A 144,179-nucleotide genomic window follows, 5' to 3' on the forward strand; every position below is an offset into this window, starting at 1 on the left:
TTTAATGTCCTGTTAAAGCATTCACACAACCCATTGGTTTTCGGGTGGTACTGGGCGCTTCTAATGGACTTTACGCCACACAGCTTCCACAGTCGGTTGGTCACCTCTGCTGTAAACTGGGTACCCTGGTCCGAGATAATCTCCCGGGGAAATCCAACCCGTGAGAAAACCTGAAGCAGGGCGGCCGCCACCGTCTCTGCCAGTATGTTAGGTAGCGCAACCGCCTCTGGATACTGTGTGGCATAATCTACCACTGTCAATATATACTTTTTCCCAGACGGACTGGGTTTGGCTAACGGCCCTATCAGATCGACCGCTACTCGGCTAAATGGTTCCTCCACAATGGGGAGGGGGCGTAATTTGGCCTTGCATCGATCCCCCCTCTTGCCAATGCGCTGACATCTGTCACAGGTCTGGCAGTACTGACGAACATCACAGGTTACCCCCCGGCCAAAAGAAGTTTTGTGTCAGACGATGCCTGGTGCGACTGACGCCGAAGTGCCCGGCCAAGGGTATATCATGAGAGATTCGCAGTAACTCCTGCCTATACTTCTTGGGAACTACCAGCTGTTGTTTTATAGTGGGGCTCGTCCCTGTGTGGTGCTGCTCTGTGATCCGGTAGAGGAGTCCCTGCTTCCATACAAACTGTTCCCCTTCCAGTACTCCTCTCCCCTCCTGTGCCTTCCCACGATATCCCTCTAATGAAGGATCCTCAAGTAACTCCCTCTTAAATTCATCTGGGGTGGCCCAAGAAATGTGTCATGATCCAGTGTTGATCTGGCGGTATTAAAAGCACAAAGTGAACTTTTTTTACTTTGGTTAAGTTCAAAGGTGTTTTGACTGTCCCCGGTGGTGGTTGTGGTATTGCACTTTGGGTTTTTGTGCACTTAATTAGGTATTAGGTGTGACACCCTATAAAGGTGTGCTAGAGGTGTGCAATCACTGCCTGTGATATTGTGAGAGTGTGTTCACTCTGTTTTTTGGAGAGCCTGGATGAAGGATGGAGCTGGTGAGGAGTCCTGCGCAGCTTAGCCAGGGGGGATGGGTTTCAGCTATGGTGTCTGGACGAAGGGCTGGCATGGCGTGGTGGAGTCGCAGTGATGGTGTCAGCGGGAAGTGTCTGCATGGGCTGGTGGAGTGGCGACTATGGAGAGTGGCACTCACCATGTGGGACTTGGCCGCTGAGCTGGACTCAAGCATGCTCGACTTCGTGTCAGCAGCTGAACTCATCCTTGGGACTCTGGTTCTAAGCAGCTGCAACTGGTGTTGGACTCTGCTCCAAGGCTGCACTAAGGTGAAGGATCCTGTTATGGTGATGGATCCAGGTGGAGGAGAAGATGCACTCAGGTGGAGGGCTCTGTTGCTAGGAGCGCACGCAACAGAGCAAAGCTAAGTGGTGTTTCCCCTGTATTGTCTCTTTCCTCATGTGTGTTATTAGTGCAGTGGTGGGATTAGTTTCCTCAACGACCTATTCCCTAGTGAGGGTTTAGGGTCAGGGCGAGCAAGGGCGTTAAGGTATGCGTGCGGCGACAGGTGCGGAGCCTGTTTAGGGAATGTAAGGAGTGCAGGGACACTGGCTCAGGGGAGCTTAGGAGGTCTCCAATTCCCTTTTCCCTATTGCAGGGCCCACCATTGTTATAGTTTCCCAGGTTCCCCCTTTATTATTTTATTATTGTATGTATAACGTGTAATACCTAAATTCGCCAGGTGGAGGCGGCGTATCCACCTGCACGTTTTTATTATTTAAATGCGCCCCACTGGAGGCGGTGTATCCAGGGTCACGTGTGTTATGGGTTCGCCTTGCGGCATCATCTGCGTCCTGACACACGTGACCATGACAAAATGTGTCTGGCTATGGGAATACATGTAGGGCTGGGATGTCTTACCTGGGCCTCCTCTGAGTGTGATTCCGCCTCCGCAGCTCGAGCTTGTCTCCGGGAGGTCACAGGATATGTCTCAGCCAGAGGGGCAACCGAGAATGCAGACAACATGGGCCCCAAGTCATTTCCCAGCAAGACGTCTGCAGGCAAATCCTCCATCAAGCCGACCTCAACAAGGCCATCCCTGACTCCCCAGTTCAGGTGAATCCTGGCAGTGGGTGGTCGATGTATAGCTCCCCCTGCTACACGGACTGCCACTGTCCGGTCCATCTTCTCTTGGTCCCGGACGAGATGAGGCTTCACAAGGGTCAAAGTTGCCCCGGAATCTCTTAGTCCCTGCATACGTTTCCCATTAACCCACACTGCCTGTCGATGCTGTTGTCGATTATCTGCCCGGGCTGCCTGCACGGGGTCTACTTCATGCAGCACTTCCTCCATCTCTTCCACCCCTTGGTTAATCGTAGCCCCCAATGCCGGGTCAGCTTCGCCTTGGTAGCAGTGTACAGCAGCCCGGCTGAAGGTAGCTGTTCCCGCCTTTGGTCACTGGGTATGCTGAGTCCGGTTGGGGCATTGTCTTTGCAGGTGGCCCAGCTGACGACAGGTGTGGCATCGCGCCCCAGGAGGACTGTGGTAGGCCGGGTTTCTAGCTGGTCCCCCTACAATCTTCGATGGTTTGGGGCCCTCCAGGTCCATGGGCGGGCCCCTAGTGACCACCTTTGATCCGGACAACTGCGGCCTCCTGGCATCATGATGTTCATCGGCCAGACGAGCGGCTTCCTCAAGAGTCGTTGGCCGCCTGTCCCGAAGCCATTCCTGTGTCTCGGGGTTTAGTCCATTAAAGAATCGTTCTAACAGGAAGAGCTGGAGGACGTCCTCCTTAGTGGTTGCTTGGCTCCCTTGTACCCACTGTAGCAGTGACCGCCGTAATTTACAGGCCCATTCAGCGTGGGTATCGGTTACGCATTTTATAAGTCCGCGGAACTTTTGGCGGTAGGCCTCTGGTGTCAGCGCATACCGGGCCAAGATCACTTCTTTGATCCGCTCATAGTCCATACAGTCCTCATCAGGTACCGTGCGATAGGCGTCCGCTGCCCCGCCTGTCAGCTTGCTGGCCAGAATCTGAACCCGTTCCTCCGGCTTCACTTGATGAAGGGCACACTGCCGCTCAAAGTCCTGCAGAAAGCCATCAATGTCTTCCTCTGCCTCCCACAACTGTTGGAAGGCATTATACTGGATCTTTTTGTGGCTTACTGTTGAAGGTACCTGGTCGAAGGCCAGAGCTCCCCCTGCTCGCTGACTCTCCTCTCTCCGTTCTGCCATCTCCATCTTGGCCAGCTCCACTTTGGTCCGCTCTGCCATCTCCATCTTGGTTAGCTCTATCCTGGTCCGCTCAGCCATCTTTTCCTTCAGATCAGTACGCACATCAGCCATCACCTCTCGTATGATCTCTACTGCAGGGTTTGGGCCATAGAACGCCAGTCTGTTCTTTACCTCCCTCTGGAATTCGGTCTCCTCCACATTCACATTGGGGGGCGCTGCACTGTCGTGTTCCATGATGGCTGCTATCAAATCCGCTTTTGTTTTGTTGCTAGCGATCAACCCTCGGGCTTCCACCAGATCTTTTAATGTAGTCCTCTTTAACTTCTGGTAGTTATTTTCCATTCATTCCTTTCCTCCTGTAGAAGGGGTATCATATTCCGCCGCTGCCACCAGTGTAATGGGGTCTACCAAGCTGGAGTACCTCTTTCAGTACCACCCCGTGTTTTCGGAGCTCCGCTCTGCATTGGCTGGAGTCTGAATGAATGACGCTGGCTGGAATTCCTTGGTTACATGGACGCATATAAAAGATCACTGCTTCTCCACGTATTTCCAGTCTGACAACCCTTTACTCACAGGACACAGAATATATCACACAGATACAGAGGGCTGGCCAATAGAAAAGCGGCAGGCCAGACATGCATTACAAAAGCCGCAGGTGGCTGGAGCCTGCCGATGTTTACTGTGGAAATTACAAAGGTGGGGGGGAGGGGGCGGACAAAAGTAGAATATCGTGTCCCCTCTGCCCAGGGGCGCAGCCTGTGGGCTGATGCATTAGGGACATGCATCTCACATGGAACCTATTATACATACATATAACTGCACAACATATTCTGGGTGCTGAGTGGTTCTGTAACACGTAACAGCAGCGCTGTGGTTTTAGTACAGTTAAATACCGCCGTTAAAAGGCGTATCGGCGGTCGCTAAGGGGTTAAAGGGCTCACAGAAAAGTACTTGAAAAAGACCATGTTTGTTATGAATGAGTCACCGAAGGAGGAAAAAAACAAAAATACAAGCTAAGTCCAGAAAACCGGAGAGGTTGGTAGCTATCGGATTGCAGACCCCTGATCCTATCCACAACAACTAACAGTAGCCGTGGGGGGTTCCTACGATGCCCTAGACCCCTCGATCACAGCCGGAGAACTAAATAGGCCTAAAGAAAGAAAGGGGAAATCTAAACTGCCCCAGAGCAGACCCCAAAGCAATAGGCAGCCCCCAACATATAATGATGGTGAAGCAAGATGAAAACACTAACACAGATAGAAAGATAGGTTGAGCAAACAATGTGGCCCAAGCTAACTAAAAAGGACAGGATAGAAAAGCTGCTGTCTGCAATCCGTAAAAAACCCTAACAAAAAATGTCCCAACCGTCTGATAGGAAAAACAGGCCCTGAAGTCGCTAGGACTTCAAAATGACTATATCAGCACTCAGGTAAATTCTGAAGACAGAGCAAAAAGACAAACTGATCAGAGACAAAAATGGAACTCAGCACATCCCCGACCGGGGATGGCTGAACTCCAAAAAACAAGGTAAACAAAACAAAACTAATAAGTTCAATAGCAGAGCAAAAACTTATCTTTGGGAAGCAGGAATCAGACTGGTCTCCAAGAATCCAGCAGAGAAATCACCAGCGACTCAGAAGGGCGTCGGCTGCCTTATATCCAGTCAGAAGTTCCTGTTACCCAGTCATCATCTACCAGATCAGGTGTTTGGTAATCAGCCTCACTACCTTCCTTCACCAGAAGAGGGAGTTCATCAGACATCGACGGTGAAGGGGAAAATGAACTCAAAACACATGTTATGGTCGAAACGTTGTACTGATGGCAGAATAAAGGAATTGAACTTTTTCTTTCACCCGGACTGGATGCTGTTCCTCCTTCATGATTTCAGTGAGTTACTGGTCCTATTGGGTCCTGGGACTTTTGGAACGTGCATCCCGTTGAATAATCTGTGTGTTGTCGGCTGAATCTACGTGTCTTAAAGGGAATCTATCACCACTTTTTTTGGACTATGAGCTGCCGTCACCGACATCAGAGGCTTATCTACAGCATTCTGTAATGCATTCTGTAATGCTGTAGATAAGCCCCCGAAATTAACCTGAAAGATAAGAAAAACGAGTTAAACTATACTCACCCAGGGGGGGCGGTCTGATCTGATGGGTGTCGCGGTCCGGCTCCTCCCATCTTCATACGATGACGTCCTCTTCTTTCCTTCCTATCGTATTGGGAGGGCAGTGACATCACGATGGGGGCAGCTTTGTGGCAGCCCACCCACCTCCGTGTAGTCACAGCCGGCAGGAAAGACGGTGGTTTGCGGCCTGTGCTGGAGATGGGGTGAGGCGCCACCAAAGGGTGGCCGCTTCCCATCTCCAGCACAGGCCTCAAGTCTCCGTCTTTCCTGCCGGCTCTGACTGCACGGAGGTGGGTGGGCAGACAGTGGCAGGATCCGGTGCGTGTAGTCAGGTGGCGGGTCTTAGCAGCATCCCTCTCATTATACCCCCTCATTACACCCCTCATTATACCCTCTCATTATAGCCCCCTCATTACACACCTATCATTATACCCCCTCATTACACCCCTCTCGTTATACCCCCGCATTACACCCCTCTCATTATACCCCCTTCATTACACCCCTCTCATTATACCCCCCTCATTACACCGCTCTCATTATACCCCGCTCATTACACCCTCTCATTATACCCCACTCATTACACCCCTCTCGTCATACCCCCTCATTACATACCTCTCATTACACCCCTCTCATTATAACCCTCTCATTATACCCCCCTCATTACACCCCTCTCATTATACCCCTCTCATTATACCCCCTCATTACACCCGTCTCATTATACCCCCTCGTTAACCACTCTCAATATACCCCCTCGTTACACTCCTCTCATTATACCCCCGCATTACACCCCTCTCATTATACCCCCTCATTACACCCCTCATTATACCCCACTCATTACACCCCCCTCATTATACCCTCTCGTTACACCCCTCTCATTATACCCCCTCATTACACCCCCCTCATTATACCCCCCTCATTACACCCTCTCATTATACCCCACTCATTACACCCCTCTCATTATACCCCTCTTGTTACACCCCTCTCATTATACCCCCCTCATTACACCCTCTCGTTATATCCCCCTCATTACACCCTCTCATTATACCCCCTCATTACACCCTCTCATTATACCCCTCTCATTACACCCCTCTCATTATACCCCCTTCATTACACCCTCTCGTTATATCCCCCTCATTACACCCCTCTCATTATACCCCCTCATTACACCCCTCTCGTTATACCCTTCTCACAGCCGGCAGGAAAGACTGTTTTGCGACTTGTGCTTGAGATGGGGTGCGGCGCCACCAGAAGGTGCCCGCACCCCATCTCAAGCACAGGCCGCAAGCCGCGGTCTTTCCTGCTTGCTGTGACTGCACGGAGGTGGTTGGACAGGCAGCAGCGGGTCCGGCGGCAGGTCCCGGCAGCAGGGGGTCCGGCGGCGGGGCCAGCAGCGGCGGGTCCGGCAGTGGGTGCAATGGGGGCGGGGGGTCCGGCGGTGTCCCGCTGGTGGTGCTGTGGAAGGGCCTAGTACCACCAGCGGGTGCCATATTGGAATACCCATCACGTGGGTATTCCAATATGGTGGCTGGACTGCGCCTGTCGCTGATTGATTGTGGCCAGCCGGGCGCGACCAATCAGCAACGCGGGATTTCCATTACAGACAGACAGAATTAGACGATTATATAGTAGATGAGGCACTAAAGGTTGTCTAAGTAGTGGTTAATAACCCTTTTAGATTTTGTTGTTTTTTTTTTTAAATCCGACCCTCCAATGGTTTGCTACGGCAAAACTTCAGTAGCAAACCAAATTCTGCACAAAATGCCAATTTTACTGAATCCTGCATTCTCAGAATTATTCACCCTTTCATAACAAACTTCTATAGTACTTAGTAGAGCCCCTCTGGCTGTTATGACCTGCTGACACAATCATGGCCAGGGCGGCTCCAGGTTTTCATGGGTCCTGGGCGAAAAAATTTCAGTGGCCCCTTTAACACATACCACAATTCATGATGCACAGATACAACAGAGAAATATAGGTGTACAATGCCAGATTTCACTTCTTACATTACGAGTGATATCTATTGCTCAAAAACAGGACAGTACAATCCCCCATACAGCATTGTGGGTACCACATAGCGCTCCATACAGTATAATAAGCCCCATATATTGCTCCATATAGGATAATGAGCCCTATATATTGCTCCATACAGTATAATAAGCCCCATATATTGCTCCATACAGTATAATAAGCCCCATATATTGCTCCATACAGTATAATAAGCCCCATATATTGCTCCATACAGAATAACGAGCCCCGTATAGTGCTCCATACAGAATAATGAGCACCATATATTGCTCCATACAGAATCTTTGCACATATTAAGAGTACAGGCAAATATAAGAATTTTTTTTTAAATAAATGTTAGCAGAGAAATCTGTTTCTTTCTCCCCTTAAAGGGAATCTGTCACCCTTTTTTTTAATTATCAGCTGCCGTCATTGACATCAGGGGCTTATCTACAGCATTCTGTAATGCTGTAGATAAGCCCCCGATGTAACCTGAAAGATAAGAAAAACACGTTAGATTATACTCACCGGAGGGGGCGGTCTGGTCCGATGGGTGTCGCGGTCCGGTCCGGTCCGGCTCCTCCCATCTTCATACGATGCCGTCCTCTTCTTCCCTTCCTGTAGTGGCTCCGGCGCAGTCGCACTGCTCTGCCTTTTTGAGGGCAAAGCAGAACACTGCAGTGCGCAGGCACCAGACCTCTCCCGATGCCTGCGCACTGCAGGACTCTGCTCTCAACAGGGCAGAGCAGTGTGCCGGAGCCACTACAGGAAGGGAAGAAGGGGACGGCATCGTGTGAAGATGGGAGGAGCCGGACCGGACCGCATCTCTTTTTGCTCTGTCTTCAGAATATACCAGAGTGCTGATATAGGGAATTGAAGTCTAGCGACTTCAGGGTTTTTTGTTATCAGAAAGTGTTGGACATTTTTTGGCACGGTTTTGTGTGTGATTGCAGACAGCATCTTTCCTTTCCTGTCCTTTCTAGTTAGTGTGGGCCCCATCGTTTGCTCAGCCTATTTTTCTATCCGTGTTTGTGTTTTCATCTTGTCTCACCGACAATACATGTTTGGGGGCTGTCTATTGCTTTGGGGTCTGCTCTGGGGCAGTTTAGATTTCCCCTTTTCTTGCTTTAGGCTTATTTAGTTCTCCGGCTGTGACGAGGAGTCTAGGATCATCGTAGGTACGCTCCACGGCTACTGCTAGTTGTGTGGATAGGATCAGGGGTCTGCAATTCACTTAGTTACCAACCTCTCTGGTTTTCTGAGGCTTAGCTTGTTTTTGTTTTTCCTCCTCGGTGACTCATTCATAACAGAATCACCAGCCATACCACAGATTCTAGGGTACTCAAAAGCAGGAAGAAAAAAAATTGTAAAAAAAAGTGTCCGAATTTTTTTTTTTTTTTTATATGTATTTTTTCCTCTTTTTCTCTGGGGCCATAGGAGGATTTTTTCCTTAATGGAGATTAAGCAATTGTCTGATCGTGTGGAGCAGCTCGCTGCTGAAATGCGGGGAATTTCCACCTATCTCGCTCAATCACATGCTGTTGAACCAAAAATCCCTACTCCTGATGTGTTTTCTGGGGATCGGTCTAAATTTTTGAATTTTAAGAATAATTGTAAATTATTTCTTGCCTTGAAGCCTAACTCATTGGGGAGCTCTGCGCAGCAGGTTAAAATTGTCATCTCCTTGCTGCGCGTCGATCCCCAGGATTGGGCATTTTCTTTGACACCTGAAAATCCTATTCTGACTAATGTGGATGCATTTTTTCAAGTCTTGGGGTTGTTGTATGTTGAACCTAATGCTATTGATCAAGCTGATAAAGCCCTATTGGCATTGAACGAGGGTCAGGATTCTGCAGAGTTATACTGTCAAAAATTCCAAAAGTGGGCGGTCCTTACTACATGGAATGATGGTGCCTTGGCAGCTCTCTTTCACAAGGGTTTATCAGAAACCGTAAAAGATACTATGGTGGGATTTCCTGTTCCCTCTGGTCTTGACGATTCTATGTCATTAGCCATCCAAGTTGATCGGCGTTAACGTGAACGTAAAACTACACGAGAGGTGTTGCCACCTTTTCAACAAATGTCTGAACCTATGCAATGTGATAGTTTTGTCTAGGGTGCAACGTCAGGAGTATAGAAGGCGCAATAAGCTGTGTTTTTTCTGTGGAGATGCCTCTCATATTATTTCTGTCTGCCCTAAACGAGAGAAACGTTTTGCATACACATTTGCTATGGGTGGCGTACAACCTAAGTTTCTTTTGGTAATTACTCTGATCTGCTCCTTATCCACATTTTCCGCTAAGGCTTTTGTGGATTCAGGAGCGGCTTTGAATCTGATGGATTTGGATTTTGCTAAACATTGTGGTTTTCCCATGATACCTCTGCGGACACCTATTCCTTTGACGGGTATTGATGCTACTCCTTTGGCGGAGAATAAACCTCAGTTTTGGACCCAGGTGATAATGCGGGTCACCCCAGACCACCAAGAAAATTGTAGATTTTTGGTACTGCATAATTTGCATGACACTATTGTTCTGAGTTTCCCCTGGTTGCAAATCCATAATCCAGTTTTGGACTGGAAATCTGTGTCTGTGGTGAGTTGGGGCTGTCGGTGTGCTCTTGGTGACACTCCTGTTTTCTCCACCTCTCCCCAGTCTCATGATGTTCCTGACTATTTGGCTGATTTTTATGATGCATTTAGTGAGAGTAAGTCTGCGTCCCTGCCTCCTCATAGGAGTTATGACTGTGCAATTGAGTTGAGGGCTGGGTGTAAATTTCCCAAGGGTCGGCTTTTCAATTTATCTGTACCTGAACACGAGGCTATGCGATCCTATATTAAGGAGTCGTTGGAGAAGGGTCAAATTAGACCATCTTCTTCACCCTTAGGTGCTCGTTTTTTTTCGTGGCTAAGAAAGATGGTTCATTAAGGACTTGTATTGACTATCGTTCCCTTAACAAGATTACGGTTAAATATCAGTATCCGTTACCCCTGATTTCTGATTTATTCTCCAGAGTTAAAGGTGCCGGCTGGTTTACTAAGCTTGATCTCAGGGGGGCGTATAATCTCATTCGCATCAAGCATGGAGATGAATGGAAGACTGCGTTTAATACTCCGGAGGGACATTTTGAGTACCTGGTGATGCCTTTTGGGCTCACTAATGCCCCTTCTGTCTTCTAATCCTTCATGAATGATATTTTCCGGGACTTTGTGGATAAGTTTTTAATCATCTATTTGGATGATATTCTGATCTTTTCCAGTGATTGGGATTCTCATGTGGAACATGTTCGGACTGTGTTCCGGATTTTGAGGGAGAAATCCCTGTATGTTAAGGGATCGAAATGCCTTTTTGGTGTACAGAGGATTTCATTTTTGGGATTTATTTTGTCTCCGTCAACTATTGAAATGGACCCAGCCAAGGTACAGGCCTTTTATGATTGGGTTCAGCCCACTTCTTTGAAGGCTCTCCAGAAGTTTTTGGGTTTTGCTAATTTTTATCGTAAATTTATAGCTAATTTTTCTGGTATTGCCAAACCACTGACTGATCTGACCAAGAAGGGTGCTGATTTGCTGAATTGGTCTCCAGAGGCTGTTTTGGCATTTCAGGAGCTGAAGCGGAGGTTCACTTCTGCTCCGGTTTTACGGCAACCTGATGTCTCACTTCCATTTCAGGTAGAGGTAGATGCTTCGGAGATTGGTGCAGGAGCTGTTTTGTCCCAAAAAGATCCGGTGACTTCTAAAATGAATCCCTGTGCCTTCTTTTCCCGAAAGTTCTCCCCATCTGAACGCAACTATGATGTGGGGAATCAGGAATTGTTGGCCATGAAGTGGGCATTCGAGGAGTGGAGACATTGGTTGGAGGGAGCTAGACATCAAGTTGTGGTCCTCACTGACCACAATAATTTGATTTACCTGGAGTCGGCCAAACACTTGAATCCTAGGTGGGCCTTGTTTTTCACGCGTTTTGATTTTGTGGTCTCCTTTCTTCCGCGTACTAAGAATGTTAAGGCAGACGCCCTTTCTAGGAGTTTCTTTGCTGATTCTCCTATTGTGACCAAACCTACTACCATCCTAGGTGAGGGGGTAGTTCTTTCAGCCATCTCGCCCGATTTGAGAGGTGCCCTGGAAGAATTTCAGGAGGACAAACCTGAGCGTTGTCCTATGGGAAAATTGTATGTTCCTGACCAGTGGAGGAAGAGAGTGATGTCTGAAGTTCATTGCTCCGCGTTGGCTGGTCATCCAGGTATTTTTGGTACCAGAGATTTGGTGAGTCGGTCTTTTTGGTGGCCGGCCTTATTTCGTGATGTCAGGAATTTTGTGCAGTCTTGTGGGACTTGTTCCTGTTCTAAACCCTGTTCTCGTTCTAGTGGGTTGTTGATGCCCTTGCCGGTGCCCAAGAGGCCATGGACCCATATCTCAATGGATTTTATTTCTGATCTTCCTGTCTCTCTGAGAATGACTGTTATCTGGGTGATTTGTGATAGATTTTCTAAGATTGTCCATCTTGTACCACTCCCAAAGCTGCCTTCTTCCTCAGAGTTGGTGCCCTTGTTTTTACAACAGGTGGTTCGGTTGCATGGGATTCCTGAGAACATTGTGTCGGACAGAGGAGATCAGTTTGTCTCCAGATTTTGGAAAGCCTTTTGTTCCAAGCAGGGAATTCAGTTGTCCTTCTCCTCTGCGTTTCACCCACAGACCAATGGGCAGACTGAGAGAACAAACCAGACTTTGAAGTCCTATTTGAGATGTTTTATATCTGCTGATCAGGATGATTGGATCTCATTTTTGCCCTTGGCCGAATTTGCCCTAAATAATAGAGCTAGTTCTGCCACATTGATGTTGCCCTTTTTCTGTAACTTTGGGTTTCATCCTCGATTTTCTTCAGGGCAAGTGGAATCTTCAGCCTGCCGAGGTGTTGACACTGTGGTAGAGAGAATGCAGCAGATTTGGGACCAAGTGGTGGATAAGTTGTCCCTCTCTCAAGAAAAGGCCCAGCGGTTTTCCAACCGGCATAGGACCATTGGTCCCCAGTTTAAAGTGGGTGATATGGTTTGGTTGTCGTCAAAAAATATCTCTATGAAGGTTGCATCTTCAAAGTTCAAGCCAAGATTTATTGGGCCTTATAGGATTTTGGAGATTCTTAACCCGGTTTCTTTTCGATTGGCTCTTCCCGTTACGTTTAAGATCCATAACGTGTTTCATAAGTCTCTGTTGAAGAGGTTTGTGGAGCCAGTGGCTCCTATGGCGGCACCTCCTGACCCTGTGTTGGTTGAAGGTAATGTGGAATATGAGGTAGAGAAAATACTGGATTCTCGTCTGGCTAGACGGAGACTCCAGTATTTGATCAAGTGGAAGGGTTATGGCCAGGAGGACAATTCTTGGGTCTCTGCCTCTGACATTCATGTCGATAGATCGGTTCGTGCTTTTCACCGGGCCCATTCTGATCGGCCTGGTGGCGTGGATGAGGGTTCGGTGACCCCTCCTCAAGGGGGGGTACTGTTGTGAACTCATTTTCTGGTTTACCTCTGGCTTCTGGTGAGGGTGGTGGAGCTGGCTGTGTTGACAGAGGAGTCGTGAGTTCTCCATCCGGGCTCCCTCTGGTGGTGATAACAGGTAATGAAGCTGATCTAAATGGCAGAGACCTGCCACCTGAGGAGAATGACTGTGAGTGGACATCAGGAGTCTCTGACTGGATTTAGATTAGATTAGATTAGATTAGATTAGATAAACTTTATTGATCCCGGAGGAAATTACAGTATTACAGCAGCAGAACAAAGATCAAGAACATTACAAGAACAATACACACTTTACAAAATAAGTCTATATGGACAGCAGATGCGGATAGACTGGTACTTGTAACTCACCAATTCCCCCCCATACACTTTGAACTTCATTTAGTCTTGGGATGCTTTACACTTATACATTTGTTAAACATCCCCACAGCTGTCGGAACAAACGATTTTCTATATCTTTCCTTTTTACACATTAGTTGGAGTAGACGCTTGCTGAATGTGCTCTTTTGCTTCGCAAACAGTTCATAGAGCGGGTGTGTATTGTTGCTCATTATAGCCTTGCATTTCTTAGTAATTCTATCCTCTAATACCTCCTCGAAAGTCCTGAGTTGTAGACCCACCGCCGCACTAGCCTTCTTGATAAGTTTATTCAGCTTATTCGCGTCAGCTGTGCGCACACTACTACCCCAGCATATAATTGCATCAAAGATTGCACTCGCCACAATGGATTGGTAGAACATTTCAAGCATTTTGCTACACACATTAAACGACCTTAACTTCCTTAGGAAGTAAAGTCTACTCATCCCTTTCTTGCAAACCTTCTCCATATGGCACCTCCAATCAAGCTTGCTGTCCAGGTGAACCCCCAAATATTTGAAATTCTCCACCATCTCCACATCCTGACCATCAATAGTGATAGGTAAGCAATCCTTCATGCACCTTCCATAACTCAACACCAGCTCCCTGGTTTTCTTTACGTTGAGTTCTAAATGGTTAGCCTGGCACCAGTCAACAAAGTCCAAAACCACCCTTCTGTATTCCTCCTCCCCCCGGTCTCTCTCAATACCTCCGACTATCACTGAGTCATCAGAGTACTTCTGAAGGTGACAAAGGTCTGATTTATACTGAAAATCAGCTGTGTATAACGTAAAAAGGAATGGCGACAGCACCGTTCCCTGAGGGGCTCCAACACTACTCCGCACACTATCCGATACGGCCGCCCCCAACCTCACAAACTGTGGCCTGTCCGACAGATAATCAATGATCCAATTCACTAGTCCCTCATCAACCGCCATTTCAACCAGCTTTTTACGTAATAATAGTGGCTGTAAGGTGTTGAATGCACTGGAGAAATCGAAGAACATGGCACGCACAGTGGTTCTATCATTGTCCAAAAAGGAATGTACTGTTTGTAGTAGATACGCTACAGCATCGTCCACCCCCAGACTCTGCCGATACGCAAACTGAAGGGGGTCCGTAAAAGCAGACACCCTCGGACACAAGTAGGCAAGTACAATTCTCTCCAAGGACTTCATCACATGCGATGTTAAGGCCACCGGTCTATAGTCATTATGGGAGCTCGGGAAGGTAGTCTTGGGAACCGGCACCAGGCAAGAAGTCTTCCATAGAACTGGTACTCTCTGTGATTGTAAGCTCCAGTTAAACAGGTGCTGGAAGACAGTGCACAACTGATTCGCACACACTCTGAGGACACGTGGACAGATACCATCAGGCCCTGCTGCTTTACCCATGACCAGCTTACTAAACTGTTCCCTCACATCATTTTCGGAGATCAAGAAAGACTCCGACTTCCTCCCCCCAGTTGATATTGCTCGTCTCTCCCCGGCCCTCTCCTCTGTTGACATGGCACATTTATTGTTGAATCTGTTGAAAAAAACATTCATTTCATTAGCCATGATCAGCCCCCCACCCCCCTGATCTGACCTTGCCTTAAACCCAGTCAAAAGCTTCATTCCAGCCCACACTTCTCTGGAGTTGTTATGTGACAATTTATTTTCCAATTTAATTCTGAATGCTTCACGGGCAATCCTAATTTTCCCCTTTAAGTCTCTCTGAACAATTTTCATTTCCTCCTTGTCCTTCCTTTCAAAAGCTTTTTTTTTCCTGTTTAGTAGATGTTTCAATTCTTTTGTAATCCAAGGCTTATTGTTTGCAAAACACCGAACCTCATGAATAGGTACAATATTGTCAGTACAAAAGTTGATGTAATCAGTAACTCTCCTGGTAACCTCATTAACATCATCATTAGGTTCCCTGGCACATAACACCTCCCAGTCTGTGCATTCAAAGCAGTCTTGTAAAGTCTTTTCAGCTGCCGGAGACCATTTCCTTATCCGTTTAATTGTCGCTGGTTGTTTGCAGACAACTGGTTGATAAGCTGGAGACAATAGTATGAGATTGTGGTCAGATTTCCCCAGGGGGGGCAATGCAGATGATGAGTAAGCATCCTTAACACTGGCATAGAGGAGATCCAATATATAATTGTCCCTTGTAGAACATTTGACATATTGATAGAATTTTGGTAATGAGATCTTGGCTCTATTAAAATCCCCAGAAATGACAGTTAGAGAGTTAGGGTGTTTCGTCTGAAGCCGGGCAATCACCCCAGACAGTACATCCCCAGCTGCCTCTGGATTTGCAGATGGTGGTATATACGACACCACTGCAATAACAAGAGAGAATTCTCTAGGCAGATAGTAAGGCCTGAGGCCCACTGCTAATAGTTCAATGTTTGGGCAACAATGTCTCTCCTTTACTGTTACATGCCCCTGATTACACCATCTGTTGTTAATGTACAGTATCACTCCTCCACCCTTCTTCTTACCGCACTTCACTCTGTCCCTGTCAGCCCGAACCATTTGAAACCCCGGTACCGATATACTTGAATCCGGGACGTCCTCATGCAACCAGGTTTCTGTAAAGCACATGAGACTGCATTCCCTGAACTCCTTCTGGGTCTTACTCAGAGCCAGCAGTTCATCCGACTTGTTACCAAGCGATCGTACATTACCCATGATGATGGATGGGACTGCAGGTTTAAACCTTCTCCTCCAGGACTTGGTCTTCTTGCCTGCTCTGCAACCTCTGAAAGGTCTCCTCATTTCCCGTGGAACATGTGGTATTGCAACTGCTGGAGAAGACTTTGTCCTGCGCATTTCCAGAAGACGACTCCTTGAATACACTACTCGATTAGCGACAGACCTAGGGACAACCATCCGATCAGTGATTCCATCCATCCCGGGAGACCTCTCCGTGGCATACTGTATACGGTGCTCTCCGCTGAGCACATATGGCTGTATCACTGACACAGGCTGTGGGCAGCAGCATACATCCGTCGGTAGTATTAGCTGAGATGGACCATATTGCGTACCCCCGACTCCATAATTTTGTGCTGGTGATTTTTTCCTGCCCTGAGGTTCTGGTTTCCAGTTCTGTTCCTGCCTACTCAAGCTAAGTGTGCTCTGCTATTTTTTCACATGAGATTTGGTCTGGTTTACTCAGTTTTTGTGGTCAGCCAGCCCCTGCTGGGGCTGTGCTGAATTTCCATTCTTATGTCTCTGTTTATGCCAGTTTGCTTTTTGTCCCTGATCAGATTGGTCTCTTTTTGCTCTGTCTTCAGAATATACCAGAGTGCTGATATAGGGAATTGAAGTCTAGCGGCTTCAGGGTTTTTTGTTATCAGAAAGTGTTGGACATTTTTTGGCAGGGTTTTGTGCATGATTGCAGACAGCATCTTTACTTTCCTGTCCTTTCTAGTTAGTGTGGGCCCCATCGTTTGCTCAGCCTATTTTTCTATCTGTGTTTGTGTTTTCATCTTGTCTCACCGACAATACATGTTTGGGGGCTGTCTATTGCTTTGGGGTCTGCTCAGGGGCAGTTTAGATTTCCCCTTTTCTTGCTTTAGGCTTATTTAGTTCTCCGGCTGTGACGAGGCGTCTAGGATCATCGTAGGTACGCTCTACGGCTACTGCTAGTTGTGTGGATAGGATCAGGGGTCTGCAATCTGCTTAGTTACCAACCTTTCTGGTTTTCTGGCCCTTAGCTTGTTTTTCCTCCTCGGTGACTCATTCATAACAAAGACCCAACCCACTTACTGTAGAGAGACAAAGCCTCACCCCACTTACTGTAAAGAGACAAAGCCCCACCCCATTTACTGTAGAGAGACAAAGCCACACTCCCACTTACTGTAGAGAGACAAAGCCCCACTCCATTTACTGTAGAGACAAAGCCCCACCCCATTTACTGTAGAGAGACAAAGCCACACCCCACTTACTGTAGACAGAGACAAAAAGCCTCACCCCCACTTACTGTAGAGAGACAAAACCTCACCCCCACTTACTGTAGAGAGAAAAAGCCACTCCCCAGTTACTGTAGGGAGACAATGCCACACTCCCACTTACTGTAGCAAGACAGAGCCACACCCCCACTACCTGTAAAGACACAAAGTCCCACCCCCACTTACTGTAGAGACAAAGCCCCACCCTATTTACTGTAGAGAGACAAAGCCACACCCCACTTACTGTAGAGACAGAGCCACACCCCACTTACTGTAGAGAGACACAAAGCCTCACCCCCACTTACTGTAGAGAGACAAAACCTCACCCCACTTACTGTAGAGAGAAAAAGCCACACCCCAGTTACTGTAGAGAGACAAAGCCACACTCCCACTTACTGTAGCAAGACAGAGCCACACCCCCACTACCTGTAAAGACACAAAGTCCCACCCCCACTTACTGTAGAGACAAAGCCACACCCCCACTTACTGTAAAGAGACAAAGTCCCACCCCCACTTACTGTAAAGAGACAAAGTCCCACCCCCACTTACTGTAAAGAGGCAAAGTCCCACCCACGACTTAAAGAGAGACAAAGGTCCACTTCCTTTACAGAGCCCGCCTTACGTCTCAACTGAATTACACTTGAGAACAGACAGTGGTCAGCATCAGTTTCTAAATTCTATTAGTCCCTACATTGACCGTCAGATAGGCCTGAGTTCATTGAAGCAACGCTGACCATTTAATATCAGTATTACTTTATGTAGCGACAGTTGCTAGACACTAAAGATAATGGAAATATATTCTTAAACGTAAGCAAAATAACTTTTTGAAGACATTTGATTTTTTTAGAACCTTTTATTAATATGTAATACAAATGGAGATTCAGTGGCGCTTGTGTATATGTGTAATTCCAGCAGCAAACACTAAGACACCTGTCACAAGGGTGTCAAAGAAATAAGGTAAAATAACTCATAATATTAGTGTGCGCTTGGAACACTCATAAAGAAGAGGGAAATCTAAATTAGGTGGTTATAGCAAAAAGAAAAACAACCTCTTATAAGTGCTCTCTATGTAGCTGGATAATAGTGAGAAAATAGCAATTAGAAATAGACAATTGTAAGACCTCAGAAGAAGTGCTTAAGGGAAAAAATATATATACATAGATGCTGGTGGCAATCTTAGTTCCAACCTGAACAACCATTAAAAACTAAAAAGGCATGAGTGAGGGTAAAAACCTGAAATCACTGAACAGGTTAGATACTGCAGGGTACTTCTCCCTGATAGCAGCTTAAAAAAAAAAGTAAAACTCAAATTGCAGCCTGTGAACAGCTGTGCAGAGTAGCCACAATAGTAAATGCACAAGTCAGAGAGCGGTACTGTAAAGATAATGCGATGCGAAGTCCTCACTCCAGTAAGCGGTGCAGGTTAAAATAGCGCTTTTTGCTCCGGCGCTTGGAAAAAGAGGGGGGGGTTTGTACACAGGGGTATAGACGAGTTACAGAGGCTGCCCCGGTCGGTGGCAGCCTCCTGTCAGTGTACCTCCAGCTGTGGAGCAGACGTGAGCGGCCTCTCGTGCTCCCGGCGTCTGTGAGCTGCTCCAGGTATACAGGACCTTCGTGATGTTTGTCAGCACATGACCACATCTGTTTCACTTGCTCACTGAGCCAGTGCGCATGTCCTGAGTACAAAAATACCTGTGGAGCGGGCAGCAGCGGTGAAGATGCGTGCTTCAGACTATCAGGACCTGAAGCAAGTGACTGCTGGGGGCGTGGCCTAAGCTCCACGGAGCTAAGAGCTGAAGGAAAACTCCTAGAAAGGTAACTACAGGACAGGTTACCAAGGGGCATAGACAGACGTAAACCAGATCAAGCTGGGGTCAAAGCACGAGATAGCTGGACAGTACCAAAGGGTTAGAACGGATAGTCAGGACGTAGCAATAGATCAGAAAACCAGAACAGGCAATAGACGATACAATAGGGACAAACTGTAACGGAGTAACGATATCCAAGCCAGGAGGTCAGAACCGGAGGAGACAATAGTACCAAAACGTGAGACAGAGAACAGAGTAAGGGGACAGACCGGGTCATACATGGGAAGCAAACAAGCAATGCAGTATACACGCACACCAGGGGGGTCAGACACACAGCCAGAACAACAGTATAGCTGACAGCGAATCCTAGTCTGGAATGAGTATAAATACCCCTCCCAGATCCAAAGGGAGGCCAGCAAATGTTAACCCTGCGAGAACAAGACATTAACCATGTCCTAACCATGACAGTACCCCCCTCTTAATGGGGGGCCACTGGACCCCCAGGTTTCTCAGGGTATCTGGCATGAAAAGCCCGCACCAGTCGATCAGCGTGCACTGAACTGGCCGTAACCCATGACCAATCCTCAATGGAATATCCCTTCCAATGAATAAGGTACTGAAGTCTCCGGCGCACCCACCGTGAATCAATGATGCGCCCTACCTCGTACTCCAGTTGACCCTCTACCAACACTGGTGGAGCCATGGATGAGGGATCTTCTCTAACTGTCCCCACAGGTTTTAATAGGGACCTATGGAAGACGCTAGATATTTTGAAGGAGGTGGGCAACTGTAATCTGTATGCCACCGGGTTGATCACCTCTACAATCTTGTATGGGCCAATAAATTTGGGGCCCAACTTCATAAAGGGTATTTTAAGTTTGATGTTATGGATGGACAACCAGACTTTTTCCCCCACTGTTAACGAAGGACCCAACCCCCTCCTCCTGTCCGCAAAATGTTTGTACTTCTTCAGGGCTTTGGAGATGCTCCCCTGCACCTCCCTCCAAAGGGTTTTTAACTGTTGTACCATCCCCTCGGCACCAGGGCAGTCCGAATACATACGGGAAAATTCCCCAAACTGCGGAACAAACCCATAATTGACCTGAAAGGGAGACTTTCCAGTAGACTGATTAATACGACAGTTGAATGCAAATTCTGCCATGGGTAATCTCACACCAGTCTTCCTGTCTGGAGGAGGCCAAGCATCTCAGAATCTGCTCCAATGACTGGTTGGTGCATTCAGTCTGTCCGTTGGATTCTGGGTGATAGGCAGAGGAGAATGACAACGTGACCCCCAACTTCATACAAAACGCTCTCCAAAACCTGGCCACAAATTGCACACCCCTGTCCGACACCACGTTCACAGGCACTCCATGCAACCGAACAATGTGCTGTATAAACAAGCAGGCCAAGGTTTCAGCAGATGGTAACTCAGGTAATGGCACAAAGTGGGCTTGTTTAGAAAATCTATCAACCACTACCCATACCACTGAGTTGCCCATGGAAGATGGAAGATTAGTGATAAAGTCCATGGACAGGTGTGGTTTATCCGGAATTGGCAAAGGCCCCAGAGCGAGCGCACATCCCACAAGTATTTACAAACCTTTTTATATCAGTACCCATAGAGGGCCACCAAAACCCCCTAGCTACTGCCCCCCCGGGTAGCTGCAATACCAGGGTGTGCACTTGTGACGACTCCTGGAGTGGACCCTCTGGGTCGTGACACCAACCCTCCCAGGGCGAGCTGACCTAGTGAAGACCACCCCCTATACAGGGAGTGTCAGGGGCAAGCCCCAGGGGGTGAGGCACCACGACTGCTGGCACCAGGCGGCCGGCTCACAGGAGACACGAGTGGGTGAGTGTGTCTGCAGGAACGTGTAAAGCGTGGACACGGGAACACGTGGTATACAGAGACTTCGTTCGTCCGGGTGTGAGTGAAGCAGGATGCGTGCAAGGAGCACGTCAGAGCACTGAGTCAGGCAGCAGGTGTGCCAGGAGGTGTAACAGAGTACAGGAGCAGGGTGTGTGCCAGAGGGCACAACTGAGCATAAGACAGAGCGCAGGATTGGTACGTGTGCCAGGAGGCACAACAGAGTAAGAGACAGAGTACAGGATCAGAGCATGTGCCAGGAGGCACAACTGAGTATGAGACAAAGCACAGGGTCCGAGTGTGTGCCAGGAGGAACAACTGAGTATGAGACAGAGCACGGAATTAGAGTGTGTGCCAGGAGGCACAACTGAGTATAAGACAGAGCACGGAATCAGAGTGTGTGCCAGGAGGCACAACTGAGTATGAGACAGAGTACAGGATCAGAGCATGTGCCAGGAGGCACAACCGAGTATGAGACGGAGTACAGGGTCAGAGCATGTGCCAGGAGGCACAACTGAGTATGAGACGGAGTACAGGGTCAGAGCGTGTGCCAGGAGGCACAACCAAGTACAAGGCAGAGTGTGTGCCAAGAGGCACAACAGAGTGCAAGGCAGGGGACCTGAATACAGCGCACAGCCAGGCAGGGACCTGGCAGACCAAGCCAGGAAGCACAACAATAATCAGGCACCTCCCCAAGGAAGAGGTAGCCTGATATAGCACATGATCACGAGAGCTTCCTGGGTCAAGTCCTCCAGTACCATAGAGAGGACTGACCTGGAGACCGAACTGAGAAAAGCGCGCAAGCGCAGACATAACATGGAGGAGACAGGGACCTAGGTACGAGAGGTGCGCATGCACACCCGGCGGGACCCCCGGAGTGACCGCGGCTCCGGAAGAGATGACGTCAGGACCGAGGCGTGACAGCACTTAACACAGAATCATGAAATTCTTGAAGGAGTGTGAGACGGAATTGTTCGGGTACAAACAATTTACGTGGGGGTTTATTCCTGGGAGCTTGTGCTTCCAGAATCTCTCTCTGTAACTCAAAGGAGATTTCGGCTACAACCACTCCCGGTTGAAGAATGGAGGAAGGAGGTTCTGGAGGGGACACAGAATCAAAACTTCGGGATAAGGCATCCGCCTTTACATTTTTAGACCCTGGTGGGAACGTGATGGTAAAATGTAATCGAGAAAAAAAAAGTGCCCACCGAGCCTGTCTGGGGGTTACTCTCTTGGCAGATTCGATATAGGCCAGGTTTTTATGATCAGTGATGAACGTAATGGGATGAGCGGCCCCCTCCAAAAAATGCCTTCATTCTTCGAAGGCCAATTTAACCGCTAACAATTCCCTGTTACCGACATCATAGTTTCTCTTGGCCGAAGAGAACTTCTTAGAGAAAAAGGCACAGGGTTTGAGGTTAGTCAGGGTAGAGGGGCCCTGTGACAATACTGCCCCCACCCCCACCTCCAAAGCGTCGACCTCGACGATAAAAGGTCTTGACGAATCGGGTTGTACCAACACAGGGGCTGTAGTAAAACACTTCTTTAATGTAAGGAAGGAATTTTTTGCTGCCACGGACCAATTTTTTACATCTGCCCCTTTAAGAGTGAGGTCCGTCAAGGGTTTCACCACCTGCGAGAACTCTTTAATGAACTTTCTATAATAATTAAGCGAAGCCCAGAAATCGCTGCAACCCCTTCAGGTCATGAGGCTGCACCCAATCTGTAATGGCCTGAACCTTCCCTGGATCCATGCGGAATCCCTCCCCGGATACAGTTACACCCAGAAAAGATAGTTCTTGCATAAAAAATGAGCACTTCTCCAGCTTAGCATACAAATGGTTCTCCCGGAGTCTCATAAGAACCGTACGTAGATGGTGTAAGTGTGACTGACTGTGCTCAGAGTATATCAAGATGTCATCCAGGTAAATGACTGAATAACGTCCAATCAAGTCAGAAAAAACAACATTAATGAAGTTCTGAAAAACAGCAGGAGCGTTAGTGAGGCCGAAGGGCATAACCAGGTTTTCAAACAGCCCCTCAGTTGTCAAGAACGCTGTTTTCCATTCGTCCCTCTCCCGGATCCTTATGAGGTTATAAGCCCCTCGTAGATCGAGCTTAGAAAATCATTTGGCCCCTGTGAGTTGATTGCAAAGATCAGGAATCAACGGGAGACGGTACGTGTTCTTAACAGTAATTTTGTTCAGTTCCCGAAAGTCGAGGCACGGTCGCAACCCACCATCTTTTTTCTTTACAAAGAAAAACCCTGCTGCCACGGGTGAGACCGAGGGCCGAATATGCCCCTTGCAAAGCTCTCTTTGATGTACTTTTTCATAGCTTGGTGCTCAGGCCCAGACAAATTAAACAAACGAGCCTTGGGTAATTTGGCTCCAGGTACTAAATCGATAGCACAATCATATGGTCTATGTGGTGGGAGCGCCTCAGCCTCGCTTTCGGAAAACACGTCTTCAAAGTCTCTCAGGTACTCCGGAATACCCTCCAGACCGACAGACGACAAAGATACAGATTTTATCGGATTGACAAAAGGAACCGGGTTACCACACAGACCATTATCATTACATCCCCATCGGGTGATCTCCCCCTTCACCCAATCAATGAGAGGATTGTGGCGTTGCAACCAGGGCATCCCCAATACCAGTCCTGCAGGCAGATTATTCATAATGAAACAGCTTAACTTTTCCACATGAGTGGAACCCACTTTCATAGAAAAAACTTCAGACATAAAGCAAATTCCATCCCGGGTAAGAGGGGATGACTCCGCAGCCACAATTTTAACAGAGTCTTTTAACCTGACTGTCCCTATCTTATTAAGAGTCACAACTTGGGCATCAATCAGATTAATGGAGGAACCACAGTCAACAAAGGCGGTGGTTATAACAGGACCGCCAGCAAGTTCCAATTCAACCTGGAGCACCATCTTTGTACGTGAGAAAAAATGTACCTGGGAGTCTGGACAACCTCCTCGATTGTTGCCCAGACTCAGTCATTTCTCTGATAGTTTCTCTGAAGAAGGGCAGGAGGGGCAATTCCTTTTCCAATGTCCAGAGGCTCCACAGTAAAAACATAGTAGATTGTCTCTACGGTGCCTTCTCTCTTTCTCCTTAACCGAGACTGATCCAACCTCCATGGGCTCAGATACAGGTGCAGTGTCACACAATTTGGGGTACAAGGGAGACTCTTGTTGCATCATTCCTCTAGCACGGAGTCTCCGGTCCATACGGACCGCCTTCATCATGGAGTCCTCCAGGGTATCAGGAGGAGGATGTAATGCCAGAGCGTCCTGCAGACGGTCAGACAGGCCCCTGCGGAACAACCCCCTCAGGGCGTCGTCGTTCCAGGATACTTCGGCAGCCCAACGTCTAAACTCTGAGCAGAATCATTCAGCAGAGTGCCTCCCTGTGTTACACTCCTCACCATATCCTCTGCCAGACGCACTCTATCAGGCTCATCATAGATGTGCCCCAGAGCCTCAAAGAACAAATTCACAGACATACGTTCAGGAGCAGAGGAAGAGAGAGAGAAAGCCCATGCCTGTGGAGCCCCCCGAAGTAGGGAAATGATGACCCCCACCCTCTGGAACTCGTCCCCAGAGGAGCGGGGCCTCAGAGAAAAAAAAAGCCTGCATCCTTCTCTGAACGACCTGAACTCCCTTTTATCCCCTGAGAAAGGGTCTGGCAATTTGACCGGAGATTCGGGGGATGCCAATGACAAATCTCTATCCCCAGAACTAGGAGCCCCTGCAGCGACAGCCCCCTGCACAGTATCCACAAACTGTTGCTGGGTCTGGGCCATCGTACGCTGTTCCACATTGAGTTTATGGAACATTTGGGTCAGGTGCTTGACCTGATCAGCCAAAGCTTGTATGGGATCCATGAGGATAACTTTTTTTTTTTCCTCAGAGAGAAAAAAAACCTGAAACGGTCAGCTATAATGTCAGGAACACCGCACTGCACTTGCTCACTGAGCCAGTGCACATGTCCTGAGTACAAAAATACCTGTGGAGCAGGGCAGCAGCGGTGACAATGCGTGCTTCAGACTATCAGGACCTGAAGCACATGACTGCTGGGGCGTGGCCTAAGCTCCACAGAGCTAGGAGCTGCAGGGAAGCTCCTAGAAAGGTAACTACAGGACAGGTTACCAAGGGGCATAGACAGGGGCGGAAACCAGATCAAGCCGGGGCCAAAGCACGAGATAGCAGGACAGTACCAAAGGGTTAGACAGAACGGATAGTCAGGACGTAGCAATAGATCAGAAAACCAGAACGGGCGATAGACGGTACAATAGGGACAAACGGTAACGGAGTAACGATAGCCAAGCCAGGAGGTCAGAACCGGAGAAGACAATAGTACCAAAGCGAGAGACGGAGTACAGAGTGAGGGGACAGACCGGGTCATACACAGGAAGCAAACAAGCAATGCAGTGCACACGCACACCAGGGGTCAGACACACCAGAACAACAGTATAGCTGACAGGGAATCCTAGTCTGGAGTGAGTATAAATACCCCTCCCAGATCCAAAGGGAGGTCAGCAAAAGTTAACCCTGCGAGAACAGGACATTAACCATGTCCTAACCGTGATAGCAATCTATTGGAAGGGGCATGAGATCTAGCAATCTATTGGGACACGAGATCTAGCAGTTTATTGGAAGGGGCATGAGAGCTAGCAATCTATTGGAAGGAGCATGAGATCTAGCAATCTGTTGGAAGGAGCATGAGATTTAGCAATCTATTGGAAGGAGCATGAGATCTAGCAATCTATTGGAAGGGGCACGAGATCTAGCAGTTTATTGGAAGGGACATGAGATCTTGCAGTTTACTGGAAGGGACATGAGATCTAGAAATCAATTGGAAGGGGCATGAGAGCTAGCAATCTATGGGAAGGGGCATGAGATCTAGTAATCTATTGGAAGGAGCAAGAGATCTAGCAGTTTATTGGAAGGGACATGAGATCTAGCAATCTATTGGAAGGGGCATGAGATCTAGCAATCTATTGGAAGGGGCATGAGAGCTAGCAATCTATTGGAAAGGGCATGAGAGCTAGCAATCTATTGGAAGAGGCATAAGAGCTAGCAATCTACTGGAAAAGGGGCATGAGACCTATCTAGGGATTAAGAAAACTGAACGGCTTCTTTAATGAGTTATCCTGCTTCTTTCTATCCTTTTATTACTGTATAGGCTCAGAGACATAAAATAACAAACTGAGCTTTTACTCAAACTCCTTCGTGGTTGCAGTGATACCTCTCTACCGCCACTCCAGCCTTTGTTGACGGCTGCAGCGGCAATGTCATGTCTACAGTACTTTTAACTGTTGCAGCCAATCACTGAACTCACCGACTCTGTCAATGTGTAGGGTATGAGCCGCTGAGTCCAGTAATTGACTGTAGCACTATAGATGTGACACCGTCCCTACAGCCAATCAATAAGGCCGGCGCAGCGACGGAGGGGCAGCACTGGCCCCAATGAGGGTGAGAAAAATTGAATTTTATGTTTCTGAGAATACAGGGTAAGAAAGGTTAGAACAGGACAATCACTTTAACAATTAGCCTTCTCTTTTAGGATGTTTTTAAACGGTGCAGTCAAATTGCAGCACGGTGGCTCAGTGGTTAGCATTGTAGCCTTGAAGCGCTGGAGTCCTGAGATCAAATCCCACCGAGGACAATACCTTCAGAAACTTTGTATGCTCTCCGTGGGTTTCCTCTGGGTTCTCCGGTTTCCTCCTACATTCCAAACACACATTGATAAAGAATTTAGATTCTGAGCCCCAGTGGGGACAGCGATTTTTTTTTTTTACTGCAGTTTTAAACCACAAATGCACCGCATAACTATATTCTTCCATTCCTGACCAAACACATCCTGGTTGTCTTGCTTTACTAGTACCAAGACCAATCTGTGATTCGTCAATTGCCTGTTTATAAATGTGACTCTTCATCTTTCTACTCTACCATGTTTCACGTCATACAACCGCAATCCTCATTGACGTGTTCCGCGGGTGACTTTGTGTGTCCCGTTGTTCTGTGAACCGATAAGTAGAACAAAACAATCCACAATCATTAAATATTCACATTTATTTCCTCTGATATTTAGAGGACTTTTTTTCTGAGAGTAGGACAGTGACATGGTTGACAATGTTACTTGTTAAAAAAAAAATTAGTTCCTGAACCGTAGCCATCCCACACCGGGTAAACAGGCGCATTACTGACATGTATTGGCTCAGTGACAGTTCATCAACCTTGATACTGAGTTCCACTCTTTTTTTTTACCACTTTCAATGACCTTTTTCGTTGCTTCAAGGATTTCGTGCACATTACAAAAGTATTATTGTTATGCTACTTGCTCGGAAAGCTAAACTACAAATTCTACCGTCATGAACATTCAGCAATCCTTGATTGAAAAAAAGAAAAATGTATATATACACTTATTGGGGCTCACATAATTAATTCTGTAGGCATGATGTGCCGGAGAACTACGAATGGCAAAGTTGATTTGGATGAGTGAAGAAAAAAAAAGGATTCTGGATAAATTGCTACATCTGCACAACAAATCCTTATTCCAGTGGCGTAATAAATAATTACGAATTAATGTAATACGTGTTCTTTCCTCCTGTGACGTTGTTACCGTGAAGTGCATCAAGCTTTGGTGCGTCTGGAACATACGACGGTAAAATATTCATATGAATTTCAGATATCAATAAAATTAATTACGTCACATAACGACAAACTCCATCGAGCAGGAATAATAATAAAATAAATACCCTGCATGATGGACTTTTCATTTTGATCAGTGATAAAACATGATGACGGCATATTGAGTCACTTTGTTGACTGCTCTTGGGCCATTTGCATTCAATAAAGTGTATATATACATTTTATTCGGCGTTGTCCTACACTTTACGAAGGTCATTTTCTCTTTAGATATATGATTCAGATACAGGGGAGAAGGGGAGAAGAGTTTGGGAAGAGTCAAGGGAATTGGGCTTGGGGGTGGGGAAAGGCGGTGTTATTACAGATCACTCTCTCCATAAAGAGCACTGGAGAAGGACATATAATCTAGAGCGCCGGAAACGGTATCTGTGCCCGTGTATTTTGTCATGCGGCTGATGCAATATTCGGCTTGTTCGGGAGGCAGCTCTCTGCGCAGTTCTTCGATGGTGATGTAGGACTGAAAATAAATTAAAAAAAAAAGACATAAAATAAGTCGGAGTGATAACAACGCGTATTTAAATGCACGCCTTCAGAGTACAGACAATTCTAATTTGAAGAACCACAAGATTTTTTTTGAAAGTTTTGTTTTTATTTGTTGGTCATAACTCATGAAGGAAGAATTGATATTTGAGTCTTGAGTTTGGGTTGTAGCCCATTACACCAACTTTACTCAGTCGCTAGATTATTCTATTTTTTTTTCTGCAGGCCTAAAAGTCATTAGTTTCACATATCCGAGTTTCATGGTCTCTGCATGGACCATGATTTCCAGACCAGACAGAGGTCTCCTGACCCAACTCAAGATGTTCATATGTAGCTAGCTTCACGCTTTTCACTGTCTGTGTATAAACTGAAATTTTCAGACCGAGCATGTGTCTCTTGACCCAAACTCAACCATCTCATATATGCCAATGAGTTTTGTTTTTATTTGTTGTTCATAAAGTATGAAGTATTAATAGTGATTCATTCGCTACTTTACCTGGATAAAATACTTTAACCTGTAAAAGATAAAATCTATTGTACTGAAACCTTGGTTCATGAGAAACTGATGGTTTAAAGTTGGTGTTGAAAATGTCCACCGTTCGCATCCAAGCACCCCTGAACGTTCCGCACCATATTGTTGAATGTATTCCGCAGAGGGATTGGGGTCATAGCCTGAATTTCTCGCTGTATGTTCTCAGAGTGCCTGTAATGTTTGTGGCTTGTTGCTGTGCTCCCAACCCTTCTAATGGCCCCAAAAGAAAAATTCCGGCAATAACAAATTCTTTTCTCTCACTTCAATTCCTGAGCGATAGTGACTCTGTACGGTGTGGTACAGCAAAAGGTGTTTTGCTGGATGGGAGATACATTTCTCCCAGCAGGATAAAGTTTGGCCGGGATTTTCCATGAAGTCAAGGACCTGCGATGATGTCATTGTAATGTGGTCAGCCCATGTGATGTGTACCTCATCTGTGGGTGGGGTTATGGGCTATGTAATGGAGGTGAGTAATTGGCACATGGAGAGTGTGTGTTGAAGATACAGGAACTTGGCTGGAGTTAGCCTGAATTTGTTTGCTGGACTACCCGTGTTGCAGAGCTTTAGCAGCAAGACTCCAAATAACCCGGGGAATGGCACCTGGCGGATGCCACTGACCGGGCAGCCACTTAGTTAAGCCCATCCCGTGCAAGGGTGAGTCTGAGACCAGTGGTTCTCCAAGCTGGAGTATATTTGTGTTTTTCAGTTACTTTCTGTTAACCTGCTGTTTGAAGTGACATTAAACCACTGAAGTTGGACTCTAAGCCTGTGTGTTGCCTCATTACTGCGGCCCTGTCATTGCCTACCAGAGCAAATCCCTACAACGGGCAAACACAACCTTTCTTGGCCATACGTTGACATGTGGAATACGACATGCCTGTCTCCTGGGAAAGATTGTGCAACGATTTACTTGGAGATGCCTGGAGTCGCTGTTTCACATCTTGAATTGTTCTTGCAGCCATTTTCGGACATCATCCATCATGCGTATCCACTAATGCTCCTGTACATTCCAACTCATTCACCAAGGACAGAATACATGGTTTGGACAGCGGATTTCGACCTTAGTCTAACTTCTTAAGAAACCCCCTTTGGCATCTCTTTAAGGACTCAGTTTTCCTATAAGTTTTCACAATGAAAACACGCTCTGCTAAACTGTATTTGTACGTTGTTAACAAATTAAGAAGGAATTTTGCAGGAGTGAAATGCAAACACCATGCATAATCTACCGACAAACAGAAAGGAGTGCAGCACGTCTACCTCATAGTAGAGATGACCAGCGGGGCAACAGGCTAGTGAGACCACTGAGCACGAGTATGTTTCTAATCGCTGCCACTGAGGTTCATTGCACTCTCAATTCTCATGAATGATTGTACGTACAGTCCAAATTTGAATATGATAGATCATCTCTTTCCGAAGTTACAGCAATTTTTCAGGTAAAGTAGTGAGTGAATCATCCTGTATTTGAGTGTTGACTTTGGGTTGTAGCCAGTTAAGCCACTTTTTCTCAGTCCCTGAGTTATTCTATTTTTTTCTTCAGCCTAAAAATCATTCATAGGCTATCTTCATGCATCTGAGTTTCATGGTCTGTGTATGGACAGCGATTTCCAGACCAGTCAAAGGTCTCCTGACCCAACTCCAGAGCTTCATATATGGCTAGCTTCACGCATCCAAGTTTCAGTCTGAGTAGGGACTGGAATTTTCAGACCGGTAGGGTGTCTCCTAACCAAAATTCAACCATGTCATATATGCCTATGAGGCTATTGAGTTTTGGTCAGGAGACTTGTGGCCTGTCCAACAATCGTGGTCCGTGTAGGGACCATGAAACTTGGATGTGTGAGGCCGGCACATCCTTTCTTGTAAATGGGATGAGTTGATAAGAATATCCAAATTGTTTGGGGGCAAACCCATATAGTATCGATCGTCCACTTACAGTTTTGCCCATGCACATGGAAATATAATGAGAGCTGATCCACATGCTGAATCGTTGTTCGGTGCTCGTTTCGGGGCAGATTATCTACTCTTGTAAAAAGACAGCTAAACACAAAATCAAGGCTTTTTTTTTAGTTTTCTACTTACCTTGTCTGATGCCAGGATCTTGAAGGAAGCCATAACTTGTTCAGCAGTGTCTGTTTCTGCTGTCTCTCGAGTCATAAAGTCAATGAAGGCCTGGAAGGTCACAACTCCTGTGTTGTTGGGATCAACCAAAGTCATGATGCGAGCAAACTCAACTTCACCCTAGGAAAGGAAGAAACCATATTGATTATACACGGATAAAACAAGAAAAATCAATAGTCCTAGAAATTGAATAGAAATATCTAAAACTGAATTTTCAAAATGTATTTACTATTAGGCTGTTGTTTGTTCATTGTCTTACCAAATCATAACCCATGGAAATCAGGCAAGCACGGAAGTCATCAGGATCCATCATGCCGTTCCTCTTCTGTGGATAAAATAAGATAAAAAGAACTTGTATATTTGTGGATACTATTTCTGTTGAATTTTGAAGAAGTTTATTTACTGTTTTAAACTATAAATGGAATTATTCATATTTTTATGTAGGGGACGCTCACCCTGTCAAAGTGGTTGAAAGATGCACGGAACTCGTTCATCTGTTCTTGGCTGATGCCCTTAGCATCACGGGTCAGGATCTGGTTCTCAACTTCATTGATGGTCCTAGCAATTGTAGTGAGGAGCTGCTCCCATCCCACACGAATGTGCTGAGGACAAATTGTACAAAGTAATGAGATGAAAATATATATTACAGAAGTTGGCTGACTACTCAAATTGTAATAGAAAGCATAAAGTGGCATGATGAAAAACTTACCTAAAAAGAGAAAATATACTGTAACATAATATAAAAGGTGCTATCAGGATCTTAGAACTATAGAACTTTCCCTTCTGAGATTCCACTCTGGAGAGATTGTTATAAGGATCCCCTGATAATCATAGCATGTAAAATACTGTAAACCTCAGTGATGAGCTGTGACCTGGTGATTAACTTGGCCACAAGGGTTCAATGCCTCCATAAAACATGACGGACGTACCCAAAACCACTTTAGGTCAGGGGACTAGAGTACATTTATGCCAAGATTTGGGACGTGATGGAGTCATATGCTCCCGACTCATGAAGAGGTGCACGCTTCTTCATGAATCTGGAGCTTCAGACGAGTGGTGTGCACCTCCGTGCGCTATGCCAGAAATCGCACTCCATTCAGGGAAAGGTGTGAGATTTCTGGCGTATGGAACGTTACAGCTCATTATGAATAAACTTTGCCCATTTTCCCAATTAGCTTTGCTCATTTTGTCAGAACTAGGAAAAAGTGGTGCGAAAACGCCAAGAGTTGCAAAATTTAGTTGTTCCTACATTTTGAAACTTTTCAAAGCTTTTACACTAGAATTCTAGAGTGAAAGCTTTTCATGAATCTGGCTTAAAAAAAGATGAGGCAGGCGAAAATATCTGGAACCTCTGAGCCACGTCCACAATGGCGAACATAAAAAAAACAACAACAGGCAAACACAAGTAAAATAGACTTTAAAAATGTGTAAATTAAATGAGTAAAAACAGACAAAAAACACCAAAAGCTAGAAAAAAAAGAAAAGCTCAATAGTGAATCGGGCACACAGAAATGAAATATCGGCTTAGTTTACTCTTCAAAGACTTTTTCGACTTTCTTGACATCGTTTACCTCCATACTGTAGCTGGTGTGTTTGTTGTCAAAGATCAGAGACTCTTGGATGAGTTGATGATCTCCTTCAAGTTTATCAATGTTGGTCTTGTAGGAGATGATATTCTGTTCATATTGCTTAAGGTGGTTCATCTGATCTTCCAAAGAACTGCTGATGTCCACAGATATGCGACCGATCTCCTAGAAACAGGCATGTAAACAGAAATGCCTCATGTAAAAATCATTAAGGACCAAACACATTTTACAAAAATTCCATATTTTTACATATACCGGTAATCAGAATTTGGACTGTGTGTGTTAGGTTTGGCCCCATTTCTGATGGAGAAGTAAACATGTGGTGGGGTCATTCTCCATTTTATGCTCTACCTAATGCAGAAACATCTAAGCACACTTGGTTGTTTCTGTATTTTTGGTTCACTTTGATCTTGCAGTTGGATCCAATTCCAATTTTAGGGCTGTCTTGACATGCAATAAACATTTTCTTGTGGATAAACCCCTTTAAACTAATAATTGCTAAGATCTTCTGCTGGCATCTAACTGAAAAGGATATTTGGGTGGAGCATTATGCCTCATCGTACCCTTCCTATATGCAATATACTTTTCAGCTAGATGCCTGATGCAATATGGTCCCCCAAATAATCTTTTTGCAGCTATATAGTGAGAGCTAGAAAACCCTTGTACTATATTTGAGCAAAAAGATTCACATTGCCCTCGAATAGCACCCAATCTGCTCCTCCGTAGCAGCCGGACCAGAGCAGTCTTGACTTCTGAAGCCAGCACCCTCATCCCGGCATCCTGGGCACCTCATTCACTTACTAAGTCATGATGTTTTGTAAGGTCTAGTCAGTGAACTGATGGCCTTATTAGCTCAAGAGGCACCAAAGGTGCCGACTCAAGGAACCTGGCTTCAAAAGGGAAGACTGTCTTGGTCTTGCTGTCATCGAGGAATGCACTATATGCCAGACAAGGGCTGTCCAAATCTTATGCTCAACTCCACCTAGTACTGGTAATTGACATGTTTTTATCTTGGGGCAGAAGATATTTAGGGGGGTGAAGAGAGAGCAGTAGATTAGTCCTTATCTGTTGCTAACCATCATTAGACATTGTTTAACCAACCTCCATCTTGGACTGGATCCAAGGCCCAATGACATTGGCTTGTGCGGCAAACTGGCGACGCAAGCGCTCATTAGCCTGTTGACGGGCCAGCTCCTCCTGAAGGGTTTGGTCTCTGTGGGGAACCAGTTGTTTCACCTGTTGAAAGTGAAAAGGTCTTAAAACGTTTTAGCTCAGGGAATGTTGTATAATTTATATTTCTTTCACTCTTCGTTGGCTCACCGCCTCCCACTTATTGGCAATATCGACGTGGGTGAGGATGGTGTATGGGTTAATTCCAGATAACTTGATTCCATAAGTCTGAGCAATTTTCTGAATTTCACCCTGGATGCCCAAAATTGACATTTTCTCCTTGTCAGCCTCAGGGAGAGTTGCCTTGAATTGTTCATGTGCCGTAATGAGGCTCTGCGATAAAATAAATCAAGTCAATAATATCAAGTCTGGCTTTGTTAAAATGCTTTAAAATGAACATTGAACATAGAAAATACAAGAAAAATTAAAAAAAAAACCCTCCTGAAATTTCCTCCTCTAGTATTCTCATTTCTTTCTAACTTATTTTGTACCAGTAGTGAAATAATAACTGTGAGAAATGCATAAAAAGAGAGTTTCAACAATATTTTGCTCCTTCTTATTACAATCCTGTGATTGGCTATAAGACTACTGGCTGAAGCAGGAGCCTCTCCCCTTTGCTATGTCTGCGAACGGAGACAAAATTGTTAGAACAGCAAATTTAAAAGGTAGTCGTACTTTCAAGTAACTTTTCAGGATAAGCTGTCCTTATATATATTTGTATATGTAACACTATTTCTGGCCACTATTTGACCTGTAATCTGCATTTTTACCAATTTCCCCTCTGTAGGCTTTGTATCTTAATTTGTCCTTGACTCTGAACTGGAAGGATGTCTCCCATACACAGTACACGCAGAGCCGTGAGAGATTCCTGCTCTTCATTCCTTAGTCAGAACACAGAATCAGCAACAGAATGCTGGATATTGAGAAGTGCAGATGTGAATCCAGCTTTGAAGTGAGAAAAAAGACTTGTTAGAAAGCTCAGCATGAACTTTCTGTGTATCTCTTGCTCCTCTCCACACTTTCCACCTCTCTAGAGAATATCATAGGTTTGTAAACTGACACCTCACTTTGCAGTCGCTCTGTCTTGCTAAAGGGTTGAGCTGTTTTTATTTTTTCACAATGGATGATGAGTTCAGGGGGAGGGAAGAAGTGGCTGATAAGTGGAGAAAGAAGTGGTGAATTGAAGCAACAGAATCACTAGGTGAGCCAGCAAAGATCGTTACATGCAGAAAAGGCAGACAGTTAGCCACTACCTGCCTGTTAGTTCTTAGGCTAATTTCACACATCCGTTTTTTTAAATCCGGCACGATGCGGCGAAAATTGTGAATGTATTACATAGAATGTAATGATCGCCGCATCGTGCCGGATAGACATGCGGCGCCTCCGGGTTTTGCCGGATACGGCAAACATGCACCGTCCGGCGTCTGCAAAAAACGTTGGCTGCAACTTTTTTTGCAGCACCGGACCGGCTTTTTCAACAGCGCATGCCCGGGCACTGTGAGTTTGAACCCCACAAGTGCCCGGCGCGCATCTCTCTCTCTCCCCCTCCCCTTCTCTCTCTCCCTCTCTCGCTCTCTCTCTCCATACCCTGCATACCTCTCTTTGGCTGGCTCTCTCGTCCCCCGCTGTCTCTCTGGCTGCTCTCTTGTCCCCCGCTCTCTCTTTGGCTGCTCTCTCGTCCCCCGCTGTCTCTCTGTCTGCTCTCTCGTCCCCCGCTCTCTCTTTGGCTGCTCTCTCGTCCCCCGCTGTCTCTCTGGCTGCTCTCTCGTCCCCCGCTTTCTCTTTGGCTGCTCTCTCGTCCCCCACTGTCTCTCTGGCTGCTCTCTCGTCTCCCGATCTCTCTCCGGCTGGCTCTCTCGTCCCCCGGTGCTGCGGCTCCTTTAAACGTCCTCCAAGCCGCATCAGGCGCCGCATGTACATCCGGTGTCACCGCTGCAGGCCGGATCCGGCGGCCCGGCTTTTCGCCGCACGCCGCCGGACCCCTGACACCGGATGTGTGAAAGAGGCCTTAGCCTCATGCACAAAAAATAATCAGAATTCTGGATAACTCCTTTAATTACTGCAACGGGAATCAGAAACCAGCAGGGAGCAAGAAGTATCGAAACAAGTGTAGCGGGAGATCAGTGAGGTGGTTATAGCTTCTTTTTCATGTGTCATTCTTACCATTTTTAAAAAAATAGAGTTGGGCAATCACTTTAAAGGAAGATTCAGATGGCCGTGTAACTCGGATGAGGATCGCAATGCAATGCTTGGACTGGCCATCAGCTCTCCCCACCCGAATGTGACAGCTACATAGAAATACATACCGTCACAAGCCGATGACCAGTCCGAGCATTGTGTTGTGATCCTCGTGCCCTCTGACTCTTCTCTAAAAGCCAAAATAGCGGCACTTCGCTCCTTGAGAAACCCCTTCTACACTGATTTACTCATCAGAACTGATGGTCAATGTTGCCAAGTTTGCTATTGGAATCGGAACTAATTTTAGGACGTGTCAGATTAGATTACTATACCGAGACTGGCGAAAGGGTCTTACAGAACTTCTTCTGCTCACCTGGATCTCTTCAATACTGTGCACAATGAACATGTCTTGCAGATCCTCCGAAGCTCCATCCATCCAGTTATTAAATGGAGCAGCTCTCTTGGCGAACTCCAGATACAGCTGATCAATGGTTTCCAAGAGCTTCTCGACACGCTGGAGAGAAACATTAGATCTTTATTTTAAGTTCATTTCTCACTAAGAAATCACCTTGTAATATAATTTGTCAGGCATTCTACCTCGAGAGCATCTCTCCTCTTTTGTGTGAGGGTGCCAAGAGAGTCCCACTGGTCACAGATAGCCTGGCAGCGGCTATTGACGGCAGCAGCATCATGATAGTCAAGTTCACTGCGGGCGGCACAAAATATTATACGCTTTTTATAGAGCAGTGGTTCCTCGAGCGGCATGAGAAATCGGAGTGGTATTAGGGACAAAAACGAATACATGAAACTGATAAATCAGTAGTAGGACTGCAGGAATGAAACTTGCCCAATTTTCAGGGTTTTTTTTTATATAAATAGCATACAAATACCATCTTGCCAATGAAATTTATCTTATTTTATAAAATTAACCATGTTTGTTCCCCTAAAGAATTCAGAGGAGAATCCTAAAAAATACATGTTGGGAACATAGATCACTTCTTTAGGAAATTGTACAGGGCTCATTTGGAGAAAAAAAAAATATGTATGGGTTCTGTCCATGTTTTCACAGATAGAACAAGACCAGGTAGTCCTGTGATGGCAAGTATGTGATATGCAAACTTCCGGCCACATTCCAACTAGAGGTGTCCGGCCTTGCTCAGATCACTGAGGCTGGGCATGTCTGGTCGGAATGTGGTCGGAAGTATGCATGAATACTTGCAGTCACATGACCACCCGCTCCTGCTGCTGGCACTCGAGCTCCATGACAGTGTGCACTGTGCACAATGTGAGGATTCACAAGTCTGAAGTCACATTGATTGACTACAGATTTTCATGCCAAACCTGGAAAATCCCTTTAATGAAGACTACCTGTGACCACTCCACTAATTATAATACCTAAGTATGAAACTGAATGGGAGGAGACACAGATTAGATATTAGAAAAAACTTTTTGACAGTTAGAGTGATCAATGAGTGGAACAAGCTGCCACAAGAAGTGGTGAGTTCTCCTTCAATGGATGTCTTCAAACAGATGCTGGACAGACATCTGACTGGGATGATTTAGCGAATCCTGCTTTGAGCAGGGGGTTGGACCAGATGGCCCAGGAGGTCCCTTCCAACTCTGCGATTCTATGATTCTATGTCAAAATTGATCAAGGAACAATAGGGCCAATGACGATCCCCTTCGAATGTCCTATGATCCTCAGGTCTTTGGTCAGAAAGCGGTAAGAGCACTATTTTTGTGATTATCCAGCACTGTGAATTTTTCAATTAGAGACAAAATTTCATCTCATTTGATGGATTTTGGGTGTTTGGATGACAACTTTTCAGTTTATTGTATGAGATTGGCCTCAAAGTAATTGGATTTTAATATTAATGATTATAAGTTATGTTTCATAAACTATTTATAAACTGTAATTGAATTAGCTAAACTCACTTCAGCTCCTGAGCGATGGCAGCGATCTGTTCCACACGGTCCTGGTGGGCAGCTAGATCGCTCTCGAAGGCTTCATGTTTGCGCACAAGAGCTCGAATCTCCATGAGGGAAGCGGATTCGTAGTCTTTCTGACTCAACAGTTCTTCCTTTCCTGTACAGAGCAGATGGGTAGATGTTAGAAGAAAAGCGTCAAAGTGTTCAACCTCTTCCTACCACAAATAATAGGGAATATGATGAATTGTTATGGATTAGGGCTATGATACATGCCATCCCCTTTCCATCAGTGGTGGTCAACCGGCAGCCAACTGTTTCCCCAGCAACTTTTTATTTTCTTCTTTCACCTGTTTATACAATATTATCACTATGGAATAGATTGTTCTGCCATACATACTTAAAGGAATGTATATAGGATCTGCTGTTGGGAACCCTGCACCCCCCACCATTATTTAGAATAGGAGTCCAAAGTTTAAAGAAAAGTATGAGATGAAGATACATGAGGTTGAATGTAATGTGAAGCCCTTGGATGGTTTGTACCAAGAATATAAGTTAACATCTATTCAGAGGATGTAAATTAGAGTAGAGTTGTTTTTGAAACATCCCGTCGCAATATATCTATCTCCAGTAGTCCTATTGACAGGAAAAGGAGCCATTTCATTTTAGACTTGGGCTCTCAAGAGTTCCCTAGTTCCAAAGCTCCATTCTAGGGGGGTCCCAGCAGCCAGAACTCCAGCTATGAGTAAGTTATCCCGTATCATATGTATAGGGGATAACTCACCATCTTTAAAGGTAATCTGTCAGTAGGATCTAACTTCCTAAGCCGTCTATATGGGCATGTAGGTCCCAGGAGGCTGAATAAAATGATACCTTAATATCTGCGATCCGACGTCTTATTCTAGAGAGGTCCACATTTTTTAAAATATATAAATAAGTTGTTAAGATCTATGGGCCGGATATAAATCTCCCTGAGAATCTGCCTCCAGAGCTTATATTAAATGAAAAGGAGAGTTACCAGTGTGAGACATGTAGATCAGGTGAGCAGGCTGGCAGTGATTATATATCTCACGCTGGTAATTCCAACTTTCATTTAAAATAATCTCTGGAGGCAGATTCTCAGGGAGATCTATGTCCGGCCCATAGAACTTAACAGCTCATTTACATGTTAAGAAAAACATGGATTTCTCTGGAATAAAAAAATCGGATCTCAGATATCAAGGTATCGTTTTATTCATCTTTCTATGACTTACATGCCCATATAGATGGCTTAGGAGGGTTGATCCTACTGACAGATGCCTTTTAAGCATTACTAGTCTCATGAGTCTTGTGTTGTCCACCTTGGCTTTGGTTGGCTGCAGTGGTCACGTGTTGACTGGGTGGAGCAGCAGAGCGACGGCAGTGCAGGGGCTTCGACAGGTAAGTAGTGCCTGTTTTGTTTTCTCCATTTTATTATTAGTATTTCTCTTATTTTTGCATGAAACCAGAGTGTCCAGTAAACTTTCCAATGTCATTGGTTGGCATGGTCGTCCACCTACCTCTGGTCCAGGACTCATGAAGAGAGGCCTTCTGTTTAAACTTTTCGGCAAGATGCTCCAGTCTCTCCAGCCTCCTGATTTCTAGAAGAAGCCACTCTTCATAACCCTTTTCTACTTGCTCAAGACCTTTCCAAGCATTGGCAATATCCTGATGTAAAAATATGATTTGTTTTCGCACGATAGCCGATTAAGATTTTTTGTTTTTGTAATTAATTATTCATCACGGCATGACTCCATTTATCCCCTGTTCCGCTATACTTACAGAAACCATCTTGCCCTCAGATGGCATGAAAGCTGGACGGTTGCTGAGCCTCAGCTTGGTTTGCAGGGTGTTAAAGTTAATTTCCAGCTGACACTTCTCCTGGACACGGGGTGGCTTGTGAACTCTTCTGTAATCTCTAAAATCCTCCAGTTTTTTTTGCATGGCACCCATTGATTGTTCAGGGGTTTTGTTTTCCAACCATGGGATAGTACGGCGGATCCATTCCAGGAGCTAAAGAACGTCATGAGAAGTATTAGTCGTGATCAGAATAGTAATAATACAGATGAAAAGCTATTTACAAGACTTTATGTTCTCTGTTATTTGCAATTTTGGCACATTTTCTATATTTTAGCTGAAAGTGTCTGTTATTCCCATTACAAAGATTTTTCCAAGTTGGTAAATGTATCAGCTATGAATTAATGACATTTCTTTCCAGGGGCACAAATAGAAAAAAATATGAATGTAAAGCAACATTTGCAATAGAGTCCCTTCCATGTTTCAGCTTATTTGCAGTCTAGGCAATAGTGCTACTTTTTCTACAACCCTCATTTTTTTTGTAGGAGAGAGTATTGATAGAAGTATCCCCTTCTCTTTTTTCAAAAATCGGGGACAACACTATTAAATCTCAGGCCAGTATCACACGCCTTACATACCTGGCCTGACTATGGGGTTTCCTGACCAAACTCAATAGCTTCACATTCATACATGAGGCTGCTGTGGTCAAGTCAGGAGACCCGTGGACCGATTAGGACATCAAGATCTGTATTCGGGTCATCAATCATGGATGTGCGAAACCAGCCTTACAATGAGAGGTTAGAAAAACTGATCTAATTTGGCTTGGGGAAAAAAAAAAGACTCCTTAGAGGAGATCTTATCCACATGTAGAAATGTATGCTAAATATAAAAAAGTTGCCATATGATTTATTAATTTTAAGAACAGAGAAAGTTCTTTTTCTTTACATGCTGTGGGAAGATAATTGAGACATCAATCTAGGAAAGGGTTCTTTACAGTAAGAGCAGTCAAGCTATGGAATTTACAACCACGATAGGTATTCAAACAAAGAGTGGATGCTAATATAATGATAAAAGTTTAGGATTCTAAATAATTTATTATTCCATTATGTATCATGGATCTGAGAAAGGCTGAATTTCATGTTGATGTAGATATGACAGGGGGGAGATCATCGATGTATTGGATTTTTTTTTTCCGTTAACTTCCATGATAATTTTTTTAATTTTTTTTTTTAAATCAGATATTGAAATCAAGAATAGAAGTAACTAACCTCACTTGCTAACTTTTCATATTCTTCCATCAACTTTTCATTTTCCTGGTTCACTGCAAGAACCTTACAGATCCTGTTTGCTGCAGTCTCAGCCTGCGGGAAGAAAGGAATATTTAAGTAAATTGGTCACAAAAAAATATTGTCAATCAAATCGGACGTTATAGAAAGATGATTGATCCTTGTGACTGTCATCATTACCTGCTCAGCTCCAGCAAATGCATGGTAGAAGCAGGACACGTACGTCATGATTGCCTTCTCGTCTGGCTTGGGTGTATTCACAATATCTGGAGGAAACAATAAATAATAGATCTTGTAATATGCATCCGTTTAATCCCGCACCGCTACTTTTTTTTAATTTTTTTGTAATACAATGCACACCTTCTGCATCCAACATCTTGGGAATATCCAGGAACTTTTCCGCTACATCAAAGGCAGTGTTCAGGTTACCAATGGGGTCATCCTATAGGGTTTGTCGATGAAGACATATTATTGCATGGGACGATAATTGTCCAGAACAATGTATCAATAGTAAGGAAACAGATCCATGTGTGCGGCATTACTATATGAACAAATCCTCTAAACACAGGGAATCCAGACAGTTCTGTGAGCTGCAGAGCTTTTAAAGGGAACCAGTCACGTTTTTAAATATGGACGTAGTGGTATGACTTTGAAGGCACTTGTCCCTCAAATAGTAGTGAATCAATCAGCCAGTCGTGAGAAATCAAATGTAGAAGCCATATGCAAATCAGGCTGGAAGTGCACTGGGGGGGTGTCAGTGCATCTTCCTAATGCATTGACACATCCCAGTGCACTTCCTGCATGATTTGCGTATGGCTTCCACACTAGACCATTCGTGATTGGTACATCGGATGTTAAAGAGAAAAATTGGCTAACAACTGCCTATCCAGCCATATTATTACTTCCATATGTAAAAAAAAAAAAAAAAGGGCACATACTAATGCATCGTGCTGAAATTTTTTTCTTATTACAAGTGTAAAAAAAAAAAAAAAAGCCATGTAGGTGTACAACTAGGAAAAAGTTTTCGGACTTTATTTTTAGAAATTGTGGAATTGCAACACAAGGTAAAAAGAGGGTTATAGAGGATTTGCTCAAAAATACTGACACTTCTCTAAGTGTAGAGAAGGGTTTTATTACATTGCAAAATGATACTGAACTCTTCCCCCTAATAATGATGACTGTGGTCGGAGCGGCCTGTACCTTTCTCAGTTTGGAGTAGTCAATGAGGTCAGGTCTGTGTCTATGGATGAGAGCGCACAGTGCGAGGCCATCCTTCCAGCTGGGCAAAAGAGAAAAGGACAAGGGAAGGAGTAGAAAGTAAACATGAATTTCATGCAAAGCAAGAATATGTCAAAGAGAATGTAATCTTCTCAATCTGAATGTTTGCCCCGTTAACATAAAAACAATTATACTCACCTCCCACGCCGGCGCTGTTCCAGCGGTGTTAGCACTTGCGTTCCCGGTGACCACATGAGGTCGTAATGTGACCTGAGCCCGATCACCGCTGGCGTCACTGTCCCCACCTTCAGACAAATTGAAGACTAGCATGAAGTCAGGACTGCGTCTGCTCTCTGACTTCCTCTTGAGGTTCGATTTATTCAATGGCGGGGCCAGTGACACTAAGCGGTGATTGGGCTAAGGGCTCACGTGACATATCAACCTCATGAGTGCCGACACTGCTGCATCGGCGCCAGCATCTAAGGTGGGTATAAGCATTTTAATTTTAACAGGGGCAAACACTCAGATTGAGAAGAGGTTGTCCCAGTAGTGGACAACCCCTTTAACGAGCCTTGACTTAGGAAAACAGAATCTCGATTTGCAAACATGTGTTTCAGGGTGTTGCCCCGCCTCTGGTCTGATCCGGCTAGGTGAGAAGCTTCCTATTGAGGGTCTAAGGGGGAACATTTCCATTTGACGAGAGCACCAAGCCAGTGTAAGGAGGTTTATGTGCCATGCAATACTCCTCTGGGAGCTTAAATAGGCAAATAGCCTTTTTAGAGGAAAGAGGACTTGATCTCTGGTGCTGCCAGAGCTCAAGTTGTAGTAATCCTGAATGTCCTTATCAACCCTTTAACAAGTCTTGCCACATGACTTAGGATAACAAGCCAATCCAGAAACTCCATAGGCAGACACGTGTTTTAGGGTGTTGCCCCTCCTTATTGCAAAGCAGGAGATCTGATTTGGCTAGGTGAGTGGCCTCTGACTGGTGGTCTAAGGGGGAATAGCTAGTGTAAGAAGACTTATAGGTCTGGCATGACTCCCTTTGAAAATGTAAAAAATATGCAAATAACTTCTTTGCACTGGAAGAGAACAAGGTTTCTTACACCATGTATTGGAGGTAGCACTCCTCAAAGTCAACATTGAGCCTTCAAAGAGCTCCGATGAGCGGCAACACCTCTAATACATCTGTCTACAAATGGAAGTTTTTTTCCTTTTCAAGTTTTGGCTTTATATCATAAGTCAGGTGCCAAGGCTCTTTATAGTGTTGATTGATTGACATCTAAGACTTTTACCTCCTCTGGGTGTCATTAAAGACCCTGTGTCCTTTCTCGTTGAAGATTATATATTTGCATAGAAGAGAAGGCAGAAAGGTATTTTAGAATTTCTGCCATCCCCCTACTTATAGCGCAGTGTTGTATTTGCAATAGAGGCATTTTTTCCATTGGGTCCAGCGAGCAAGCGATTGACAGGTGACATATCACATGATCACGCTGCCAGATCTATCTATACCCAGCAAAACCATGATGGTGAGCGTTACCACTTGTCAGGGCTGTTTTACCTGTCATTGGGTTTGCTATAATACAAGAAAAAAAAGCATTTTCTGGGGGTTGTTTTTTTTTTTTTTATGAAATACATAAAATTAAGTAAAACTGAAAATAAACAGTACAATATGAAATCATTATAATAAAAATATTACAAATATATTTGCAAATAAATCCCTGTCAATTATTAAAAAAAAGACAAACCAGTAATAACTGTTACAAAGTGGTGGAAAAAAATGCAACTTTTACGTTGGGATTATGATTTTGCTTCTTTAAAAAAAAAAATAGGTTAAATATTAAATAAAAGGTTTTATTTTTTACTTTTTTACTTAAAGGGAATCTGTCACCCCTTTTTTCGACTAAGCTGCCGGCACCGACATCAGGAGCTTATCTACAGCATTCTGTAATGCTGTAAATAAGCCCCTGATGTAACCTGAATGATAAGAAAAATGAGTTATATTATACTCACCGGGGGGCGGTCCGGTCCAGTCCGATGGGTGTCGCGGTCCAGTCCGGCACCTCCCATCTTCTAACGGTGACGTCCTCTTCTTTGCTGCCTGTCATGGTTCCGGCGCAGGCGCACTGCTCTGCCTTGTTGAGGGTAGAGCAGAATACTGCAGACCTCTCCCGGCGCCTGCGCACTGCAGGACTCTGATCTGCCCTCAACAGGGCAGAGCAGTGCACCTGCGCCGGAACCATGACAGGCAGCAAAGAAGAGGACGTCACCGTTAGAAGATGGGAGGTGCCGGACAGGAACCGCGACACCCATCGGACTGGACCGGACCGCCCTCCGGTGAGTATAATATAACTCATTTTTCTTATCTTTCAGGTTACATCAGGGGCTTATCTACAGCATTACAGAATGCTGTAGATAAGCCCCTGATGTCGGTGCTGGCAGCTCATAGTCGAGAAAAGGGGTGACACCATAATAAGGATTGGCGATTTTCTTTTCCTTTTATGTTGATATTTGCTATATGCCATTTAATGCCTATTTGTGGGTTCTCTAGTTTTAAATTTTTTCCGTACCTGTACAAGGTTCTTTACTTCCCATTCCCTTTCCTCCCTTCCTTCCCTTACCCTGTTTAATTACTGAAAACCAATAAAAGTATTTGAAAAGAAAAAAGGGGTGACAGATTCCCTTTAAAAGTAATTTTTATCTACTGAAAGCAAACAACCAAAGACCCCAATAAATGTTAAAGTCAGCGGGATCAGCCATCCAAGTAGAAATTCATAGGTATGTATACATTTAATTTATTATTATTACTATTATTATTAATAGTAATAGATCATAAAACTATTAAATTGTATTAATATATTACTGCAACTAATCTATGTTCAGCCCTGATATCCAATATGAATTAAAAATACTTGATTCGTTGGGTAATATGATCTAATATAATATCATAAGATGAGGACACAGAGCCTGTCATTTAGACACAGTTTAATTAAAGGGATTTTTGGGGACTTTAATTTTAATGATCTGTCCTTGTTATACTGTATGTAATCAATATCAGATTAGTGAAGTCTGATCACCTGACTAAAGGTGTCACGGCTCACCGTACGTGGCACAGCTCCGTCCCATGAATGGTCCTGCAAGTGCTCTTCTCACTTTTATGGGAGGGAGCTTGCAGTACCACTCATGGCCAATACACAATGAATGGCGCTGTGCCATTTCTGATTAGCCACAGAATTTTCAATCAGCTGATTAGTGGAGGGAACATGCTGGGATAAGGTGTTATCTGAGCATGCTCATGTGCTGAGTGTCTTCTGTTGTGAATTCACTTTCTGGCCTACCTCTGGTTACTAGTGAAGGTAGTGGAGCTGGTTATATTGACAGAGGGGTAGCGACTCTTTCCAGGCTCCCTCTGGTGGTTACAGGAGGTAATGGAGCTGATCTAATTAACAGAGGCCTGCCACCTGATAATGAGGAGGAGGATTGGACATCTGGAGTTTCTGACTGGATTTAAGACAGCCGACTCCCTCTATCCCTGCTGGTGATTTTTTCCTGCCTCCTGAGGCCTTAGTTTCCAGCTCAGTCCTTGCATGCTCAAGCTAAGTGTTCTTTTGCTATTGTCCACATTTGATTTGGTTTTGTCTATTTCAGTTTTGTGTAGTCAGCCTGCCCCGGCTGGGGATGTGCTGAATTTTCATCCTTATGTTACTGCTTGTGCCAATTTCTTATTGTCCCTTATTAGATTGGCCTCTCTTTGCTCTGCTTTCAGAATATACCAGAGTGCTGATATAGTGGGCGAAGTCAAGTGACTTCAGTATTTTTTCTATCAGACGTGTTGGGCATTTTTTGCATAGTTTTTTGCTTGATTGCAGACAGAGTCTTTCCTTTCCTGTCCTGTCTAGTTAGTGTGGGCCCCATCGTTTGCTCAGTCTATTTTTCTGCCTGTGCTTGTGTTTTCATCTTGTCTCACCGACAATATATGTTTGGGGGCTATGTATTCCTTTGGGGTCTTCTCTGGGGCAGTTTAGATTTCCCCTTTCTTGCTTTAGGCTTATTTAGTTCTCCGGCTGTGTCGAGGCGTCTAGAATCATCGTAGGTACGCTCCACGGCTACTGCTAGTTGTGTGGATAGGATCAGGGGTCAGCAATCCGCTTAGTTGCCAACCTCTCTGGTTTTCTTTGGCGTAGCTTGGTCTTGCTTTCCTCTGTGACCCAATCATAACAGTCTTCTGCATGTTCGAAAAATATGCTTGCGTGTCTCGTGGCTGTTTGACAGACGCAACACATGCAGGAATTGGCTGTTTTTTAGGCAACCGAACCATACGCTTTCTAATGCAGCAAGCAGAGGCGGCCTTATGTCTGCAGCACCGGAGTAGCGCAGAGGTAACAGAGCTGAATTAGCCAGTGTCAAAGCAGCGCTTGCAAGCTCTATGACAAAGAGCTTAAAAGCGCTGCACTCCTCGCGTAGGAAACTGGCCGCCTCTGATAACCTACATGAGTGGTCGAGTGACCTAGGAAATGAGCAGCTCGCTATCAAATTAAATGTCCTTTTTTTCTCGCGAGAGGATTTTTACTGAGGGATAAATTGCAATACTTCTACAAGTATTTTGCAGTGCTACCCATTTGATAAGCAACCACTTTTAAATATGCAAACTCTAGCACCACCTTTCGGAAGTTACAATCCTAAAAGTCAATGTAGCCCCTTTATCAAGCCTTGCCATATGACTTAGGATAAATAGGTGGCTCTAGAGTTCAAGTCCTCGTCCTCTCTAGAGAGGCAATTTGCATATTTAATTTCCCATAGGAGCATGCATGGCCTATAAGTCTCCTCACTCTGACATGCCAGGCCTGGCTTGTCACTCTACATAAGGAGAAACTTTACACCTTAGAACCCCTTTAAAGTCACAGAAAACCATTTCATTCTCAATACCGATGATGTTTCTCAAGAATTCTCTCTTCTCACTGACTTTTAAGTGAAGAATAAATATAAGAGTGCCCGAACTTTTAGCATCCTGTGTTCTTCTTAGACACTTTTAGGCTGTGAATAATTTTAGTGCAATTTTACTTGTCTTCTGCCATCCCTGAGAATGTTAGCCACACCGTGGAGTAAAAATAGGTGTCCTGACTGATGTCAGCAGATGCACCCTGCAGTTTCCTCTCCTAAGCAGATTCCAGGGAGGGTTGACAGAATGAGGCAGAGCTTATTACAGCAGCCAAAGTCACATAACGTAAGGACTGGAATGGAGGGCTGTCTTTGATCCGGGGTATTGGGAAAAAAGAATGTGTAAAGATTTTAGATCCTTGGCACCTAGTAAATCTGTCATTCTGTACCGCTAGGTAAAAGTTGGTCTATATGTGCCAAGAGACTTTTTGTTGGGTTTTTGGAGCACTAAATACACCGAAACTCATAGTTTTCAAGGAGGATTTGGTGAGTTTCCAAACGGTTTCTGCTCCAAAAATTCCTCAAAAATCTCTATGTACATAAGACCCAACCCACAACTTGTGATAGAGTTAAAAAAGATTTTCTCTTAAATTTGTGTAAAGATACAATATGGGTATGTGCACATAGAGTCTTTTTATAACGTTTTAAGAGCAGAAACTGAGCAGAATGTAATGGTGTGACAGGGACAGTCATACGCCTCTCCCCCCAAAGATAACGTTCGTGAGTTGTATTTTATGAGTAATGTGGTTTTATTGTGCATAGAACCTTATAGGCACTAATGTGCAACGTTAATGTATTGTAATATGATGAATGTATAATGTTTCTGTTAGGAGTGGCGGAAGACACTAAATAAAAAATAAATAAAGTGCCTTCGCCACTCGGGGTCCACCGTGCGGTGGATGGAAAAAACGCTGCTAAAGAGGCAGAGCACTATGGCGGAAATGTGCACAGGGTTGAACTGCACCCTATGTGCACTGAGGCAAGCTCTGTTGTGCTCACAGAGCTGCAGGCAAAAAAGCAAATACAAAACGCTGAGTCTGTTCAAGGTCACAGACTCTCAGCGAGGCAGACACGGTATTAAGAGTCACTGGAGTAGCCTTAGACAGCAGGACTACTCCGTCTAGACCTACCGTAAAATAAGGTTTGTGGCGTCGCAACTGCGAACGCCCGGCAGTACTGCAACGGCAGCGCAGCGTGAACTGAGCCGCAAATAAGGCACCGCTATATCGCAAGCGCGATGCTGGACGCTAGCTGCTGAGGTAGATGGAGCATAAGCGCGCTGGCGCAGGCGCTGCTACTGGCCTGATCCCAAACACTCATACAATCGTATTATCAGAGGGAAGGGGTTTCTTAAGTCAGTCACCAGTCCAAGCATCCATCAACATACATACAGCAGCAAGTATTAAATACTAGCACATGGCGGAACAGTCATGCGCACTTTTTATACCAAACGGGACCTTCCGGAAATCTCCAAGGCTCCAAGAGGAGCCAATAGGATTCGACACAGGACCTGAGCACCTGACTCCCGAACTCCAATGGGAGTTCATCCCGTGAGCATGCTCAGTTGAGGGAACAGAGGACTTAGCCTCTGGAGAGAGTTGCCGCAGGGCACTCTCCTCTGCAATCTCCTCTGCAGCAGCGCAGGAGACTGCAGAATGTAAGGGTCCAGATTTCAACATAGAAGAGGTAGAAATCTGACTCCTAACAATTTCTTATGTGTAACATAGAGGGAAAATCTAGGGATAAGTATAGGACATAGGTATATCTAGAGCATCTGGTATAGGTTAGGAAAGGGAAAGGTGCAGTTGAAGGCACACTAGAAGTAGGAAGTAAGATGCACAGGATAGAAACAGACATTCAGGAACAACCCCAACATGGGAGGGGGAAGGGTTAGTTAATGGGAGCACTTATTGATTAGTGGCAGCTAGAGTTAGAGATTAGATTGAGAGGAGAGATAGCAGTAGTTTGAGGCCATAGGGCTGGAGGGCACGAAGTGCACGGGCTGTTTAACAGCATAGGAACGTCAGCCACAAACTTCAGCGGATATTGATGAAACATCCGGGACCTACGGCCCAACCAAGGCACTGAGAAGCATGCCTCAATATCTTCCTATGACAGGAAGCTGGACGGGGTATCACCTAAGGGAGATTGAGCGTGACTCATTGAAGCTGAGGAGCCTCATGGAGTATCCCAGGGGCCGGAGATGCCAGTTAAGAAAGGGATAGCTCAGGGCGAGCGAACAGTGGATGATATGAAAACATGCTGCGTTATGGACTTTGAGAACAGAAAAGTTTGTGCCCCATACTGTCACCTAAACATGAGTATTACGCACCACATGTATTGAATCAGGACACTGTTTTACTGTAGGGTGCCAGGGTGTGGGAACACAACAGCCTCTCAACCATGACTACTGCCTTCTGCACCTTAAAAGAACCCCTAAATTTTGTGGATTTTTGAGTTTTTCAGGAGGATTTGAAGAGTTTCCACTCAGTTTCTGCTCCAAAAACTCCTTGAAAACCTGAGTGTGCACATAGCTAAAGTAGGAAAAATAGTAAAAACAACAAATTTGTGATCGTATCCAAAAAGTTTCGAACTAGTATTTCAATTTTAGGACATTTGGATTTCGCATGGACATTCCACCATGGATTTTTTTTCAGAAGACTTGCAGAAGAAATCTGAAGCTTAAAGGAGTTATCCATCTCTCTTTCACTTCTACATCGGAGATGTGTGGTGCCAATGATGTTACGACTCCGGCAACCTGTTGAGACCTTCTGTACTGATCACGTGTCTTTGCAGGTGTGTGTGGTCGGTGCATCATTTGTACTAATCACCTCCGATGTGGAAGTGAACTGTATTGGATAACTCAGATCCACACACGGATTAACCCCATCAATATGGCTTTCGATCCTGAGTCTGTGGCAACCATAAACTTGTGAATTTTACTGCCTGATAGTTTTCACAGCTATTTAACTGATTGGCACAGTATTATGATAGTGATATGTCATAACGACAGTCCATGGGACTACTAGGGGGTTTTTGGCTAGCGGACAACCAGTCTTTTGCTTTCACATCCCCTTTGCTATTGAGTGTTGGGTTCCCAGTCAGTAGCGCCCTCTTTCGATAATCTGTATTACTAGTGTAGGGTAGTGGACTGACCTATGGACCTGTCTGCAGCAGGAAGGTGAATGCAAGATCTGCAGTAAAAGTACTTGACGTGAACTGGTGTTTATGTATGTGGGGAGAAAGCTAGAGACAGTGAAACATGGTAAAGTACTGGGCTTTGACCACTAGCGGGAGACCAAGCACAGCAGGAAAAGGGAGCCAGTGCAGTACTACGGTTTGGCCACAAGATGGAGGCAGAGAGCAGTGAGGAAAGGGCTTAACAGCAGCTTAAGGCTAGGAAACCGCATAGTCATGGTGGGCGTAGTTACGGGGACTCGAGAGGGGACTTCCCAGGGAGGGGTGTTGTGAAAGGGTCACCGAGGAGGATGGCAGGAACAAGCTAAGCCACCAGGAAACCAGAGGGTTTGGTAACTAAGCGGATTGTAGACCCCTGATCCTATCAACACAACTAGCAGTAGCCGTGGAGCGTTCCTACGATGCCCTAGACTCCTCGGCACAGCCGGAGAACTAACTAAGCCTAAAGCCAGAAAGGTGAAATCTAAACTGCCCTGGAGCAGATCCTCAAAGGAATAGATAGCCCCCAAACATATATTGTCGGTGAGACCAGATGAGACACAAACACAGGCAGAGAATAGACTAAGCAAATGATTGGGCCCAAGCTGTCTAGACAGGACAGGACAGAAAAGATACTGTCTGCAATCAAGCAAAAAACCCTAAAAAATCCAACACATCTGAAATACGAAAAACCTGAGGCCACATGACCTCACTCCCGCTAGATCAGCACTCTGGTGTAAACTGGAATCAAAGCAAAAGATACTGATATAACAGGGGACTGAACAAACTGACACAAGCTGTAACATATGGAGCAGGGCCCAGCGCTGCCCCCCAGCAGGGAGTACACTGAACCCTCGCAACAAAGCAGAAAGCAAAAAAAAAGGCACAACCAGATTAGATGCAAAGGATTAGCAAAAGAATCACTTAACTGAACAATGCAGATCAGGTAGGAGACAAAAGAACTCCAAATGCACAAGGAGGAAATTACCAGCAACCACCAAGGGAAGCCTGCTCAATTACATGCTCCCAGCCAGTAATCCCAGATTCCCAATTATCATCGTCAGGTGGCAAACTTCCATCAACCTGGCCAGCTTCACTACTCCTAGTAACCACCAGAGGGAGCTCCGGCTCAAGTCCAAGCAAGGGAATTCACAACAGAGGAGAATAAAAAGGGAGAGAGAGTTCCAGAAGGAAGCCAGTCCAGGAGGAGGAGTTCAGCAGAGGAGGAGACTGAAGGAGGAAGAGACAGAGAGGAAGAACTCCAGGAGGGACTGGAAGGAGAAACGGGATGGTCATGACAGGAGAGCCACAAGACAGAGGAAGCCTGGGAGTACCAGACGGACGGACTCGGACAGGCGAGGCACTTTGGTGGTAGGCCTAGGGCAGCTACAGCGATAGAACCGCGAGGGACATCAATTTAGGAAACAGAAAAAAGGTGAAATGTACCCGGGCCTGTGTGTACAGAAGCTGTCGTGCTGCTGTGGTCGTCAGGAGGACGACCAATAAAGAGGACCTGTTGAACGTACACCGGTTTCTGTCTCCAGTCTGTTCGCGGCGAAAAAGGGACCATCCCCCCAGTCGGCACACGTACCTACACTAGAAAGTGAAGGGGTCATCTCCGATTGTCATCTCCGATTGTCCTTGGTGGCCAAACTGTGTTCCATAATGATGGGATTATAATCTTTGGCGTGGGAATCCATCTCTTGTTTGCACGCAGGGCTGTTATTTACATTTAGGATTTTCTTACTTGACTGTAGAATGTGCAGTGTTTGGAATTAGAATACGGACCTTATTTGGGACCCCCTTATATGTTGCTCTTTAATAGTCTTCTGTAATTGGCCAAAAATTACTACTTTTTTTTTAACCAAAGCATATACTTTTACCCAATAAGACTATCTAACTAGATCATCACATCCAGAGTTTTGATAAGAAAAAGTAGATTTTGCAATGAACAGAAAAAAAAAGTCAAAATAATAACATAGTTAAAAAAAAAAAAGAATAATTCTTCTGAGCATGTACTAAATGACATGTAAAGGAATACATTGCTTTCACAATTACTGGCGAGTTGGCGCACACCAGCGAGGGATTTTCTATGGCTAGATCCCAGCTGTCATCATGTTACACAGGAGGCTTATATACTACAGAAGCCCCTGTTGTTGGTGTAATCTCCTGCTGTGGCCAATATGATACTCGCTTCCTTTCCAAACATTTATATTGCTGCAAAATATTTGAAATTTGTTGTTATTTCATCTTAGGTTACCTGATGTGGAAGTTCTGCACGTTGACATTCCTGTAAGGCGCAGTCTTTCTTTGGCACCAGAGCAGCAATCCTTCTTTAGCGGATGTTTCTGGACAATAATATAATAATGTAATAAAACAGGAGCAACCAAAGAACTATTAATTGGTGAAAAAAAAAAAAGTGATCGATAGGTGCTAACTTACTGATTGTGGGGGGACCCGCACAGATTGGCACTTTTATCTCCATTTATATGGAGCTGCAGTTTGGATGATTGACCGCCACCCCTTTTATTCCACAAGGAGCTGGCGAGTGCTGCACTCAGCAGAGTCATACAGAAATAATGGATTGGCAGTTGGGCAAAGTATTTTGTAATGGGGATAAAAGTGCCCCATCGGAGATACAAAATTGCATGTTCTGCTGAACAGTGCTGGTCCCAGCAGTCAGACATTCACAGTTCAGTAAGTTTTCACCTACCCTGCGGATAGGTAATAACTTGTTTTCACCAGACATCCCCTTTAAGGGTAGGAACAACTTAAAGGACTGTCCGGTCATAGCCTCTACGTGACTGCAGACTTGTAAATCCTCACAGCACTCAGAGCACACTGTGAGCATTCTCCGGTATCGGCGGCAAGTGACCGCAAGTATGTTATTTGCATTCATGCAGTCACATGTCGACTAGACGTGCGCAGCCTCATTCAGTGCAAGTGTATTGAGCGAGGCTGGACACGTCTAGTCTGAATGTGGCCAGAAGTATGCATTATGCCCATTCCCGGCACCAGAGAATCCTCTCAGCGAGAAGTACGCATGATATGATGATTCACAAGTTTGCAGTCACATAGAGTGACTGCAGACTTGTAGCCTAATGCCAGAAAACCCCTTTAAGGCTAGTTTCACACTAGCGTTTATGAGCGCAGCGACGGCCTGCGCACGGCCGCCTCTAAGCCCCGCCCCCTGCCGCGCCCCGCCGGTAGCTCCGCCCACCGGCACATGACGCTGCATGCGCCCTGTGTCCCCTATCTTTATCAAAGGGGGCGCAGGCCGTGCGCAGTATGCGTTTGGCGGCGCATGCGCCTTTTTGACGGTGCGCCGACACAACCAAACTGCAGCAGGTTGCGTTTGGCGCAGGTCGGCGCACCGTCAAAAGGGCGCATGCGCCGCCAAACACATACTGCGCACGGCCTGCGCCCCCTGTGATAAAGATAGGGGACGCAGGGCACATGCAGCGTCAAGCGCCGGTGGGCGGAGCTACCGGCGGGGGCGGGGCTTAGCGGCGGCCGTGCTTAGGCCGTCGCTGCGCTCATAAACGCTAGTGTGAAACTAGCCTAAGCTGGCATGGACGACTAACAGAAATGAAGATATGTATGTAATGTTTTTCAAGCAGCATGCCTTTGGTGACCAACATAGACTTGTATTGTAGTGATCAATGGTAAAAGTGATTTTAACCTTCAGCTTCATGTACCATGATAGTACATAAAAAATTAAAAAACTACAAATACAAAAAAAAGAATCAACCAAACTCGTCTAACATAAGGAATGAAATGTATTAATTTTACCTTCAACAGAAATGTCTTGAATAGCAAAACGCAGGATAATAGTCCAAATCATACCCAAGGTCATCTTCAAATTTCCATCAACAATTTCTGAAGAAAGAAAGAACATAATCAATCTGTAAATAAGACACAATTATTTATCCTGTATAATAGTATGTGTTTCATTAAATGGCCACTTTATTTTCAGACAACTTGATCAAATTTAATAGATATTGTGATAAAGTGACAATCTGCAAATCGCTCTATTTGAAATTTATGTTATTTCCCCCCCAAAAAATTACTCTAAATCTCTGGTCACTAGGTATCACCATTCTAACCTGCTTGTTCATTGTCAAGCGTAATCCGTCTCTAGCAGCAGAGATGCCGAAAAAAATTACAATATGTTGGGGCAGCAACTGTACAGAAAGTGGGGCGGGTTTTTGACTCTGTGCAAGAAGTGGGGGTGTGACTTTGTGTTAGGGCTGGCGGAACGCACCAAATTATAAAATAATAGTAGGTGCGTTCGCAGCCCGGGGTCCACCGTGCAGAGGTGGAACACTGCTGCTAAGTAATGGCGGAAGAATTAAGCGGTGTGAAACCAGTCACACGTGGGTTACGTCACCCAATGTGAACAGGGGCGAACTCTGTTACTGCACAGAGCCGCACAACTGCTGAACATAGATGCCGGAGCCTGTTAAGCTCACAGAGCCCGGCCAAAAGAGCGCACAGTGTATGGCCACAGAACTCTACCCCAAGGACACGGGGTTAGAGCCCTTCTAGGCCCACTGAACGCGCGGCGTCGCTGCCGCGAACGCCGCTATAGACGCTGGCTATGGAGCACGTGCACTGAGGTGTGCCGAGTCCCTGGTGAGGACTGATGCCTGACTCAACCTCTGTCCTACCTACACCTAAGCCTGGGTGCTAGCAGGCTAGACTGCACAACACATGCGTACCAAGGGTAGGGGTTTCTTAATGAGTCATTCACCAGAGACATTCATGCATGCATACATCACTCACTCCACATAGTCTGTAAATACAGTCTTATCCTAGCGCATCGCCGAGCGGCCATGCGAACCTTTTATAGCCGCGAGCGTCTGGGACCTTCCTGGCTTCTCGGATGGGCCAATCCGAACTGGAGCAGGACCTGAGCACGTGACCTTTGATCTCCAATGGGAGATCACTCCACGGGCATGCTCAGTGGCCCGACATGGGGACTTAGACCCTGGAGAATCTCGCTGCTGAGCAGCATGTATTGTCATAGCTGTGCCAGAGGTGGCAGCAGCAAGCAAACCCACGGAGCTGGTCTGGGGAGAGCGCCTGGACCGACGAGTTTGCTGATCAACCTCCTCTGTGGCTGGAGAAGAATGGGAGACCGTTGGAAGTAAGGCTCAGGATTCTCGCTGTGCAGCGACAGAAATCCGACGCCTAACATTTTGTCTCTGTACAGGAAGTGGGGGGTGGCTTTGTCTCTGTACAGGAAGTGGGGTGGGGCTTTGTCTCTGTACAGGAAGTGAGGGTGGGGCTGTCTCTGTACAGGAAGTGGGGGTGTGGCTTTGTCTCTGTACAGAAACTGGGGGTGGGACTTTGTCTCTGTACAGGAAGTGGGGGTGGGGCTTTGTTTCTCTACAGGAAGTGGGTATAGGTTTATGTCTCTCTGCTCCTCTTCTCCTACACTTCTGTAAATCTGAATAAAGGAAGACAAAGAAGTGGGATTTCAGTTCCAGGCAAGCCGTTCGACAATGGCAAGCACAATGCATGTTTATAGTGCTGGCAGAGTGGAGAAGGACAGAAACTGCCTAACAAATAGGAGTGGATTAAAAGATAGAGTGTGGCGCCCCCCAGGAGTGTGGCCGCCACAGTGGCTTTGCCTTCCTCCAGGCGAGGGTAATGCCAGGCTTGGAGGCAATGAAGGGTCTCTCTCGCAGTTAACCTATACATGCAACACAGTTCCACTCCAGGCCAGCAGGGGGGACTCTGAACCGGAATTAAGGGGAGGAGTGCTCTCTGGGGGCCAAGAGTAAGGAGTGGTCAGTTAGTCTGAGGAGGGTGACGTGTGCAGACCTGGGGAAGAAGCGCGGAGATCGAGCGGAGAGGAAAGGCTCATCTCCAGTGGGAGCGCATGAACTGGAGCCTGGTCTCCACGGTTGTATGGATACTATCGGTCCTACAACAGACACCAGAGGAGTAGGAGGATGTAAATGTACTACCCCCATCTAACACTTGGAGGCACAACAGCACGGAGTGAGCCAAGAGAGGAATAGCGGCTACAGCTGTCTGCCATACGAAGAGTGAGAGTAGAAGAGAATTGAGAGGAACTTCAGCGCTACATCTCCGTGCCAACCACATCTACAATGCCCTGGGACTACAGCTTCACCTGTGGGTAGCTTTTTCATCTTTGCTGCACCATACCATCAGTCCCAGTGGATCTGCAGGCAGCGTTGGCTTAACACCTCCCTTGCCGAACACCACAGGTGGCGTCTCAAACTATTCATTTAACCACATTCCACATTTCAATTTCCCCATTACTTGGGCGCCCATGGCCACTGACCGGGTCACCGCCGCTGTGACACATCCCACTGACACCGGCCCGGTACCGAGTACCCCACAGCCCTGGGAGGGCAACCCAAGAGCATGAGATCTCAGTGTGATAAGGTTAGACAAGTCAGTCTCACCAGATCATACTGAAATGGTTGAATCTGATTTTCTCTGTGGGCGTTTACTTTTCCCCCTGTATGATGCTGCCTCCTTATGATTAGGTAGCCTCATAGAGGGGAAAAAATAAAACGCCCCCATAGAATAATCTCTGTTACCACCCTCTTAGTTAAAGGAAAAATTAGAATATTAGGCGACTTAAATCTTAGGAGGCAATATCTCTGCAGTGGAAAGGAGAAATTAAAAAAGTAAAACTATGTTTTATTCATCTCTTTAGCCCCTTTATTATGAAGTGGTCAGTATAACATATAAGAAGAGGTGAAAGGAGCTCTTAAAGTTTCATGCCTCACTGCACAAAATAAAATTTAAGTTTCAAGTGGAACAGAATTATAGTGCTCATATATACAGTATACATTCCTATTATATGTGCATTGTGTGTAACTCTCATACTGGAGTCATGGGGCATCTAATAAGGAACGCGACCGCAACCCAGAGTCGAAATGTTTCCACATGTGTTTGATTCTCTGTCACAAGTTGCGTGCATTTGTTTGTAAAATCTCATACCTGAGGTTATGGGATGAGATGGAGTCATAACTCTAAGGCTGGAGCGACGCATGTGGCATGACAGCCTTTCGCTTGCAGAGAGCTGTTGTCACACATCATATGTCGCCGTATAGTACCAACCTTAGAGCTGTGACTCCATCTCCATCCCATAACCCCAGGTATGAGATGCACACTCATACACGTGTGACTATGGCAAAAAAAAAGTTGTGTGCAAATTGCAACCAACAGCAGAAAATCTAAAATATTTGTAAACATTTCTGACCCTGTATAGCAGTCGCGGTAGGTTGGAAGTTATTTTGGAGCAGCTAGCGCCGATGTTGATGAACGTAGAAGTGGCGTGGTAAGAACTGTGTCCCAGCACCACCTCTGGGCTCCAGGTATGTAATATGGACTCACCTTCATATCAGCATGCACTATATGTCTACAATGCTCTGGTGTTTGTTAGAACTTTAAAAAATCTAATAAAAATACAAAATTGGATGTATGACCCCATTTATTTGCACAAATGCACATGATTTCAAAGACAGACAAGTTTCCTGATTAACATTATTAAAAGTTTTTACTATTTAAAGGTAATATGTCATCAGGTTTGTGCTATGTAATATGAGAGGAGCATGATGTAGGCGCAGAGACCCTGATTCCAGCAATGTGTTCTATACTGTGTGCTTCTGTTTCAATAAAATCAGTGTTTTATCAGCAGGAGGTTATCATACCAGGACTAGGTGTCTCATGCCTCCTAGTCCAACCCCGATCACCACCACTAATCAGTGGTGTGGGTGGAGTTATTCAGGGCTCAGCATTCAGAGCCCTTCTAGATCTACAGTAGAGAAAACTGTGATTGTATCAGAATGACGGCATGCAGACCAGCAAGTAACGTATCGCTGGAATCGGGCTTTCTTCCCCTACATAGTGCAACTCAAATTACAGCCAAAACCTGGTGACTGTAAGAAAAACTGCTGTTTCTACTGATAGCCGTAAATATTTTTTTTTTTATCAGCGTTATTGAATTAAATTTAAAGGTGTATTCCTCTGATCTAGTAAACATGTCATATGCCATAAAGGTATAATAAATGCAAGTACCACCAATGAGACCTGGCTCTGTCTCCAGAAGGGGGCCCGTTGCCAAGGGAAAGGTGGTCGGAATTTATATTAATTACTAGATCAAAGATTAATGACCAGAGATTTATACAGGTCCCATTGGTTGGACCCACATTTATACCATATCCATGTTCAGGATGGGAATCTCTCTTTGGATATAAGTTGTAAATGCTTTACACTTCCACCTCTCTCCTTGTCTGTCAGTCTTGAATATTTTACTACAATAGTCACGAGTTTTCCGGCCCCTAAGTCTCCCGCTTAAACAGAAACACTTTCCTGTTACCTCCTGCGGTCTTCTTTCACGTCCATCATTTAATGATGGTGGGGTAAAATAGGGTCTCGGTAATTGTAGGGTGTACTTACGGAGGTGCGAGACAACCCATCTGATAGGACAAAACTAATGGGCTGTACGCGAACATAGTGGACTACACTTGAATAAATATTTTTTCTAGCTATGAATGTTTCTGATATCATCATCACCTTTCAGCTGTAGATCCAGTAGAGCTCCGGAAACAAAGCCTACTCTGTCCCGAAGAGACTAGGACTGCTGCAGCCTGTGATTGGCTGCAGCGTTCAGCTGACTAGAGGAACGTGTCATCAAATCTTTATCTGATTTCGTCTAATCACCCCTAATTTTGTTAATGACAGGTTGCATTGGTCCTGGTAATAATCTCTGAATGTAGCAGACATGGTTTCCGGAGATGGCACTGACCTCCGGAGCCACATGTGCTGGATTCGCGGGGGTATCAAAAGGTGTCTATGCCTCTGTTTACTATTTTGCAACCATTTAAACCGAGAAATAGGCAAAAAAGTTGTTCTGGTGTTGGACAACCCCTTTAATTACTTTTTCACTATCCCAGTCCCGAATTTCCTTTTGTCCTCTACCTCTTTACCTTCTCCATTTTATAGACAAAAGTTACCGTAAATACATTTTATAGAATATTCGTGTGACCGTCAGGTATCCAGTATAACTATATAGCTGCATCCAGGGGTGGACAAACCCTATACTGTATTTTTGTCACTTGGCATAGTAGATGATAAGGACAAAGAATTACAGCCGCGACTCACCCTCTGCACCGATAGAAACCAATTTCACGCCTTTGCTGGCAATAAAGTCGAGAGCCTTGTTCACGTTGGCGATTTTATGGAAGCGCATTTTTCCTTTGTCGGGTTTAGGCAGTCTTTCCCCTGTAACAGAACAATTTAGAAAGTGTTATAAAATGAGAAGTTTGGAAAAAAAGACAAACTTCAAGTTGTTTTGTTCTACCTTTTAGTCCACAAGTTGCTGTAAAAAATTCATGAATTCCAAGTTTGCGTGTACGCTAAAAAGTTGTCATTATTTATTTATTTTTTTAATTCACAAAGTTACTTTTAGTGGGAAACACTGAAGTTGCGAATCATGGGGTAACTCTGTGTCACAGGTGAATCCAAGTTGTAAAGAAAATCTGCCGCCAAATCTATTAGATGAACTATTAGCCGTAAACTATCGGACTCAATGAACAACATACTGAACTGCTTGGCTGGCTAGTTAAGGAGAATCTGTCAGCAGGATTTTGCTAAGTAAACTACAGACACTGTCATGTTGCCACTGTTACACTGAATAAAATGATACCTGGTGTGAAGAAATCCGTCTTGTGGTTCTTGTGTACTGTAATCAGTGTTAGACGTTTTCAGTTAATGAGATGCTCGTGCTTCAGGGCTGGACTGTAGGAAGAGTCTTATCTTGGTGCTGTAGGCCAGAGAAACCAAGAAAAGGCCTGCCCACAGGCCACCCCGAAGCACAAACATGATCTTCGTTATAGAGACAGAGTGTTTGTACTTTGGGGCGGCCTGTGGGCAGGTCTTTCCTTGGTTTCTCTGGCTTAGAGCTGGAGGATCAGATGCTGCCTACAGTCCCACCCCGGAGCATGAGCATATCATAAACTGAAAATTTCTAACACTGATTACACAAGAACCACAAGACTGATTTCTTCACCCCAGGTATCATTTTAATCAGTGTAACGCTGCCAACCTGACAATGCCTGTTGTTTACTTAGCAAACTCCTGCTGACAGGTTCTCTTTAAGAAGAGCCCCATGGATGGGCTCCTGGAAGGGGGCAGATGGAAGAATGGATGGGCTCCTGGCAGGGGGGCAGATGCTAGAATGGATTGGCTCCTGGTAGGGGGGCAGGTGCTAGAATGAATGGGCTGCTGGTAGGGGGCCCATGCTATAATGGATGGGCTGCTGGTGGGAGGGGCAGATGGTAGAATGGATGGGCTGCTGGTAGGGGGACAGATGCTAGAATGGATGAGCTCCTGGTAGGGGGCAGATGCTAAAATGGATGGGCTCCTGGTAAGTGGGATGATGCTAGAATGGATGGGCTCCTGGTAGGGGGGCAAATGCTAGAATGGATGGGCTCCTGGCAGGGGGGCAAATGCTAGAATGGATGGGCTCCTGTTAGGGTGGCAGATGCTAGAATGGATGGGCTCCTGGTAAGGGGGCAGATGCTAGAATGGCTGGGCTCCTGTTAGGATCTTCTCCACCATAACAAAAGATCAGCTCTCTATCCTTCTGTCAAGATCACATCTCACCACTTGCACGCTTGACCCACTCCTGTCCCACCTCATCTCTAACCTCGCCACAGTCTTCATCCCAACCCTAACACATTTCTTCAACCTTTCAATTACAAATGGTGTCTTCCCCTCATATTTCAAACATGCCTCAATCACACCCATCCTCAAAAAGCCCTCCCTCGACCCATCCTCTGTGTCTAGCTATTGCCCGATAATACTTCTCCCTTATGCCTCAAAACTACTGGAACAGCATGTATATCTTGAACTGTCCTCCCACCTCTTCTCCTGCTTCCTCTTTGACCGGTTACAATCTGGCTTCCGACCACATCACTCGACTGAAACTGCCCTAACTAAGGTCACCAATGAACTACTAACTGCCAGGAGCAAGCGACACTACTCTGTCCTCCTCCTCCTGGACCTGTCTTCTGCATTTGACACTGTGGACCATTCCCTCTTGTTACAGATTCTCTCATCTCTTGGCATCACAGACTTGGCCCTATCTTGGATCTCATCATATCTAACAGACCGGACATTCAGTGTCTCCCTCTCCCACACCATCTCCTCACCTCGCCCCCTGTCTGTCAGTGTTCCCCAAGTCTCAGTTCTAGGACCCCTACTTTTCCCCATCTACACCTTTCACCTGGGACAGCTCATAGAATCCCACGGTTTGCAGTATCATCTCTATGCCGATGACACACAGATCTGCCTATCTGGGCTTGACCTCACCTCCTTACTGACCAAAATCCCTCAATGTCTGTCCGCTATTTCATCTTTCTTTTCTGTACGCTTTCTAAAACTGAACATGGACAAAACAGAATTCATCATCTTTCCCCTTCTCACTTTACCCCTCCACTAGACATATTCATCAATGCCTCAGGGCGATCCCCGACTTTACCCTCTCTATCAAGCCACATATCCAAGCCCTTTCCTCCTCCTGCTGACTCCAGCTCAAAAAATATTTCCCGAATCTGCACATTCCTTGACCATGAAACTGCAAAAACGCTCGTGTTCGCCTCATCATCTGCCGCCTCAACTGTTGCAACCTCCTACTTCCTGGCCTCCACTCTAGCACTCTTGCACCACTTCAATCTATCCTAAACTCTGCTACTTGACTAATCCACCTGTCTCCCCATTATTCCCCAGCCTCTCCCCTATGTCAAGCCCTTCACTGGCTTCATATTGTCCAAAGGCTCCAGTTCAAAACCCTAACTATGACATACAAAACCATCCACAACCTGTCTCCTCCATACATCTGTGACCTGGTCTCCCGGTACTTACCAACACGCAACCTTCGATCCTCTCAGGATCTCCTTCTCTACTCCCCTCTTATCTCTTCTTCCCACAACCGCATACAAGACTTCTCCCATGCTTCCCCCATACTCTGGAACTCTCTACCCCAACACATCAAACTTTCGTCTACCACGGAAACCTTCAAAAGGAAACTGAAGACCCACCTCTTCCGACAAGCCTACAACTGGCAGTGATCTTCAGTCTACTGAACCGCCGCACGACCAGCTCTACCCTCTCCTAGTGTATCCTCGCTCATCCCCTGTAGACTATGCGCCCTCACGGGCAGGGTCCTCTCTCCTTTTATACTTGTGTGTGTCTTGTATTGCTCATGTTTATTGTACTTGTCTATCTATGCCCCTTTTTCACATGTAAAGCACCATTAAATAAATGGCGCTATAAAAATGAATACGGTAATAATAATGCCTCTCGTTGACTGTACTTAGGCCTCAATAATGCTCTTCACCTACGTATTCTATCCATATTTTTCACAGATGGAACATGTATTCATTATACATTCAGATGTCCGTTTTTGTTGATGATCGCTAGCCACCAAAAAAAAAGACGTGTCCGTTTTTTATCCCATTTGTGTATGAAAATCACCCAAGTAATATAATGGGTCTGTAAAAGAAGTGTTCAACACTCAGATGCTGGTTGTGTGTCATTCAAGTGTATAATGGGTAGGAGAAACTTGGAAATTTTTATTTTTGCATACGAGAAAAAACACATAGAGCACTGATGGCAAAAGGGACATACAAATCAAATATGGATGAAAATAGGATACAACACTCTGACGAAAATTAGTAGTTAATTTTTCCCCATATGCAAAAAAACAAAGGAATGAATATGTCCTTAAGTATTCATGATCGTGAAGGTCCACCCATTAGTGCAGGAGCTTCATAAAAACCTAAGAATTCCAAATTAAATTATAAGCAAATTTGCCGCAAGTTGTAAAAGTTATTGTTCCAATATTTAACCGACCAATACTGTATATTTGCTCACCTATGTACAGCACTATTTTACAGCACTATCTATAAAGCCCATAAGTTGATGCTCCATGGTAGTTAGTATACAATATCAGAAGATAAAGTGGGTGGTCAAATGAGGATTTGGCAGATAGGTATCCCGTATGTCACCAGTTTTATTATACTCTTTATATATATTGGAACCAGGGGTGTAACTATACTGTACTAGGTGCAGGAGTTGCAGTCACACCGGCCTTGGAGCCTAAGGGGCTGAAATGGTCACTTTGGCCAATATTAGAAGACCAATACTAATACTAACCTATGATAGTTGGGGGCCCTGTTGGAGATTTTGTATTTGTGCCCTTGAGCTTCAAATTACCCCACTGATTGGAACAATGTGTAATTCAGGTAAAATATGGATATCTCCTGCAATGAAGGACTGAGAAGTAACTCAGATGCCCACAACTTTTTCTCCTACTCTGCTGTCCTATCATACCAGTTTTGGAACCATATTGAGTCATGAGTTTTTTTAATATGTCAAAATATTATGCCCAAGATTTAAAGTTATGACAAATCCACAGAATTGGTGAAAACATGGGAATCATTGGGAGTCCCAGCCATCCTGAGAACGGGACATTGAAATGCCCCATCAGAATTGAGCGGTGGCCTTGAGTGTGCACTACAGCATCATTCATTCTCTCAACTGCTCCACTCTGACGGGGTCCTGGTCAGCAGGGTTCCTGCCTAACTGCTCATGACTAGAGTTGAGCGAATTTTTCAAAATTCAGTTCCGATTATGATCGGCGGCGAATATTGTTTTTGCAATATTCGCCGAACACAGCCAAACGTCATTGGAGTCAATGAGAGTAGAAATTACCGAATATGTTCGGAACCGATCATCAAACATATATTCGGCACGAATAGGGCCAATTCAGATTTGGCAACCGATTCCGAACATTAGCTCAACTCTACTCATGATGCCAGCATAATAATCTGTGCTTCCATAGACACAATAGTAATGAATTATAACTGGTTCAGAGCATAAATCAGTAAAGGGTCTCATTGTCTTCCACTTACCGGAGATAACCTCAAGCAGTAACATCAATTTCAGGCCATTTCTGAAATCTTCTTCTATGTTCTCAATTTGGGTCCCGGCTTTCCTGAGGTGAGAGTTACACCAGGCTGTAAAGGTCTGTCAGGACAAAATGAATGGTGGGCAGGTTACTCATATATCTAGTAGAGCGTAAAAACCATATAATTTACTGGTACGTAACTACGTAAGTGAATGACAATTAGTAGTTTTTTTCTTGGAGGGTAAAACCTTCCTAATAAAGAAGGCGACAATCTCAGGGATAAATGTGTAATCAAGTCTAAATCCCAATGCCATAATCTGATGGTTTGGCATTAAGCTTCAATCTGTACATAGGACCTATAACTTGCCATAAATATGTAATTTTTTACATATTTAGCATAAATGTATATTTTGACATATTGGCATAAATGTCGCCGTTCTCCTGAATCCGGCATTGTTTTTCTTTTATTTCGGCTCCTCTCCGTTCCAGAGATATGGCCCCTACTTCCCTTTTACATCTGGCCACCGCATGAACAGATGACAACTGATTGGTGGGCATCCTTGGTGTCGGACCTTATCTGTAATTCATGTCCTATTGTATGGATCCTATGGATGGGGCATCAATATTTTGTGACAGGACAACCCATTTACTATTTTTCCCACTTTTAGACTTGTCTATCATGTTCAACCCCCCCCAAAAAAAAAAAATTACCAAAACTTTCTAAGAAAAAATATTAGAATAGTACAATCATTATATTTCATGATTACAGCTGTCATTTTTATGTCTGTATAAAATTAGGGTTTGTGCACAACGTCTTTTACACCTGTGGAACGCGGAAAGTTTTTGCAGGAGGAAGACACATCGGGATACTGCGTCTTTTATCCTAAAGTGTCTTTTTTGGCGTCTTTTCGATGTTTAGCTCTTTTCAGGGGCAAATTACAGAACATACCCACCTAAAAAAAGACATAATGTGCACATGCCCTTAAACGTTACTATTTACACTGACTGTATATGACTCGATATAGGGCTGGTATATAGGATCTCATGAAAAATTGCGGTAGGTTCTTCGTATTACAGTAAATTTTGTTCTGCGTCTTGTATGTATAGGTTGTGCCAGGGGAGGTGTATCTACCGTATATAGTGAGGAAAGCGCTTCCAGTCACAACCAAGCTCGGAAGAATAGTTGGCCCCAAAAAAGATTTTGCATAGGAGGCCCCTAAGATTCAGGTTACACTAATGGGTTTCTCACTCCCGTTAGTTTTCATTATTTCCATTTTTGTCTGTCTGTTGATGACAGTGACAATTCTGGTTGGAGCATTATTTTTTCATCACTGATAAAACTGTGATGGTAAAAGATCAAACACTGACCAAATACTGATGAAACTCGGAAGAAAAGCACTGCTGATGCTCGGATCAATTTTTTGCCTCCGGAATAAAGCACTGACTTCTGAAATAGGACTAATAGCCTGTCACGATCCATTTTTGGATCTGTGCCAGATCGGGCTTCTCACATATAAACTTTTTTCCTTTCAGGCCATCCGGGGTTAATATCAGTTTTTCCCCCGGTGGCCGCTGGTGTAACTACATGGCTGGTGAGTTTGCTGATGCAGGTGGTGACCACTCCCACATTCCTTAAAAAGGTGACCTGGTGCATCAGCTGACTGTTGGTTATACAGGTCCTTTTGGAAACTAACTGAGCTGATAAGAGGAGTTTTCTGGTGCAGTGGTGATTCAGTTGAATTCTGTTGTTGGGAGCCTTACTCTGCTGTGCGGTGCATTGAAGCAGCAAAGCTAAGAGTTGTTTGTTTTACCTTGTCTGTTATTTCTTCCCTTGGTGTTGTATTAGTGCAGCGGTGGTACCAGTGTCCGCACTCGCCAATTCCCTACTGAGGGATAGGTGCAGGCCAAGCAAGGGCTAAGATATCCTGCTCGGTGACGGTTTGAAAGAAGCCGTATAGAGACGTCAGGATAGTCCAGGACACAGCCTCAGGAGAGTGCAGGAGGTGTCCCTTTCTCCTTTCCCTATAGCAGGGCCCACCGTTGTAATTGTGTCCCCGGTGTCCCCTTGTTTGTCTTGTTGTTTAGTGACTGACCGCTTGTCGGGTCGTGTCACACAGGGCCAGTCACTTCGTGACATGCCCCCTTTACTCCCACATACACCGACAAGTCCACCCTTGCCACCGACAAGTCCAACCAATTCCATGCAATATAGAAAAACCCTAAATAGACTGACCACACAGATTCATACAGCATAGGCATCTTGTGACAAAATCATGGCTTTCTTTGAAAGCTAGTAATTTTGCACCACTTACGATATATCAAGATACAACATTGAACCAAGAGCCAAGGTCAGGAAGGATATGTCTTACTCTGAATGTTCTGCTCGTGCCAACATATAGAGCTGGAATTAATAAATTAATGATCTAAAAAATTCAATGAATTATGATTTTTGTTCCTTCAAATTCCCTCTAGTGCTGAAATTCACACATTTCAAGGGTTCTTCTCATTTTCTCAAATGGGTAAAAAGGCAAAATGCTTGTAAAAACTAGTAATTTTGAGTCTAATGAAAAGCTCTCTCCAGTCTCTAGATTTTTAATTTTATTGTGTTTCGAATTTTGACAAGATTTCCAGCCACTTCTGCAGTCTATCAGTGGTGGCCGGTCTCCTAGGCAATGGAGTGCACTACTGCAACTCTTTTTTTTAAAAGCTTGTAAGCGCTGCTCTGAAGTACCCCTGTGCTTCTCAAACTCATATAATATCAAAAGATACTGCACATTTTGGACCAGGAGAGCAACCGTGATGCTGGTCCAAACCGTCAATCAATCAAGAATGCATCGACCCTCAAACAGGAAGGAAGCAGGGAGGCAGAGGAGGGGTGGGCTCCTGAAGACTGAACATGAGAAAACCTCTATAAGCATGTGTAGGAGAATGAGACAGCAGGTAGTGATGATAGTGATGCTATCTTAGCATGCTCGTGTCCTAATCGAGCATTTTCAGAGTGCTCGAAAAAATGCTCAAGTCGCTGCAGCTGTTCAACAGCCACAACACATGCAGGGATTGTTTGTTAGGCAATGAATGAGTTATAACCTAATCTCATCCACGTGCTGTTTTTTTTTTCTGGTGGTGCGGAATCTGTAGAAATTGGCTTTTGTTGCATTTTTTTCAAATCCGCATAATGTCAATTCCTGTTGTAGAATTGCACCTTTTCGGCATGGATTTTACTCAATGGGGTCCAACTCTGTAGGTCAGGTTAAACCACCGGCGTGGCATTATTTTGTTCTGTTTCCACACAGTTTAGAAAACCTTACCAAATGCGCAACGTGCTAATTTAGCTTGATATTGGCCAGCCATTGTCATGATTTATTTGCTTTCGAGTGATCGTAAGATTATTGAATATTCTATGTCTCTCGGCTTTACTTAAAACATATAATTTATCGATGGTTGGGAGAAAACTTTCACAGCATGACGGACTAGGGCAACCCAACCCAAGGACCTATATTTACCACTGAGCTTTTATTTTTAGGAGGAAACACTCTTTAAAGCCAATGACTGTCACCGAGAAGACTTCTGACATTGATATATTAAGGATTTTACTAATTTTTGAATTCTATAATAAGTAAAATGATTAAAAAAAAACAATATTAGCAGAATGCTACCATGAATCTAAATCTAGTCCATCATTTTCCAAAAATAAGTACTCCAAGGTTTCCTCTATAGCAGGGGTGGGAAATTAATTTTTCCAAGGGACCAAATGACAGACCGTAACTGTTGTGGAGGGCCGAACCATTAGGCTGAAATTAATTCTGCTCAATATTAATATTAACATTTTTTTTAATATTACATGTATCACTTAATATTGAGCAGGATTAAGTATGCTGACACCTCCATATACTGTATGAGCCCCCACACAGTCCCCTATATACAGTATGAGCCTCTATCTGGCCTCCCTATATACAGTATAAGCTCACACATTGCCCCTATATACAGTGTGAGCTCTCACACAGCCCTCTACTTATAACATGTGCCCTCACATAGCCTCTTATATACAGTATGAGACCCAACATAGCCCCTTTATACAGAATAAGACCTCACATGGCTCCTCTATATACAGCATGAGCCATTACATAGCCCCTGTATACAGATGAGACCCCACATAGCCCACCTATACACAGTATAAGACTTCACATAGCTCCTATATAAAATATGTGCCAATACATAGGCCCTATATACAGTATGAGTCCCCACATAGCCCCTTTATACAGAACGAAACCCCACATAGCCCCCTATATACAGCATGAGCCATTACATAGCCTCCTGTATACAGAATGAGACCCCACATAGCCCACCTATATACAGTATAAGACCTCGCATAGCTCCTATATACAATATGAGCCAATACATAGGCCCTATATACAGTGTGAGTCCCCACATAGCCACTTTATACAGAACGAGACCCCACATAGCCCCCTATATACAGCATGAGCCATTACATAGCCTCCTGTATACAGAATGAGACCCCACATAGCCCACCTATATACAGTATAAGACCTCACATAGCTCCTATATACAATATGAGCCAATACATAGGCCCTATATACAGTGTGAGTCCCCACATAGCCACTTTATACAGAACGAGACCCCACATAGCCCCCTATATACAGCATGAGCCATTACATAGCCTCCTGTATACAGAATGAGACCCCACATAGCCCACCTATATACAGTATAAGACCTCGCATAGCTATATACAATATGAGCTGATATATGGGCCCTATATACAGTGTGAGCTCCCACATATCCCTCCTATCTACAGACACATCCCACACCTTAAAATAAGCAAACACATATCTCGCGACTATCCCCTCGGCCATTGCTCTGGTCTTTGCTGGCACTGACACTCCACACAGCAGACATGATGTAGTGACGTCATCGCGTCTACTGCCTTAGTTGCGCACGGTGAATGGTGGAAGGAGAAGCTTTCTGCTCCGTCCTCCACCACTTTATTCACCACTATCTGCATCCTCAGTGACATCGGGCAGGCAAGGGCGACCGCATGGTGCAGCCGTGGACAAGTGTTTTCATCCCTTTAACTGTCTTGGGCCAGACTGAAACATCCAGAGGGCTGGATGTGGTCTGTGGGCTGCTTTTTTTTTTTTGCCCAGGACTGCTCTATACGACAACTGCTATGTGTCATGTCCGCCATGTCTGTTTTGCCTCAGGACCCCGGGAGCGATGTGCATGCGCATCTCATGTCTGCTATCCTGCATGTTCCCTAGAGCAGTGTGCACACTCACCTCATGACTGTTGAGCTGCAGAATGCCTGCGTTTCTGTCTGCCTTCTGTGATCGTCTCGTCATGTCTAGAACCCCTGATCATGTGTCTTTCTAATGTTCCAGCAGAGGCTCGTTCTGCATTCATCTCTGCATGTCTGGAACTCTGATCATGTGACCTGCCTAGGTTTCAGCACTGGTTCTGCAATCATCTCTGCATGTCTGGAACTCTGATCATGTGACCAGCCTAGGTTTCAGCACTGGTTCTGCAATCATCCCTGCATGTCTGGAATCCTAATCATGTGACTGCTCTGTGATCCTGGAGGATTGAATTGGAAGTACTCCCCCGGTCTTGACCCGGAAGTGGAGGTGCTATGCCCTATATCAGACCGCCCCTTCCTATGCTCAGGGTCTGAGTATTGCGTTGCTTCTCTACATGGCTGCTGGGTCGCTCCCTCTATTCTGTGCCCTTGCACTTTGCTCTGTCGTGTGTCTCTGCACACGCTCCATGCTCGTACTCCGTCTCTTGTCTCGTGCCTTGTCTAGTGTTTGTCCCTCGTGCCATGTTTTGTCTCTGCTATGCTCTGCCTTGTGTTTTCTCTCTGTTCTCTGTCGCTGCCTGTTATTCTATGGTGCTCTCTAGCACGTTCCCTGGCTAGTCCCAAGGCTTTACCTTGGCCCGGCTCTGGGCTTCAGCCTACGCTCCGCTGCTAGCTCTGTTCCTTGCTCAGACCTGACTCCATGTTTCTGCCTATGCTTCCGTTCCTGGTTCCATGACTCTGCCTATGCTCTGCCTGGTTTCTTGTCTTGCCTTGCTCTGTTGCTTCATGTGCCCTTTGCATGCTCCTGGCCTTCCTAGCCTCCTGTTTGTGCCTCAGCCGTGCCCACCCTAGCCGTGCCCGCCTGCTTGTCCCTCAGCCGTGCTCGTCGGTCAATGACAGCTGTGTCGCCTGCCATGCCTCAGCCGGGTTCGCTGGAGTCTTGCCCATCTGTCAGTGCCGCAGCCCGATCAGCTAGCAAGTGCCCCAGCCGTGCTCTCTGTGCTTCCTTGCACTTCACGCTGTTTTTGCACTGTGCCCTACATGCTCTCTATAGCACGCGCAGGCCCTCGCCTGCCCTTGGCATACCTCCCCGTGCTTCTATAAAAGTACACGCAGGTTTTGTCATGTATCCTGTCGTGCCCTCTTGCACGCACAGGCCCTAACCCTGTTCTCCTACTCTGTCCCTGGCGTGTCCTCGCACGCGCAGGCCACCGTCCTTGTACCTGTCCCTGGCATGTCCTCTGCACGCGCAGGCCTCCGTCCTTGTACCTGTCCCAGGCATGCCTCTCTGCACGCGCAGGCCTCCGTCCTCATACCTGTCCCTGGCATGCCCCTCGGCATGCTCAGGCCTCCGTCCTGTGAACCTGATCCTGGCGTGGCTCCAAGCACGCACCCTGCCTTGAACCCTGGCGTGGGTCCAAGCACGCACCCTGCCTTAAACCCTGGCTTGCCTGCCGGATTCCCGAAACCTGCCAACCGCTGCCAGAGGTCCGGAACCAGATGACTGCGGCCTGATGTCCGGAGCTGATGTCCGCAGCCTGATGCCTGGACCCTGTCGGTCATTGCCAGTAGTCCGGAGTCCGATGCCATCGCACCCTGTCTTGGATCCTGGCGTGTCCTTGCACGCACCCTACCTTGGACTCTGGCGTGTCTCTCGGCGCGCACCTTGTCTTGGACTCTGGCGTGTCCTAGCACGCATCCCTTCTAGGAACTCTTGTGTGATCTCTAACACGTACCCTGCCCTGGACCCTGGCATGTTTTCGTGCGGGCATCTTGCCGTGTTTCACTGTTTGCGCCCTGCATCTGATTCCCTGTTTATGCCTTGCACCTAAATAAAGTGTGAAACCACCTTTGCTGAAGAAACTCTGTGACTTTGCTTTATGTTTGGTATCCTGTCTGTCCTGTTGCCAGACACTCAATAGTGTCTCCTTGAGTCGGCCGTCTGGTCCAGCTGCCGTGGTGGCTCACCCCCTTGGTCTTGCCCCTGACACTCCCTGTACAGGAGGTGGGTTCTCACTAGGTCAGCTCGCCCTAGGTGGCTGGGCGCCACGGCCCAGAGGGTCCACTCATTCAAGAAAAACGACTCAGCGTAAGCTGACGCTCGTCACACTATGGCATACAAGTGGACATGTGCAAACCTCCATTTTTTATAATGAAAATACATTTAGACAGATTTTTTTTTTATTGATTCTATAAAAAAAATAGTAGTGAATTCATGTTTTTGTCATGGTCAATTAATACGTCTATCTTACTAAGACTTCTTTAAAAAAAACATATTTTACATTTTAGGCGTCTGGCCAAACCAACAAATCTGTCAGCTTCTTAGAAACCTATTTTTAGGGTAACGATATCCTGGAGAGTCCCAAAGATGGTTTATGGGATGTGCGCTGTACATCATCTTGGAATGACGGAGCTTGGCGATCCCATACCAAATGGAAGGACAGGTGGGAGATCCTGTTACTGTCTGCAATTTGCTGGGAACATCGTCCTGCAGATTTTATGGTAGTCATGGTCTATTTAGGACACTGCATACCGTACGACATGTCCATTTCAGCCATAGAAAAGTGCTTTATGTTTAAGACATTGTATAGTTTTAAATAACCGTAATGTCTCTATGATTTGTCAAAAAAAAAAAAACTGTCATTCCTTGCACATTATAATTGACCTCCGTAGCACTGTACGGCCACCATTGCCGGAGCTCGGTGTGCATGCTAGACCAGATGATTTCCATACCTTCTAGATTATCACTGCATAGACTGGATTGTTCCTGGGCAAGGGTGGGAGATTGTCACCATTCATCCTGGATCATAATCATGGGATGGTCACCACTAGGATCATTTACTCTGATCGTAAAACCAGATTTACCATAACCATAGAATGGGCTGGGAACGCAAACCCCAATCCATTGAGTTATTTTCCCCTAGGCTTGAGAGTGATGGGAAATTTTGGAATAACAAATCTTTTGATGATAGAAGTCTCTTTTTTTTACTCGAAATTTTTGGTTTAAAATTGGTTTGATACCGATCATATGTAGAGATATATATTCAATGGTAATAAAATTAGTACGGTTGGAAAAAAAAAACCTGTCCGTCTTGTTCAACTAAGGGATGGGAAGGCTAGTGGGAATGAGGTTTAGGTACATCCATAATGCATGATCCAGTCTGCTCCAAAAAGTAGGTCTTTCCATCCTGAATCCGAGAGTTGATCAACATTCAGAATAGTATGCACAGAGTACGGTAAAATAGCAAAAAAGGACAGTACAACAGCCATTCGAAGAGCTTGTTAATAAAGTCCCTTTTCTTTGAAGGTCTTGTCCTCTACGTTGATATTGATGACCCATCTTTTTGATAGGTCATTGATATCAGATTGGTGTGAGTCTGACATCCAGCTCACTCTCCCGACAGGATTTCATTACCACTGCTGGATAGGTCATCAATGTAAAAGTAGTGGAAAGCCAATATTGCCTATTGGCCATCGTTTCAGATCCGATAGGAGTATTTGGCCAGTTTTTATAATTCTGAAAGAGAACCTGCGAGTGGTGATGTGGTATTGGTTAATTTATTCTTAGGTAACTAACGTGTTTAGCCAATAAAGGCTATGTTCACCTTCAAACTTTTTTTATTTTCTTAATGGAAAATAAGATATAAAATTAAGACATTTTGCATAGATTTCATTTAAAACATTCCTAACCTTTTACTTTTAAAGTTCCAATGCAGACCACGTGTCTCCATTATACAAGAGACAAGAACTCTGAAGTCTGACCTTACGGTTATATTACCTTCTCTATCGATCCTCTACTTTTGCCTAAGGGTGATGTCATACTGCGTTTTGGCACCCTGTTCGTTGGTCCCGTCGGGGCTTACATCCGAACCCCCCGCAAAACTGGATTTGGACGTATGTGTCGAAGGGGCCATAGACTATAATGGTGCCGACAGAGCAAATGTGTGCTCTGTTGTGCATTATTTTCGGTGTTTACACCTACTGTAGATGGACACCCAAGCACAGTCTACTACGTCTGAGTGTCCATCTCCAGTAGCCGTACACACCCGAAAACGATGCGTGGGGTTCGGACATAAACCCTGACGGGACCAACAAATGGGGTGCCAAAATGTAGTGTAAAAGCACTCTAACATACCTAATATATGTTAGCACAGCACAAAGGCCCCCATAGATATTAGATGGTTGCCCACCAAATGATACTTCGAACATATTGGCTGTCTCTCCGATACACAGGTGCACTCCTGTTTTCAACATGTCCAGGAGAACAAAGTGATTGGAAGGCCAAGATAAGATGTCCCTTGCAGATATCTCCACAGACCATCATCAGTTGGCTGGCGTCCTCATATACATTAGACCATTATCCAAACCTGTTCATATTGGTGGATTTGTTCAACATAGTTGGCAGCCGACGGGTTACTATATCAGCCGAGGGACAGCTGAAGGCCCTTATGCTTGCTGTGATTTCTTCAATAATGACTAGCTACAAGCTAGGCGTCATAAAAGAAACTGATTTTTTTTTCCATACATTTTAGAAACCAGTGTTGGACTGGCGTGCCAAGGGCTCATCGCAGGGCTGTGGAGTCGGAGTCGTGGAGTCGGAGCCCATTTTGGTGGAGTCGGAGTTGGTGTCATGGAAATTGAGGAGTGGAGTTGGAAGTTTTGCTGCCTGACTCCACAGCCCTGGCAGAGCTGTGGAGTCGGACTCGTGGAGTCGGAGCCCATTTTGGTGGAGTCGGAGTAGGCGTTCGAGTCGGTATGGAAATTGAGGAGTCGGAGGTTTGGCTTACCAACTCCACAGCCCTGCATCACTAGCATTGACTCTGTGGGCCTACCGTTCAGTCACATGCAAATACTACATCAGCCTCATGAACAAATTGACCTCTACTTCTCTATAATAATTACCGTAAGTGGATAGTTTTTTAAATGAATGATGAGATGCTGTGTGTCTGTACATACAGAATATAGTATATGGTGCCAAGTACTGCTCATATAGGAGGTGGGCCCACCGGGGGATTCTTCTGTTCCCCTGACGGCCAGTCCAAGCCTGGTAGAAGCAATCAAACAATTGCAGGTTCAACTACTCTAATGGGAACTACAAAATTTAAAAAAGTTTCAATCTTTTTCCCAGTTAAAATGAAAGAAATCTAACAAATTTAAAACTATATACTATATTTGGTATCACAGCATCCGTAAATGTCCGATCTATCAAAATGTAAATTTAATTAATCCGATGACTAAACGCTGTAAAGAAGAGATGAGAGCGAAACACCGGAATTGTGACTTTTCGATTGTCGCCACACAGCAAAAAATGCAATAAGAAACTATGAAAACACAGTATGTACCTCAAAATTTCATACCGAAAAACACCAGCTCATCTCACAAAAAAGAAACAAGCCATCAGAAATCTCCACCAAAGGAAAAATTTAAAAAAATGATGAGTCTCAGAAATGGTGACACAAACCAAATTATTATTTTTTTTTTACAAAGTTCACAATTGTTTAAATCACTGATATAGTAAAAAAAAAATATATATGTTTGGTATCCCCATAATTGAACTGACCTGGAGAATGATATTGCTAGCTAATTTTACTGCACAATTAATTCTGTAAAAGGAAACCCCCAAAAACAAAGGCAGAATTGCGTTGTTTTTTTTCACCATTTCCTTTCACTTGAATCTTTTTTGCATTTATTCTTAATCCGTGTGGTAAAATGAATGGTTTCATTCAAAACTACAACTCGACCCGCAAAAATCAAATGTCTATGTCAGCAGAAAAAGAAAAAAAAGGTCAAGCTGTGTGAAAAAGGAGAGGAAAAAAATGAAACGCAAAAAACAAACAATGGCTGCTTCCCTAAAGAGTTAAATAGTAACTGTTGTTTTAGTATTTTTCCTTTTTATAAATCAATAGTACAAATGGAAATAATTAACTTTGTGATATAGCTTATCAGTGAAATCTGTTTCTACTTGTGGACTGATCAATTATTATCAAAATTCTCAATTCATGGGTAAAATCTGTATTCAGTGACAAGATTTTCCCATAACTGAGATAGGAGATGACAGTTAGTGCCCCTAACATTCTATGGAATGTGCAGAAAAATGTCTGTGTCGGCTTCTAGCTCCTCCCCTTTGCATAGAACTTTACAAGCACCAAGTGACATCTCCTTTCTCTGTGTCGGCTTCTAGCTCCTCCCCTTTGCATAGAACTTTACAAGCACCAAGTGACATCTCCTTTCTCTGTAATGGGAAAACCTGTCTTCACTGCTGAATACAGATGTTATCCATAAGTTGAGAGTGAATTAATCCAAGAGGAGAAAGAAACAAACTTTTTTTATAGCAAATATTGCAAAATTACTTCTTTACATACTATTCATTTATAGCATAAAAATTAGGTTAGGGTTACTTTTTGAGACCAGTGACAAATTGTCACAACAACCGCACAGGAGAGCAAGTGCTGACACCGCAAGAAGGGCGCCGGCGCGGGAGGTGAATATAAGCTTTATTATTTTATCGGGGTCAAAGATTTTGATCCTTTTAATGGACAACCCCTTTAATTAATATCTCTAAGGGCTCGTGTATATGACCGTAGATTTGATCCGAGTTCTACCTGTTAAAAAAATAAAACAGATCACACCGGGACCAATGTTATTCAATGGGGCAGTGCAAAAGACCAATTTTTTTTTTTTCACTAACCAAATCGGCATGTGAAAAAATGTGCATCATGCGCCATTTTCCTCCAGGAATCGGATGAGAATCACCCATTAAAGTCCATGAGTTGGAGAAAAAAATCGGATGCCGTATAGAGCCACAGTATAACATCGGATTTTTACGGGTACATGGCAATAATGTAACATAGGAAATTGTCAATGGTCCTGTAAACGATGGATAGCTGCTGGAAAAAAAATTGGATTGTACACGGATGACAAGTGAGAAATAAAATTAACCCACTTTTCTGGATGAAACTGATTATTTTATTACGCTCATGTGAACCTTCCCTAAGGGTTTGTCAATGCAGAGTTTTTTCAGAAGTTTTTTTGGGACAGGTCCGCTCAAAAAATGCTTGACTGTTCCAATAAATTTCTATTGTAAACCCACTTTGCTGTTCATATGTTGCTTTTGAACTGTTTTTTCCTCTTCAGATCTTCAAAAATGCCTTTTGCGCATGCAACTTCTTTAAACCATCTCTTGACGGAACGCGCTCCAAACTAGGCACTGTTCAATCAAAAAGATTACAAAAAAAAAACAATTCTCCAGGAGCAAAAACTTTTCCAAAATGCTTCAAAAACTCTTCCAAACTGCTTTAATAAACGCTTCAGGAATTGACAAACTCTTCCAAAAACTCCCCAAACAAGGAGCATTTCCTGAAAAGTTGTCAACTATAACACTAATTTTTGACTGTTTTTTTGACAACTTCAAAACATAATGTCTGAAAGTCCATGCCCTCTTCTCTGGACATAATGCCAACTTTTTTAATATACTCAAAAAATGTTAGGGTTTTTTTTTGCATTTCATCTTACTCCAAAAACTGGGGTAAACTGATAAATATTGGCCAATTTATCAACTTTCATGTGGTTTTGACAAAATATATTTGATGCTTATATTGTGTATAGTAGTATAAATCCACGAGTCATTTTTGAAGATAGGTTAATATGAGACATGTGTGAATCGTTCCAAAGCATCCAAGTCTAAAGGCCAGGCCAGTATTCTGTGGCCACTGGTCAGAAGCATTGTGAACCACCTCCCACCTGCCGGCCTCGCCCTGTGGCAGATTTGGCGTTTTCGTATTAAAACTTTTTTCCTTGCAGGCCATCAGGGGTTAATGTCAGTTTCCCCCCCCCCCCGGTGGCCGCTGGTGTAATTACATTGCTGCTGAGTTTGCTGATGCAGGTGGTGGCCACTCCCACCTTAATTTAAAAGGTCACCTGATGCATCAGCTGACTGTTGGTGATACAGGTCCTTTTGGATATGAACCGTGCTGAAGACAGGAGGTTGCTGGTGCAGTGGTGCCTCAGCTGAATGCTGTTATCTGGTGCCTTACTCTGCTGTGCGGTGCATTGCAGCAGAGAAAGCTATGTGTTTCTGGTTTCTTTTCCCTGTGGTGTTTGTCTTACCTTACCTTGTGTTGTATTAGTGCAGCGGTGGGACCAGTGTACTCACTTGTCAATTCCTTACTTAGGGATAGATGCAGGGGAAGTGAGGGCTAAGGTATCCTGCTCGGCGACAGGTTGAAAAAAACTGTATAGGGACGCTAGTAAGAGCAGGGCACATCCTCAGGAGAGTGCAGGAGGTGACGATTTTCCCCGTTCCCTATCGCAGGGCCCACCGTTGTTAAAGTTTCCCTTGTGTCCCTTGGTGTGTTTTTTGTTTTACCGTTTAGTGACTGACCGATTGTTGGGTTGAGATGGGTTCCTGTCTCCAAGATCCTATCCCAATATATAGTAGGTGTAATAATAATAATATAAGCCAATACCTCCATTTAATAATGTAGTATAGTTCTCCTGATTTGCTGTGTCACTTACTTCATGTACAGGGCATTGCAGTAGCTTAGGCTTCCATGGTTATGACCACTAACAACTAACTGTCACTATATGAGTGGTCGTAACAATGGATGCTTAAGCTACTGCAATGCCCTGCACATGGGGTAAGTAACATAGCGTATCAGAAGAACCAGACTACATTTCTCATTGGAGGTAAGCCGCTGCCCGAGCTTCCTGCCACCTTCCTCTTTGAGAATATATGAGTGTTTGGCTCCATGTGTATGGAGGGGGAGGAGGAAGAGATAGCTAAGGGTTGAAGGCCTTTAGGCATGGGCCGATTCCACTGGCGAGTTGGAGGCCAGGCGGCTTATATATATAGCAGAGGAGGCTGTGGGCTGAAGAGGGTGCACAGGAGCCTGGGAAGACCCTATAATGTGGGTCACCTACTGCCTAGTGTTTGGGAGACCGATTAGTTGAGAGTTATCTCCCAATATCACTAAGCATAGCCTGGAGACTATCACAGCCAGAAGCGAGAGGACCACTCAAGCACCCTCTTACAAGCTTCTTATTGGCTGCCAGTCTTCTGTCAAACACAAAGTGATGAAAACAAACTACAAGCTGCACAAGTTGGTTCCACATGGATGCTGCATACTGGTTAGTAATGCCAAAGGCATATATAGTGCATCTGATAGGTATTCTAGTATATCTCCACAAACATATATATATATATATATATATATATATATATATATATATATATATAGTCAATAAATCCAGAAATATTAAAGCTGCATTTTCCATAGGCAACACACTGACAATCTCCCTGCTACTGACAATAAGCAAAGATGGAGCTCCAATGTTCAGCACCACCCTACATCTCCTCTCACCTCTGTCTACCACCCTACCTGTTCCCTTCGTTCTGCATCTGATCTAAGATTAACACCCTCCTTAATTCGAACCTTGCATTTCCTGTCTCCAAGACCTCTTGTGCTGCACCAGTTTTCCGGAATGCACTTCCCCAGACGATCCGACTAATAGCTAGCCCCCATATTTATTTATTCCATGGCGCTTTACATCTGAGTTAGTCTTGATTTGCAACCACCAAGTTATAGCGAACTGTAAAACAGTGCTAATAGATTTCTACAACACACCAGTGGTCATAACGCATCGATGAGTTGCATGCAGTGTCAGACTGGGGTGGAAAGAGCCCACCAGTATTACTGACTTGGGGGACTCACTGTTCAGCTTCATGTCCTCTTTGACAAATTTATTTCTGCTTTTATATAAGAATAAACTAGGTAGTTTGTTGAATGAATGATGAGAACCTTCCCTTGTCTGCATATAGTGAATTAATTTATTGGCCAACTACAGCTCATGTTGGGGGTAAGTGGCTTGCTCTTGCAGACGGGCCTACCAGAGGATTCTCCTGTTCTCCGGTGAGCCAGTCCAAGCCTGGTTGCATGTCATATAACAAGTTGGTTATCAATGACTTTATATACACAGTATTTCAGGTTACAGCAGCCCAATGCCCTGCTCCACCTTTATCTATATCACAGGTGCTCTGCTTTTTCATATTGTGTTTCTTCAAAGGGTCACAATCTATATATATAATTGCCTTAAATTGTCTGTCATCCACTTCCGTCTGGATGTCCCCGAATCCCACTATCCACTGCGCCGCACCGGAAGTACACCAACCGCCATTTTGGAACACCCAAGTGATGCTGCTCGGATCCAGGACTCAGCTGAAAATCTGAACACCGCTGCGAACACGAAAGCCGCTGCGATCCCAGCGGCCGCTCGGATCCAGGCCACCGCTGGGATCCCAGCTGCCTCTCGGATCCAGGATGCCGCTGCAATCCCGAACGCCGCTGCGATCGCGACCGCCGCTGGGATCCTGGCCGCTGCTTGGATCCCAGCCACCGCTCAGATCCCAGCTGCCGCTCGTATCCAGGCCGCCGCTGCGATCATGAGGCTGTGAAAGGGGTGTAACGAGGGGATATAACGAGAGGGGTGTAATGAAGGGGGTATAATGAGAGGGTGTAATGAGGGGGTGTAATTAGAGGGTGCAATAAGGGGGGAGTAATGAGAGGGATGCCGCCGCCGGATGCCCACCAGGACCTACGGGCTGGGAACCTGGCCGCTGCTTGGATCCCAGCCATAGCTCAGATCCCAGCTGCCGCTTGGATCCAGGCCGCCTCTGTGATCACGAAGCTGTGAAATGGGTGTAACGAGGTGATATAACGAGAGGGGTGTAATGAGAGGGTGTAATGAGGGGGGAGTAATGAGAGGGATGCCGCCACCAGACCCCCACCAGGACCCACCGCCTGACTAGACACGCCGGACCCTGCCGCTGCGTGCCCACCCACCTCCGTGCAGTCACAGCCGGCAGGAAAGACCGCGGCTCGAGGCCTGTGCTGGAGATTGGGTGCTGCCACCCTCTGGTGGCGCCGCACGCCATTTCCAGCACAGGCCGCAAAACACTGTCTTTCCTGCCAGCTGTGAGAGGGGTGTAACGTGAGGATGTAATGGGGGGAAGTAATGAGAGGGATGCTGCCTCTGGACCCCTGCCAGGACCAACCGTCTGACTACACGTGCCGGATCCTGCTACTGCCTGCCCACCCACCCACCTCTGTGCCGTCACAGCCGGCAGGAAAGATCGCGGCTTGAGGCCTGTGCTGGAGATTGGGTGCGGCCACCCTCTAGTGGCGCTACACACCATCTCCAGCACAGGTCGCAAAACACCATCTTTCCTGCCGGTTGTGACTGCCGCCACCCCCAGCGCCACAAAGCTGCTCCCATCGTGATGTTACTGCCCTCCCGATGCGATAGCATCGGGTACACATCTAGTAAAACATAATCTCCTGCATGAGAACGCACACAGATTCAATGGAAAATCCACAGGAGCGCACAACTCTGGAGGGAAAAACGCACAACCGATGTCTGAGCAGAAAATTTGAGACCCAAGCCGGTTGGGAGGACGGAGAGCCCAGTTCGTACCTGACCGTTTGAACTGAGTGAAGCACACATTTTTATTGAATCTGTACATCACTTTGTGCGTGGAAAGTAGAAAGAAATTATATTTAATCCATAACTTACCGTTTGCATGGAAAAACACTTCTGGAAGGTCCTTTTGAGCAATCTCTAGGTGTTTCTGTACCCGAACTCCAATATGCATAAGCTTAACGGGTCAGCTGAATATAAAACTTTGTCCAAAAAGTTAGTTACTCTTTAACTGTTCTAATTTTTTTAAGGGAATTATTAAAAAAAAATAAAAATAAAAAAATTGTGCATTTTGTTTACTTTTATTCTTTTGCAGTTATTAACACCATGTACAGATGGGGGATGACAATGGTTGGATTAATCACTTGCATACTGTGATCACTGTGGAAAGTGTGATCTAAGAGGTGAAAGGGCCACGTTATCTCTGATGTCTGTCATTGCCATTAGGAGTCAGCTGGCAGTCAAGTTATTTTGTCAGCTTCATTACTGTCATGACGTACATTTACTTCGCTTGTCCTTAATAGCAGGCATCCAGCGCTATAAATGGACGGCGTGGCACCAAGTGGTTAATGAGAGAGACACTCTGCTGGTATTATTAATGTCAGCCATACTGCTGGCACTCTTGGTTGGAGGCACTCTGCTGTCACAATTGACGGCAGATGGAGGCCGCAATAATGATAAAATATGGCTGTCCTACTTCCTCTTAAATCATGAGGGCTTTCCCCTTCTTGCTAATGGCTGAAGGTCCAACCAGAGGGAACCCTCATTGATCCTGAGATTGGAACCCACAAAAGAGTTTCTGCAACCCTATTTTGAATGGAGTGGAAGTGAGTAAAGCCTTTCATCCTCATGGATCATTAGAGCGACCCGACATCTTGCACTGCAATTACATTTGTCATGTATAGTCACCCTACATGATGTCCTCCCGCCGCCTCTTCTTCTGGAACCAGTATTCTGGCCCTCCTACATCCAAGATGGCGCCTGCAGTGGCCTAGGGTGCAGTGGTAAGTCTGAACAACACACACCTCCGCAGCACAGGAAAGGAGGGGAGACATGGTTCAGACAACACTGTGCTCCCCATGCCATTGAGGTGGCCATCTTGAATGTAATAGGATCAGAATGCCTGTCTTAACGCAGAAGAGAGCATGAAGCAAACGAAAGGTGTCGGGTTTGATGACAAATGTGTAGACACTTTTCCATGCCGGGGTGGTAAATTGCTTTAAATTTTCATTCAGGACTGACATTAACCACTAGTTGTACTACTACATAACAGAGATAATACATATGATGTAGATTTTGACTAGTAAATTTTGAGAAGTAAGGCATGATGACCTTGTATGAACTACCACTGATTAATATGGGCTTTATATAGGTATGTGTTTATTATTTTTAGTTTTTATATTATTTCCATAATGTTGAGGCCATTGTTAGTTTATCTGCTTTTTTTTACTATTTTATGGATGTCCCATAGTGCCCCCTTTTAACGTTATGTCTTCTAGGAGAATGGGCACCACTGGTTTACCGTGAAGTCTTTCCTTGATGATATCAAGAGACCTTCCAAGATCTCCTCAACTTACCCTCCTGCTGCAACCTTAAAATGTATCTCCAAGTCCCTTAAATACCCTAATTAAGACAGGTCTTCCTTTAGAAATACATAAGTGACCTCATGCCCTGCGTTTCCTTCACGTCCACCCCTCCTCTACAGTGTAGGAATCTTGAGCTAATTTAGACATTACCATGAAAGGATCCCCAGTCCGGAATAGCAGCTGTTACATGATGCTGGATTCCTCCTGCTACTCCCCTTACACACGCAAACCATTATAGCTCAGACAGGGTCTTTACATGATGGATCCTCAATAACTGTAGGATCAAAAACGATGGATTATTCCATGACTCAGTCATAATAGATGACTTAAGGAACAATAACGAAAGAGGATTTAAATAATCCCCCCCCCCCTGGAAAATGAATTCCAAGCATATATCTAAATGATAAGAAATATGTTTGGTGTAATAATAATAATATTAATTGCAAAAATAACAATGTAACAATCAAATTTGAGGTTTGAAAATGTCAAAAAAGGAGAGATGAAAAAAATCGATACCGGTGTTTAATTAGTCGTAACGTACATATATTAATGTTTAAAGGGAAGCTATTAATGAACTTTTACACAAGGTGAGGTTTCTACTTATGAGTTCAGGAAAGATCTATATCTTTGTACTGTATTAGCCGGTAGATAGAAAAACATTAGATATGAGAGTCCTCAGTAGTTGATACCATTTAATGGCTAAGTCTCGAAAACCTGCAATGTATTACCATCTTATCAGTCAGCCATTAAAAAGTTATCAACCACTGAGGACTCTCGAATCTTAATATTTTTCTACATATGAGTTCTGAAGCCAAGAATTTTGTTTTTATTATCTCTGACTTTAAAACTTCTAGATATTGAGTCTTTTTTTTTTTACTGTAAAAGTCTTACGTTTTCGCTCTTTTAAGTTCTTTGATTTTTTCCCATAACACGACTCATCATAATTAGAGTTGAGCGATACCGTCCGATACTTCAAAGTATCGTATCGGATGGTATCGGCCGATCTATAAAAAAAGTATCGGTATCGCCGATTCCGATACCGGAAGTCCCATTCAAGTCTATGGGACTTCCGGTATCGGAATAAGAAAAACCCTTTCCTGCCCTTGTACAGCCTCTCTGGGGTCTGTACGGGCCTTTCGGGGGGCTGTGCCGGCCTGCCAGGGGGTCTGTGCAGGCTCCGGTGGTCTGTGCCGGCCTGCCGGTGGTCTGTGCAGGCTCCGGGGGGCTGTGCCGGCCTGCCGGGGGGCTGTGCCGGCCTGCCGGGGGGCTGTGCCGGCCTGCCGGGGGGCTGTGCAGGCTCCGGGGGTCTGTGCAGGCATCGTCCGATGGGACTACAAGTCCCATCGGGCGATGCCTGCTACCATGACAGTGATTGACACATTAGCCAATGATGGGACAGTAGTAGTCCCATCATCCGGCTAATGTGTTAAATGTAAAAAAAAAAAAAAAAAAAATTACATGCTACATACATACAACATGCATACTACATACATGCTACATTCATACTACATACTACATACATGCTACATTCATACTACATAAATACTACATGCAACATACATACTACATATATACTACATGCATGCTACATACATACTGCATGCTACATACATACCACATATATACTACATACATACTACATGCATGCTACATGCATGCTACATGCTACATACATAACACATATATACTACATGCATGCTACATACATACTACATGCTACATACTACATATATACTACATGCATGCTACATACTACATGCTACATACATACTACATATATACTACATGCATGCTACATACATACTGCATGCTACATGCATGCTACATACATACTACATACATACTACATGCTACATACATACCACATATATACTACATACATACAATACATTCATACAATACATACATAGACATACAGTACATATAACATAGAGTAACATACTTACCAATACTTGTCACATTGTTCCCCGAAGCCATTGTCTTTTCCGGAATAAATATTAACATAACAAACCACAAAAATACTCACCCACGATCCGAAGCAGTCCACGAGTGTGTCCCACGACGATCTTGGGTAGAGAACTGCAGCATCAGCTGTTGCTGCCGTTCTCTACGGGCTGCAGGAATCCAATGACGGAAGGTAGGTATCCTTCCGCACTGTATTCCTCCGCCACTTAAAAAAAAAAAAGTCCCTAGTCTCACTTTATGCCATTGCTGTGTGGGAAATTCCCACGCAGCAATGGCATAAAGTGAGACTAGGGACTTTTTTTTTTTTAAGTGGCGGAGGAATACAGTGCGGAAGGATACCTACCTTCCGTCATTGGATTCCTGCAGCCCGTAGAGAACGGCAGCATCATCTGATGCTGCAGTTCTCTACCCAAGATCGTCGTGGGACACACTCGTGGACTGCTTCGGATCGTGGGTGAGTATTTTTGTGGTTTGTTATGTTAATATTTATTCCGGAAAAGACAATGGCTTCGGGGAACAATGTGACAAGTATTGGTAAGTATGTTACTCTATGTTATATGTACTGTATGTCTATGTATGTATTGTATGAATGTATTGTATGTATGTAGTATATATGTGGTATGTATGTAGCATGTAGTATGTATGTAGTATGTATGTAGCATGCATGTAGCATGTAGTATGTATGTAGCATGCATGTAGTATATATGTAGTATGTATGTAGCATGCATGTAGTATATATGTAGCATGTATGTAGTATGTATGTGGTATGTATGTAGCATGTAGTATGTATGTAGCATGCATGTAGCATGCATGTAGTATGTATGTAGCATGCATGTAGTATGTATGTAGCATGCATGTAGTATGTATGTAGTATGTATGTAGCATGCAGTATGTATGTAGCATGTATGTAGTATGTATGTAGTATATATGTAGTATGTATGTAGCATGTAGTATGTATGTAGCATGCATGTAGTATGTATGTAGTATGTATGTAGCATGCATGTAGTATGTATGTAGTATGTATGTAGTATGTATGTAGCATGCAGTATGTATGTAGCATGTATGTAGTATATATGTAGTATGTATGTAGCATGCATGTAGTATGTATGTAGCATGTAGTATGTATGTAGCATGCATGTAGTATGTATGTAGCATGTATGTAGTATGTATGTAGTATATATGTAGTATGTATGTAGCATGTAGTATGTATGTAGCATGCATGTAGTATGTATGTAGTATTTTTTTTTTTTTTTTTTAACATTTAACACATTAGCCGGATGATGGGACTACTACTGTCCCATCATTGGCTAATGTGTCAATCACTGTCATGGTAGCAGGCATCGCCCGATGGGACTTGTAGTCCCATCGGACGATGCTTGCACAGACCCCCGGACATCAGCACAGCCCCCCGGCAGGCCGGCACAGCCCCCCGGCAGGCCGGTACAGACCCCCACAGGGTGCACAGACCACCGGCAGGCCGGCACAGCCCCCCGGCAGGCCGGTACAGACCCCGGGCAGTCCACACAGCCCCCCGGCAGGCCGGCACAGCCCCCCGGCAGGCCGGCAGAGACCCCCGGAAGGCCCGAAATGACGGCGCATCATGATGCGCACACACCGCGCATCATGATGACGTCAGGCCGTCAATCAACTGAACTTCCGATTCCGATGCCGAATTCCGATATTGAAAAAATATCGGAAGTCGGTATCGGAATTCCGATACAACAAGTATCGGCCGATACCCGATACTTGCGGTATCGGAATGCTCAACACTAATCATAATGACACTTTCTTCAAATTCTACCAGTATATTTAAAAAAATATTAATATCAGAAATACGACTTTCATGCTAGATTTCTTCATAATAGAGACATTCCAAGTTGTTAGTAGGATTTTACTTCTTTAGAAATGTCATAATTTCTGATATTGTTAGGGGTTGTAGAGATAGCACAGAGGTTCGGTTATGAGGAAATCTTAGGCGTTTGCTTCTCCTGACAAATCCAAAGTTACAAAATTCATTAAAGCATATACATTTGTTAAAATGCATACAAAAATGTACGTTATGTTTTCTAACAAATCCTCAAAATCTTTTTTTTTTTTCAAAACTAGCTCCTGAGGTTGGCTATTGCACTGATTCACAGTTGAAGAATTCTTGTTGCCTCTTGGGACCGAACCTTTTTTTTTAAAAATTGAGATTGAATAAATGACCCTATATCGTTTGAGAGTTATTTTTCCCAATATATTTTTCCATCTGGGACAGTTCTGTATTACTTATTTCCTGCCTTAAAAAAATCTCTTCTCATAACTGAGATTCTCCATGTCCCTTATTACTTTTGTGGCTCTTCTTTGTACCTTTTCCAACTCCTGGCTCTTCTTTTCTATGAACTGGTGCCCAGAACTGAACTCCATATTCCTGATGAGTCTGCACTAATGTTTTGCAAAGCAGTAAGATTATGTCCCTGTCCCATGAGTCCATGCCTCATTGCACAGCCTGTATCCGGCTGGCTTTAGAAGCAAAGTCCTTTTATTAGACCGTACAAGAACATAGAAATCATGGGCAATTAACAGTGGTTTAACGTGAAGCTCATGGGCCTCGATGGAAAATCTCCAACAGGGCCACTAACTATCATGGATCTGTATTAAAGTTGGTCTTCTAATATGGGGCAAAGGGATCATTTGGGCCACTTAGACTCCATGGCCTGGTTGTGACTGCCTCCTCTGCACTTATTGTAGTTACATGTTTAGAAGAAAGTACCTGCAAAATCAAATAAATGTGATGAAAGTTATAACATCCAGATTGGAAAAAGCATTTGAAAAGTAAAGTAGCTATTCCGGTCTCTTTAATAGGTATTCAGCCTCTTAAAATTAATGGCCTATCCTTAAAGTAGGCCATGAACATTAGTCCGGTGGCGGTCTGACGCTTGACACACCCTCAGATCAGCTGTTTGCAGCAGTGATGGCCCTGGTGCTAGTGGAGTAGCCTTTTCAGGGTTTTTTTGACATGTAGATTTTTAGGCTGGCTTGTACTTGTTCACATATTTTTCATAAGGTTGGAATACGGTTTTGCTTCACTCTTCAAGTGAATGAGACAATGATGCAATCACCCTTCGCCACGGTAAAAAGCAAGCACTAGCCAATCTGAAACCAAAGGAAATGTTGAAGAGACTGAACAATATCTACAGTCCCTTCAACAGCTGACGGGAATGCCGAGATTTGGAAATTTGGACATAATGACACGTAAGACAGCAAACATAAATGCCATTAATTGTTGGTTTGGGAACTCTTAAAAGGGGTATTCTCAAGACAGAAGTTATTCCAGAGGTTGATCATACCTAATACTGCTTCACTCAATCTAATGGTTTAACTGAAGATCAGCTTCGCGTAGCACTCGGCAATCTCTAGTGCTCTCATTAAAACTGAATATAGCGGCAGTGTACATGATCGAAGACCACTTCATGCAACTGGGGCTCTCCAGAGCCCCAGTTCACAGGATTGGAGGGAGCCACGGTGATCGGACCACCAGTGACCGGAAAGTTATTTCCTATTCCATAGATAGGGGATAACTTTCAAACATTATCCATTAAGAAGATTTTAACCAACACAATCTTCAACATTCGTTTTTGCCCTATCGATGACTGTCGTTGTCTGGAAAGAAGTCGGTTAAGTTTAAAGTTTTCTTTTATAGTCGCAAATCCACAAAAAAAATCTTTTCACAACAGAACGTTCTTAAAAATCTTATTTGTCCTTCACCTGTTGCCATGAAACATCTATGGCCATCAGCACAGACAATTTTTGCCAAAATGATCATTCATCTGGTGAAATTTAACATCAATAATTTTGGCCGAAAATGCCTACCATCATCTGGGTATAAGTCTGTCATGAAAAGAATTATCATCAAGTCATAAATCCGTGAAACTTCAAAAGAGCATTCCCACTACAACAAGGTGTACCCATTGGGACAGTCCTACCCTGTCTCTAGTACTAAAACCTTACCATAAAATTCATCCTACCGCGACAACGAGTACACATCAGGATAGTCCTACCCTGTCTCTGGTATTAAAACTTTACCATAAAAGTCATCATACCGCAATAAGGAGTACCCATCACGACAGTCCTACTCTGTCTCTGGTATTAAAACCTTACCATAAAAGTCATCCTACCGTGACAAGGAGTACACATCAGGATAGTCCTACCCTGTCTCTGGTATTAAAACTTTACCATAAAAGTCATCATACCACGACAAGGAGTACCCATCACGACAGTCCTACTCTGTCTCTGGTATTAAAACCTTACCATAAAAGCCATCTTTCCGCGATAAGGAGTACCCATCAGGACAGTCCTACCGTATCTAGTATTAAAACTTTACCATAAAAGTCATCTTTCCGCGATAAGGAGTACCCATCATGACAGTCCTACCTGTCTCTGGTATTAAAACCTTACCATAAAAGCCATCTTTCCGCGATAAGGAGTACCCATCAGGACAGTCCTACCGTATCTAGTATTAAAACTTTACCATAAAAGCCATCTTTCCGCGATAAGGAGTACCCATCATGACAGTCCTACATGTCTCTGGTATTAAAACCTTACCATAAAAGCCATCTTTCCGCGATAAGGAGTACCCATCAGGACAGTCCTACCTGTCTCTGGTATTAAAACCTTACCATAAAAGCCATCTTTCCGCGATAAGGAGTACCCATCAGGACAGTCCTACCTGTCTCTGGTATTAAAACCTTACCATAAAAGCCATCCTACCGAGACAGGGTGCACCATCGGGACGCTACCATGTAGGCTATTGGTAACTGACTGGTTTTCTTTTTTGTTTGATTTTTTTGTTACACAAGGAATCATTTATATGTCTTCTCACTTTTAATATGAATGCAGTATCTAATAAATGTCTCATCACTGAGGTCCAAGCTTTGAGACTGTCATGGCTTTTCTTAATGCTGTGTTATCGCTTGAATGGGGACTATTTTTGCATTTCCACACAAATCAAATAAGAAATGTTCAGGACATAACGCCTTCCTTTCAGGCTTTGGTTTGGCTCCCAGCGGTCAGGCCACATCTGATCAGACTGATCAAAGTTCTGTAATTTTCATCATAGGTACACTTCAACTGTGAGAGAAAAACTAAAAACCAGAAAATCACATTGTTGATTTTAAAATTATTTAGTTTCATTTTATTGCATGAAATAAGTATTTGATCATTTACCAACCGGCAAGAATTCTGGCTCTCACAGACCTGATAGTTATTCTTTAAGACCCCCGCCTACTCTGCACTCATTACCTGTATTAATTGCACCTGTCCACACAATCAATCACACTCCGACCTCTCCACCATGGCCAAGACCAAAGAGCTGTCTAAGGACTCCAGGGACAAAAATTGTAGACCTGCACAAGGCTGCAATGAGCTACAGGACTTTATGCAAACAGCTTTGTGAGAAGGCAACAACTGTTGGCACAATTATTAGAAAATAGAAGAAACACAAGATGATTGTCAATCTAACTCGGTCTGGAGCTCCATGTAAGATCTCACCTTGTGAGGTAAGGATGATTCTAAGAAAGATCATGAATCAGCACGAAACTACATGGGAGGACCTGGTCAATCACCTGAAGAAAGCTGGGACCACAGTCTCAAACATTACCGTTAGTAACACACTACGCTGTCATGGATTGAAAAACCTCCTGGCAACGCAAGGTCCCCTGCTCATGCCAGCACATGTACAGGCACATTTGAAAGCCAGCGACCATCTGGATGATCTAAAGGAGGCATGAGAGTAGGGCATATGGTCAGATGAGACCAAATTATAACTTTTTGGTATCAACTCCACTCAGCGTAGCAACACCATTCAAACTGTGAAGCATGGTGGGAGAAACATCATACTTTGGGGGTGCTTTTCTGCATAGGGGGCAGAATGATTCCACCATATTGAAGGAAGGATGGATGGGGTCATGTATCGTGAGATTTTGGCCAACAACCTCCTTCCCTCAGTAAATAGCATTGATGATGGGCCGTGGCTGGGTCTTTCAGTATGACAATGACCCGAAACACACAGCCAGGGCAACTAAGGAGTGGCTCCATAAGAAGCATTTTAATGTACTGGAGTGGCCTAGCCAGTTTTTTTTTTCTATTGTATCAAATACTTATAACATGCAATAAAATGCAAATTAATTATGCAAAAATCATACCATGTGATTTTATGCATTTTTTTAGATTCTGTCTCTAACTGTTGAGGTGTGCCTATGATAAAAAATTACAGACCTCTCCATTCATTGTAGGTGGGAAAACATGCAAAATCGGCAGCGTATCAAATACTTATTCTCCCCACCCTATGTATGTGAGTATGTGTATATATATTTATTTATTTATTTATTTGTTGTATATGTTAATTCAAGTGTTAATTCTTAAAGGCACATTCTACTTGATTTAAAAGGTTATTCCCGAAATTGTAAGTTACCCCCCATCTGCAGGATCAGGAACAGACACAGATATGGCCCCTATATGACAACACTATAAGGGTACTTTACAGCCCAATAGCTCATCATAATGCACCATTCCACCTGCTTTGGTGGAAGAAGCAGGTCCTCATACGTCTTGGACCCACACGTTGCACCAATAGTATGTCCGCCTGTGGGCAGGATAGGGGATAACTTACTGATTACTGGAGGTACAACCACTGGAACTCCCAGCGATGGCAAGAATGAGGCTCTCGTACCCAGGAACTTACTGAATGCTCGGGGTATAACTGCAGGGAACCTCCAACTATATTGAGATTCTGGAATAGGGCTCTGCAAAGCCCCATCCTGAATGTAGCGGAGGGGCACATGCGAATATTACGATCGATTCTCTACAATTCATTCTCTATGGGACTGCTGGATCTAGCAGAGCGCTGTATTTGGCTTTCACATCAGTCCCATAGAGAATGAATGGAGCAGAGAACGAGCACACTTCTGCTCCATTCAAGATGGGGCTCTGCATAGATTGGGTTCCATATTCCTGTTCTTAAGATCGCTGGTGGTCCCTGAAGTGGAACCGCCACCAATCAGTAAGTTGCTCCCTATTCCATGGACAGGGGATAACTTACTATTTTGGGAATCTTTTTTTTTTATTTTAATGGGTTTTAGGTTGTTTTCTTTTATACTGCCCTACCATATATCTAGATACTATTTGACAGTATAATAGGACAGTAGCCTTTTGACATTGTGTTAACACGACCATCAGTAAGGGCTCATTCACACGTCCGTGCCTATCGGTCCGAGCATGGATTGCTAAAGCACGGACTAGCTGTGGCTCTCCCAACCCGAGCAACTTCATGTATTTCTATCAGTCAGGAGAACCACGGCTAGTCCGTGCTTTAGCAATCCATGGCATGGAAGTTTGAGTGAGTCTTAACTATTATCTCTGTTGTGCATGATTGTGAAAATCTGTGGTTTCACGATCACAGTGACCGAGATCCCTGCCACTTCCAGTCCAACAGGAGAGTGAGCAAGGTGATCAAGAGTGAGATGATCCCATTAATAATCAGTTCTCTTTTTCTTTCCAGCTCACCTGGTTGAAAACCAGTGGAAAAATATTCATGAATGTGTAGGCCAATAAGTAGAAGCATTACTGAGACTTGTCCTGACCATCATTCAGCTGACCACACAGGGGAAAATTTGCTCCCCAGAAATACCTACAATGATTGCCAATAATTTTTTCCAACACTGCGGCTTATGTAATTTCTCATGAAACATTACAATAATGTTTATAATTAACATCTGGGAAAAGTGGTAATCAACCTAAAAGTTTAGTGATTGAGTGTGAAGAATGTACGGTCTCATACCACAACACAAAAACAAACCCAAACTTACATAGGTTGAAAAAAGACCTAGGTCCATCAAGGTCAACCTTTCTAAAGAATAAAAAGTATATTGCTGTCCCAAGGATTCCTTGGGATTGACCATCAATGGGTAATCGTTAATTATAATAAGCTAGGCACTCAACGTAAAGATGAATTTTGATGACTTCTTTAATGCAGCCAAAGTAAAACGTTTCGGCCACATTCGGCCTTCATCAATTACAGACTGAAAGAAGTGGAGTGGATTCGTCCACAAGCGGTGGACACCGCGTCTTTACCAGGCACGAGTATGCACTAGGATTCTCGGACTCCTGACCACTGGGGTTTTCGATAGTACCCCTCTTTCTAATGTTTTTACAATACCGAGACGTGCCCTACCTATACCTACCCTACCCACGAATCCACTCCACTTCTTTCAGTCTGTAATTGATGAAGGCCCAATGTGGCCGAAACGTTTCACTTTGGCTGCATTCAAAAAGTCATCAAAATTTATCTTTAAGTTGAGTGCCTAGCTTATTATAATTTGCTTCATGGTGTGGGAACCTACTACGGCGCCTACTCTAGTAGTGCACACTGTCTCCTTTTCACATTGGGTAATCGTTAAGGCTCGGTGCTGGGTTTGCAGCCCTACATTTAGCGGATCTGATACGTTCCTGACAGTCAGTCCCCCCCGCCCATGAAACATTAATGGCCTGTCGGTGTTTTTTGTCTAAAATGTTTGTTTCTTCCAGAAAAGTTCCTATAAAACATACAAGATAACGGGTCAGATTCAACATTGCATTCCCGACAGGTTTTTTTTTTGGTGTAAATACCTCCCAATTAATGGCTTTTTTTATTTGCAACAAGTTCATGAAACGATTTGCGCCTATTTTTTCAAGTTGTCTTTTGCGGTTTAGTTCTTTTTACGATTTCTACCTCAATGTGGCTTTTCCAGATGTTTTAGACAGATTCAGGAAATGAAACTTTTTCAAAAAGTTGCAAAATTTGGTGCAACGCCATTCCATTTCTTAGCTCCACCCCCCCAAGTGATTTTATGTACGCCAGTTACAGTTGCGCATCTTTTTGCAACATTTTGCAAAACGTGAGAACTTTTCCGGTTAATAAAAAATTAAGAAAGCAATTTCGGGCTCTGCAAAAAAAAATTCATGAATCTTAAGCAAAAAATATGCATGGATTTTGTGCAAAAAAAAAAAAGTCCACGTGTAAAATGAAAGGCGACTTAAAAAAAACAAACCAGCAAATGATGAATTGGGCCCAATAAGTAGAGGTGGAAGACTTTATATAAGTCCTACAAATCTATGGTCCCACTTGGCTGTGCGATATGTGACACACCTCATAGCAAGACAACAGCAAAATGAAAATTGGTGAATCGGGGGGCTGACGTCTTGCAAAAGAATCGGAATAGTCATGATTATAGCAGGATTTTTTTTTAATAATTGTCTGACAGATGAACATCACACACAATGCTGCAATTATTGCTCTTATGATTCTTCCACCAACGCTGCGATACTTTGACCATAATGAATAGACAACATATTAAACATCCGTTCACATTGGGGATGCGTCCACAGCAAAATCTGCTATGTTACTTGTGACATGCGGGCTGCAGTTGCACAACTTGCTGGTCCTCATCCAACTACACTAAGGGTGTGTGCACACGTTGCGGATTACTCTGCGGATTTTTCAGCGCGGATTTAGCTAAATCCACAGGTTAAATGACCTGCGTTTTACCTGCGGACTTAGGCTAGTTTCACATTTGCGCTTTATAGCGCAGCGACGGCCTGCGCACGGCCGCCGCTAAGCCCCGCCCCCTGCCGGCTCCCTGCCCGCCTCTTCCGGTCATCACCGCCTTCTAGTGCACATGGGCGCTTGCGATCTGCGTACCCTATCTTTAGCATAGGGTGCGCAGATCGTGCGCTGGCCGTGTGCTAGCAGGATTTTGCCGTGCGTTGCGCACTTTTGAAGGTGCCCCCGTGTGCGCCGAATGCAGCATGTGCACTGCGTTTTTGATTTTAGGTTGACTTTCATTGTACTGTAAACGCAGCAGAATCCGCAGTGCGTGCACATACCCTAAATTTTGGCTGTGCCATGTTTGTCAGGACCAAAGTCTTTGTGCAGCCCAAACCTAACGTTCTACATGCCACGGAAAATATTTATAAAACATTCCGAGGTGTGTCTAATGAGGGAAATAGCCTCTGCCACATAAGTATTATTAATAGAAATTTCGGGACTATCTATGGACAACATCCTATCGTGCAGGAGAAGCCGAACAGATTGATATATAGGTTTGTAGGAAAAATATTCAGAATAACATATGATATTCATTGAAATCCCTTCTCATTTTGGGCAATCACTGATTAGGTCCGCCCACTGGACTCCTAAACCCAAGCAGGGATTTTAATGACTATATTACCAGATATCATGACTCTTTTCCCACAAAATGATATATCAGTCTGTTCAGCTCCAGATACTCTATACCAGTATGCCATTAGATTGCACAGTATTCCCAAACTGATAGGTTTCCTTTAATGGCAGATTATGGGGTAATCCATAGAAAAATGGATAAAGTTTGCCTTCAATTACATAGAAGCATGTACAAAAAACATTTTTCTAAAGACTAGCAACACAGATCTGCTGCACGCTCCCGCATTATTATAATTTTTCTGTACAATTGGAAACACACTTTAATAATCCCTCCCTAATCATATTTTTCAATATTATCGGATTTTACCATTATGTAGCTCAAGTAGCTGATATTTGAGGACTTGCAACTTATATTCTAGAACATTTCCATAACCTGTTAATTCACATTTGAAATATAGACCCCAAGGGCTGTTGTAACCTGATATTAATGAACGTTCGGTTAAGCCCCCTTTTTCTACTCTTGTTAATTAGTCCTGCAGAGTCAATGTACAGGCAGTCAACCGTGTAGATGAATGTGCTCGATGTAACTAACAAGGTTATATATAGATATCTGGGACATATTTGGAATACAATATCAATGTCATAGATACATCTGTCAGAAGTCTTCACACCTCAGCTATGTGACCATTCACACCTCATCCAGTGAGCCCAATAGGACAGCATGACATGCTATATATCACATGCCTGTGCCAATTAAAGGATTAATACCATATAGGAATAACGCATGGTAATGACTAGAGTTGAGCGACTTTGGTCGGATCGGGTTCCATGAAACCCGAATGAAACAAAATTTGAGTCGGATGAAACTGGTCCGACTAGAGCAAAAAAAAAGTCGGAGTTTCGTCCGAAACCCGACCCCAATGCAAGTCAATGGGGAATAAAAGTCGGCATTGAGTGGATGAAACTCCGACTTTTTTTTTGCCCTAGCCGGACCAGTTTCATCTGACTCAAATTTTGTTTCACTCGGGTTTCACGAAACCCGATCCGACCAAAGTCGCTCAACTCTAGTAATGACAGTTATTACAGTAATATACACTCACTGGCCACTTTATTAGGTACACCTGTCCAACTGTGTGTTAAGACTTAATTTCTAATCAGCCAATCACATGGCGGCAACTCAGTGCATTTAGGCATGTAGACATGGTCAAGACAATCTCCTGCAGTTCAAACCGAGCATCAGTATGGGGAAGAAAGGTGATTTGAGTGCCTTTGAACGTGGCATGATTGTTGGTGCCAGAAGGGCTGGTCTGAGAATTTCAGAAACTGCTGATCTACTGGGATTTTCACGCACAACCATCTCTAGGGTTTACAGAGAATGGTCCGAAAAAGAAAAAAAATCCAGTGAGCGGCAGTTCTGTGGCCGGAAATGCCATGTTGATGCCAGAGGTCAGAGGAGAATGGGCAGACTGGTTCGAGCTGATAGAAAGGCAACAGTGACTCAAATTGCCACCCGTTACAACCAAGGTAGGCAGAAGAGCATCTCTGAACGCACAGTGCGTCGAACTTTGAGGCAGATGGGCTACAGCAGCAGAAGACCACACTGGGTACCACTCCTCTCAGCTAAGAACAGGAAACTGAGGCTACAATTTGCACAAGCTCATCGAAATTGGACAGTAGAAGATTGGAAAAACGTTGCCTGGTCTGATGAGTCTCGATTTCTGCTGCGACATTCGGATGGTAGGGTCAGAATTTGGCGTAAACAACATGAAAGCATGGATCCATCCTGCCTTGTATCAACGGTTCAGGCTGGTGGTGGTGGTGTCATGGTGTGGGGAATTTTTTCTGGGCACTCTTTGGGCCCCTTGGTACAAATTGAGCATCGTTGCAACGCCACAGCCTACCTGAGTATTGTTGCTGACCATGTCCATCCCTTTATGACCACAATGTACCCAACATCTGTTGGCTACTTTCAGCAGGATAATGCGCCATGTCATAAAGCTCGAATCATCTCAGATTGGTTTCTTGAACATGACAATGAGTTTACTGTACTCAAATGGCCTCCTCAGTCACCAGATCTCAATCCAATAGAGCATCTTTGGGATGTGGTGGAACGGGAGATTCGCATCAGGGATGTGCAGCCGACAAATCTGCGCCAACTGTGTGATGCCATCATGTCAATATGGTCCAAAATCTCTGAGGAATGCTTCCAGCACCTTGTTGAATCTCTGCCACGAAGAATTGAGGCAGTTCTGAAGGCAAAAGGGGGTCCAACCCCTTACTAGCATGGTGTACCTAATAAAGTGGCCAGTGAGTGTATAAGGGCTCTATGTTCCCACAGTTCTTTGCTTCTATACGTACTTAGTATTAGATAGCTGTCTGCCAAGCCTGCAAAAACAGGAGCGAGCAGACAAAAAGCTGTCAGGTATCTCCACAACTTCAGGAGACAAAAGGATGACCATGTTGAAATCCACAATGCGTAACCATTGATACCACCAACTCCTCCTGTGATTGTCGGTGGATCATGCCACGTGTCGTAAATAGTCCAATTTACATTGAAATTTTGCGGAAAATTGAAGGCCTCGATGGTTTTTCTCAACTCACAGGTTGCCTACTGAAGGAACTCCCACTGATCCCAAGAAGGTAACTCTGATGTGCTCCATTAGAGCGGAGTAATGACTCAATATGTGCCACTCTCCATTCATTGTCTATTCATTGTCTCTATTCATTATTTATAGGATTGGCAGCGATCTCTGGCAGTTCCGTAGACAATGAATGGAATAATGGCGGCAGCTCCATCCTAATTGATGGCTCCCTTCTAATCACCAGACCTCTATAATCACAGCACCACTGCAGGTCAGGTTACTAGAAGAGCACGCCATCGGTTGTCTCCCGTCTGGTCACCAGACCTCTATAATCACAGCACCACTGCAGGTCAGGTTACTAGAAGAGCACGCCATCGGTTGTCTCCCATCTGGTCACCAGACCTCTATAGCCAATTAGAAGCTGCAACAGTGCAGGGACTTCCGGCCGGGGTCGACACCATTTCTGGTCCTGACGAAGGGAAGTATGCCTCCATTTAATATTTTTAATTAATTCCTGGCTTAAAAAAATAATTTGATGCATTCAGTGCTATTAGGTATAAGTTTCCCCGTTCACAGGGGAGTAACTATAATAGGTGCATGGGTTGCAATCGGAGCCTAGAGGACCCAAAAAGTCACTGTGGCCCCTAAGAAAAGATCATTACTATTGAAAATTTTGCAAAAATTCAGTCCCACAAACTTCAAGTTATACCACTGCCCATTCATACTTGTATATTTGACCGGTATTTTGCGTCCTCTTCTTAAACCAAAATCCATAGTGGATGCAGAAAAAAGAGAAGTATGAATGTTTCCATTACTTGATTATAACATACTGTATGTAAATCTTGTACAAATGTATGTCATCGTTTATATTTTACATTATTGACATTTTTTTTCACGCAGAATCCCATTTTCTATATTCTTGAGGGGCACATGAGAAGTTCCAATGTTCAACCTCCTCCACTGCTCTAGTTTCCTGTGCACAGTGTGAATTAAGGAGGCCATATGACATATCCGGAGACATGCCCCTCCATCTGCAGCCCTCTTATAGATGGGCTAGGCATCATGGGGTGACTTCAGAGAGATAGAAAATGGAACACAGCAAAAATAAAGCATGCTTTAGTGCCTAGACTATAATGAAGGTTATCATACATTGGTTTACATTAGTAAAATAACTACCCCTTAAATAAATGGAGTTAAATTACTAAACAGATATGCAAATGTGTAGGAGGCCTTCTAGTTTTTTTTAGACTTTGCAAACATTTAGGCATTCCATGTTTTTGAGTTGTTATTCCAGCTTTCCAGGTTCTACCATTACTTTAAGGGCTTGTGCAGATGACCTTAGCTTCAGTCCGAGTGCGATCCGTCAAAACATTGGATGGCGCTCGGAGCAATGTAAATCAATGAGTCCGAGCGCACGTCCAATTTTTTTTTCCTCAGACTGAGTGGTCTTAGGAAAAAATGTCACAGCATACATAATTCGCCTTCGATAATAATCGGAACGCACTAGGCCATTCAAGTCAATGAGTCCATGGCAAAATCGGATTGCACTTAGATGACATCCATATCCAATTTTCACAGACAGACTGAATCAAGAAGATGGAATTTTTTTTTTCTTTTGTTCTCCATATCAGAGAAAAAAGGGATCACACTTTGATGAATCTCTGGTCAGTGTGAAAAGGGCTTGGGATTCTTTCAAAGAAGTCGTGAAGAAATTTATAGGTAACAACAAAGATCAAAAATGTAAAGTCCATCGTGGAGAACATGTTGAAACGCTTCAAAGTCTTGGGTTGTTTGATGAATTTAAAGTGACATTTTTTACATTCCCATTTGGACTGCTTTCCTGAAAACTTTGGCGCTGTTAGCAAAGAGCGAGGAGAAAGATTTTATCATGATAGCAATGAGATGGAATGACGATAACCAAGGTAGACGGAACGAGAACATGATGGAGGACTACTGCTGGATGCTTCACAGAGAAGATCCACAGGCCAAACAGGCAGCTTCACCAGCAATCAGCACCAGCGATGCAGAGCAAGCGCGTCCCTGTGTACGTTAGTTACCAGCGCACTGATGCAGGGAGCTGGTAACTAAGGTACACATCAGGTTTCTAAGCACCGTGCGCTGCTTAGAAACCCTGCGTTTACCTTAGTTACCAGCGCGCTGATCTCTGGTCTCCCGCCTGTCACACGCAGCGATGCGTGCTGGCCAGCGGGAGACCAGCGATCAAAAAAATGTCCTGGCCATTTCAGGACGATCAGCGATACCCGGCAGGGGGGCCGGTCACTGGTCAGTGTCACACAAGCGATCTCGCTGTCGAGATCGCTGTTGCCTCACAAAACTTGTGACTCAGCAGCGTTCTCGCTAGTGAGATCGCTATGTGTGACGGGGACTTTAGCCTAAGTGTGTTTTGACCAAAAACAAAAACCTTAAAGGGTTTGTCCGGGCTTTTCACATAATCTCAGTACATATCTGGGCTGCAGAATGATGACAATAAGTAATTTACTTTCTGTCACTAGTTTGCACGGTTTTCTAGATATTCTGAACAGAACGTCCAAGGGGAGGTGTGTTATGGCATTGAAATGAGAACTAGTCGTAACCTCCTACTCTACTCCAAACATTCCCTCTATAGCAACAACCCCACCCTCCATAGCTACAGGCCCTCCCCGTCCATATGAAGCAGCCCTCATCACACAGTAACGAATCCTCCCCCTCCAGCAGCCTCACTGCAGAGAGCAGAGAGCTGCTCCTCCCCCAGACACACACTGAACAGTGATCTATGGAAAGTGAATCTAGTGAGGAGGGAAAATCATCCTGTATTCTGGGCCACTCCATGATTACAATACATAACTCATTATCAGTAACTCCTTCCCTCACTGTCCCAGGCTGCTGGCAGCAGTGAGAACAGACTGTGTGATGGCCAGTGATGGGGGTCTACAGCTTCTAATCTGCACAGGGGATGGCAGTCACTGATGTAATCTGTTGAGTGACAAAGTCTCTGCTGTGTGAAAGAGACAGCTCTGTGTCACTGATGTCTTCACACAGCAGCAGATTTGGTGCAGTGTAAGTGTGAGCACTGTGTCTCTAATGACACAAATACTGATGGGAGCAGCCTGTCCCATCAGCAGCTGTAACACTGTGAAGTGTTGGGGGGGTGTATGTATGTATGTATGTATGTATTGTGCTGCTTTCACAAATACAAGATCACTGCTGTGTTCTTTCCAATGCTGGAATGATGATACAGATGAGTGCTGGTGCAGTTTACTGCCAGCCAATGAGTGGGCAGTGGGTGGTGCTGGTCACTGGAGCTTGTTGGGAGTTTGGTGGAGCTTTGCACATACACTGCACCAAATCTGCTGCTGTGTGAAGACATCATTCACACAGCAGAGGCTTTGTCACAGAACAGATTACATCAGTGACTGCCATCCCCTGTGCAGATTAGAAGCTGCAGACCCCCATCACTGGCCATCACACAGTCTGTTCTCACTGCTGCCAGCAGCCTGGGACAGTGAGGGAAGGAATCACTGATAATGAGTTATGTACTGTAATCATGGAGTGGCCCAGAATACAGGACGATTTTCCCTCCTCACTAGTTTCACTTTCCATAGATCACTGTTCAGCGTGTGTCTGGGGGAGGAGCAGCTCTCTGCCCTCTGCAGTGAGGCTGCTAGAGGGGGAGGATTTGTTACTGTGTGAGGAGGGCTTCTTCATGTGGACGGGGAGGGCCTGTAGCTATGGAGGGTGGGGTTGTTGCTATAGAGGGCATGTTTGGAGTAGAGTAGGAGGTTACGACCAGTTCTCATTTCAATGCCATAACACCCCCCCCTTGGACGTTCTGTTCAGAATATCTAGAAAACCGTGCAAACTAGTGACAGAAAGTAAATTACTTATTGTCATAATTCTGCAGCCCAGATATGTACTGAGATTATGTGAAAAGGACATCCCCTTTAAATGAAATCTGAGACTATATTAAAGAGAGATTTCTAGAAGCTTGTAATACAGATTATTGGTATAAATATGGGGCCCTTATGAATTTGACGAAGGTAGTGGTTCCCTACACCTCAAATCTTATTCCAGCAGGGGCGGGAATAAGATTTGTGGCAAGGCACTCGCTCGTTCATGCCTCATAAAGATCGGCATGAAGATGACTGGTCTTGATTTAATCGGCGCCCTGGTGTTTTGCACACCACTGAGCTGTCCAAAACAAACTGTCTAAGTCACCCATAGCAACCAATCATAGCTCAGCTTTCATTTTATCAACTGCTCTGATAAATTGAAAGCTGAGTTGTGATTGGTTGCTGCGGGCAACAAAAGACAGTTTTCATAAATCTGCCACACTTTTCCCTAAAAGCAATTCTAGAAAAATAGCTACTTAATACAATATCCCATAGAACGTGGTACAAATGGGGTACATTTATTAAACTGGCTAAAATTTAAAAAAAAAAAAGTCTTAGCTGCCCATATCAACCAATCAAAACACAACTTTCATTTTACCAGAGCTGCTAAAAAAATTAAATCTGCTCTATGATTGGCTGATACGGGCAGTAATAACAGGTTGTTGATGTTTTTAGACAGTTTTGGTAAATGAGGCCAGAATTCACGTGAAAAGACATTTGTATAAAATACACAGCATACAGATATAATTGAGCCCCATAGGAGGCCGTGAGTTTTGTATTACATAGTTGCATCGCTTAGAGGCTGCATGGAGCAGTAAATTGATTAGCTCACAACATGGCCATCTTAAAGGTGTTGTCTAGTTAAAATACGTTATCATCTATCTACAGGTGATAACAAGCCTTCATCCCTGTTGCAAGAAGATTCAGCAGCTATGATGCCCGACCACCACTTAATTCATTCCCTAAGGGGTAGATGGTAAAAGGCAAGCGCAGCACTTGGCATCCCCGTAGTGAACTAATGGAGCAGTGGTCGAACAGCGGTTCTGGCCTAAGGGAGATAAAAGTTCCCATTTCTGACATTCTGTGTTGGTCCCAGCAGCCAGACCCCTACTACTCAACAAATTGTCATCTATCTGAATTACTAAGATAGCAAGTTATCCCCTTTCCATTCATATTTATCTCCTGTCCGTATCACAGTTCTGCAAGGGTAAAAGGGTTTGAGGTGATTTTTATATACCTTTGATCACTGAACTCAGTAAAAATATCAAAAAAATTCCATCGCATACAGTTTTTTCACAAACACTGACTTAATAGGCTTTTTCTTGCACCATACTTTGACCCCTTTGTGGGACCTTTAGTGGATGCTTTTGGCATCATTAGATTTGTTACCAATAGTTTTTCATGGTACAGAAGCAGAGAAAAGGAATTCCTTCCATACTTTTATCAAGATGGTGCTCTAATGTATTGCAGTGATGTTATGGATTCATCAAATAAAAAAGTCTGAAAGCTGTGCTGCTGCACAATTGCAGCTAGTATGCTTCAGCGCCTTTAGGGCATTCTGTGCGCTTGAAGGAATGCTATGAGAATTTAGACTTTATTCTCAAGAAACTTAACTATGAGTATCAGGGATGGTCATTATGTGGAGATCTGAACGTTCTCTCTTTGCTCTATGGGCATCAAGGAGTATACACAAAGTATCCATGCTTTTTGTGTGAATGGGACAGCCGGGATAGGACTCATCACTGGTGCCAAAAACATTTGCCAATGAGAACATCTTCACAACGTGAACTCAGGAACATAGTTGCGGAAAGTTTAGTTGAGCCCACCAATGTTCTCCTGCCACCACTCCTCCACATCAAGATTGGACAGATGAAGCAGTGAGTGAAAGCTCTACTGAAAGGAGAGACTTTTAAGTATCTGTGTTCCAAGATTCAGGGACTCTCTGAAGCAAAACTGAAGGAAGGCATTTTTGTGGGTACGGATATTTGGAAACTCATGAAGGAAAACATGTTTGAAATAGAATGAAAGCTGTTGAGAAAAGGGCTTGAGATTCTTTTAAAGAAGTTGTGAAGAAATTTCTAGGTAACAACAAAGATCCAAAACTTAAATCCATAGTGGAGAACATTCTGAAATGTTTCAAAGCCTTGGGTTTTCTGATGAATTTGAAGTTACATTTTTTACATTCCCATTTGGAATACTTTCCTGAAAACCTTGATGCTGTTAGTGAATAGCAAGGAAAAAGATTTAATCAGGATATCAAGGTAGAACGAGAACATGATGGAGGGCTACTGCTGGATGCTTCACAGAGAAGATCTGCAGGCCTTCTATAAGGCTAAGTGCACACGTACCGGAACTCTCGCGGAAATTACCGCGAGAATTCCGGAATTCCAGTCCGCGGGAAAATCGCATTTTAAATTCCCGCGATTTTCCCGCGGAAAAACTAGCATTTTGCAAGCGTATTTAGCTTGCAAAATGCTAGCGTTTTCCAAGCGATCTGTAGCATCGCTTGGAGAACTGATTGACAAGTTGGTCACACTCGTCAAACATAGAAACATAGTGTTTGACGAGTGTGACCAACTTTTTACTACTGAGGCTGCCTATGCAGCATCAGTAGTAAAAGATAGAATGTAAAAAAAAAATAAAAAACGGTGTTATTCTCACCCTCCGACGTCCCGCGCAGCTGTTCCCAGTAATCCTTTGCGAAAATGCCCGCGATGACGTCAGTTCTCGCGGGATCGCGACGTCTCGCGATGACGTCGCACGAATGACCGCGAGACTTCGCGATCCCGCGAGAAGGGACGTCATCGCGAGCATTTTCGCAAAGGACTACTGGGAACGAGAGCGTGGAGAGAAGCGGGAAGGCTGCGCGGGACGTCGGAGGGTGAGAATAACAATATTTTTTATTTTAAATTCTATTTTTTACAGGGATATGGTACCCAAAGCCCGGAGGACAGTCTCCTCTCCTCCGGACCGTGGGTACCATCCGCAATTGTTCTGCTTACTTTCCGCATGGTGTGCACAGCCACATGCGGGAAGTAAGCGGAACAATGTATTCCTATGGGTGCGGGATCGCCGCGATTCCGCAAATTAATGAGCATGCTGCGGTTTTTACCGCGAAGCGATTCCGCCGCGGTAAAACCCGCAGCATTAGCACAGCATTGCGGAATCCCATAGGAATGCAAAATCGCGCAGTTAAAACCGCCGCCGAAATGCGAAAAAAACGCCACGTGTGAACTCAGCCTAAGAGAAAAGATATCTAGAGACGCAGTGAAGAGAAAAGCAAAAGGCGCCAAAACTAATTTCCCATAAAGTTGCAGAATGAATTTTTAATACATATATATACAGTATATATATATATATATATATATATATATAGTACATTTTTGGCTACCATAAATGTTTTTCTTGCTCATCTTGCTTGTACGTAATTTAATCAATACGTGATGGTTAAAAATGGAAGTGTTTTTTTTTTTTTTTTAAATCAGGGCATAAGAAAAGATAAGAATCAGTGGTTGGATTTGAAACAATTTTCATGAACCCAAATTTTGTATACCTGTGTAATTAAGGATCACTGGGAGTCCGGCCTCTGGGACCCTCAGCAATCTCGAGGAAGAGGTTCTTGAAGATGGGAACCAGGCTCTTCAGCCCTGTTTGAATGGAGTGGTGGTACACATGGACAACCTGTGCTCCATTCATTCATTGTCTGTGGGACTGCTGTAGAATAGGTCTGGCTGTCCAAAGCATAATATTTTGCCTACAATGTTCACACAGCTATTAAAAACGGTTAAAAAAAATCAACACACTAGTAACACTGGCATGTACGCCAGATGTGTTGAAGAAGGGGAGGGGAGACGATATAGATGAAAGAGATGGGTAGCGGCTGTATTAGAACTGTTTCCCATTATTGAACCAAGTGGAGGTTAAAAGAAGACAAACAAAAAACAGAAAAGTTCCTCTCTGATCTCAAGATTTTGACAAGAATTTACACCATTTCATCTTGCACATCCATTTGTAAAAGTGGAGGTGAAATGGCGGCTGACTGTCTGATACTGATTTAGGCACATTTATGATCTGTATTGCAAATTAGGAAGTCAAAAGACATTCATTGCATGTCCATAGGATATGATAGAGCTCTGCAAAGGAATACGTGGATTTCGTCCGCGCTGCCCAAATGATAAAATTCCAGAAGATTATTAAGGTTTGACAGTGGTTTATTCTACGCGTTTCAAGGTTTTTTGCAACCTCTTCTTCAGGAAATACCACCTGGTGGTATTTCCTGAAGAAGAGGTTGCAAAAAACCTTGAAACGCGTAGAATAAACCACTGTCAAACCTTATTAACCTTCTGGAATTTCATCATTTGGGCTGCGCGGACGAAATCCACGTATTCCTTTGCAGAGCTCTGTTTCAGATAGTCGGTGACCGACTTGTGGATCTGCAGCAGCCCTTATCTATACATGCTTTGAATACCTACTACCAGGTGAGCAGTTTTTTGTCAAACCGCTTTACTTTATTTGTGGGATAAGACCCTATATTGCGCTTGTGTCTCCCTCTTTCCTCACAATACATAGGATATGATAGAAATTTCTGCTAGACAAGGTATCACCTCCTCTGACCTCTGTACTTAGCTATTTCTGTAACTGATCTTCAGGCCTAAAATGCTCCCCTGCCTCCCGGCTTCGTGCTTGCTGGGGGCAATGTACTTCTGATGATTGTCGGTTGGGACCAGCAGCATAGTTGCACCTATAGCTCGATCTGTGTGCTCTTACCTAATGTAAGTAGAGACAGATTTACTCCTGCAGCATGCAAGAAGCGCAGGGAAGAAGCTAGCATGATCCAGTGATGAGACCAACTTCAGAGAAGCGCTTGTAAGCTCTACAGCAAATAGCTCGTAAGCGCGCTCTCCTTGCCTAGGAGATCAGTTACCGCTGATCGACTGCAGAGGAACCGGTAATCTATGCAAAAAGCACTACACGATGGAATTAAAAATTCCTCCTTTCTTGAGAATGGAGAGGAGTTTTAATAAGTTATTTGCATTTTACCTCTTCATGACGAGTGAGCTGCTATTTTAGCCAACCGATCATACACTGCCACAGTCTGAAATTAAGTTGGTCAAGATTGATTTTTTTTCATCTGATAATTGGACGAAAGATCTTTCTGTTGAAAGATTTTCCCGGAAGGATTGATCAGTGAACATGTATGGCCAGGTTGGACGACTGTGACAGCCAACACAGAGTAAAATGTGTGGCTGCATCGGTGTAATCGTTCACCAATCATTCTTTCAATGGTCGTTCAGCTATCAAACTTCTCTTATCTAGCGTGTATGACCACCATAATGATGACACTCTTATGGCACACTTTACTTATCACTATGTTCTTTTGAGTCATATGTGCCTACCAAGGGAAACCCTTGCAGGGCTCATCTAAAGGACCACACGTTTGAAATGTGTTCTTCTAAAAACAAGAGCATATCTTTTAGAAAACCATTTCATTTCAAACTTTTGTTTTGGCCTAAATTTATCTGAAAGGAAATGAACCACAATTATAGCCTTGTCCATATGGATGACAGGTCACCTGACTGCAGTGGTTCACACCATGGTTGAAACATTATCGCAATGGCCCATAATGAATTGCTGTCCTGTGGCATCTGTATGGGTGGCATGTCCGCCTACAGAGGGGTAACCAACCAACAGCAGGACGAAAGCTCCATGACAGCCACTAACGAGAGAGGAATACCTACTGTAATACTCTATACCATGGACATTACACACTTGTCCCTCTATGGTTACTGACTACAAATAATCCTTTTTGTAGTCTGATTTTACAGTCAAAATCTGGATTTTACTTAAAAAAACAATAAAGAGATTTTTGTCAGTGAAGGTTAATTTTACAGTCTAATTACATGCTTGCTCGTACACAAATGTCTAAATTCAGAAGCTGAAAAATAAAATAGATTTAATACTAGTACACTAGTATTATAGTCTGGTGTATATAGGCCTTTTTTTTAGAGAAATACGGTGGTGGAAAATAGCATTTAAATAGAGGAGTGAATCACCAAAGTGGTTTATATTAATTACATGTATATATGCTGAATAAATAAATATATATATATATACACATATATATATATTACATATGCTGTATATATATATATATATATATAGTACTTGCATACATAAATATATATATACATTACATATGCTGTATATATATATATATATATATATATATATATATATATATATTTATATGTGTGTGTGTATATATAGTACTTGCATACATATATCCATAGATAAAAAAGTGCTGTGGTGCTTAATTAGGGATACATGTACATATGCACTATATAATTGGGGCACCACTATATTGCATAAAGAAGACCCCTACACACCCTGCTGAAACGTTGTGTACTTGGGCAAAATAAAATGCTTTTTCATTCGATTTAGATAGTAGTGCTGCCTTCTTTTGGAGGTTTACATTTGGTGATTTTTTTGGGGATCATGGATTCTAAATGCCTTCAAATGCATTTTTTAATTAATGCTGCTTTTATCTTTTTATATTTTTAAATAGTTTTTTTTTTTAATTTTAGGTAAAGGAATTTTAGTGTTGTTTTATTCTTTGTTAAAAAATGAACATTCATATATCTTCAATTAACTTTTTTTTAGACCACATATTGCTTTCTCTGAATGTTTGCTTTTATTTTCCTTAGAAATGATCATTTTCCCTGGTCATCATTTTTTTTTTACTATTATACGTTATGTATCTCATAAATTCCTGAGTTAGGCAAATTGCGGATTTTTTTTGTGGAAATTAATCTATACTAATATAGTATAAATTACAATATTTATCATTGTTGAGTTTTTTTTTGTATTATTATTATTATTATTTTGGGTAAACTGATGTTTTCATTTGCTAATTCTAATACTTATGTATACAGATCCTAGAGCAGCGATTCTTGTCTGTAGCCATGTATTTCAGATCACTAATTTGTGATTTATTGGCGATCCGGACATCCTGAAAATGGTCCAGCGTTAGAGATGTTTGTAGCCCCCCCCCCCCCCCAGTCGTTGGCTGTCTTTGGCTGCCAACAAGCACAATATTGATTATGGCCATGGAAAACTAGAGGTCACCCTCCATTTGATATAAAGCAAACACTGTTTCATGCCATTCCAAACATTTATGACATGGGCAGATAAAGTGACTAGACTGATGTCATTAGAGATTCGATAACCGTGCTCGCCTCTATATCTGTACGTTGAAGTCATATCCCAACCATAAAGTCTCCACCGTGCCACCTGATCGCTCTCCTCATACATTCCGCATAATGATGACACCGTCTACTGAAAATGTCACCAACCTATAAGGCATCATCCATACCAGGGTTATTACAAGGGACCAGCTGCTCCCAAAACCACAGATGTGGGCTTCCTTCCCCGACCCCCTACGTCTCCCTCCCTTGCAAGGATCACCTTGCAGCTCTCCAAACTAAAATGAAGGGGCTGGTTAGAGAATGAAAAACAATCCATCACTCTTGCTGAGCCCACTCCTTCCAAAAAAAGCATCAGTGGAACATCTTGAGCTGCGTGTGTAGGGTGGGAGAACTCTGGTGGGGAGCACCTGTTCAGGGGCCAGCTGGGCAGACTTGCTAGACACACAAGGAAGCCAGCCGGATGGCTTCCTTGCCGCAGTGCTAACTACTACTATTGCCGTCGTTGTTTCCTTACCCGATAATGGTAAACGTGGAGATTTTTGTTTCTTAAAAGCAACAAACTGTTTCAAAACAATAGGAAGTTTAAGAAATATATGATCGGTGCATCAAAAAAATCCACATGATATTACCTTTCTCTGCTGCTTTTCCCACGCAGGGTCTAGGAGAAGATCCCTATCCCAGTCTTCTTCCTGATGCATGTAGTCTTCTTCTGTAATAGTGTATGAATTGGCATATTGTAGATGTGGATCAATGGCCGTCATCTTTGCGCTCGCCCTTCCCTTGCTCGCTCTTTAATTATTCTTGGCTTTGAATTTCAAGGCTCCTGCAGCCCCCGGCCAGCAGGTAGTGGCTTAAGAAATGTATTGCAGTAGTAGGTAGTTGGGAGATCTAACCCAGGAATCCCCTCTTCAAATTGCTTGCTTCCTCCTTACCAGCCTGCCGTCCCTGGTCAAAAAAAATACACGTGACCTATTGCCCATAAGTACCATTAGCTGAGTACCATGTGGTCACATAGGCACCCATAAATGGTGAGTGGGTGGTCTAACAAAACCCCTCCTTCGATCATCTGCCCTATGAGTTCAGACCTCATGAAAGTTTGGACGAAAGTTTTTTATAGGGTTATTACACTTATTTTGCGGCCGGTCACATTAGTAATATCAATTTTTAAAAGATCTGTGTCACCTGCTTCACTTTATAACTCCCAAGTTCTTAAGATCTCTCAAGGCTACTGTATGTGACATCTGTCATGATGTCACATCTACAGAAATAGCCTTCTCCCTCCTTGCTGTCTTCCCTTGGCATACACTTAAACTGCTAGCACTTTCAGCGTCCAAGAATAGTCCAGCAGTAAAACAAATACTCCCTGTAAATAGCAAGTATGTGACTTTCATACTGCATCGGAGACGGGTTATCCCTAAAAATTCTTCAAAACTAAGAAGCTAAAGAAAATATAGAGGGCACCAAAGGGCGACAAGTCTGGGAGCAAATAATAGCAAAAGATATTTCAGTGTTCTCATGACAATGTTGTGTTGCTTGAGTGCAAAAGAAAAGTAGGAATTAATAGTATTTTGTTCTTTTCTTTTTGCATTTGCTACTGAATAAACTGCACTTGAAAGACCAGAACTTCTGTTGTGAGTTGTTCACGGACCATTGTTCTATAGTTCATGTCCCCAAACACTCACATTCTAATGTCCTGCACCACTGGTGGACACAGACAGAAAAGGGCCCATAATAATGTACCATTGTTTTGTAATTGGAAGTGGCCCCCTCACCTCTTGGGCCCTTGTGTGGCTGCGCAGGAAGCGGCAATGATATTTCCACCCCGTCTTATATACATCAGTGACCGCCAGTGCCCCTCTAACGGTGTCTGAACTTAAACATAACCAAATGCCAAGAACACACCAGTGACAGCCATAGTGCCCCCATAACTGTGTTAACCACAGTCCTCTTCTAGCAATGCGTGTCCCTAAACATTCACAACCTAATCTCATGAACACGTCAGTGACAGCCACAGTGCCCCCCTAACAGTATTAACTATAGTGCCCATCTAAAAGTGTAAGCATGTAAGCCCAACCAAATGACCTGAACACATCAGTGTCAGCAAGGACCAGGACAAAGTATTTGGGTGCCCTAGGCAGGCGAAGCCAATGGCACCCCCTCCCACCGTAAAGCAAAGGAATGGCTCAGAGACTAAGGTAACAGGACCCTAACGCACCTCCCCCTCTACCTTCGATGGGTTAGGTAGCAAACTCTGATGACCACTTCCACTAGAATTGTTACCTTTTTCACAAAACAATGTCATGAAAACTAAAAAAATAGTGGTCAACTTTAAGGATACGACTTAACAGGGAGTGCAATTTCAAAGTTAGATACAGAATCAATTATTTTTTGAGGGCTAGTTACACAATACAGGGGGGGAAAAATAGCAATATTCATCCCTGACGTCCTATAATCCTATATTATATGGGGCTCATTATACTGTATGGAGCATTATATGGGTCCATTATTCTGTATGGTGCAATATATGGGACTCATTATACTGTCCGGAGAAATATATGGGGCTCATTATCCTGTATGGAGAAATATACGTGGCTCAATATACTGTATGGAGCAATATACAGTATGGTGCTCATTCTGTATGGAGCAATATATGGGGTCCATTATACTGTATGGAGCAATATATGAGGTTCATTATACTGTATGGAGCAATATATGGGGTACATTATTATATATGGAGCTATATATGAGGTCAATTATACTGAATTGAGCAATATATGGGGTTCATTATACTGTATGGAGCAATATATAGGGTCCATTATTCTGTATGGAGCACTATATGAGGTCCATTATACTGAATGGAGCTATATATTAGGCTCATTATACTGTGTGGAGCAATACATGGGGTCCATTATTCTGTATGGAGCTATATATGGCGACCATTAATCTGTATGGAGCAATATTTGGGGCTCATTATACTGTATGGAGCACTATATGGGGCTTACTATTCTGTATGGAGCGCTATGTGGAGCCCATAATACTGTATGGAGGACTATACTGTCCGGTTTCTGAGCTATTGTAGAATTTACATTATATATCACTCATGTAATGTAAGAAGTAAGTGAAATCTTTGGTATTGTACTATACCTATATTTCTCTGCCGGATGTGTGCATCATGAATCGTGGTATGTGTTACAGAGGCCACTGAGACTCTTTCTCCCGAGGCCCATGAAAACCGGAGCCGGCCCTGGTTGACACCCTACAGTAGATGTCACCATTCCTTGAGTGCTATCTTGATAGCCAGAATTTCACGATCCCCAATAGTAACATTTCGCTCAGCTGGTGAAAATATTTTGGAGAAAAAAGAGACACTTCCTCAAAGAAGTTGTTTGCAGGAACATTGCCCCAGCACCAATAGATGAGGCAGCTACCTCCAAGAGAAACTGCTTGCTGGGATCAGGGTGAAGCAGCAGCGGAGCACTAGCAATGGCCTCTTTCAAATTCTGGAAGGTCGACACGGCTGCCTCAGTCCAGTCTCTGTCATTGGATCCTTTCTTAGTTAAAGCGGAAATAGGTTCCATAAGAGATGAGAAGTGTGGGATAAATTGCCTGTAGAAGTTTTTGAAGCCCATGAAGTGCTGGATGGCACACAGACCTTGATGACAGGGCCAGGATAGAACAGCAGAAACCTTCTCTGGATGCATTTCAAGACCTTGGTTGGAAATGTAATGTAGCCGAGGAAAGGCAAGGAGGTTTTTCCAAAGACACATTTCTGTGGGAAGCTAGATCAGGAGAGAATATCAAGGTATCTTCAAAATACCCAACCACGAAAACATAGAGGAGATCCTGGAAGAAGTCATTAATGAACTGCTATAACATGGCGGGTGCATTACACAGCCTGAAGGGCACGCCGAGACACTTAGTGAATGTCACGGGTATTAAAGGCCGTTTTCCATTCATCGCCCTTATGGATACGAATCAAGTTTTAAGCCCCTTGCAGATCCAATTTAGAGAAGGTCCTAGCTCCACGGATTTTGTGAAATAGCTCATAAATCAAAGGCAGGGGGTCAGAGGCGTAGCCAGGGGTTCAGCTAAGGGGGGGCAAAACATCTGAGTGGGCCCCTAACAGTAGGACATATCATTGGTGCAACCTGCGCAACCACACATAGGCGCAAAAGGTAAGGGGACCCATATTTACCTCCAAAGAAGGTGTAATTTTGCATTTTTAGGAGCACTTGGGCTGCAAAGGGCCCATATATTGTTCTTGCACAGGGGCCCTTTTTGTCTGTGTCTCCTTGTGGCCCCTAACTAGGTAATCATGATTACAGCTATGTTGATATAGGGGAACCTCTGGAGATGACCGCCCTATTATTGAAAATAAATCTCCATACAAAGACCGAGGTCTAAGGGGTAAGGTTTCTCCTTGTGGAGAGTGACATACCAGCTCTGGCTTGTCAAGGTAAGGAGTAGTGTTGAGCTTTCCGATACCGCAAGTATCGGGTATTGGCCGATATTTGCCGTATCGGAATTCCGATACCGAGTACTGATACTTTTTTCGTATCGGATACCGGAATCGGAAGTCCAAAATGCAATGAGGGCTCTGATTGGCTGCCGAAATGACGTCATCATGATGCGCTGTCTGTGCGCATCATGATGCGCCGTCAGTTCGGGCCTTCGGGGGGGCTGTGCCGACTGTCCGGGGGTCTGTACCGGCCTGCCGGTGGTCTGTGCAGGCTCCGGTGGTCTGTGCCGGCCTGCCGGGGGGCTGTGCCGGCCTGCCGGTGGTCTGTGCAGGCTCCGGTGGTCTGTGCCGGCCTGCCGGGGGGCTGTGCCGGCCTGCCGGTGGTCTGTGCAGGCTCCGGGGGGCTGTGCCGGCCTGCCGGTGGTCTGTGCAGGCTCCGGGGGTCTGTGCAGGCATCGTCCGATGGGACTACAAGTCCCATCGGGCGATGCCTGCTACCATGACAGTGATTAACACATTAGCCAATGATGGGACAGTAGTAGTCCCATCATCCAGCTAATGTGTTGAATGTAAAAAAAAAAATAAAAAAAAAATAAAAAAAAAAAAATTTACATGCTACATACATGCTACATACATACAACATGCATACTACATATATACTACATGTAACATACATACTACATACATGCTACATACATACTACATACATAATACATATACAGTCATGGCCAAAAGTATTGACACCCCTGCAATTCTGTCAGATAATATTCAGTTTCTTCCTGAAAATGATTGCAAACACAAATTCTTTGGTATTATTATCTTCATTTAATTTGTCTTAAATGAAAAAACACAAAAGAGAATGAAGCAAAAAGCAAAACATTGATCATTTCACACAAAACTCCAAAAATGGGCCGGACAAAAGTATTGGCACCCTCAGCCTAATACTTGGTTGCACAACCTTTAGCCAAAATAACTGCGACCAACCGCTTCCGGTAACCATCAATGAGTTTCTTACAATGCTCTGCTGGAATTTTAGACCATTCTTCTTTGGCAAACTGCTCCAGGTCCCTGATATTAGAAGGGTGCCTTCTCCAAACTGCCATTTTTAGATCTCTCCACAGGTGTTCTATGGGATTCAGGTCTGGACTCATTGCTGGCCACCTTAGAAGTCTCCAGTGCTTTCTCGCAAACCATTTTCTAGTGCTTTTTGAAGTGTGTTTTGGGTTATTGTCCTGCTGGAAGACCCATTACCTCTGAGGTAGACCCAGCTTTCTCACACTGGGCCCTAAATTATGCTGCAAAATTTGTTGGTAGTCTTCTGACTTCATAATGCCATGCACACGGTCAAGCAGTCCAGTGCCAGAGGCAGCAAAGCAGCCCCAAAACATCAGGGAACCTCTGCCATGTTTGACTGTAGGGACCGTGTACTTTTCTTTGAATGCCTCTTTTTTCTCCTGTAAACTCTATGTTGATGCTTTTGCCCTAAAAGCTCTACTTTTGTCTCATCTGACCAAAGAACATTCTTCTAAAATGTTTTAGGCTTTTTCAGGTAAGTTTTGGCAAACTCCAGCCTGGCTTTTTTATGTCTCGGGGTAAGAAGTGGAGTCTTCCTGGGTCTCCTACCATACATTCCCTTTTCATTCAGACTCCGACGGATAGTACGGGTTGACACCGTTGTACCCTCGGACTGCAGGGCAGCGTGAACTTGTTTGGATGTTAGTGGAGGTTCTTTATCCAACATCCGCACAATCTTGCGTTGAAATCTCTTGTCAATTTTTATTTTCCGGCCACATCTAGGGAGGTTAGCCACAGTGCCATGGGCTTTAAACTTCTTGATGACACTGCGCACGGTAGACACAGGAACATTCAGGTCTTTGGAGATGGACTTGTAGCCTTGAGATTGCTCATGCTTCCTCACAATTTGGTTTCTCAAGTCCTCAGACAGTTCTTTGGTCTTCTTTCTTTTCTCCATGCTCAATGTGGTACACACAAGGACACAGGACAGAGGTTGAGTCAACTTTAATCCATGTCAACTGGCTGCAAGTGTGATTTAGTTATTGCCAACACCTGTTAGGTGCCACAGGTAAGTTACAGGTGCTGTTAATTACACAAATTAGAGAAGCATCACATGATTTTTCGCACAGTGCCAATACTTTTGTCCACCCTCTTTTTTATGTTTGGTGTGGAATTATATCCAATTTGGCTTTAGGACAATTCTTTTTGTGTTTTTTCATTTAAGACAAATTAAATGAAGATAATAATACCAAAGAATTTGTGTTTGCAATCATTTTCAGGAAGAAACTGAGTATTATCTGACAGAATTGCAGGGGTGTCAATACTTTTGGCCATGACTGTATACTACATGCATGCAACATACATACAACATATATACTACATGCATGCAACATGCATATTACATATATACTATATATACTACATGTAACATACATACTACATATATACTACATGCTACATACATGCAACATACACACTACATGCTACATACATGCAACATACTACATACATACTACATACATGCTACATACATACTACATACATGCTACATACATACACTACATGCATGCAACATACATACTACATATATACAACATGCATACTACATATATACTGCATATATACTACATGCATGCAACATACATATATACTACATACAATACATACATATAGACATACAGTACATATAACAGAAGTCCACGCAGCAATGGCATAAAGTGAGACTAGGGACTTTTTTTTTTTAAAGTGGTGGAGGAATACAGTGCGGAAGGATACCTACCTTCCGTCATTGTATTCCTGGAGCTGGTAGAGAACGGTAGCATCAGCTGATGCTGCTGTTCTCCACGCAAGATGGACGTGGGACCCTCGTGGACTTCTGCGGATCGGGGTAAGTATATTGGTGTTTCTTTATTTTGATATTTATTCCTCAGGCGACAATGGCTTCGGGGATCAAAGTGACGGTGAGTATGTACTCTATGTTATATGTACTGTATGTCTATATGTATGTATTGTATGTAGTATATATGTATGTTGCATGCATGTAGTATATATGCAGTATATATGTAGTATGCATGTTGCATGCATGTGGTATATATGTATGTATGTTGCATGCATGTAGTGTATGTATAAAGTATGTATGTAGCATGTATGTAGTATGTATGTAGCATGTATGTAGCATGTATGTAGCATGTATGTAGTATGTATGTAGCATGTATGTAGTATGTAGTATGCTTGTAGTATATATGTAGTATGTATGTTACATGTAGTATATATAGTATATATGTAGTATGCATGTTGCATGCATGTAGTATATATGTTATATGTATGTTGCATGCATGTAGTATATATGTATTATGTATGTAGTATGTATGTAGCATATATGTAGCATGTATGTAGTATGCATGTTGCATGTAGTATATATGTATGTATGTTACATGTAGTATATATAGTATATATATAGTATGCATGTTGCATGCATGTAGTATATATGTTGTATGTATGTTGCATGCATGTAGTATATATGTATTATGTATGTAGTATGTATGTAGCATGTATGTAGTATGTAGCATGCATGTAGTATGTAGCATGTATGTAGTATGTATGTTACATGTAGTATATATGTAGTATGCATGTTGTATGTATGTAGCATGTATGTAGCATGTATGTAGCATGTAAATTTTTTTTTTTTTTACATTCAACACATTAGCCGGATGATGGGACTACTACTGTCCCATCATTGGCTAATGTGTCAATCACTGTCATGGTAGCAGGCATCGCCCGATGGGACTTGTAGTCCCATCGGACGATGCCTGCACAGACTACCGGAGCCTGCACAGACCCCCCGGCAGGACGGCACAGCCCCCCGGAGCCTGCACAGACCACCGGCAGGCCGGCACAGCCCCCCGGCAGGCCGGCACAGACCACCGGAGCCTGCACAGACCACCGGCAGGCCGGCACAGCCCCCCGGCAGGCCGGCACAGACCACCGGAGCCTGCACTGACCCCCCGGCAGGCCGGCACAGCCCCCCGGCAGGCCGGCACAGACCACCGGAGCCTGCACAGACCCCCCGGCAGGCCGGCACAGCCCCCCGGCAGGCCGGCACAGACCACCGGAGCCTACACAGACCCCCCGGCAGGCCGGCACAGCCCCCCGAAAGGCCCGTACAGACCCCAGAGAGGCTGTACAAGGCAAAAATAGGGTTTTTCTTATTCCGATACCGGAAGTCCCATAGACTTGAATGGGACTTCCGGTATCGGAATCGGCGATACCCGATATTTTTTTTAGATCGGCCGATACCATCCGATCCGATACTTTTAAGTATCGGACGGTATCGCTCAACACTAGTAAGGAGGCTTATTCGCCATGCAATGCTCCTCTGGGAAATTTAATATGCAAATTGCCTCTTCAGAGAGAAAGAGGACTTTTACTCTACAGCGCCACCTATTGGTAGTAGCGATCCTACAAGTCACAATCAACCCTTTAACGAGTCTTGTAAGATGACTTAGGATAAAAGGATTTGGCTTTTATCCTAAGTCATATTACAAGACCCGTTAAAGGGTTGATTGTGACTTGTAGGATCACTACTACCAATAGGTGGCGCTATCCTAAGTCATATTACAAGACCCGTTAAAGGGTTGATTGTGACTTGTAGGATCGCTACTACCAATAGGTGGCGCTGTAGAGTAAAAGTCCTCTTTCTCTCTGAAGAGGCAATTTGCATACAAAGACCAGCACTGATATTGCCGCCTTATGGTGACATATAGTGGTAGATACCAGTCCTGCAGAACATATAAGAGATTACAGTACAGTTATAGATGGTAACTTACAGATAACGTTCTTTCAGGTGGAGTCATTCACTTTTCCCGTCTTTTCCATTTAGCCCAGACAGATATGTCGACTTCTCCAGCTAATACTCATCTGCAGAGACTACAACTAAGATACATCTGTCTTCTCACATTTCCAGCACCGTTCACATGTAGAATCATAATCCTCGAGTCCAACCCCCTGCTCAATGCAGGATTCACTAAACCGTCTCAGACAGATGTCCAGCCTCAGTTTGAAGACCTCCATTGAAGGAGAACTCACCACCTCTCATGGCAGCCTGTTCCACTCATTGATCACCCTCACTGTCAAAACGTTTTTTCTATTATCTAATCTGTATCTTCTCCATTTCAGTTTCATCCTATTGCTTCTTGTGTTTTCATGTGAAAATGTATTCCCAACCTGCACAAACTCCTCAAATCCTCATTCTGCCGATACCCCAATACTGAGCCCCTGCTTCCATATGTGCCCCTATTACTGCACCTACTGTGTGGTACAAAACAGAGCTCCTCTTACTGCCCCATATAGTAATGCCACCACTGTGCTCCTTACATTGTAATAATGCCTCAGTTGTGCTCTCTAGATGGTAAAATTGCCTCCAAGAAAATATTAATTTCCTGTGCATGTGCCCTCCACATTTTGTCCCTAGAAAGTAATAACTCTCCATGGGCAACTTTGATGGTCACAATACTGAGTGCCCCAATGATGTTTAAGTGCCCACTTAACATTTAATTATGTCTCTTAAGTTCCCCATGTACAACTCCTTTATATACAGTATGCTGGGTCCACAGCTCCCCTCTACACCATATGATGATCCCACAGCTACCCTATACACTGTATGATGATCCCACAGCTCCCCTCTACACCATATGATGATCCCACAGCTACCCTATACACTGTATGATGATTCCACAGCTCCCCTATACACAGTATAATGATCCTACAGCTCCCCGCTACGCATTATGATGATCCCACAGCTCCCCTATACACTGTATGATGATTCCACAGCTTCCCTATACACAGTATGATAATAATAATAATAATAATCTTTATTTATATAGCGCCAACATATTCCGCAGCGCTTTACAGTTGAACAGTTTCAAACACAACAGTCATAAGTAACAACGTTAACAATACAATAATTAAAGCGAAATAAGACGACCCTGCTCGTGGAGCTTACAATCTACAATGAGGTGGGGGGGATACAAAGCACAGGTTTGTATTTACAATGATGTATTTACAATGACGGTCCAGCCATCTTCAGGGGGTGGGGGTTAGATGGAGATAGTGAATGGGCTACACACACACAAACATGACTTTGATTACTGAATGTGATAGGCCGCTCTGAACAAATGTGTTTTGAGCGAGCGCCTAAAACTATGCAAATTGTGGATGGTCCTAATATTTTGGGGTAGAGCATTCCAGAGGATTGGCGCAGCACGGGAGAAGTCTTGGAGTCGGGAGTGGGAGGTACGGATTAGGGCAGAGGTTAGTCGAAAGTCATTTGCAGAGCGCAGCGGTCGGTTAGGCCGATAGACAGAAATGAGGGAGGAGATGTAAGGGGGTGCCGCACTGTGGAGAGCTTTGTGGGTGAGAACAAGTACTTTGAATTGTACCCTGTAATGAATTGGCAGCCAGTGTAACGACTGGCGAAGAGCGGACGCGTCTGAGAAACGATTAGCCAGATGGAAAACCCTGGCTGCTGCATTAAGGATAGACTGGAGAGGGGAGAGTCGAGTGAGAGGGAGGCCAATTAATAGAGCATTACAGTAGTCTAGGCGGGAGTGGATCAGGGCGACAGTGAGAGTTTTTGTTGTTTCCATGGTGAGAAAAGGGCGGATTCTAGAGATGTTCTTTAGGTGTAAGCGGCATGAGCGGGCAAGAGATTGTATATGGGAGGTGAAGGAGAGATCGGAGTCGAACATAACACCCAGACAGCGCACCTGCTGTCGGGGTGTTATTATGGTGCCACCCACAGAGAGGGAAATGTCAGATTTAGGGAGGTTAGTAGATGGTGGGAGCAGAAGAAGTTCAGTTTTGGAGAGGTTGAGTTTCAGATAGAGAGCAGACATGATGTTGGAGACTGCAGACAGACAGTCAGTGGCGTTCTGTAGTACAGCGGAGGTAAGGTCAGGGGATGATGTGTACAGTTGTGTGTCATCAGCATAAAGATGGTACTGAAAGCCAAATCTGCTGATGGTCTGTCCAATTGGGGCTGTATAGAGAGAGAAGAGAAGGGGGCCAAGGACTGAGCCCTGAGGTACCCCAACAGTGAGAGGAAGAGGAGATGAAGTGGAGCCAGAAAACAGAACACTGAAGGAGCGGTCGGAAAGATAGGAGGAGAACCAGGAAAGAGCAGTGTCCTTAATGCCTAGTGACTGGAGCCTAGAGAGTAGGAGAGGATGGTCAACAGTGTCGAAAGCTGCAGAAAGGTCGAGAAGAATGAGCAGAGAATGGTCACCATTACGTTTTGCTGTCAGAAGGTCATTGGTCACTTTGATGAGTGCAGTTTCTGTCGAATGTAGGGGGCGGAAACCGGACTGTGAAGGGTCTAGGAGGGAGTGAGTGGAGAGGTAACGGGTAAGGCGTGAGTATATCAGGCACTCCAAGAGTTTAGAGATGAAGGGGAGATTGGAGACTGGTCTGTAGTTGTTTGTGCAGGATGGGTCAAGGATGGGTTTCTTTAGTAATGGAGTAATGATAGAGTGTTTGAAGGAGGAGGGGAAAATGCCAGAGGAGAGGGAGAGATTAAAGATTGTAGTTAGGTGAGTTGTGACGACTGGGGAGAGAGACTGGAGGAGATGTGGGGGAATGGGGTCGGTTGTGCATGTAGTCGGACGAGAAGAGGAGAGGAGCCTGGAGACTTCTTCTTCTGTGATGGGAGCAAATGTGGAGAGTGAGCCAGGGGAAATGCAGGGAGGGATGGGAGTCACTGAACTTGGTGATTGGGAGCGGATTTCCTGACGGATATTGTCTATTTTCTCTATAAAGTGGGAGGCCAGGTCATCAGCGCAAATGTCTGTGATAGGGGCTTGTGCTTTTGGCCTGAGGAGGGAGTGAAAGGTGTCAAAAAGTTTCTTGGGGTTGTTGGATAGTGAGGAGATCAGGGTGGTGAAGTAGGTCTGTTTGGCGAGGTGAAGGGCAGAGTTATATGTCCTTAACATAAATTTGAAGTGTATGAAGTCTTCTGGTGTGTGTGTTTTCCTCCATAAGCGTTCAGCACACCTAGAGCATCGCTGGAGAAATCGGGTTTGCGATGTGAGCCAGGGCTGTTTCACTCTGTGTTTGGAGGTTCTGAGGGTGAGGGGAGCTACTTGGTCAAGGGTGCTTCTAAGAGTGTCATTGAAGTGATGTACAGCCAGATCAGGACAGGACAAAGAAGAGATTGGGGACAATGATGAGTGTAGGGAGTCTGAAAGTGTATGAGGGTTAATGGCTTGTAGATTTCTGACTGAATGGTAGGTAGGAGGGTGCTGGGGTGAGCGAGGATTTGTGAGTGTAAAGGAGAGAATGTTGTGGTCAGAGAGGGGAAGCGGTGAGTTATCTAGGTAGGAGATTGAGCAGAGCCGGGCGAAAACCAGGTCCAGGGTGTTACCGTCTTTGTGTGTTTCAGAGGTTGAGAGCTGAGAGAAGCCTAGAGAAGTGGTTAGTGATAGAAGCTGGGATGCAGATGTGGAAGTGGGGCTGTTAATGGGGATGTTGAAGTCTCCCAGGATAAGGGTTGGTAGTTCTGAGGACATGAAGTGCGGCAGCCAGGCAGAGAAATGGTCCAGGAAGTGGGTGGGTGAGCCTGGGGGCCGGTATATGACCGCTACTCTGAGGGAGAGGGGACGAAAGAGCCTGATGGTGTGGACTTCAAAAGAAGGGAATGAGAGTGATGGAACTGAGGGGATGACCTGGAAAGTGCATTGTGGGGACAGGAGTATGCCGACTCCACCACCAGGTCTATTTGTCGGTCTCGGGGAATGGGAGAATTGTAAGCCACCATGGGAAATGGCAGCAGGAGAGACAGTGTCAGAATCCTGAATCCAGGTTTCCGTGAGGGCCAACAAATTCAGAGAGTTTTTCAGAAAGTAATTGTGTAGGAAAGGAAGCTTGTTGCATACAGACCGTGGATTCCAAAGGGCACAATTGAAAGAAGGAGATGAAGGAGTGCAAGTGATATTAGTAAGATTATTAAGGTTTCGATGTGAGGTAGGGTAGGGGTTGAGGTTGGGGGATGGTGGACCGGGGTTGGGGGAGATGTCCCCTGAAATCAGTAGGAGCAGGAAGATAAAGAGCAAGTAGTTTTTGGAATTGTATGAAGATTTTATGTGCAGTGTGTTTGGGCAAGATGGGCTGAGGCTTTTTAAGAAGGTGAGAAGTGCATGGGAGCTGTACATGGGAGAAGCAAAGAGAGAGGAGCTGATGTATATGAGTCGTGATGGAGGGGGGATTGGTCGGTGAAAGTGGATTGCAAGAGAACATAGGAGGATAGGAATAAAGCACATGGATAAATGGGATCATCAGTATGATCATCCCACAGATCCCCTATACACAGTATGATCATCCCACAGCTCCCCTATACACAGTATGATCATCCCACAGCTCCCCTATACACAGTATGATGATCCCATAGCTCCCCTATATACAGTATAATGATCTCACAGCTCCCCTATACACAGTATGATGATCCCACAGCTCCCCTATACACTGTATGATGATCCCACAGCTCCTCTATAGACTGTATTGTAGTATGTGCGCCGACTTGAGGGTGGTCCCTTTCGGCCCGAACAGACTGGAGACAGAAACCAACGTGCGTTCAAACAGGTCCTCTTTATTTTCTGTCCTCTCGATGACCTCAGCACCACGACAGCTCCTACGCACCGACCCGGGTACCTTTCACTTCCTGCTTTCCCCTAAAGCGACGTCCCTTACGGTTCTTTCACTGTGGCTGCCTTAGGCCCACCACCACAGCGCTTTCCCTGGCTGAGTCCATCTGTCTGGTTCCCCTGCCTGGGAATTCCCCTCCTGAGCCCCCGTAACTCTGCCCACCATGACTTTGCGGTTTCTTAAGCATTAGCTGCTGTTAAGTCCTTTCCCTGCTTTCTTTAGTCTCCTTCTAGTGGCCAAACCTCAGTACTGCACCGTCTCCTTTTCCTGCTAATCTTTGTCTCCCCTAGTGCCCAAAACTCAGTCCTACACCATCTCTTCCCAATCCTAGCTGTTTCCCCATACGTATATACAAATTCACATCAAGTATATTTACTGCCCATCTTACATTCACTGTTCCTCTTCAGAAAAGTCCATAGGTCAGTTCACTTCCCTACATACCCCCTTCCTTTTACCATTGTCGTCCCCAACAATCTCGTACCCTTCGTTTTTCCTTTTCAAACTTCCCCAGTTTCTTTTGTCCATGCGACCGGTTGTTGAGCAGAGTCCAGAGCCTTCTAGCTCTACGCGTGATGCTGAACAGAGTCGGGAGCAATAATGCTCCGAGCAGCTTACGGCTACTCGCAGGCGCGTGCGCCTCTATGAAAATTCCCTTTCATTGGGGTAGGACCACCCGGACTCTCAACGGGTGCTCTCCCCCACTTTTCTCACCTTCAGAATTGCGTTCAACTCTCTAGGGTAACACGACCAAGGCTCCGGCCTACCAGGTCACCGTGTGCTCCCCCTCCTTCACTTTGGGGTATTTTTGCTACTTAGGGCTTGACCTAAGGAAATTCCCCTGGGAATTCCCCTCCTGAGCCCCCGTAACTCCGCCCACCATGACTTTGCGATTTCTTAAGCATTAGCTGCTAAGTCCTTTTCCTGCTTTCTTTAGTCTCCCTCTAGTGGCCAAACCTCAGTACTGCACCGTCTCCTTTTCCTGCTATTCTTTGTCTCCTCCTAGTGGCCAAAACCCGGTCCTACACCATCTCTTCCTAATTCTAGCTGTTTCCCCATACGTATATACAAATTCATGCCAAGTATATTTACTGCCCATCTTACATTCAATGTTCCTCTTCAGACAGGTCCATAGGTCAGTCTACTTCCCTACAGTATGATGATCCCACAGCGTCCCTATACACTGTATGATTATCCCACAGCTCCCCTATACACAGTGTGATGGGCCCACAGCTCATGTACACAGTATAATGTCCCCCAGAGTCCTGCCATCCAGTAACTACCCTACTGGTGCCCCTATAAATAATAATGCTTCTTAAGTGCCCACTTAGTATTTAACAGAGTCTCCCTATGTACAGAAGTAATGGCCCCAGCATCGCTGATGTGAGCAGGGGGTTGTGTGATGACTCATTCAGCTTCTCCCAATTATCTTCTATTGAGTGAAGTCAAACTTATCTAGTCTACATGTGCAAATAGTAAACGTGGTCGCATGACCAGCTGATCGCACCAGTGGTATTGGGGTCTCATGACAGCAGGTGCACCATATCATAATTTGGCCGTCTGTAATCTCAGAGTGACTGCAGACAATTATCCCGAGCCTTTAATAACTTTATAATAATAAATGAATTATAAAATTATTAAATAGAATGCAGCTCGTGTTTACTTGTTACAGGGCAGACAGCCGGACGTATTTCTCATGCGAGGATCGCACCGCAATCCTCGGACTGGCCGCTGCCGCTCCTGACCTGAGTGTAACAGCTGCATAGTAATCCATCACACTGTCACACTCATGTCAGGAGCGGCAGCGGCCAGTCCGAGGATTGCGGTGCGATCGTCTCATGAGTTATACAGCCTTCTGCCTGTGCCCTTATGCTAAGGCTGTGGTCACACTTGCAAGAAACTCGCACGAGTCATGCACCTCAATACCCGGCACTGCCTCCACACTTGGGAGCGGATTGTGGGGCTGCATGTATTTTTATGCAGCTGCACACGCCCGTCCGAGTTCTGGCAGCAGTGCCGGGTGTTGATGCATGAGTTTCTCGCATCACACTCGCAAGTGTGACACCGGCCTTATACTTATCCTGGTTATACTAATACTTAGATATTAACCCATTATTATTGTATTAATGCTATTAACCTGTATTGTTATACTTATCATTCTAATACTTATAAAAGACCCAGCTCGCAAGTATAAGGCTGAGTTCACACGTGGCGGTTTTTTCGCGTTTCCGCAGCGGTTTTAACCGCGCAATTTTGCCGCGAAAACGTGAAAAATAAGCATCCCATGCATTCCTATGGGATTCCGCAATGCTGTGCTAATGCTGCGGATTTTACCGTGGCAGAATCGCTTTGCGGTAAAAACCGCAGCATGCTCATTAATTTGCGGAATCGTGCACCCATAGGAATGCATTGTTCCGCTTACTTCCCGCATTTGGCTGTGCACACCATGCGGAAAGTAAGCAGAACAATTGCGGATGGTACCCACGGTCCGGAGGAGAGGAGACTGTCCTCCGGGCTTTGGGTACCATATCCCTGTAAAAAATAGAATTTAAAAATAAAAAATATTGTTATTCTTACCCTCCGGCGTCCCGCGCAGTCTTCCCGCCTCTCTCCACGCTTTCGTTCCCAGTAATCCTTTGCGAAAATGCCCGCGATGGCTTCTGTTCTCGCGGGATCGCGAAGTCTCGCGGTCATTCGCGCGACGTCATCGCGAATAACCGCGAGACATCGCGATCCCGCGAGAACGGACGTCATCGCGGGCATTTTCGAAAAGGATTACTGGGAACGGCTGCGCGGGACGTCGGAAGGTAAGAATAACACCATTTTTTTTTTTTTTTTTTTACATTTTATCTTTTACTACTGATGCTGCATAGGCGGCCTCAGTAGTAAAAAGTTGGTCACACTTGTCAAACACTATGTTTGACGAGTGTGACCAACCTGTCAATCAGTTCTCCAAGCGAGGCTACAGATCGCTTGGAAAACGCTAGCATTTTGCAAGCTAATTACGCTTGCAAAATGCTAGTTTTTCCGCGGGACAATCGCGGGAATTTAAAATGCGATTTTCTCGCGGACTGGAATTCCAGAATTCTCGCGGTAATTTCCGCGAGAATTCCGGTACGTGTGCACTTAGCCTAAAAAGCCCCCCACCTCCCTATCTCCAGCCCCCCAAGACAGCAACTATTACATGTGATGTGAGTGCATATAATTTCATATCAAAACAGTATAATAAGCCCCCAGTGCCATGTCCCCCCTCCCCCACAATACCACCATCATCTCACATTCACCCCCCAGTGCCCTATCCCCTCTCCACCACCCCAACACCCACAATACTCCCATCCTCTCATTCACCCTCCAGCACCCTGTCTCCTCTCCGCCATACTAAGACCTCAATACGCTATACAGGGACATAGGGAACCATCTTTCTTAGTCACGAAGGACTTACGGATGAATCCCTTGGCCAAATTCTCTTGGATGCATTCGTACATAGCCCGCGTCTCAGGTAGAGATAGGGGATACACCCGCCCCCATCATTGTGAAATGCCAGGACGAATGGGACAGTCATAAGATTTGTGGGTTATTATTTGCATATTTTGAGTGCTACCGATTCTCTTCTCCAGAAGTATTGCTTCAGTGGTACAAAAGAATGTATCCAAAAAGAAAAAAAATAAGGAAATGCAGTACCACTTGTGTCCAGCAGATGATGCAGAATCCACTCATTTCAACTGTTTAACTTGATCAGGACTAAACTTTCAGCTATAAGGAACAGAATATTTTTTGGATTCTACCTCTTTGCATAAAGGTTGGCTATATATATTTTTTTTTTCATTTTGTGGATTGTATTTTAACCTTGTTTCTTTATGGGTTATCATTTTAGAGCAATTTTAATTTGGGAAAAGTGTAGTAAAAAAATTGAATTCATTGCGGTTTTTAATTCATCTTTAAAGGGGTTATCCGGGACTATTTAATTTTTTTTTTATTCCGGACATAAGTACTGACAGGTAGTGGATTCTGCACGTGCACTGGCCAAATAAAGAGCAGCGCACCAGCAATATTTCATCAGAGAGCCGAGGTGATGTTATGTAGCTGAACATCTGTCTCTCTGTCAATCAAGATGTGGGGGCAATGCCTAGCGGGGAAAAAGTGGAGATGAGGACTGAAGGGGCGCTTGTAACGGGGGGAGCAGGGTGGTTGCCATGATTGAGTGGCACATCTTCGTCACCTTGGCATGCTACAGAAATAGGGGAACTTTTGGGTCCCTGGGTGTGTGTGCTGCGGTGTTTCGGTGGGAGAGATTTCGATACTCACTTCTGATTCGCCAACTCTTTTGGTCTTCAGAATGAGGAGGCCACGCCGGCTTAAAAATGCTATGTCCTTTTTACTATCAGCAACACTCAAATACACATGAGACACAGTTTCCTTGTTCTTCATTCACATCCAACGACTCTTTCCCAGTGGTGATGGACACAGGCACCGCTCTTGCAATACATATGAATGCAGAGTGATTCAGTCCTATCGGTGACTCCATTTCCCTGGAATCTACGCGTAAGGGAGCTCCTGCTACCACCCTACTGTTCCCGCTACCTGACTTTCCTGGAGGCACCTTGCAAATAAAGGTGTCCCAGTCCCTGCACGTTTGCTATTGCATTGCAGTTGAAAAAGAATGGAATCCCCATATTGGCCTCTTTAGATAAAATGTTTCTGTTTGTCCCCATAGTTTACATTCCCTTGTATTTGCCACACACACACGTTTCTTCATTTTCTAGCTTATCTCCTGCTCCTCTTTTCTTCTCTCTCTCAGACTTACTAACTAAAATGGATCCCACTTTTTACCCAGAGATCTCTCAGTAACTCCAACCCATGTAAGGACCGGTGTATCTGGTTAACCCTGTGCCGAACTAACAAGATTATGCCAAGCAGGGTCACTTTAATTGTAACACATCACTGCCATCTAGTAGCCGTATAATACTTTACATACCTTGTAATAATGAGAAAACAAAAAAAAAATATATCCTAAAATAAAAAAGTAAAAAATAAATTGCAAAAATTGCATGAAGGTAATAATAATAATAATAAGGGCATTTAGTAAACATAATTTTGATTAAAAAAAAATGTACAAGCCATTCCGCCACGTGACGGCAAACCTTGTGGGACAGTCCTAACTCTTGTATTAAATCCTTTTCACTTGTCAAGTGACATAAATGTGAACAAGGACCAAGGGACTGAACCACCAGTAAAAGCATAGGCCAGACAGGATGGATTTCCCAGCTCAGACCTAGTTTCTCATATCTTGTAATAATGTACAATAACAAAAGGGTTCTAGAGAGGCTCTGGAGTCATTGACCTCCCCACAGTGCCACATGGATCAGTGCACTTGAGGACCCATTTTGCACATCTACAAAAGATGACTTTTTCGCACATCAGAGCTCCAGATGGCTATGGAATAGGTATCATTGGAAATGTTTCAACTTGCTCTACTCTGCAGTACTTGTAATTTAATAGGGAAAATCTTACTATACTCACCGATTCCCTTTGAACAACTTTACTTACAAGATGTCAATGAATCTGATGGTACAGTCTTACAGGAGGCAACAAGCTTGTTGGTTACAACAGTCTTACATTAGTCAGCAGGTTGACTAAAACAAAGACAGAAAATTGAAACTTTTGACAGTAGATTTACGCTTTTCTGGCATTTTCAGAGTCACATCTAGAGTGGGCGCAGGCAGGTCATCTGTTCCAGGCACAGTCGGCAGAGGGGCGTCGTCAGGCCACCTGATGCGGCAGTCCAAGGTGTCTTCCCTGGAGGCTATATTTTGCCACTCCCCGGATTGGGAATTGGCCATACTCTGAGCCGGCTGTCAAACGGACTGCTGCCTCAGAGAAGGTGTAGCATGCCAGCTTCCAGTGTACAGTTATACTTGCGCTTTCTAGACGCGAGCACAATTTAACGGCAATTCTAGCAGTGTGATCATTTCATCATCTGATCACACTGCTGGCATCACTCGCCGGCACTGCAGAAGCACATACAACGATAGTGGTAAGTGCTCCAGTGGAGCTGAAGACACCAAAGATTTATTGTAAAGGGGGGTGGGGTTGAAAAAATAGGGTTTGAGTACACAGTTGGGGGGGAGAATAAATAAGATTTGAGGACACGGTTGGGTGGGAGAAGAAATAAAATTTGAGGTCACAGTTTGGGGGTTGAGAAAAAAAGAAATAAGATTTGAGGGCATTGTTTGGGAGAGGAAGAAGAAATAAGATTTGAGGGCATTGTTTGGGAGAGGGAGAAGAAATAAGATTGGAGGAAACAGTTTGAGGAAAAAGGAAGGATTGGTTGCAGGCACAATATTGGGAGGGGGAAGATTGAGGACAAGCAAGGGAGGAAATGGGCATGTATGAGAAAACAATATGAAGGGGCATGGGTACAGACACAGTATGGTGGTTGGGGGTGGGGTTGCACACAGTATGAGGAGTGAGGAGACTATGGGGAGCGAGGGAGGGATGGATGCAGCTGGGCGATGTGTGAGGAGGCAGTATAGAGACTGAGGTAGTAAATATGTGAAGAGACAGTATGGTTAGCAGGGGGATGTGAGAGGAAACAGTATAAGGAGGGAGGGGAAATGTGTGAGGAGACTGTTAAGGGGAATAGTGTGAGGACACAGTATAGGGGAAAAAGTGTGAGTGGGAACAGAAGAGAAAATGAGTAGTTTGGGGACTAGGATGGGGCGCCAGTGTAAGGGCACAGCCAGGAGGGGAAAGTATACCAAAGAGGTTTAAAGTGATGAAGGGGCACAGTGTGGAGACTTGGCCCTATAGGGAGGACACAGAGTGAGAGGACAGTGTGAAGAGGGTTCCCAGTATGATAAGGAGGGGACAGTGTGGATTGCATGTACTATAAGAGGGACAATGTGTGGGTCATATTTTGTGAATATAGTGTGGGCCAATTATTTATTCAGGGGTTCAGCACAGAGCAGATATTTGTATTCAGGAGCATTATGACACTGCTATCTTTAAAGGCATTGTGTGGAGATTTGCTGCAGAAGACCGAAGAAGAAGGAAGTCTGCAGAGATGGGTTGTGGATGAAAAAACTCATCATGGAGTCTGGACAAGACAAAGAAGAAATGAAAGAATATGACTCCAATCAGAAACAACATCATCTATAAGGTACCTGGATGTAAAAAAAATTGTGATACTGACTAATTCTCGTATTATTTTTTGTTTGGAGCATTAAAGGGTTTGTCCAAGTTTGTGAAGAGTCCGCAGTAAGACTTTTGAATTCTCACAGTGCGCACTGCACTCTGTCAGGATTCTCTGGTGAAAGCAATTTGCAAACTTATGGTCATGTGCCGACTAGACATGTATGGCTTCACTAAATGATAAGGAATTGAGTGAGGCCGGACACGTCTAGACGGAATGTGGCGGGAAGTATACAAATTGCAAATTTGCGCTCACGTGACTTTCCACTCTTGCCACTGGCAAAACGAAACCCTGTAGAATGCCAATCCTAACAGCGTGTAATGTACTCAGTGTCAGGACTCTGCTCTGTTTGCAGGTTCCAGCAGTCATCACATGGTCACTTCATTCATATGCGATTTTCACACTTACTGTCTAGTGACAATGAGCTTTTCTTCCTGCTTCTTTGAGTTTTACACTGAACATTGAGAGAATTAGGGAAAGCAGCTCATCGGCAAATGACTGTAAGATGGCAAATCGCATATGTACTTGAGATGGATGAGGGGAGCCAAACTGAATTCTTGTCCCGGGGAGCCGGAAAACCTAGGCACACCTCTGGGAATTTGTAATAGTTAATTGGCAATTTCCTCAGCAATCTCTGTATCACTATCACAGCAGTGCCGCACTCTCTCACAGTGCTAGTCACAACCCTTCTCAGGGTCACCTTGTCACCTCTCTTTGACACCAGTCTGCTGCAGTGGCTTGTCTGGCACTTTGCACACACAGGCATCAGTCTTCTAACTGTCTCTTCACAATCCGGCATCAGATTTCTGACTCCTCTGATGTGGCTACTCCTTGTCACTCTCAGACTGTCATTTCTTCACCCGAGACAGACCAATGTACTCTTCACCGTCAGTAATACGCCACTAAGCTCCCCAAACCTGACCCTTTTAATGGCTAACTTTAAAAAGTTCATGTCTAACTTTAAAGACAGAGTGCAAAACCTTTGTACCCATTCTGTTAGTACCGCAGACACTTGTAATCCATTGACCTAGCGACACCCTGCATTAGGATTTTTAACCCAGATATGTGTGATTACTGGGTTAGTAATGGGGTGTCTGATAGACACTTCTCCATTACTAAAACCAGGACTTGATGCCAGCTGTGATTTTTGACAAATCACATCTGACATCAACCCCAAGCCCCAATAGCCCAATTGCCACTGCACCATGGCAATCAGGAAGAGGCTGGCAAAGCGCCATAATTGAAGCATTTGATGTAATGTGCCACTTCTGTGGTGTCTGTGGGCTGGTATTTTTAGGCTGGGAAGGGCCCAATAACCAAGGACCTTCCTAGCCTGATAACATAAGCCCACAGCTGTCTGCTTTACCTTTGCTGGTTATCAAAAATAGAGGGTGTAGGAAGATGGACCCGGCCGGTGATACTTCTCTCGCGTTGGTTCTGGAACTATTGGGGCTGTCACCATTGTTGCCAGGGGAAATCTTTCTGACCCGGACAGACCTTTGCACTCAACAGTAGGGGGCATGTCAGGGATAAAAGGGACGGTGCACGGGAAAGCGGGACACTTGGTGGGAAGACAGAGTGCGCAGCAGGAGAAGGTTGACTCACTCTCCTTGGAGCGACGTGATAGCCCAGTCCCACGCTGTTGTTCCCCAGCCTATGCACACAGACTGTGAGCGACGAGTAGCTGTGTGTCCGCTCACCCCTGTCACTGAGAATCTGTCCCGCACCGTTCCGCTGATTGACGCGGGCACACGGCCTAAGCCTGACTGTCATGCCCTCTGGTCCTCACCCGTCCGCCTCCCAGCACGTCCACGACATGGTCCCACGCCACTCCCCATCTGTCTTCTCAGGGTCGCGGTGCATCGGTGGTTCGCGCATGCGCGGTCGTGCTCTCCTCGCCGCTGTTCCTCCTGGGAGTTCATGACCCGGTGGCGGCACCCACCAGGTTTTTCAGCTCGGCGTCCTTCCAGTAAGACTCCTGATTGTCAAACGCGGTGGCGCTACTCTTTTCTGCTTAGCGCCATTTCTTGCCTCAGGTCCCGTGTCTCTGCCTCCCTTGTCAGCCCTGTGCACTCTTTGCCACTGCCTGCCTGGCTTGTGTCTCTGCCATTACCAGTCTGCCCTGTGTCTCAGCCGTGCCTGTCCACCCAGTGTCTCTACTCAGTCTGTCAGCCCTGTGTCCCTTTTGCTACTGTCCACCTGCCTTGTGTCTTTGCCATTACCAGTCTGCTCTGTGTCTCAGCCGTGCCTGTCCGCTCAGTGTCTCTGCCTCTCTTGTCAGCCCTGTGTCTCTGTCCCGTCTGCCTGTCCTGTGTCTCTGCTGTACTTGCCAGCCCTGTGTCCACCACACTCATTTTTTGCCCTTCCTCTCTTTCAGCTTCAAGACTCTGCCAGCTCCAGGTTCTTCCGCTCCATCTTGTCTTCCGTAGTCCTCTGCTCTTGGAATCTACCGGCTCATTGCCATACTCTGCTCTCACCTCGGCCTTCCTCCTTATCGTTCCTGTGTTGCCCTAAGTCACCCATTTGGCTCCCGCCATTGTGGTTCCATCTCCCTAGGGCCTGCCCCTAACATTTCCTGTACAGGGGGTGGTCTTCATCTGGTCCGCTCGCCCGTGGGGGCTCTGGAGTCACGACCCAGAGGGTCCACTTTCGGGTTTCTCCCTAGAACCCTAACACTGACCAGGTGAATCATACAGGGCCGGACAGGCTCACCTCCGCCTCCGCCTCTGAACTGACTCATGCTTCGGCGGTACAGCAGACTGTGCCACAGCACGTACATTGTCCCGGGAATGCAGGACCTCACCTAGGAAAGCCAGAATATGCCGCTTTTGTCGGGAAACAGTGCCTCAACTTTCTTCAGGATCACGCCAGAGCCTTCACGCGTCATTTGCAGAGCCACCATGGGATTACAAGCCTTCAAAGCCCGGACACCATCAGACTGATAAGTTAACCCATTTCATGAACAATTTTTCTTACCCTGACATAATACTCAGTTTTCCTCCCCTCATAAACCTATTCTCTCCCTTCGTGGTGTAACCCCTGTAATAAACCCTTTAACTCTTGCTCTATCTCCTACTCGTCACTGCATCCCGCGTACCTGTTATCTCACAAGGGGACCCACATCATTTTTTTTCATTTATTTATTTTATAAAAAGCTGTACAATAAGCTCCACAGCTGTAAAAATTTATAGTATGTTGGGGCAGAGTTCCCCAACTCCAGTCCTCAAGGCCCACCAACAGATCATGTTTTCAGGATTTTCTTTGTATTGCACAGGTGAAGCAATTATCACCTAAGCAATACTAAGGAAATCCTGAACACATGATTTGTTGGTGGGCCTTGAGGACTGGAGTTGGGGAACCCTGTGTTGGGGGATTGTTCAATCATTTGTCCATATGTCTGGCGCTCTGTCTATATCTATCTCTATCTATTATCTATCTCCATAGATCTGACAGGAAAAAACAGAGACTCTCTTCTCCAATGATTAAAAGGGTTGTCCCGTCAAAATCAATAAGTCCACAGTCATTCTGAGTGACTGCAGAGTTATGAAATCCCCAGCGCAGGCACTGTGCACTGTGGGAATTCACTGGTTTCTGAGCCGGTGCTTCAAGGTTTTTTTTTATCGGACGGCACACGGACTCAGAGTTTTATAGGTCCATTCACACATACATGAAAATCACGGATCTCAGAATGAGATCTGTTAAGGTCAGAGAATATTCTGTTCTGATCTGATTTTGAGGATCAGAATAGGACATGCTCAATGGTCTGTAAAAGCTGACAGCACACCGACACTACACACAGACACAGGAATGTAGCCTTATTATGCATCGCTCAGTCCCTTAGTATATAGTGTACTCACTTCTTATGTATAGCACAGTCCCTTAGTATGTAGTATATTCACTTATTATGTATAGCACAGTCCCTTAGTATATAGTGTACTCACTTATGTATAACACTGTCCTTATTTACATAGTTTACTCTGTTATTATGCATAACACTGTCTCTTATTACGTACCTTTCTATCTAGATTTATATGGTCCCATCCCATATTATATAGCTTCCTCTGCTGTTATGTACAGTGTTGTCTCTTACATAGTGCATTCTTATTAATTTTGTTATTCACAGTGCCCTCTTTTATTACATAGTCCCCTCTCTTATTAGATATAAAATGACTGCTAACAGTGAACAGCTGGGAGCCTTAACACAGGAAAGCTTCTAAGAGCTCTCAACTGAGCAGATTAACCCTTGCACTGCTAAAAGCAACCGGCACAGTTTAATAAGAAGTGCTTTTAATCAGTGTAGGAGTAGGAGAAATCACATGCTGCGTTCTTCTGGCTCCTCTCTGTCATGGTATGTCCATGACACTAAGGTCCATGTTTTCCTATTAGCCCTTAGAAAAATTAAAAACTTGGGGCTAAAACAACATTTTAGTGGTGAAAATGTAATTATTCTTTCTTCGCCGCCCAAAAGTATAAAAATCTGTGCAGCACATGTGGTGTCAATATGATCACTGCCCTCCTAGATGAATTCATTGGGTAATGTAGTTTGTAAAATGAGGTTATATATCGGGGGGCTTCTCTTGTGGCACCTCAGGGGCTCTGCCAATGGGGCATGGCACCCTCAAACCATTCCAACAATATCTGAACTCCAATGTAATGCTTCTTCCCTTCTGAGCTTTGTACTGTGCCTCAAAAGTAGTTTTTGACAACATATGGGGTATAATTGTACTCAGGAGAATTTTATCAACAAATTTTGGAGTGCATTTTCTCCTGCCATCCTTGTGGAAATGAAAAAATTGGTGAAGCACCTGAGGGTTCAAGGGCTCATCACACATTTAGATAAATTCCTTGAGGGCTTGAGGAGTGTAGTTTCCAAATTGGTGTCATTTGTGGGGATTTCCACTGTTTAGGCACATCCAAACGTTACATGGCATCCTCTAATGCTCAGGAGAAATTGTACAGCAAATTTTGGGGCCCATTATTTCCTGCTACCCTTCTTGAATGTGGTTTTGAGCACTTTGAGAGGTGCAGTTTTTAGAATGGTGTCGCTTTTTGGTATTTCCTGTCACAAAAGCCCCTCAATGTCACTTCCAATGTGAGATGGTTCCTAAAAAAAATGGTTTTGTAAATTTTGTTGAAAAAATGAGAAATTGCTGGTCAACTTTTAACCCTTATAACATTCTAACAAAAAAAAATGTTTTAAAAATTGTGCTGATGTAAAGTAGACATGTAGGAAATGATATTTATTAACTATTTTATGTGACATAACGCTCAGATTTAAGGGCATACAAATTAAGTTTGAAAATTGCAACATTTTCACCAAATTTTCATTTTTTTCCCCAAATAAACGGTAGTCATATCGAAGAAATTTTACCACTATCATGAAGTACAATATGTCACAATAAAACGTTCTCAGACTCAGTGCAATCCATAGAAGCATTCCAGAGTTATAATCTCATTACACTGGTCAGAATTGTAAAATTTATCCTGTTCGTGAAGGTTCAAACAGGCTTGGGGGGTTAAGGGGTTAAAGAAACTCTCCTCCTCTCATTAAACTTTATCCTCTGAATATATTGCAGTTATCCTATTGTACAGCACTGTGTGTTAGGGTTAGAGGATCGCACTGAATATAAAAGATGGTAATGTGCGATCGCAACCCGGGGTCCACACTGTGCGGTGATGGGAAACCGCAGCTATTCAACAATGGCGGAGCGAAGCACCATAAACACACCAAGTTAAATGTCACTCAGTGTGACCAGAGTGCAAAATACTTGACTCTGTTACTCCACAGAGTGGTATTACAAGAGGAAGCACTCGAGACTATACCCTGTTAGACGTCACAGGAGCATAGCGGTAATGATGCTAGTTGGGGTCCCTATAGCTACCCCTCAGGGAAGTCTAGGTTGGTGGTTGTGCACGCTCTGACACTCAGCTGTGCTAACTGCACATGCGACTTAGGATGCCCGGAATCAGATAACCAAACTACCAAACGGTAGTTCCCACCCTACACTGCCTGCCTAGACACACAATCACCGTGCTTGAAACGGCACACGTGCACACAGGGTGGTAGTATATCTGTGGCGCCACTGAGGGTTCAGTCGCCTCACCCAGAGGTCTAGTATTCCACTATCCTGGTAAGATGGAGACACCTAGATCACGTGAAGTCATTATTTCCCTCTACTCCTCTTTGGTCAGACCTCATCTGGAATATTGTGTCCAGTTTTGGGAACCACATTTTAAAAAAGACATCAACAAACTGGAGCAAGTTCAGAAAAGAGCGACCAGAATGGTGACCGGTCTGCAAACCCTGTCTTATGAGGAAAGGTTGCAGGATTTGGGAATGTTTAGCTTGCAGAAGAGACGACTGAGAGGAGACTTACTAGCTATCTACGAATATCTACAGGGCTGTCACATTGTAGAAGGATCATCTTTATTCTCATTTGCACAAGGAAAGACTAGAAGCAATGGGATGAAACTGAATGGGAGGAGACACAGATTAGATATTAGAAAAAACTTTTGACAGCTAGAGTGATCAATGAGTGGAACAGGCTGCCACGAGAGGTGGTGAGTTCTCCTTCAATAGAAGTCTTCAAACAGAGGCTGGACAGACATCTGTCTGGGATGACATAGCGAATCCTGCTTTGAGCAGGGGGTTGGACCAGATGGCCCAGGAGGTCCCTTCCAACTCTACGATTCTATGATTCTACCTGACCACACTCACACACCTACATCCCACACACACTTATAACAGCAGAGCACCCTATATGGCCCCTGCTTGGTTCATGAAGGGTGTTGGGAGGTGGGTGGAGCTTAGGTTGAGAGCGAGAGAACTGTAGGAAGTTGGGACAGTTCCCCTTAGAGGGAGGAAGAGAGAGGACGTAGTTGGAGCAGCTTGTAGTCAGGAGGAGCTGCTGGACGGAGTAATCTTGGAAAGGAAGTTCCCTGAGAGGGAAAAGGGGTTCTCCCAGAGGCACGGGTAGAGAGTTCCAAAGACATACTGCTAGGGAATTTAGATTGTGAGCCCCATCGGGGACAGTGATGATAATGTGTGCAAACTGTAAAGTGCTGCGGAATATGATAGCGCTATATAAAAATAAAGATTATTATTATTTACTAGTGCTCCCCGTGGGGCTCGTTCCACGCTGACGGACGTCAGGTGGGGGAGAATCCAGGTCGCAGAAGGGTCTCGGCCCTTAGTCTAGTGGAGTGGACAACGAGACTTAACTAGCAAGCCGACAGCTGTGGCAACTTTAGGGGCCACAGCCAACTACCACAGTTATCTTCTCTGGAAACGCAGCCAGATAGGATCAATGGAATGAACTGTGCACGTCTTCCGACAGGATCCGCGGCAGCTGGCCTGGGAGTCTGACTGTGAGGTGCTGAGAGGGACGGCAAGTGGAAAGCAGCACTGTGGAGACAGCCAGGTAATGAATATACTTGTCATGATCTCAGTGCGGGTTTGACTCGCACACGTGGGGTTAAGGTCTGGAACCAGTGCTGATGACTGGCATTTCTGGGGTTAAAGGTTGTGATCCCGGTGCAGTCTTACCTGCACACCTGGGGCTATGATTGTGGCCTCTCCCTGATTCTGGGAGAGGCTTCTTATAGCCTCAGGACGCTCCCATCCCTGTCAGTTATACTCTTGCCCTTGGCATAGTGTGGTGACCCCTGAGTGTGTTTGTGCTGTGTTCTGGTTGCTTGATAATCTGTGTATGACTCAGTCTGTTCTCTGGATATTGCTTTGGATTCTGCTTGGTACCTTCTATGTCTGTTTGGTTTTGACTGCTGCTTGGCCCTGACTATCCGCTCTGTCTCATCCTAGTACGTTACGGCTATCTCTGTGTATGAACCCCGTTTTGCCTGACTCTGAGTAATTCTGTATAGTGTCTTTCCATCTCACTAAGCAGGATGCTAAGCCCCGCCCCCTTGCAGTCACATGACCGTAGGTCCCGTGTCTGCTTGCTAAACTTCAGCATCCACAGGTCCTGTGCAATGGTACTTTCTGGCTGTACCTGACTCCTGTACCCCTACAGTGCGGGTGAGTCCCTCCTCAGTGGAGGCTGCACGCCGGCGCTGACAGGATCATGACACTCAGGACACGCGCACTGGCTCAGTGAGCAAGTACAGTGCAGTGTTCCTGATAATACTGAAGAGAGTGCTGGAAAGGTGTACTTCATTGATCTAGGAGTTGACTGATCCCCTCACCTGAAGAACACGGTACTGAAGTGGGCATCTGTGTGCACCAGAACTGTGAGTAAAGATTTGGAACTGCATCCCACTGTGTCCTTTGAATTCTTGCCTTCATACTCATTCAGCACTGCTGCATCTAACATCAGCAGCTATTACATCTACAACCAATCACCATTGCCCTGGGACTACAGCTCTGCCTGTGCAGAGCTATTCCAACACTGCTGCATCACACCATCTGTCCCAGAGGATCTGCACTGCAGTGCTGGTCGCCTCTGACCAGATACCACATGTGGCGTCACAAACCCTTACCACAAAAACTCTTTATTTCTCATTCCCTTGTAAATACACCCCTTTTATTGGATGCCCAGGGCCACGGACCGGGTCATCACTGCCCCTTTAAGAAGCGGTCCGGTACTGAGTACCCCACTTGCCCTGGCGGGTGCTCCATATCCACCAACACCCCAAATACATATGATATTAGCGTGCCTGCGAGTGCTCCAGAGAACCTTTTATACATTCTGTTCAAGTCAAGTCAGAAAGGACCTTGCTCGTGGACCAATCCGGAATCGCCACATCACCCGAGCAGCTGATGACCGATCACCATGAGATGTCGCAACCTCATGAGTATTCTCAGCAGGGTGATTTCTGAACTTAGCCATACCTCCCAACTTTTGAAAAAGGGAAAGAGGGACAAAGGCTATGCACGTTGTGGCAAATTTTAGGCCATGCCCCGACCACACCTATTTCACAAGTAGTCACACCCATGTCCACGCCCCAACCGCCCCATTTAGCACTGTTGATCACACTGACTGGTACTGAGGGCACAGTGGCTGGCATTATGGGCACAGTGGCTGGTACTGTTGGAACACTGACTGGTACTGAGGAAAAGAAAGAAAGAAAGAAAGAACAAAGAGAGAAAAAGAAAACAGAGAAAGAAAGGAGAGAGAGAAAGAAAAAAAGAAAGAACAGAGAGGGAGAGAAAGAACAGAGAGAGAAAGAAAGGGGAAAGAGAGCAGAGAAAGAGGGGAAATACAAAAAGAAAGAACAGAGATAGAAATAAAGAGGGGACAGAAAAAAAGAACAGAGAGAGAGAAAAAAAAGGGGAAAGAAAGAAAGAAAGAACAGAGGGAGAGAGAAAGAAAGAACCGAGAGAGAAAGAAAGAGAGAAAGAATGAAAGAGGGGAAGGAAAGAAACAGAAAGAGAAAAAGAAAGAACAGAGATAATGAAAGAGGGCACAGAAAAAAGAACAGAGAGAGAGAAAAAAAGAAAGAGGGGAAAGAAAGAAAGAAAGAACAGAGGAAGAGAGAAAGAAAGATGGGAAAGAAAGAACAGAGAGAGAACAGAGAGAAAGAGGGGAAAGAAAGAGAACAGAGAGAGAAAGAAAGAACGGAGAGATAGAAAGAAAGAAATATTAGAGAGAGAAAGAAGCAGAACAGAGAGAGAAAGAAAGAGGGGAAAGAAAGAAACAGAGAAAATGAAAGAAAGAACAGCGAGAAAGAATGACAGGACAGAAAAAAATAACAGAGAAAGAAAAAAAAGAAAGGGGAAAGAAAGAACAGAGGGAGAGAGAAAGAAAGAGGGGAAAGAAAGATCAGAGAGAAAGAAAGAGAAAGAAAGAACAGAGAGAGAAAGAAAAAGAACAGAGAGAGAAATAAAGAGGGGACAGAAAAAACATAGAGAGAGAGAAAAAAAGAAAGAGGGGAAAGAAAGAACAGAGGGAGAGAGAAAGAAAGAGGGGAAAGAAAGAACAGAGAGAGAAAGAAAGAGAGAAGGAAGGAAAGAAAGAACAGAGAGAAAGAAAGAGGGGGCAGAAAAAAAACAGAGAGAGAGAGAAAAAGAACGAGGGGAAAGAAAGATGGGAAAGAAAGAACAGAGAGAGAAAGAAAGAGAAAGAAAGAAAGAAGGTAAAGAAAGAAAGAACAGAGAAGGAGAGAGAAAGAAAGATGGGAAAGAAATAACAGAGAGAGAGAAAGAACAGAAAGAAAGAGGGGAAAGAAAGAACAGAGAGAGAAAGAAAGAAAAGAACAGAGAGAGAAAAAAAGAAAGATTAGAGAGAGAAAGAAAGAAATATTAGAGAGAGAAAAAAGAGGGGAAAGAAAGTGAAAGAAAGAACCAAGAGAAAGAGAAAGAAAGAGGAAAGAAAGAAAGAACAGAGAGAGAGAAAGAAAGAGGGGAAAGAAACAGGGAATGAAAGAAAGAGCAGAGAGAATGAAAGATAGGACAGAAAAAAATAACAGAGAGAAAAAAGAAAGAGGGGAAAGAAAGAACAGAAGGTGAGAGAAAGAAAGAGGGGAAATAAAGATCAGAGAGAGAGAAAGAAAGAAAGAAAGAGGGGAAAAAAAGAAAGAACAGAGATAGAGAGAAAGAAAGATGGGAAAGAAAGAGCAGAGAGAGAAAGAAAGAGAAAGAAAGAACACAGAGAGAAAGAACAGAGTTAGAGAGAAAGAACAAACAGAGAGAAAGAGAAAGAAAGAGGGGGAAGAAGGAAAGAACAGAGAGAGCGAAAGAAATAAAGAAAAAAGGGGAAAGAAAGAAACAGAGAGAGAAAGAAAGGAACAGAGAGAATGAAAGAGGGGACAGAAAAAAAGAACAGCGAGAGAAAGGAAGAGTGGACAGAAAAAGAGAACAGAGAGAGAAAAAAGAAAGAGGGGAAAGAAAGAACAGAGAGGAAGAGAAAAAGAAAGAGCAGAGAAAAAGAAAAGAAAGAAAGAAAAAGAAGAGAGAGAAAGAAAGAGTGGGCAGAAAAAAAGAACAGAAAGAGAAAAAAAAGAGGGGAAGAAAGAACAGAGAGGGAGAGAAAGAAAGAGGGGAAAGAAATACAGAAAGAACAAAGAGAAAGGAAGAAAGAAAGAACAGAGAGAGAAAGAAAGAGTGGACAGAAAAAAAGAACAGAGAGAGAGAGAAAAAAAGAAAGAGGGGAAAGAAAGAACAGAGAGGGAGAAAGAAAGAGGGGAAAGAAATAATGAGCAGAGAGAGAAAGAAGGAAAGAAAAAGAAAGAAGGGAAAGAAAAAAAGAAAGAAAGAACATAGAGAGAGGAAGAGGGGAAAGAAAGAAAGAACAGAGATAGAAAGAAAGAAAGAAAGAAAGAAAGAAAGAAAGAAAGAAGAGAGAGAGAAACAGATAGAAACAAATAAAGTTTCTATAAAGATACTATAGCATCCCTGCTCCCATTGTAATGCCCACCTGAGCCTCCTGATGCAGGACATATCATGATCCGCTCAAAAGGCCAACATCCCCGAGTCCAAGGCGATCCCGCTGTTCACGCTGTCGGAGGAGGACACGGTGATGGATCTGAAGCATTCCCTGAAGTGCCTCCAAGGTTCCGTCACAATCTCTTCCCTAAATTACCTCATTTCCGGTCAGCTTCTAGCACGTCACTTCCGCTGAAACGTCACGTGCAAATTTTAAAGTGCTCCTCGGGGCTCCGTCGTGTACTCCTGTGTCCATGGGAAAAGTAACCTCCCGGCGGGGCAGTGGGGCAGACTCAAAATCGGGACTGTCCCACTGGATCTGGGACAGTTGGGAGCTATGAATGCTCCCCACCATACACCTTGTACAAGCATGGCTCCACACACCTCATACTCACTTGGTTCCACTTTGTATGCCTTGTGCACACACGGCTCCGCTGCGTACACCTCATACACACACGGCTCCGCTCCGTACACCCCATACACATGCGGCTCCACTCCGTACACTTCATACACACGAGGCTCCGCTCCGTACATCTCTCTGCTCCGTACACCTCGTACACATGCGGCTCCGCTCTGTACACCTCATACACACATCTCTGCACTGTACACCTCGTACACACACATCTCCGCTCCGTACACCTTGTACACACATGTCTGCTCCGTACACCTTGTACACGCGCAGCTCTGCTACATCCACCTTGTAAACCTCTACCGACCTCACGCATGAACTTCCTTCATTCAGCACCATGACAACTAGCACAGCAGAGTCCTGCATACACCGAGGCTCCTGATCATGTGATGTGACCCCTGACTCCTCCCCTCCTGTGACCTCATCACAGGTCCTGTGTGCACAGAAGAGAACAGCCTAGCTGTGTCATTGCTGGCTGTGAGGGGTTGCTGTGGTGGGTCTCCGGGAGGGCGAGGATGGGGTGCAAGGGGGGGTGTGCGGCTAATCTCACTGCAGGGCGGAAAAATAGAGTCCTGGGCGGGATAACGGGTGGGCGGGGCAATCCGGGACAATGGGAGCTATGACTTAACCTCTGGAATGTCTGTTCACCGCTGCCTATTGCTAGTTACTATAGCTTTGGCTGGAGAGCCAACAGTAACCAAGCAAACAGCATGAGTCTGAGCAAGACGCTAAGACCAACATCTTTGCTGAGCAGCTCCCACTGCAGCCGAAGCAGAATGGGAGACCACAGAGGCAGACAAGGCTTGGAATCTTCCCCATACAGAGGGATAATCCCGTCACCTAACACTGTGTACTTACAATTGCTTATTTTGCCTTTCTACACAGTTAAGTCTTCTGTTTTTCATTACGTATATTGATATCACATAATTAAAAGCTGACTTGCTGAATCCTTCTAAGGCTACTTTCACACTTGAGTTTTTTTGCGCTGCGTGCTCAGTGCAAACACACATAAAAAAACGCATCATGCGTTTTGATGCATTTTTTGTGTTTTTGCGCATGTTTTTTAAAAAAAACGCATGCTTTTTTTGCACTGACGTGCGCATTACCATGCACACGTCAGCGCTCCCATAGACTATAATGTGTTTTTGGGTGAATTTTGTGCGCATGCGTTTTTTTGAGACAGGTCGGACGCACAAAAAATGCAACAGGATGCATTTTGTGCGCCCGGGCGCACACTACAAAAAGACGCATGCGCATACAAACTCGTTCAAACGCATGTCTATGTGCACCCATGTTAAGTATAGGAAAAAAACGCAAGTGTGAAATCAGCCTAAGCTGTATGTGGAAGGAGCTGGGTCCGCAGTTGAAGAAGGGAATGATTTCTGCAGGCACAAGAGACTTCCTGTTTGTACATAGAGCAGAGAAAATGTAAACCAGGACAGAATAAGAAGGAGAAAAGGAAGAAATACTGCGGCCAATACAGGGGTACACATAATAACGCTGCGGCCAAACATCATAAGTATACACATCCACATTAGAAAATAAAAGGGCAAGTCCTACACAGTGTCTGTATACAAAAAGACGGGCAAATGAACAATAAAATAATACATAGTGATAACCAAATCAATATGCCCATATATAATAGTATAAATGCCGCTTACCCTTGGTCGCTGGTTTTCTCCTTCTATAAAGGCCTTATTATTGGCATGTATAATGTTTTTACCTTTGGATTAATAAAGTATAAATTGCTTTTTACATTTGATGGTGTTCTTTTGCTCCAATTCTGTCCTGGTTTACATATTCGTAATGGGAGCATTTCCATTCTTTTATCTTTTGATAGGCACCATGCCTCAGTCTTTGGGCTGAAGCTATGTCTTCAGTATTTATTATAGATAATATGACGATTGTATTACAGTGGGTACAGAAAGTATTCAGACCCCTTTAACTTTTTCACTTTGTTTCATTGCAGCCATTTTGTAAATTCAAAAAAGTTAATTTTTTCTCATTAATGTACGCGCTGCACCCCATCTTGACTGAAAAAAAGAAATGTAGAAATTTTTGCAAATTTATTTAAAAAGAAAACCTGAAATATCACACGGTCATAAGTATTCAGACCCTTTGCTCAATATTGGGCCAGTCAAGAATGGTCACAGAGTTGTTCTGAAGCCACTCCTTTGTTATTTTAGCTGTGTGCTTAGGATCATTGTCTTGTTGAAAGGTGAACTTTCGGCCAAGTCTGAGGTCCAGAGCACTCTGGAAGAGGTTTTCATTCAGGATATCTCTGTACTTGGCCGCATTCATGTTTCCTTCAATTGCAACCAGTCGTCCTGTCCCTGCAGCTGAAAAACACCCCCATAGCATGATGCTGCCACCACCATGTTTCACTGTTGGGATTGTATTGGGCAGGTGATGAGCAGTGCCTGGTTTTCTCCACACATACCGCTTAGAATTAACAACAAAAAGGTCTATCTTCGTCTCATTAGACCAGAGAATCTTATTTCTCATAGCCTGGGAGTCCTTCATGTGTTTTTTAGCAAACTCTATGTGGGCTGTCATATGTCTGGCACTGAGGAGAGGCTTCTGTTGGGCCACTCTGCCATAAAGAATGAAAAATAAAGTCAGCTCACCTTGTGTAAAGGTTCTTCCACTTCCATACTCGCAAGGAAAAAGGCTGAGCAGCCAGTCCAGAGCAATCCACAAGCGAAGTATAATCCAGCGGGAGATCACCCGCTGGATTATACTTAGTTTTGTGGATTACTCTGCCATAAAGGCCTGACTGGGGGAGGCCTGCATTGATAGTTGACTTTTTGGAACTTTCTCCCATCTCCCTACTGCATCTGTGAATCTCAGACACAGTGATCTTGGGGTTCTTCTTTACCTCTCTCACCAAGGCTCTTCTCCCACGATT

The 144,179-nt window shown here is 44.5% G+C and overlaps 1 protein-coding gene across 3 annotated transcripts; it reads right to left on the bottom strand.

Annotated features, from left to right (window-relative positions):
- Window positions 1–26,884: 26,884 nt before the first annotated feature.
- ACTN3 (actinin alpha 3) lies at window positions 26,885–109,082 on the bottom strand. Of its 3 annotated transcripts, XM_073578493.1 has the most exons (21): window positions 108,756–109,082; window positions 63,925–64,039; window positions 59,111–59,230; window positions 53,753–53,839; window positions 52,221–52,308; window positions 41,828–41,906; window positions 40,988–41,069; window positions 40,808–40,893; window positions 40,610–40,702; window positions 39,327–39,557; window positions 39,065–39,212; window positions 37,536–37,686; window positions 36,198–36,306; window positions 35,974–36,114; window positions 33,573–33,755; window positions 33,354–33,488; window positions 32,238–32,417; window positions 31,122–31,268; window positions 30,926–30,991; window positions 30,628–30,786; window positions 26,885–27,996 (listed from the first exon to the last, which is right to left on the bottom strand). In XM_073578493.1, the coding sequence occupies exons 1-21, from the start codon at window positions 108,885–108,887 to the stop codon at window positions 27,838–27,840; spliced, it is 2,691 nt and encodes an 896-aa protein (XP_073434594.1). In that variant the 5' UTR covers window positions 108,888–109,082; the 3' UTR covers window positions 26,885–27,837. The 3 variants fall into 3 exon arrangements, with proteins under 3 accessions (XP_073434594.1, XP_073434596.1, XP_073434595.1); XM_073578495.1 differs by lacking the exons at window positions 59,111–59,230; window positions 63,925–64,039; window positions 108,756–109,082 and adding an exon at window positions 54,804–54,822; XM_073578494.1 differs by lacking the exons at window positions 59,111–59,230; window positions 63,925–64,039; window positions 108,756–109,082 and adding an exon at window positions 54,746–54,766.
- Between the last annotated feature and the right edge of the window lie 35,097 nt (window positions 109,083–144,179).

This window comes from Dendrobates tinctorius, unplaced genomic scaffold (assembly GCF_039654945.1).
Source record: "Dendrobates tinctorius isolate UK_male_01 unplaced genomic scaffold, ASM3965494v1 ptg000059l, whole genome shotgun sequence".
Lineage (NCBI taxonomy): Eukaryota > Metazoa > Chordata > Amphibia > Anura > Dendrobatidae > Dendrobates > Dendrobates tinctorius.

Coding starts and splice junctions, on each gene's coding strand:
- ACTN3 (XM_073578493.1), bottom strand. CDS start 108,887: ATGACGGCCATTGATCCACATCTACAATATGCCAATTCATACACTATT. Junction 53,840..59,110: donor GGTTTCTATCGGTGCAGAGG/GTGAGTCGCGGC, acceptor TTCTTTCTTCAG/AAATTGTTGATGGAAATTTG. Junction 36,115..36,197: donor AGAGGAGAGATGCTCTCGAG/GTAGAATGCCTG, acceptor GTTTCTCTCCAG/CGTGTCGAGAAGCTCTTGGA.